This window comes from Cyclopterus lumpus, chromosome 17, assembly GCF_009769545.1.
Source record: "Cyclopterus lumpus isolate fCycLum1 chromosome 17, fCycLum1.pri, whole genome shotgun sequence".
Lineage (NCBI taxonomy): Eukaryota > Metazoa > Chordata > Actinopteri > Perciformes > Cyclopteridae > Cyclopterus > Cyclopterus lumpus.
Window position 1 is genome coordinate 15,486,732 of NC_046982.1, and position 120,435 is coordinate 15,607,166.

The following is a 120,435-nucleotide window of genomic DNA, read 5'->3' on the forward strand; positions in this document are numbered from 1 at the left end:
TAGTGCCTTTGCAATCAGAGGTTACTCATACCAACAGATCGGATTCAGTTAATGTGACTCTTATTCACAAATTGCGTGCGTGTAATCGTACGATGAGTTACAAATGATAAAGCCAGGCAACTCAGGCAAATTAGTCTGTTCCTCTTTTTTTTGAGCTGGGAAAGGACACTTCAGCTGTACTTCCACCGCGGGGATAAGACCAGACATGTCAGCTAACTGCTCCGTTCTGACTATAATAGGGAAATGTAGGTGGTGGAGACAATTTCCTAGTTCTTCAAAGAAGCATACGGTCATCCATCATCTTTTAACATATTATGGAAATTGACCTGGAGAGAGGCAATGTGAGAGTGACAGAAAGAAAATGAGGGGATGGAGGGTGATTTGCTTCGGAGTCGCTGTTTTCACATAATGGTTAAACAGGCTGTTTAGATTTATCGATGCAGTTTGGTGACAGGAAGGATAAGATGATAGAAAGGTAGTTAACAACGCTCTGTCATCACGCCTAATACAAAACAGCATTTACGAACTAGCCAAAGGGCAAGGAGGTCATACTGTGATACTGGTGATGTGAAATCTATTCATGAGTCACAGTCATCTGCCTCATTTTCCCCTTCTTCTAGCTTTGTTTTGTAAATTGATAACAAATTCCACCATGTTTCTGATTGTATGCCCTTTCGTTCTCTTTGTGGTTATCTGTCATATGTTTTCTATCAATGTTTGGGCTTTAGTTAGGATGTGGCGGTCTGTGTGCGATGAATTATGCAGCAATCAGGTCAGTCCACATTAGCCATGACTTGTTTTGTAGCATGCCTGTCAAAGTGAGTTAAAATTACTTTGCAGTTACATGCAGGCAGGACAAAATTCAATTCAATTCAATTCAAAATTCAGTTTATTTTGTATAGCCCAATATCACAAATTACAAATTTGCCTCAGAGGGCTTTACAATCTGTACACATATGACATCCCTGTCCCAGGACCTCACATCGGATCAGGAAAAGAACCCAAAAATAACCTTTCACAAGGAAAAAAGGGAAGAAACCTTCAGGAGAGCAACAGAGGAGGATCCCTCTCCCTAAAAGGAATCAATCGTACCGCTCAAAAGCAGTGAAAAAGGTGAGAAATTGAATAGGTTGAATAGCATTATCAACCCAGAGTTAAGACTTCAAAGAGGATTATTCTGAGCTTGAAAAACAGAAATAGGGTAATGGCACTTTTCCTTACTTCTATGTGCCCTCATCTTTCACATTCTCAAAAAGGGATTGGAAATAGACTAGATTTGATTCATTTGTGGCAAAGAAGTGGAAATATCTATATTTTGTGTAGATAGAACAATAAGGATTTGTACTGTATACAGTAGACTGGAAACATGTTCAAGCCTCATCTGTTTCTCCATTTGCTAGAAGTGAATGTATGGTCCATTGGGTCATGATATACTTTCAGATATGATTGCGTCAAAAGTCGATTTCACCAGTAACCACACAAACCACAGATGGCAAAGAAAAGGAGGAGGAGGGGTAGAAAAACAAGGGGTGAGAAAAGTGGATCGAAGAATTTATGGATTACCTTTCATTACATCCAACAAGACCGCCTACACAGGGACTAAAACACACTGACACACATGATTCCTCCCAAAATTACCAATCATCCCAATCATAAGCACACAAGCCACTCTCCACAGGACAGGCTGAAGCAGCTGAGAAAATGAAGTTAGTGATTATGGACATGTTTCCTTCAATGATGGACCAGATCTTACGTATCATCCCAGGGTGTGTGTGTGTGTGTGTGTGTGTGTGTGTGCGTGTGTGTATGTGCGTGTGTGTGTGTGTGTGTGTGTTTTAAAAGGATACCTCTTTTTGTTTGTAATACTTTGTATGGGATAACTGGGATAAATGATAAGACTGACTGTGGGACTTTCATCCGTATCCTATTCATGTAAAGCAGTTATTGTATTTACCAGATTCCAGCGTGTAACTAGTGTTCACATCACCTTCCATCAAGCCGTAACTGCGACTTGGAATCTCTAAGAAACTCGGGGACAAAATGTCCTCGATTGGCTTTATAGATGTTCGTGTAGTTGTTTACCAGACAGGAAGCATATAACAGATTCTTTACATTTGCATTAAGGAAAATGTAGGATTATGGTTTGTTGGAGTTTGACCCATACGATAATAAGGTCATTAAATGTACCTATTTTGTTCTCCTTCTGTCATTTAATGATACTTTTAATGACATTGAAAGTTGAATAAAAAAATGCTAAACTATTTTATAAGGCTTTTAAATTTGAGTTTTTGTTGATAATTGACAGAATAATAAAATATAACAATTTTCTAACTTCTCTTTTTTTGTAAATGCCCTCTGTAAAACAACTGCTGTATGAATAAAGTTGATGATGATTGCTTATTATTAAATAATAATATAACACTAGGTGTCAAACTGTGTGCTATCACCACATTTGTTTTCAATATGCTAAACAAGACTTTCTCTGTGTTAAATTGTTGCTCTTTTTATTTGTCGCACAACAAGATTATAATTACTTGTGTTTTTGGTCTCTTTAATGAGTATGACAAACTTATACAGCATGTGTTGTACATAGCAATGGTGGTGACGTGGTTTTTGGGAGCAAGAATCCCAGCGAGACAGAGAGAGAAAACAATAGTCACGTTCACAGAGATCTTGGCGTATTAATGAGTCTGGGAATTCTCCAGGGTTAAGTAAGGTGCTCCAGTAATTGGAGTTGCCTTTACCGTACGTTCATTGATCAAGATTAGTTTAATCCTGTCTAACAATGTTTGCTCAATCCCATTACGGGACGAATCTTCAAAAAAACTTCAACATGTTCAACCTCCCAAAGTCAATGAAATTGAGAGAAAGTTGACAGTGCTCAGTCCACATATTTCCATTATTGAACCTGTCTTTCACTTTTATTCTATCTCTCTGTCCTTACTCTTATCTTTTATTAACTCCAAATTTGAGTTCTCCTGAGACATGTTGTTAAAAAATCATCTCTTGACAAAATCATCTTTCTTTTTCTTTTATTTAACAAGGTAAAAGTATTTTTGAGATAAAAATCTGTATTTACAAGAGAGATCTGGTCGAAAGGGCAACATACAATATTGTTGCAACAATACAAGCAAGTTACATAGACTTAGACAACTGTCCCAAACTACAAAAGAGTGAAGACTACACAATATGCAGTTAAGATGTAACAGAAGAGTAGAAACTAAATCCATTGACGACATAAACCAGATTATTTAGAATAGACTTAAATAAACTATGAACTCTAATAGTCTTTCTGTCTAGGAAGGAATGTATTTAAAAGCTTTTAACTCTGAGGTCCCTCTATCGAGCATTGTGAAAGTGCAGGCCTTATTGGTATTTCTACACATCTGTATGTAAACAGGTAAGAAAACCAATTGGCACATCTGGGCTCATTCAATTCAATTCAGTTTATTTTGTATAGCCCCAAATCACAAATTACAAATTTGCCTCAGAGGATTTTACAATCTGTACACATACGACATCCCTGTCCCAGGACCTCACATCGGATCAGGAAAAACCTTTCACAGGGAAAAAAGGGAAGAAACCTTCAGGAGGATCCCTCTCCCCGAATGGACAGAAGCAATAGATGTCATGTGTACAGATGAACAGCGTTACAGAGTTACAACACATTCAATAAATATGACAGAAATGTGTGAATAATTAGTAGGCATGGATCATGATCCAGATTTCCACAATCCGTGAAATAGAAGGAGAAAGAGAGGAGAGGGGGTGGAGGGGGCATCAGCAGGGCCACGGAGGCAGGAGGCATCGCGAAGGAGGACGCACCAATAAGGCCAGGCCTTTGAGGCAGGAGATACAGAGAAGGAGGCAGGGCCATTGGGAAGGAGGCCATGTCCATGCCAGGGGCTGGATGCAGGAAGCAGGGACAAGGGGTCAGGACCCAGAACCAGCTTCAGACACAGCCATGTCCAATGGACCCTATGAGGCAAGAAGGCACAAAGACTCCGGGGAAGAAGTAAAGTTAGTAATGTGCAATGAAGAGACGTAAAGGAGAGAGAGGAGAGGAGAGAGGAGCTCAGTGTATCCTAAAACATCCCCCAGCAGTCTATAAGCATATCTAGGGGCTGGACCAGGGCAAACCTGAGACAGCCCTAACTATGATGTCATGGTCAATGGTGTTGAATGCAGCACTAAGGTCCAACAAAACAAGTACAGAGATGTGTCCTTTATCTGATGCAATTAGGAGGTCATTTGTAATTTTCACAAGCGCTGTCTCTGTGCTGTGGTGTTTTCTAAATCCTGACTGAAACTTCTCAAATAAACTATTCTGATGTAGAAAGTCACACAACTGATTTGTGACTACTTTCTCAAGGATCTCAGAGAGGAAGGGAAGTAGTTAGCCAACACCTCTGGATCAAGAGTGGGCTTCTTCAGGAGAGGTTTAATTACAGCTACTTTGAAGGAATATGGTACATGGCCTGTTAGCAAAGACCCATTAACAATATCCAACAGAGAGGTGCCAATTAAAGGCAACACGTCTTTAAGCAGCCTCGTTGGGATGGGGTCCAAGAGACAGGTAGACGGTTTAGAAGTAGAAACCGGTGAAGACAATTGTTCAAGAAAAGCCATCCAAATATACACCAGGGTATACAGACGGTTCCAAAGCCACTCCATTTGAGGACAGATTGGCACTGGCTGAGGGCAAGAGATCATCAATCTAGCCTCTAATAGTGATAGTAGCTCAGCAGTAGCGTACAGAGTACTGTCGTGTACAAGATAGGCAAAGCCAGTAATAAAACACAAAGCACAGTAGTATAAGAATCCAAAATCATTAGAGACTGGCCAGGTGCTTTTATAAAAAGCAAGTCACTGCAATCCAGTTAAAGTAAAATATTGCCAATATCAGATGCTTCCTTTGTTGGTGGGAGAAACAAGATTTATTCTGAAAGAGGAACAAGTTACACACTTTTCATGTGTACAAGTATAAAATTAATAATGTTGAGACCAATCTGAATTTCAACTTCTCGTCTTCTGACAAATGTATGATTTCAAATTTCTCCACATTTAACATCAACTTAAATTGAGTGAAGCAGGACTGAACAACACAATTGGTAGACTGCAATAAATCAAGGGCTTTTACTCCTGAAGTGGATGAGCAGTAGATAACAGTATTATTGACATAAAATGGCATTAGATAAGTTATCACAAAGACTGTTTATATATATGGAAATATGAGCAGACATAGTATAGAGCCATGGGGACATTACAGGGAGAAAGGGAGTATAACATTATGTGACACACTGCAGGCATTTCATGTAAATGAAGCATATCTGTTCTATTTCACAAGCAGGCTAGATAATGACTGCAGGTGTAACAGAGTTAAACATGCACTTTATCATTTCTTATTTTCAATTTGTAATATTTTACACATTTGTTTATCATTTAACAATCCTGTTGAGTATGTGTGCTTAGAAAGAAAATTACAGGGTTTTCCCTCTGCCACATAAAAGAAAAGCAATTCTTTGTCCAGTAATTTAGCTTGCATGCTTAAAGGTTTTGGTAATAATCTTTACCTCCAAGTCTGTGTAAACACCTGTTTATAAATGCCTTAGAAAAGAGGAAAAATGCTTGTTTTTAATGTGTTGCTTTTTACTTGGATATCTCTGCATAAACATCTATGACATAATTACTTTCTTTCTTTTTTGGAAGCTTTTTGTGACAAAAACAACAAAGCCTGTTTGTCCATGGCAGACAAGGCCAGGTTGCTCCAATCAAATGCATCAATAATCAAGGAAAACTATTTACAATGATAAACACATCAACTCAATGGCCAGCATCACGGAGAAAGGGAAGAGAAGGGACGCTTGATAGCAAAAGTGGGGAAAAACAGGGAGCCGAGAAGGAAAGCAGGAGAGCTAATCATCACCTTCTCCCTCTATATATTCTTCTGAAAGGCGATGACTGAGAGGTTTGTGGAGGATGAGGAGATGGAAAAACACACAGATCGCTAAAATATGAATAAGAAGTTCCTGAGCCAGATTTACAAGTGGCGTCATTGTGTCTGAAGAGGTGATATCATCGAGGTTGGGTAATGATGACATCCAGCGTGAAAACACACTTCCTGTGCACACTCGCTGTCGTTTTGAATGAGAGGGTGGCAGCTGAATACGTATCCCAACATTATCATGGAAATTTAATTTAATTTAGGCAGTAATGTAAATAGATTTTGTTTAAGTGCTTGCAATGGTGGAGGAAGTATTGAGTAAGTATTTAGATAATTAACTTAAGTAAAAGTACTTATACAGCACTATATTTGTTGCAGGTGAAAGTCCAGTCAATAAACTGTACACATGACATCTATTGCTTCTGTCCATCCGGGGAGAGGGATCCTTCTCTGTTGTTTCTTCCCTTTTTCCCCTCGTTTTATTTGGGAGGTTTTCCAAGAGTTGATCCAAAGTGAGGTCCTGGGACAGGGATGTCGTATGTGTACGGATTGTAAAGCCCTCTGAGGCACATTTGTAATTTGTGATTTTGGGCTACACAAAATAAACTGAATTGAATTGAAAAAAATAATTGTTTCAGCTGTACTCGTATGAACTCTTAGCTTGCGTAGAGTTTGCTATAGTTTATGGTAAACTGAACATTTCCATTGACTGTAAGATGAGGTGAATAGGACTTCTTTGATGTTGACGTTTCTGTCCTCATTAATCTTCTTAATGGGACTTTGCAATCGAAACACCTGGAAACACAATTGTGAGTAATGTTTCAGCTATTATTACCACTACCGCTCATCCTTTAAGTTAGTGCTGTGCGACAGGCAAAGCCCTCATTGAAAGCCCGGCTGATTTAGTGTCAAATGTTGACCTTTGTTAGTGGGTTAAGGTAAAAATAGTAAGTAGGCAAAGCCGTTAAACCGATTTTGCGAGTTGTAATAAGTTGCTGGATTTGAATTAATTAAGTCAAACATATCTCAGCCCTAATTACTATGTAAATGATTTTACCGATGGAATTTTGACCAATGCTTAAAATAACCATAGCACTTGATTGAGGTGTTCTGCCTCGTAACTATCAAAGTCTTCGATTAACCAGTCTTTAAACATTTCCTTTCCGTGTAGTGTTTTCTTCAAAACATTTTTATCTGTTGCGTTCTCTGCGCAGTTTTCTTGTTCTTGTTACTTTTTCTTTCTTTTACTATGGACGGTTCAGCAATTAACCAGTTGCATGCTCTCTAAATACTTTACAATTAATGATTCCCCAATATTCCATGTTTTTCTTCTGATGGAGAAATAGAAAACGTAACTTTTTTTCCCACAGCTGACGTTTTCAATTTTAGCGTACTTCTTTCTGTGGATTGATGATCAAGACATTGTCTATTGCTATTTTTTTATAATATATTATTTGTATATATATATATATATATATATATATATATTGCATATTTCTACGTTAATATGAAAATATTTTTGTTCAGTCATATGCTCAGATATGTTTTTAGCTCTGCATGTCAAAGCGGTTTGGCTTCTGAAGATAACACATGATTCCATCCAGCCAGAAACAAGTATCCTCCCAGGGCACGGTGTAATTGTTAGTAACTAACAAAAGACTCAACTGCAGAACAGTAAACACTTTGCAGTGTATGACTGAGCAAGTTTCAAGTTTCACACATTCAACATTTCAAGAAAAAATTATGTGACCAAGAACTAAATAAAGTGCAGATATTTATATAGTGCACATCAGGGAAAGCAGGAGAAGTGAAGGAAGCATTAGAGTTGTAGTCTATCAGGAGCCCTGTCAATGTCCGCCATTAGGATTTGGATGCCCTGAAAGTAGCTCTTTAGCCTTTCTGTTCTGGCCCAATGCCTGCGCTTCCTTGACAGTCCAAAGATGCCATTGTTCAGATTGCTAGAATTCTTTTGGACCGCCACCGCCTGCTGTATGTCTTGTAGGCTGGTTAGTGCACCCGCTGTGCAACGCTGTACCACTCTCTGCAGGGCCCCACAGACCTGCTGGGTACTGCAGCCGAACCTCGTGGGGATGTACCCCGACAACACACTCTCTTCGGTGCAGGTGTAGAATGTTTTGAGTGTTTGTGGAGAAATCTTGAACTTCCGAAGCTGCCGGGCGTTGATAAAGGTCAACTTGGTCTTTTTTTCCAGGATGTCGATGTGAACACGCCATGTCAGGTAGTTATTGTTGTGGACCCCCCAGGTTCTTAAAGTGTGTGGGGGTTCGACGTTGTTCAAGTAACACCTGAGGATCAATATACAAAGGAGGAACCATCGAGCTAATCAACTGAAGTATCGAGCTGAGTACCCAGTTATGATGTTGTTATACTGTGTGAGCAACGTAGAGATGTTAGGTATATGTGTTTGTTTACACATATGCATCTAATTGGGATAAAGTTGGCACCGTTGGTTTATGTATTTGTGAGATGCAGCAAAAAGTTATACTTCTATTGAAATCTTTCTTCAAAGAGGTGTTTGTTGTTGTTTATTTTTGCCATAAAAAAAAAAGATGCTTTTTTGTTGCTATCGAGGCAAATGTTCCAACAATGGATAAGTGTGCAGTTTTTTTAGCCAGTTTCTCTTTGGGAAAAAGTTGTCCTGTAACACAAATATTTTAAAAAGGCACTGAAGCAATTGAGGGACACAGTATGCCAAACAATTCCCCCACAGTCTGTCGTGTTTCTGGTCTGTCAAGCCTTTTGTTGTGCAGAGAAACACAGTAAACAGTGTGAGGCCTGGCAGGGACCAGGTGCTGCAGCTTTTTATCTCACCAGTCTACCGTCAGCTCTAGATCAGTGCTTGGAATTGAATCTGCTTCTGCAAGCTAATGTCAGATAAACATAAGATATGATCCTCAGCATATAGCTTTGCTTCTTCTTTTATTTAGTGTTCAAGATTTGATTTGTAATACACATTACTATCAAAAAGTGGAATATTATGTAGACACTTTTACATATTTGACCAGACTGGTTAAAAACAGGGCGTCTAGTTATTTAGGACTTTATGATGACCCTGATCCCAAACATTAACCAAATGTCAACCTTCTAGTTTGCAATATGAAAGCAGTTTTTACTTTGAACAAGGCACAGTGGGAGAAACAGTACGATTTTAGATGCAGAGAACAAAATGGATTGAACATCTCAACTGATTATGTATATTAACAAACGTGGGACCCTATCAGGATGCCTTCACTAAGCAACATAAGCCAGTGAATCATCAAATTGTGTGTATGTTGCTGACCATGTATCTCCAGTATATTGATATCCCCTGATACTGATCACCTCCCAGCAATTTACCAATACCAGCCATCAGGTGACCAAAATCAAATCTTTCAATTCAAAGGGGGCGGTTGCAGCTAGTCATGAGGGGATTTGTTCCATGTGTGCTGCAGGAAATGGGAAGTCGGTTAATGTACTTTAGATGTGTGTTTGAGCTTCCTCCAGGGGAATCAACTGTTTCTGTCCCCCGCTTTATCCTAACCTGGTGACCATGAACATGCTGGGACACTTTGTGTGTGCTGTGTCCCATTTTCACACTATATACTAATACTACATAGCACATACCATAAATCATAGTGTCCTATTTATGAGTCAGTTCAAAAGAAAAGAATGTATGTAATTTTCTGGATTTGCAGATAGTTCTCTCACCACCAATTACAGCTTTTTTCCCCCAGCTTCTCTATCTTCTTTCTGTGTAGCATGTATGCGGCAACTATACGTTGCGATTGTATGCATACCATTTACATGGTTATACATTGGCACATATGCCAGTTATGTTTTTGTGATTTTGCTTTAGATCTAAATGTATTGACCGTGTAACTTGGCTTTTAGTGACCCTATACTTTTTGCAATTGAACCATGTATTTCCCTACAATGTTCCTGCCTGGTGTTATCTGTTGTGTAGATGACTCATGTATGTTGTTTTTGTATTGCAGTGTTGTGCCAGTTCAGTTTTATATATATATGACAAAGAAACATTTAAGATCAAACTATTATTTCCTTTTAAAGTCCTATAGTGAAACTGAAGTTACAGCATCTTTAACTTCATTATAAGTGAAGAGGCTGTTCAGGCGAAGACTAACACGATATCTACACAGTGCACGTGCTAGTCATGAATGGGGATTTTTTTTTACTGAACCTGTAACCACACAAATGTATTAAAAAGTTACTTTATGATGTTACTTTTACATGGTTACCTCTGTAGGATTGCAGTTTACATCAAAGCAGATAAACACACCCATTCTCAATACTGGTGGCCATTACCGTTGAATAGAACCGTGAGCTGGTCATAAAACCATCTGTGAAACTTCCGATGGTGGAGAAAAATTAAATACAGAAGGGAGTGGAGCTCATTACTCACTGTCACAGAGCGAGTGACAGGTACATCAGCCAGGAAAATACGTACAGCGAGCTATTTTTAAATAACAGTGACGGGGACTTGAAGTTGATGTCCCATTTCATGTTTTTCCATCCGGGCTCTAATCATGCTTCTTTTGTCTGAACAGCTGGCACAAATGCAGCAAAAGATCCCATGTGCAATCACTAGGATACAATAACCTTTCTCTTTATAGCTCTTATCCCCACATACTGAAACCCAACATGGCATCCTTGTTCACCTGTCACAGACTGACACATACTCCTCCTTGAGAGCAGCTCCCATTCAGGGTGTTTTTAATTGGTTGCAGCTTTCCCCAGGGTTGGAGCTGTGTCTCATAGCAGACACATTAATGATTTACCATGGGAGCTGTGCATTAAACACACAATTCAGTCGAGCAAAGGAACACTTCAGCACATACGGTACCTGAGGTGCATGGATGCTCATAGTGGAGGCAACATCATGTAATCACACCATATTAACAGTCTGGGGGTCACAATAATTAGTTTACAGTATGTTGGAGTTTATTTTATCATTCTTTGAGCTCCTGTCTGAGACATTGAAATTATTGGATGAAGTGGTTTTATGTTGGCTTCAAGAGATCAAAGTTAGTTTTAATTAAAATATATTGTAGGACATCTATGGGTTTGATAATGAGCTGCATTTGTTTCATTTTCTACACTGTTCAGTCAATAAAAAAGTCTCTGAGAAAGAGAAAATGTCCCTGACAGCACGGTGACCTTTGCTTGGTGGGCTTGCCTCCGCAAGGATTGTGATTGGAGAATGTGGTTGTTCGTATGCAATAATCTGGTTATAGAATATTTTTTTCTGATCAAATGTTGAAATATACACTGCTGTTTAAAAGTTTGGATCGCTCTAAAATCTTGATTGGGTCCGGTCAGAGGACTACACTATATACTGTATATATATTTTTTTTATTTCATGCTGTTAGGTAGTATTTTATATAAAGGGTTTGCAAAAAAGTTATGTTTCAATAATGTTTGAGGGTCACTGATGCTTTTCTGGACTGGAAAAATAATAAAAAATCAAATAGAAATTTAAAGATGACCAAATATATACGTTTTTATCATTTAATTATTCTTCCTTCTCTTCTGATGTAGATTAACGCACAATTACTCTGACTGTGAGGGCGCTTTGCCACCTGAAGGTAAACCACCAAATCATATGTCTTGGGGCTTTTTGTCATTTTCCAGAATTGTTTTATAATTTACTCATGTCTTGACGTTATCCATCCTGTAGACCAGTGGTTCTCAAACGTGAGATTTAAAAAATATAGATTTAAAATGTGCATCAATTCAAAAATCCTGAAACTGAATTTGATATATTAACGCTGTGTAATAAAATACATGTTGAACCAAAGATTATTTGCGCTGGTTAGGGGGTACTTGGATGAAAAAAATGTCCACAGGGGGTACATCGCTGAAAAAAGATTGAGAACTACAGCTGTAGACACCCCAAGAGACCATTTATCAGAGAGAGCGGAGCTATGTCTGATATCTGAATTTGCAGTTTCTTTTCCCCTGACAGGCCTGCAACCCACATTTTCTTCTGATTCAGGACTGAGTCGAGGCCATCGTCATTGTTTAGCAGGACAACAGTGAGTCAAAGGTTTCAGTATTATTCACAGATAATGTGTTGGTATTGTTTCCACACAGCTAGAAATGCAACAACGACGCACACACACAGAACATATGAAAGCACATAACTTCTCTTCATTCTCTTATTCCATTAACTGGTGAGTATGGCCCTGAATATGCCGTGCTTGGCAAAATCCACCTCAAGCCTCCGTATTTTCTTTCCTCTTGTGTATCATCTGAGACAAACAAGTAAATAAAGAATAGCACAGGGTCTCCTCAAAACTAGGTTTAATTATCCACAGGCAGCTTGATGGGAGGAGGGGGCTGTACCTTGCGAGAGACACACAATTACACACACATATAGGCAACCATACCTGGCAAGCAAGCACAAAGCCATTCATCATGGTGTCAGTGAGAAGCCTGAGAAGGGGGGGGGGGGGGGGGTTTAAAACATCTCGAATTAGGATTTTATTTTAAGCGTTTTCTCGCTTAAAATAGGACTTGAAGAGTAAATGCTATGGCACAAATAAAGTTCCAGAATAATACATTTTGTGAACTGAGCATACATGATTCAGATTTTACCCACACGGTCTTCACACGGATCTTTGTTTATTTTGAGGAACTTTTTATTGTTGAAAATACAATTATTCTCCACGGAGAGAAGCAATTTTTCACAACAACAGCTTTACCGCAGCAGCTTTATCACATTTATTATCACAATCCCAGTTTACAGCCCAAGAACCCAGATGGAAATGTAACCTTACTGTACAATAATAAAAACACAACATGTTTCTATATAATTCCCCTATATGAAGAGCTGATTCCCTCTGAAAGTCTTTCACTCCATTATTATTGATATTTGTTTCATCAGAGTAACATTGAAGTAAATGTAACACGGTTTTCTTTGGTTAACGGCTAAAATGTACTCAAACGGAAGTTCGGTGTTAAGGAAGTTAAGGGGAATTTATTTGTATTGTGGATGTTTCTGACACAAATAGAGCAAGGAAAAGGAAATCACTTTAGAAGACTATTGAATCCGGTGGATATTAAATTTTCGTTTCATAATGGATATCGGATTATTCCCCTTCCATGTGATGGACAGTCATCCTTGACTACAATTGTTAAGACCTTTTGATGTTCTTGTCTTTTCTTTTCCGCTTGTTGTAATTTAATTGGTCAGTTAAAGGGGATACTTGTTGTGCCTTTGGAAAGGTGTAAACTAGGGTCCCTCTGAAATAAAATGTATCAGAAATCTTTTAGATGTTAATATGCACCATGTTGACTTGCTATAAATTGCTGATATGAACTTTAAACATGTTGTTTTTCATCCTGCTTACACACAGTAAATTATGGACTATTACACTCACACATATGGAACCATATTTTGCAAGGGCAAAATAAGGGCACTAAACCTTTCTTCTAGTTTGTGCTGAGGATCGAACCAGCAACACTTTCCTTAATGGTCGCATCGTTCAGTCTCTGGCTCTGTTGTGTGAAGTCATTACTCAGCGCTGGCTGTATGCTTCCATTCCCCTTTGAAGGGAAAGGTGAGCTGTCTGCTCTGAATGTTGAACTACGTAATGGAAAATTAGTAAGCTATCTCTTTCAAATTGTTGATCTTTCATGGGTGAAATGAAATTATTTCATGTTGGGAGGATGCAAAAGGCCAAAGAGTGAGAAGAAACCTGTCAGACTCAAATTTCAGTCACGCTTATTGAATCTTTTCTTATTCCAGTCATTTTCTTCAAATTTGAAAGTCAGCGAGAGGCAAAAATGACATTTAACGTGAAAAAAAAGATTAACATTCAAAGGTGTATAAGTAAGATTGGGTGATTACACATCAAATATGCACAAACATTTTTCTTATTAGCTTGCAAATACGTGCACATTGACAGAAACACTGGTTTTACTCATAAATGGTCTTGCATCCACGCAAACGTGTCCTTTTCTCTCCTCTCACTCCAAGAAAGGTCTTATAAGTCCTGCAGCTATCCCTCATGAGGGAGGTGTATGTACAGAGGATATTAAGTCTATACACCCTTGTTAAAATGGCAGGTTTTTGTGATGGGGAAAAAATGAGACAAAAATAATGTGCAAACTTTTTCCACCTTTCAATGTGACCTATAACGTGAACAATTCAATTGAAAGACAAACTGACATCTTTCCGCGGGGAAATGGAAGGGAAGAAAGTAAATAATTACAACAACAATAGGGAGAAGAAGATAAAGTAAAGCGGAAAGAAGGAAATGTCAAATTTGCCTCACACAATGCAGACCCAGACAAAAACTTGTCTGGGTTTGCATTGTGTGAGGCAAATTTGAGTGAGTTGTCTGAGTAAACTGGAAAAAATGACTCAATGGTAAAGGAGTCCTTTGCAGAGAAAGTAAATTCAGATGCGCAAATTTCCAGAGAACTCTCTATCTCTCCCGATAGTACAGGAGAGTATAGTGTGTTTTTATTGGTGCCGATATATTGCTTCACCACTTTCAACGTCCTTATGGCAAAACGCACTCTGTCCAGTTTACCCGATTTCTCTCTCTGCTCTCATCACTCTGGCATATTCCTTTACTTGCGCTCTGCCTCTCTCCTGTCAGCTGTGTTCAGTGTTTTACACAGCAGCCCCGGGCATCCCTGACGGCTGACAGCACTAATGAGGCATTGAGAGAGAAAAAGAGAGTTATACATATAGAGGAAGACTGACCAGCAGGGGGTGACTCCTCAAGATGCAAAAATAACTCAGATTGTATGGAAGTCTATGATAAAATGACCCTACTTCTCACTTCATTTTTTACCCCAGTAAACATTGTGAACATATGTTTATGCTCAAGTTTCAAGTCTTCTTCATTACCGGATGATTGTGGTCCCCTTCAGAGTCAAATAGACCATAAAGCAGAAGATGCTTTAGGGGGGGGCTTACTATGTTTGATAGGTCGCTGCCGCTACCAGAGCTGGATCCTCAGCATTACAAATATGGTAACTTCCTTTCATCGGATGCAAAAAATCCACGATGGCGACGGCCATATTCCAAGATGGCGACGGAGAAATCCCCGAACTCGAAGCTTCATAATGGCAGTCCACAAACCAATGGCCGACGTCACAATGACTACGTCCACTTGTTATACAGTCTATGGGTATAACAGAGAGACCCAGGTGATATCTGTTGGCTCTAGTTTTCCTGCAATTGTGTCAAGTACCTGATGCCTCCATCATCCAAGCAGTATAGATCAAAGCGTTCTTATTAACATTTAAATGTTTTTCCATGTTCCAAAAGGAATCAAGGGCCCTGTTCACACCTGACATTGACATGTGTATTGGGTGATTTGATTACAAGTGGGCAGCTCTACGGCAGCAGTTCACATCTGGCAGAGTAAGCACTTGTCAATGAATTTCACTTCCCTGCTCTTTATGGAAATACACGTGTAAGCAATCTACTTCCTGTGCCTGGTCTGCTGGAAATTAGACAGACCTCCCACTCTGCCCAAAATCAGAATTTTTTTTTGCCGTGAGAAATTGGTTGTGTGGTGTGAGTGCGTGTGAAAACATGCAAATGCATGTGTCACACGGCGAAACCGTGAGAGTTGGCAGCCTTGAGTTTAGCTGCTTCGGACCCTGATAAGAGCTCGTTTTGGCAGCCTGGGGCTGTTTTTTGTAATTTCTTTCAATGAGAAAAAAAACGAGTTTTGCATTTCTGAGCACTTTGCATTTTTCCAATACAAACACCTCACATTTTCGCAGGTGCACCCTGAACGCCTTGAGTTGAAAACATTCAACTCAGATTTGAAAAGCACCCTACATCATCAGCATTTATTTCTCTTTGTGATGACTCTGTATATGACTTTACCAACCACAGTTATTACGATCTGATCGGCAGCCGGCCTGGAGGCAAAGTAGTTTCTTACCTGAGATTTCAGCTCAGTTGTTTTCATTAGTTTAAACTGTACTATTACTGTATCAGTTCATGTAAAAAAAAAAAGCATGTGCAAATTAAGAGCCATAAATACCGAAAACAATCATACTTAAAGTCCACACCGATGTAGTTTATGTGCATGTGAGAAATGCAATGCAATGTATGTATTTTTTTTGCAGACTGTATGTGTGCTGCAGGCAACTTAAATGAAATACCACTGCAACAATGTGATGTAAACTGTGATATATAGCAAGGCGTAGATAAACAAACATAAAATTGCTGCATCAGTCCCTGAGCTCTGTTCTTTGCTCCCATATCGTAGAAGTTTCCCAGAGTGTAATTGTTTGAGAAAGTTGAATTGTTTTCTTTTCAGATGAGAAAGCGGTGGTGTGGAGATTATATGAGTTTTACAGTGTGTCACAGTCCCTGTCAAATCTGTTCTGCTCTGTTTAACGGAGTTGGAAAGGGAGTTGTTTGATTTGTTTGTGGAATTGCATTAGTTGTTACTAAAATCTACTGGGAAATCTACTATATCTGATGAAGCAATATGCTTAACAACTACCATCTGCTTCATTCTGTACACTCCTCCCCAATATGCAGCAGAAAATGTGTTAACATAACTTCACCAGTTTGTGTGTTTAAATTGTTCATTGTATGGCTGAACATTGTTTCAGCTGGCGTCAGTATCAACATGCATTATTTTTTTAATATTCTTGATGTCTCCTATACTACCACATTTAGTTTTCATCTCTTCCCATTTCTGTGTTCTTACAAAACAATGTGAAATGTGTTTTTTCTTATTTATCAGTTATTATTCAACGATCTGTCCTATCAAGATCCTCTTCAGACAACAGGAGAGTAAAATATCCATAACATTTACTTTTTTTCTCTTCAATGCCAGTTCTTTATGGTCATGAAGTGTACTGCAGTGTAGACCACTTTCGGTTTGGTTGCCCTTCTCTGTAGTTTTTGTTTGACAGCAAAAAAAATTTGGGGGGCTTTTGGAGCAACTTTGATAATCATAGTGTTTAACATCAGAAATTGGGCCCATGTCAGGTCGGGTCTGAAAGGCTGCACAGCTCTGTTTTGTTCAGCTCTGTTTTGTTCAGCCCTGCTCTGTTCATTACATAAATAAATAGACATATGGCATGAAGATCAGCCACAGCAGTAAGGCTGTTGTATTAGCTTTGTCCTTATTTTTTATTAAATTTCTTTCACTTTCATTGGGGGTTATTATGAATGTCCATATCCCATTAAGGAAGGAGCCATTCAATGTGCACAATATTTGCCAGTACTTGGTAATAGAGATAAAGTTTGAAGAAAATTAAAGGCTCATTCTGTATCGGCCGCATCCAGTCTTTATGGCAAGCTCCAACAGTATCTGCATCATGGGTCAATTAGGTGTGCACATGTGTGTGTCCTTGTGTGTGCAAAATAGGCTTTACAAAGCACAAAAATGAAGACACCTATAACATGATTGGCATGGTGGAACACGTACGTACGTCTGAACAAAAAGATTCAGGAAAGAGAACATCCCACTCAATTCCATTATCAACACTTATCTTATTTAGGGTCGTGAGCCTATCCCAGCTGATATTGGGTGAAGGCGGGGTTCACCCTGGACAGGTCGCCAGTTTATCGCAGGGCACATATTTTCTACAGGCAATTTAGAGTCCAATTAACCGGAGCTGCATCTCTCTGGACTGTGGGAGGAAGCCGGAGAAACATGCAAACTCCACACAGAAGGACTGCCCAGACCCGGGCCCCCCTTGCTGTGAGGCATGTATTCAGCAGCTCAGCTTTTAATAACAGATAAGAACAACAATCAGCAGCACATGACATCCTTAGAGTGTTTTCAAAGCGAACATAGACGTCGGTGCAAAAACGTAAGGACAACAAGTTGTTTTATTTGGAGTAGGAGGAGGATCGTGAACCCGGGTGGGCAGAATTTTAATTAAAACCGTTTTTATTGCTTGAAAGAGGGTCTCAGTGACAATAACACTGCATTTAAATAACTTGCTTCACAAGTGATCCATTTAATCATCAAGGATGATGATGAGCTGTTCAGGCAATCATCAAGAGTCACACCCAAACATTAATTATTTGAAAGGGTAACAACTAACCATTTGCCCCTTTCCTGGACATCAATTGTACAAGCTTAGCAGTGGGGATGGTTTTGTAGTGCAATCGGTATCTCAAATGCTAAGAGGGCGTGTCTTTCCACAACCAAAAAACAAGAGCTGACGTGAATAGAGTGGATTAAACGGTTTTCTTCCCACCGTACTCTCTCTGCCAATCACAGGCACCCCCATAGGTTAGCTAGAATGATTGACAGGCTACACAGGTCATGACACCTTTACTGACACGCTGAAACTAAGTAAATGCAATAACTATTACTCGTATCTTGAACATCGTCTTCCTGTGAACACGATAACACTCACCCAGTCCGTTACAACAGCATAAGGCTGCATTCAAACCAAATCAGGCGTCGCTATAGGCAAAAAGTTGAAAGAGATTCAACTTTTGGAGAAACGCAACCCGATGTCACGCTGCAATGTCCAATCACATAAAACAGTGATCATACCGCAAGATGCCAAAGGAAGGAAGAGCAGCATGAATGACCAAAACACTATGGAGTTTAACTGTACGTGTCACTCAATTTGGCCTTGTGCACCACTTTAAAATCCAAATATACCTGGCCTTCTGGGCAGTTATTGAAAGATGTGTTTTTTTTATATGCCAATGACTCACTTTTAGGACCCAGCACACGAGCAGCGTGGCGTTACACAAATGGGCCATTTAAGTGAGAGCCCCTCACCGCCGCAGAATCCATTCTGTCATCTTTTTGTGATGATAATGATAGTGTCCCATCAGAAGTCACTGTCCATCAAACTACTTTATGTTGCCCGGAGGAAATTATAAGAATCCAAAACCTTTTTGGTCCAGAAGAGATCCTGGTTAACAAATTGCCTCCTCTCCGTCAGAATGTAAAATATGTTATACAATGAGATATAATGGATCAACAATCAGGATTCAATAGGAAACAGGAGTGTCCTGTTTCAGGACGGCATGATGGCCCATTGTGAAGATACATTCACTGACCATTTCTCCATGATGGTAAATTGTAGAAGATTAAAGGGCAGGTTTGTATCAGCGGTCACACCAGATGGGAGAGAGCTGTGCTCCGACTATGTCTTTATTTTCTAAGTGGTCAGCTCGACTCTCATTCAGATGTTCAAGTTGCACAGAGTAGAGGATTGTGGGAAGGAGAGACTGGATTAATGGCCCTCAGCGTTCCTATTGCTGCGCAGCTGAAGGAGTTTCTGTCTCGATCTTCTCTTTCTTGGTGTTGATGAGGGGAAGTGACAGCTGTTGATGGAACAAGATTGCATTAGGTGCTCGGACCACGTTAAAATGTTTTTTCCCTGGGAAGATTGAAAGCCGAGACGGATTACACATGTGTTTTGTTCTGACAGCACAATGGGAATAACAGTCAGAGCTGCTTCAGAGAAGATGTGCCTCTAATATAGCAAAAAAAGGTAAAGGTAAAGGTAACCAGTTCCAGCGCAAATCAACAAGAATGAAGAGAGTTCCCTAAAAGATATCATACTAATAATAAATGTACATAGATGTTATTCGCAACAAAACGTACACTCAATAACCAGAAAAGTAGAGACCCCAATACAAAGGAATGCAGTTCAATTTGCAAATTAAAGTTTCAGAAACTACTTCTACCGCAGTTTTGGAAGATCAAGTATAATCAAGATTAATCGAGATTGTGTAACTTTTGGACAGAGTCAGGCTGGCGGTGTCCCCCATTACACCAGAAGTGGTATTGATCTTTTTCTCTGATGAATAGAAGAGTAATGGCAGGTGAGACAGGAAGAACAATATTTCTATGAAAGTTTAAAGATGAAAGAGGCAGAGGGGACACGGGATGAGGTACTCTTTCACAGCAGTTACTTCCTCTACACACACACACACACACACACACACACACACACGCATGCACACACACACACACACGCACGCACGCACACACACGCACGCACACACACATACACACACACGCACACACACACACACACACAAACACAGATTGTCTCCAACTAAGTCAGTTTTCTGACCTGCCTCTTCAATGAACTCCGGCAGCAAACGCTGGAATACAAATCAGGTTTAATTGTTTTCACATCAGTGAGTCAGTTTGATCCATAACTCAGGTGTCTGAGCATGATTCTATGAGATTATATTTTATTAATAAAGCAGCGGGTTTAGTGGAGGTGTCAAAAATGTATTATTCTATTCTGTGGCCATGACTTTCTCAATGCATGAGAACAACATTATGAAGTTGTGGCTGTGGCTTAACGGACTGAGATAATTAAAGTTTGCGATGTGGTGGTTTGTCACTTTTAGAGTAATGCTGTTTATTATTATTATCATTATCATTGATGCATATTCCACATAGGTTTAGCGTGTTTGAAGAATCTACATGCTAGATAGCTAAAAATATAGCCGACAGTTTAGTGGCCTGGAACGACCCATGGCTGAGGAGATCAGAGCTGCAAGAATCAAATAAATAACTTCCTTTTCTTTTTGAATGAATGCTTTTTTTTCCAAGCTTTTTTGACCTGTGACCATTCAGTCTGCAGGTCCTTCCAGTACGTGCATGATGAAATCTATAACTAGAACCTCCTGTGGCCAGCTATTGTTTGCGTTTGAGATTGTATGTCCGTAAAATGTATTCTTAGCTTCAAATAAAACTTCAAACTTGTCCATGTTTGCAAGCGGCTTAAGATACTGATGATACCCCTGCCAGTTGGTCAACAAACAAGTCATCTCCACTTTTCAAAATAATGAAATTCCCATGCCTTATTAAAGTGTGGCCAAGGCTTCATGGTCTTTTGTTCCATACGTGACATTAAGTAGTGGCCAGGCAATTAGTTTTTCTGGTCTCAGATAAAACCAGTAAAGGTTTAAGTAATGTAGACGGACACATCTAGCCTATGAAACGGTGTTTACAGAGTCATTTGTGTGCATCAAGCCTCTGTGAAACCCCTAGTCACCGTAGTGTTCGACCACTTGATCCTGTGCTGGGATTAATATTTTGATGATAGGACCCCTTTTTGTTTTTTCATCTCATTCTTTAATACCCATCCACGCGTGTGTGTGTGTGTGTGTGTGCTCAGAGATGACATAATAGACCATTCCTGACAGCGATTTCACACAAGTGGTGGCAAGTGTAGGCTTTGCACACTTTTAATGGGGAAGGAAAAGCATTTAGTCTGACGATAAGAGAGTAAACCTGGGTATATTCCTACCAAGACAGCAGAAGCCAGGCAGTATTTCTTCTGTATGTGCAGCGACCCAGAGGCAGAGATGAGAGGCTCCCCCCTCCCTCCAGCTGTAGGTTTCTCTCCTTCTGTCTCTCTCCAGCCGTAAACTTCTCGGGAGTTTGTGTTTGCACGGCGGTCTCGACTTACTCTGGCTCCCTGTATGTGTATTTCAAGTTTTTTTTAATGTATTACCCTATAGGAGCACTGCATTAAAATAATACTTTCCTGTTTGTGGTTTAAGTTTTAGTCATCTTTTTATTCAGTAGATTGGTTGCAAACGTGTAGTGCAGAGGAGGCAATCCTATCTACCCACAAGTCCAGTAGATGTTAATACCAGTGTACCGTGTGGGGTGGAGGCTGTCCGGGCTCTGCTACACTGTTCATTACAGTGTTACAGAATGAGAATTGCTGTAACATGAGTGATGCAAAATAAATGGTCCCAGACTCTAGTCATCTAATGCTTTGACCAAAATGGGACGGCACTTAAGGATTACTTAACTATAGGTATAAGATATAATATATAAGATATGTTTAACTTACTTATTGATGCATGTCTTAACTAATTAAAACCTAGGATTCACAATTAGGGAAACAGTTTTTCTTCATTTTTAAAAGCAGGTCTCGAGCTGAGGATGAAGTGACTTGGCACCACGCAAACCACCACAATTAAAACATTTTCTCTAAATTCAGTGTTCTCTGGCTGTTTGTCAAGAAAAAAATGAGTCAGAGAAAATGTGGTTGTAGCTAATGGAGTCTAGTGAATGCCCTTTCTGCAGCGGAAATGTGATAATAAGGCAATAATATGACAAAAATAAGACCCATATTAAATGTACAGCCTATATTAATGGACTATTGCTTTTCAAATACATGAAACCATCCTGTTTAATTTGCATTAACAGACAGCAACGTCTACTGCAGTACATTAAGCAGGATTTATTTTATCCTGCATCTATTGTACAGTAGTAACACCCCACTCCTCGTAATCGTCCTTCGTCTAAGCCGCTATTGCACATCTCACACATGGACCTGCTCTCTTCAATATATCGAGTCTGCTCGTACTTCTAGAAATCCAATTAGATTCACGAGTGGAGGTCGGCGGAAAGAACACGCACATAATATAACAGTGAGGCAGTTATTCATAAGCTCTCTAAACATTTCACAGCTGACCTTCACACCTTCATGTTTCATTAAGTCAAACGATGGGACATTCTCCAGTCTCACTTCATATGATTACATCATGTAGGGTTTCTAGACCTTTCAGAGTAAGTTAATATAATGGGTTGCAAAAAGGAGGTTTGAACGCCGCGTCTTAAAACAAGGTAATAAATAGTTTAGACGGGGGAGTTTAAAGATCAAGTGGGAGTTCATTAGTTCCTAAGGTAATTCTAACATACAAGTAGCAAACACTGCTGCCCAGCATTAAGGAGAAGACCGACAGAGTAAGGAACCAGCTTGTGAACATAGTGGATCGTTTTGCGGCTTAAGAGCCAGATATTTCCCTCAAGACGTCGGAGACAATCCCAGAGCTTAAAGAAAGGGAATATTGATCTTACATTCAACTGTATTGCATCAAACAGGTTGTTTCGCATATATATTTTAAGGTTTTCTCTGACAACATACAATTGGAACACGCTTCATTGCTTTATGCATCGATTTAAGATATGTATATGGAATCCATCAAACATATACCATATCATAGAGATATCTGGCAAATATTTTGATTAAACTCGTGATATTAATTTGTAGCCCCGTTGCATTTAACTACATTTAGAATGGAAATAGAGTAGAATGAATGTTTATTACAGTATGCTCATAGAGGAAGCGAAAGAGAGAGACATTGCTCTCCATATATTGTAGCACAGCTCCACTAGTCCAGCCACACATCTCTTTTGGGATTTTCTTCTTCCCTTTTGCCTCTCTGTCTTTACACAAGTGTCAACCTGTCATCACTCTTTTTCTCTCCTCCGCTGCAGACAAAAGGTCCCTGCCCGTGCTCTGAGCTCAGCTCTGAGCTAGATCCACTAGAAACAACAAATGAGATGGTGAGCGAAAAAGACAATCTTGGTGAAAAATGTACTTTTCCTTCGAAATAAGAAAGAAAAAAATACGAGAATTCATACTCTATATATATATGTCATATGATTTCTTTTCCAGACGGCACAGGGTCTTATCTGCTCTTCTGCTCCTTCTCGGCAGCTCTCTTCCTGTTTTTGCTTTTCTCGTCCCTCTTTATTTACTCTCTTCTGTTTGGTGAAAACCACAATAGGTTCTCTGGAGATTCCTGTGAGCCCTCTGCTCTAATGCCCCAAACAACTGGAACAAGAGACATTATTAATTTGCCCAGGGCCTGAGTAATGATATTGTACACACAAACACACCACTAAGATGAATGGAGGGCCTACTGGGTCTCTCATTAGTAAGCAGAGGTTCCTCGGGTTCAACAGTACAGCAGGATGTGTGTGTGAAAGAAGAGAGTGATGGTGAATAGAGGGAGAGGAGGTCACAATCAAAGAGTGTGTGTGTGTGTTTTGTGACTTCAGCTGTTTCTCAGTCATTTCCATCTTTTTACATTTATATAAAATTGATCCCCGCTCTGCAAAGTTTCTAATTTGATCAAAGTCAAAAGTCAAAGTCAGCTTTATTGTCAATTTCTGTATAATTCCGTATTTAGCAGCATTCGGAATGATATTTTTCTTAATATATGCTGTCTCAATGTTTATATATTTTTTAAATACGTTTATATACATTTTGTATTATGTGATAAAGTTTTATATTTTATTGACCTGAAAAAAAGTTGTCAGTATAGTATGTGGAAAAAAGTCATTAAAAACGTAGAGTATGAGTATAAGCCATAGCATTGTATGTCGAAAAAAGTTGTAAAAAGAAATCATAGTACATTATCTCAAAAAAAGCCAGTGTAGCATATCAACAAATCGTTAGTCATTATAGTATATGTAAATATGATTGTATCAGGGTCTTAAGGGCTCCATTCAAAAACACCCAATTGCTGCCTGTGCAGTTTCAACAGATAAAATAATCAGATTGGCCACACATTTAACTAATATAAAGTATCACAACATTGATATGGGCACTATGTCCTTATGAAGAGACAGACACACATGTGACAGACAGACTTCCTCATTTTCTATATTTTCATTTGACAAAATATGCAAATAAACTCGTTTTCTAAAATAATAATAATCCCTTTTTTTCAGATGACATTAATAATATGTCTGATAATGTTTTGAGAAGAAATAAGTTAACACTTTATTATGATTGTTGTTTCTTACAGTATTTATTCTTGGGGTCCCCAGTCGGTAGTCCTTGAATGTTAAATATGTTTGTTGAAGGTTAAAGAGACAAGCTTTTCAGAGGAAGGGGTGAGAGGGGGAATACAGGTATAGTCAGACACAGTATGAGAAAAATACAAACATGTTCCTGAACAAAGTATTGACCTGAAATGAGCACAACATGTTCCCTTTATGCATCTGACCATTGTTCGGAACATGTCTTATTAATTCAAATTAAATCCAGCATGATATCCCCTCCAAGCATCACTAGTTCCTTTAAAGATAACTACGGTGACAGAAAAAAAGATTAATAAAAAAGGGGTAAAAAATAATGAAATCTTTAATAAAAAATACATGTATAAATTCGGCAGCATGAACTTCTCGAACATTTCCAACAACCCAGGAGGAGTAAAATAATGAAAAGGGCATTTAAAACAGATTCTGGGAAGCAAATACATACACATGAGGAAGAAATGGGAAGTTCGATTGAAGGAAAACAAACAAACAATATGAATGATTCAAAATAGACAGTTTCTGAAGAATCTGATATGGCAAACAAAGACGAAACAGAACTGAACAGAGTTTTCAAACAGAGTTTAAACAACACAACAGAATACTGTTGCTTCGGGTTGATCATAACACCACAAGGTTCACTTCAGTGCTTCAATACACTACAGCAGCTTGGTATAAAGACACACAACACATGGGCCGGCTGTGGAGGCCGCCCTCGCACACACTGGTTAACAATCACAACACATTAGAGGGAAAGATTGGCAAAACTGACTTGGTTTAAGTACAACTGTATCCTGCTATCAGGGAGGACAACGGAGTCACCAAACACTTTATTCTGAAAGTTTTTTTTTTCTTCTGTGCAATCAATGACTCGGATACATCATCACTTATTTTTACACAACTGGATGGCACTGATGGATTTACAGACTGGGAGGTCCCAGGTTCTACAGCAGCCTTATTGCACACAGGAGAAAGCTTGAACTGGAAGTTGACATCCAAAATCAGTCCTGTACATCATTTAGAAATATATTCCTAACACACGTTTGTTTATTCTTACAAGCCCTTTTAATTTGCCCAGGCAGGTAGCAGTTGTGGTTCCATATTAGCTTTTTTTCAGAGGCCATTTGGAGCTTTTGCCCAAACAGATTGTGCCGGGACCTTTCACATACGTTTTCATGGACATACGGAGGGACTGATTGGAGCAAAGCCAATGTCTTAATGGGGAAGTAGTTGGGTACCCGTTAGCAAAAACGGTTAATTTTTTTCCTATAACACGAAGGATGATGTGTGTTGACCATGAAATGCCTGTAAAGTATTTGGTTGGTTGACATTTGGTCGGCCAAAGAAAAGTGAATTTTAGTGGAGTCCTCACATACGTTCATGTTCATTGCTGAGGGGTCTACTGTGACAATACTCAGAACATGTATTGTCATGCCCAGCAGAAGGTTCAAACAGAGCTGCCACATCAGTCCAGTTTTAAATTATGGCCCCCAAAGCTGCTGACCAAAATATAACACTTGGTTATTAATGTGATGATTATGGGAGAGGATCTGTGCCGTGGGTACATTTCCCTGCGTTGCTTTTATTAGCTGCCAACATAGTATGCAAAAAATACCCAGCTGGCAGGAGTTTTCAGCTGATACGCAGAAGTTATGTTTGGGCAAATTGCAGAGGCAAGGAATAAGGAAAATACTTTAGTAGGAAGTGTCCACTGGCTGCACGGCCCTTTTGTTCTGAAGCCACACTCATTTAAATAATTCATAAAATGACTTGCCAGTAACGAACATAACAGTCTTCTCTTGTCTCGTAGCATTGTGTTAAAAATATATTAAAATAATTTATCAATATTTTGTAAACATTATACATTTTGCATTGTAGAGGTCAACTCTGTATTCACTCTACAGTATTTTCGATTAGATCTTAGGAAGTGCCACTGTGTATAATGTACTATTCAACTAATTTTGCCTTCTTCAGATTCCCTTTGAAACTGGCATTTTAAGGACATTATCAAAAGAACAGTGCAATTGCGGCAGTGAGGATACGAGTAGGTGGATATGTCACAGTATGGAAGCACCCACAAATATGACTAGGCATAACCTGTTAGGATGACACATTTCAGGCTGATCAATTGAAATTGAACTTAGTACAGTGTCATTTTTGTCTTAGAAAAGGTGGTCAGTCACGTATCTAGCAAACAAATGTCCTTAATCCATGTTAGGTATGAATAGAGCCATAATAAAGTTTGGTATTTTGTGCTAGTTCAGTGAAAATGTGCTTGATTCTCTTATAGTTAAATAACAGTCTTCTGATTGGAGGTCCAGCCGAAGCATATATGGGAAGGCTCAGGAGCCGATTCACCTATTCTGGTGATATTTTACTGAGGATGAAGTTCCAATCAGAGCTCAGCAGCTTCAGATTTCTGTCACCGTCTGCAAATATAAAGATGTTTTAGATTAGATTGAGAAAATCATGAGATAAAACGCAAAATTCTCCTAGCATACATCATTGCATCATACTGCCGCCTCCCTGCTGTATATGTCTGCTGTTAACTTTTTGCAATACTTCTAATTTGGAGGAGGAGAAATCAGCAGCAGCTAAGACCTGCTAGGAATCATATTTTAACGATATGCTTCAAAGACAGACGTGACGAAGTTGATCTGATTGCCATAATGTGGAGCAAGGTCATAAATGATTTTTTTGGAAACATCTAAATATGTGCTCTATTAACAAAGCTCCAGAATACGGTACCTCTGTCTTGTTGTGGATCCATAGTTATCCAACATCCGAGTGCTGGCCACCTCCAGGTTCCAGTCACACATCTCCAACAGCTTTAGACACTCTGGCCTGCTCCTCAGACCCAAACAGAACAACTGCTCCACCTGCAAAGACAAACAGAGATGAAAACACGTGTTCAAAGAAGCCAGGAGTCGGGAGAGATGAGAGGGACGAGATAGGGCAATAAAGCAGGGTCACACCCTCATGTTTCAGGAACTGCTGAATTCATCTTTTTTATATTGCAGCACCAGTTAAGCAAATTGTCAAATTAATCAATAACGTAATACAAGCTCAGAGTCTTGTTCAAACACGTTTCCGTATTTTCTAAACTCTGCCAACACTATTAAGGAGCACACAATTGTTCCCTAGTTCCATCTAAACACATCTTCCCTTCTGCCACAGTTCCCCTGAGCACAGGCAGCTAATAGGGAGCTGAACACCGCTGTGAATCTATAAAGAGTCAAAAAGAGATGCAGCAACTTTGCATGACTATGTGTTGGTGGCTTTCTCCTGTGCACAGGCTATAAGAGAGAAGGACTAAAAGCCTGATCTAAGATGCAGTGATCTGGATCTCTGAGGACTCCTCTAGTAATTGCTAAATTGTATTTCATTAAAATGCCATAAAAAGTCACAGAAGGAATGCAAGTTTATGGCACTACTGCATTGGCATCACTTTTCAGAGCCGAGCGTTGCCGGCTGCATACTAATAGCCAGTAGGAGGCGACTCATTTGGTCGTAAAAAGAAGTCTATGAGAATATGACTCCTTGATTTATTACCTTAGTAAATGTTCTAATGTTTATAGTCTCATTGCTAGTTTCACGTCTTCTTCAATACAGTATGAGTGTTATTTTCTCAACTTTTGTCTAACTTAAAGTAAAATAGACAAAGCAGGGAATGCTTTAGGGCGTAGACACCTTATGACACCTACCACAGCGTTGTCTGGTCTGGGAATTATATTATTATATATTATTATATATAATCATGAGGATAATGGGAAAAAGTTAAAGATGTCGAATCATAATCATTAAATGTGTGCAAAGACCAAAACGATAGGGCAATTAAATAAGCTAGTAAAAGATAAATAGCAGAGTAAAATAAATTAAGCTTTCATTTTTCACAATTTTATAAAATGATTGAAGGTTAAAGTACACTTCATTTTAATCATTCAACTAACTACTGTATATTACATATAACCGTAACTACGGTATATTTTGTCAGCGTCAGGGTAACATATGGACTAAAAACTCTGTATTATTGTGATCACTATAGAATCACAGTATGACCAAAAGATAAGAGGAAACTGCAGTGCATTAACCTTCTAAAATACACCTTAAAAGGTTAAGCTTTTCATAGCGTACAAATAAATGCTCTCACCTTTAGATAATGCACAGCTTTCTGGACATTCCAGTTGTGGTTTTGGAGGGCGGCTTGGCAGTCCTCTATTGTGACACCGTGAACTGCCTCCTGCACCTGCGTCACACAAGATGCACAGCATGAGTATCTGTATCATCCAACAACACTCACAGTCCCCTGGCTGTGAGGCCTCACTCCCTGATCAACTCAACACTACCATCAACATTTACCTCAGGAGCACCTACAAGCACGACTTGGTCCTTTTCTTTTAGATGAAATCAGCTGTAACACTTATGTAAAACACTTCCTAAATCTGACAATCAAGTTATATTGTTACTTGAAAAGGTTTTTGTCACTTAATATTTGAGAAGCCTTTTTCGAGCAGTCACCCATCATGTTCTACTAATTGTGTTTGTGTAAATTTACCTTAAGACAACACTGACACTGTTGCTGCGTGATGAGACTTTCTTGCAGCATAGTCCATTATTTGATTTATCTTTTATCACTATTGACTGATACCTATAAAGACAATAGCACCACATCATTCCCGACTACCTCTACCACCACTATTTCAACTTCAACAGTGAGCAAATGCATAGTGCATTTCTACTTCTCGCATTGAAATCCTCTGCAGTAGTTTATGACCTCAAATTGCTACTGCACCTTGTGTGCGGCCACAGATCTCAGCATCCATGACAGAAAGCGCCTGATCGATGTAGAGCCTCTGGTGTTTCACTGTGATTCTGCCTCCAGTTCAATGAGGTTCAACTGGTGTCAGAATAAATTGGCCAACAAATGGAAAAATTAAATAAAAAATTGAATTCCTAAATCAATTCACAGCAAACATTATTTTGGTCTTTGTCTCAAAAGAACATTTGCATTTTTTTTAATGAATTTTGAGAAGCTTGTGCTTTGTCATTTTGATGGGAATGTAGGACGTGTTTGTATGCTAACAAGTCTTGTACTGAAACGCTATTCAAATGGAACTTCCTGTTTTAATTAGTCTGATTCATTGGCTTTCAAAAGTTCAGCTCCAGTTTGAAACTGTTGTGCCGTTACACATCAGTCATAATTTGTTTCTGAAGAGTATTTGAATAGGGAGGTAATCTGTTCAATTATGACATATGTATGCAGTTTAAAGCAACCATTATATGTGCAAGAAATTGCAAACTTTTTTGCTCAGTATCTAACAAAAAGGGAAACAGAGGGCCTTGGGAGCCAAGTGGTTACAGCGCTACCCCCTTGAGTTATACACTGTACACCATAATGTTTATATTTAAGTTAATATTTAAGAGGTGTCAAGCAAACCATGTATCAAATATGCACAGCACTCATTGTATGACATTAGAATCCGTTCTCTCTCATACAAGTGACAGGAAACTAAGAACTGATGACTATCTAGTTTAAGAACTGGGCTTTTTATCCAATTCTAATTTACAAAAAAGCAATGAAAATGGCATTAAGGAGAACAAAGGGTCAACTATGTATTGCATTTAACTGTTCATCATAGAGAAAGCGTGCACGCTTAGGACTTTAATTACTGAAGCTATTAATATGACCTTTTAGCACATGATATAAATCGTAAAATTATACATGAAGTGTTTTTCAAATGAAGGTTGCAAAAGGCAATCCAAATAACTTCGACCGTACCATTTTGACCTTGTCAGCTGAGTTCCCGCCGCCGTCTGTCCTGATGCAGGAAGCAGTCACCACCGCTGCTGACAGCCCGTCTGAACAGACGCGAGGTAGACTAACTAATGTCTTCATCCCTGACCGTGGCCCACCCAGACTGCTGTTATTGTTGGAGGAGAAATTAGCCTTCAGCTCGCCTGGCTGGACAAGCCCCTGTCCCTGGGCGTGTCTCTGGAGAATCTGGCTGCTGACCACCATGGGTCTGACCATGGCAGTGTTTGCTTGCCGTACGTGTCTCTCCTCCACACTGCTGGCAGGCTGGCTATCTGCCTCCCTGAAGAAGCGGTCGTAGCGGTCGAGGTATGGGGGCCTCTCTGGTAGAAGGTAATAGTGGGTGTTACTGACTTTAATTCCATCACGGACGATGGGGAGGATACATGGGCCTTTGCTGGCGGAGTCCTTCCCCTGCGCCTGGATCACTTTGGGTGCAGCATATTTAGGATCTGAGGCAAAGCTGTGCGTGGTAGGCATGAGTTTACCTGGAGAGGTGGAGAGGTAGGAGCCGTAGGTGTGTGTAGAGGGACAGGAGGTAAGGGAAGCCTGCATGGCGGTGGGGCTGGCAGTGTAGAGTCTCTGCTGGGGGGAGCCCACTACCAAGCCCATGGGGCTGGGAGTCCTGGAGCCTGGCTGGGACAAAGGGTCTCTGGGAGGGATCTGAGGTGGTCGTTCCTGGTTTGGGCCTGAAACATCCTCTGTGATGTCTGCTGGTGTCGGTGACAAGGAGAGATCCCGTGACCAGCGAGCGGATGTGTAGTCGCCCCTCTTTATGGGGCGAGGCGGTATGGGGACACGTGGGGGGATCTGGGGTTTGTCCTCATTGGAGGAGAAGACACTCTGCTGTTGCTGCTCCTCGGTCTTTTGTGTCTGGGGACACACGATCTGGGACGGCGAGCTTGACTGTGCAGCGCTTCCAGTCGGTACATTTAGCCTCTTCATGCACTCTTGCTGGAGTTCTTGGAAGATCTCTGCTGACTGGGAGAAGGAAGTGGACAGAACCTGGCTCTGCTTGCTGGGGACAAAGAGGTTGTCCTCCAGACCTGATCTGTCTGGACCCCTGGAAACAAGAGCATCACCCTCAACCTGAAGTCTCAAGAAGAGAGCCTCATCTGGGTTATGCATATCACTCTGCTCCTCTTCATGCTGCTGCTCTGAGCTGTTGATAGAGCTCACCTTTGTGGAGAAAGAAGATTTACAACTTTGATCCATTCTACTATGGATAAGTGACATGGGATGTTTATCTCAGTACAGGAGATAAACATCGCATGTCCATGAAATGTTGGCGCAATGTGAAATGTGCTGTGTCACCTCCTACCGTACCTCCATATCGTCTTCGTCTTGGGCGACATCGTCATAGGCCGGAGGTGGGGGTAATGGCCGGGCATCCCAGTCTACTACTGGTGTAGGGTGAAGGGGACGGGGTAACGATCTAGACGGACTCTGAGGCGGGGTCCGGTCCATGATGTTCTCCGTTTCCAAAGCTAGCTTTGCAAGTGAAGGAATCTGAATTTCAACCACAGGGGAAGGGGATGGAGTTGGCGGGGGGAACTCCTCCCCAAAGTCAATGAGGGACACGTCCCTGTTGGAGTTGTGGCCTGAGCCTGAAGTCCGACCAATCCCCTGTCTGGAAGCAGAGACCCACGCAGCAGGTTTGAGTTTTAAGCCTTTGACGGAACCCGTTTTCCGAAGTGATAATCTCTTTAGTCCTGCCGAAATCAGATCCTCATCATCATTTACTGCATCATAGCAAGGCTCTGGAGACACAAATACACAATATGTTAATTACTTTACTGAAAAACATTTAGGGTGATGACAGCAAAGCTCTTTTAGATCACGTCACACCAGAAAAATACAAGACACACTTCCAGGTCTGGAGTTAGTCCTATTGTGCACAGAACGGACACTGCACACCTGTTAGAGGGGACACGCCGATGGAAAGATGGAGAACAACGATACGAAGAAAGGAAAGTTGATGGCGGAATCACTGCAAAGACAGGCAAAGAACAAGACGTGTGGAATGTACCTTTGAGGAGTGGAGCTAGGAGGGAACAGAGAGGGCAGGAACAATGGGTGAGGAGCTGCTGAGAGAAACCAGACTTACTCTTGATTAACACTGCTGGTTGAGGAGGGCGAGGAGGAGGCTCCTCTGGAAGAATAAAAGCAAATACCGCCATCGCAAAGGAGACACAGAGGTGGAAAAAAAAAGACAGCAGCAAAGATAAAAGGTTAGGGGATAAGGCAGGAGGCAAATGTAAGATTACATATGAATGTTTTGCCGACGAGTGTTAAGAAATATTAAAAGCAAGCTGTTTGGTGGCCGTATTTCCAAAGCAAAATCTGCCATTCTCTTAAAATTCTCAACCACAATCAATGTTATGATCAGATTCCAAATGTTAAACGTGGAATCTGATTATTTTATCGATTGACAGGCATGTTAATATAGCTTTTAGCGGTAGGCAACATGTTTACACCAGTTATGTCTACAGAGGTGATTAAGATCAGTTGTGAAAAGTGGTATTTTGTTTACATATATGATCGAACTCTTTCACGATTACCAAATTGAGTAATTCTAAACGGGTCTGGATCAATGGTGCCAAATAGAGTTTGAACCCAGAGATACGGCCTAGTCTCACGGGAGTGTTTATCCTTGGTATGTGTCGATCAAAACAGCCATCATTATGGCATGGTCTCAGTATTTATTGGAGCTCTTTAACTCACTTCTAGCTCGTCCTGGTAGCTGTGTGGGCCGAGCACCACTGAGGTCAACACTAAGGACATCAGGAGGATCCATGGGATTACCGAGGTACAAACTGGAGGGAAGAGAGCACCAGACTTAATTACAGCAAATGTCAATATAGTGAATCTACCTAACCGTGGTGTTATAGTGTTGTTATAAATTAGGCACTTGTAGTATTGTGCTACTGCCATCTATTGGTGAGAGTTTATTATTCCAACGCAGCAAAAACTATATGGACTTTTACCACCAACTTCCAATATGGGGCATAATTATGATACATTTTCAGAAAGTAATTCAGAGACATGAAAACCATGTAAAATCTCTGTGGGTACATTCGGGTAGTAAAGTCACATAAAGTGAATAAACAGAAGTTAGTCCTTACTCATCAATCCTGTCAGGGAAGCCCCAGCAGCGATGAGGGTTGCTGTCTCCATGTCCTGTGTGGATGAAGCTGTTTTTGAGCGGCCGGCTGATGTCATGAGCTGACAAACCTGCGACTGATGTCACCACATTTCTGGGGAAAGGTCCGACTTTTAGGGTTCGCTTGTTTTGACCTCTCCACCAGTAGTTATCTGCCCTAAAAGACACAAACATGGAGAGGGCATTATCAAAAAAGCTACATTTCTACTACACATCGAACGTGTTAATATTTACAATGTAGCGCATTTAACATAGGCATTTTTAACAACATTTTTAGGCTGTTATTTATAATGTTCCCTTTAAAGAGTATTTATCAGTATTAAGGTTGGCAGGTAAGTCTGGAAGATAAAAGTCACAGATTTGGAGGAAGGCATCTTGTCCATGTAATTAACACTCACCTCCCCTCTATTATGGTGATGACATCATTGACCTGGATCTGGAGTTTGTCCGGCTCATCAAAGTCCTGCAGAGCACACATGTCTGTGGGCATGGTCTGAAAAACACCCGCATGTAAAGACACAAAAAACACACATGAAACACCAAAGTTAACAGCAAACATTTATGAATGGGCCATAGATTACATCATGGACGTTATCCTATTGTGCTATCCTATTTTAGCTGGTTGTTGTTATCCTTACAGCGGAGGTTTCAGTTTATTCTTTGCAATAACTCCACTAGGTGGAGATGAAAATCCATTCCATGAGGATTGCTGAACCGGAGATGTGAAGATTACAATGAAGTGTCTTTTGCTTTTAAAAACTTTTATATAATACCCATGGATATATAACATTGACTACCCAAATGGCAGCTCTCCTACCTCAAGCAAGAACTCACGCAGGGCAACAAAGGTGGGTCTGTCATCTGGTTTTTGAGCCCAACACTGCAGCACCACATGAAAGATATCGTGCGGACAGTCTTCAGGCTTTGGGAGGCGTTCACCTTCTTTATCAATCTTGTGCAGGATCTAGGGTGGGTTTTTTTGAGAAAGGAAAAAACAATGTCAAAGAGTTGAAGAATTCATCAGTGTGAATAAATGTGACGAGTGTTCTGGGTCTGCCTGTGTTACTTTAGCTTTAAGATGTGTTTCAATATTTGTTTTGTTTACCTGGCTCCCATTGAGGCCCAGCCAAGGCTCCTGGCCATATGTGAACATCTCCCAGAGAGTGACTCCAAACATCCACGTGTCAGTGGCATGAGAGAACGTTCTGGTCTTCAAACTCTCTGGGGCGCACCTGAAGCAGGACGGACAATTTAATGTGAAATGTCCTCACTTTGGACATATATACTTTTATAATTATTTTTTCAATGCAGCTCCTCTAACTTTAAAAGTATTTAAACATAAAAAATGAGTGTGTTTGGAAACATTAAAATCATACATGCACGTGAATAAAAACAGTAAAAAGAAAAGAATATTACTGATGTTTTGCCATGCACGTAATTTGACCAATAATTTAAAAACATTAACACAGCAAGTCTCTCATAACAATCATCAGCACGGCAGGAACACAGCTGTGACTGATTAGAGTTCTTTGTGGAAACTTTCTGCAAAAAAATACATCATATTCCCTCCCTAACCACTAAAACCACTCGTATCCATGCCTGAATTGCATCCAAGTACAGCTTTGGTTCTTGAGCTTTCAGTCCACCCACCATGCAAAGGGGACCTTTCGATGCTCCTGCATGACATAGTGCTCATGGTTGTTGGGCAGCGCCCTCATCAGGCCAAAATCTCCAATCTTCACTCTGTGTGCTGAGGCCAGCAGGATGTTCCTGAAGATAAGAGGGTCAAATATTGTAAAATAAATGGTACATGCTACAACGCTACAATCCCCCACCCCCCCTACACACACCTCCTCCCCCGCCTCGACAATACAGTACCATCAACAATGAGAAGGAAATCTATAAAGCTTTTGTTGTTTCTTTTTCCAAGGCTTTTATGACGTTTGACCATTTGTTGAGAGGAGAAAGACTCATCAAACTGAACTTTGCGTGAAACATGACCTTTAAAATCCCATTATGGTTTCGGTAAATGGTAGTAGGAAATGAACAAAACATTATATTTCATGGTCGATCCTGAGCAACGTTCAAAATGTGATCCAGTCATATAAAATGTAATCCACAGTTATTGTGCACAACATGTGGTGCATTGTGTGAGTAGCTCTGAATGCAGTCCTAAAACTCAGGACCTAATGCAGGTTTTAATTGAAGGTATTGAATAAATCTGAGATGTATTATGAATACAATTCAGACCTTCAGTCTGGTAGGTTATAACTGAATTTCAAAAAAGTCTAAAACCACAGCTTGAGAAATCCTCTTCGTGATTTGCAGCCTGTAGAAGCCATGAGTAGTCATTGCCATTTTATAACAGCCTGTGAACATGACTCATTTCTACCAGCCATTAAGATTATTCTCAAGCATCTACAGAGTGTCAACAGTTAGGTGAGGTGACTATTTGGGCAAGACCAAGAACTTAGACCACCCATTACAGTCAGCCAACCAGTGACTCATTTTTACTTGTGAGCCAAGTCTCCCTGATGGCCTGTACATTTCTGGGTGGAGAAAGAATATAAACCATACCAGTAAAACAAATCCCTCAGAAGAAAAATAGGTTTCATAGAGAATGTGAATAATACACCCTCTAACCCTCTTTTAAAAATAGTTTTTTTTTATTTACCTTTTTATAGTTGCTAAAACCTACAAACAATTAAAAAAGTGGTTGGTCCCCTACCTGGCTGCCAGGTCCCTGTGGATGAACCTCCTCTGCTCCAGATAGGCCATGCCACAAGCCACCTGTACAGCATACTGACACAGCGTGTGGATCAACACTGGGCCCTGTGGACGAACACATCGCAAACGCTCCAGCAGAGAACCCAGAGGAGCCAGCTCGGTCACCTTCACGAAGAGACAGAGGATACAGAGAGTGGGTGAAAAGAGGAACAGAGGAATAAATAACAAAAGGGATGAGGAAAAGATGGCGCTGAAGAGATTAAACATTTATTTGGAGATGAGAGGAGGGAGTGAGAATAGGAAAATGTAAAATAATGTAATGACAAATGTAAAAAAAAAAAAAAAAATTCTCTATTATTTGAATGTATTATTATTATGATCATATTGTTTTCCTCGCTTTAAAAAATATATATACTGTATTATTGGACCAGACTGGCAATGGGGTGACATCAGGGAAATAGAGGTCCTCCAAAAGAACTGGAAAACTGAAAGCTGACTCCCTTCCAGAGAGTCTGGAGCAGCCCAGTATGAGAAGGCCTAAAAGTCTGGGGCCGACCCAAGGTAATGCTGCACATACCTCTGACACACATATACATCATTGTCATACACACACAGATACTTCCACAACTTCCACAAATAAACAAAAAACACACAACATCTATACCATATTGAAATCATAACATATGTTTCATACGTCTAATGTTACTGTCTATATATTTAGTGTTACACCTTTGTCTGCATTATTTGTCACCCGTTTGTTTAATAGAGTTAAAGAATAAAATGAAAAAAAAGATGCATGACCTGATTTAAACAAGCTGTAAAGGTCAAGAACCGGTCTAAGAGAGCCTGAGAGGGACATTTGTGTTAAGTGTATATGGGTGCAAGTCAGACTACAGGTTTATGTGCCATTGTGTTTATCTGTCTGTGCATATTCCTCTCTGTGCGTGTGCGTTTCCGTGTGTCCACTACCATCTTCATTGGGTGTGTGAGCACCACACCGTAGAGGCGAATGAGGTTCTGGTGGTCCAGGGAGTGCATGGCGTTGACCTCACAGATGAAGTCCTCCAAAGCTTCGGGCTGGTTGAGCACATCTGTCTTCAGACACTTCACAGCTACCTTCAGCTGGAAACAATGGTTTAGTTTAAATGTAATCTTATTAGTCAGACTTTTTTTTTTTACACTTTCAGTGCTCATTTTATAGCAGAAGCATTATGAATAAAATGTACACTAAAAGTTCCCAGATTTTTGCATTTGCTTTGACTCCCTTTCCACAGCAGGACAAAATGCAAACGGGCTTTATAGAAAATAACTGTAGTTGTGTGACCATGCCACAATTCTATCACATAAAATGAGTTTAAACCTGTTAAGAGAACTAAATCAATTTAAAGCGCAGGTGTCCTCACCACCTTCTCTGCAGACGTCAGCCACTCTCCTCTCTTCACTACACCAAAAGTGCCGTCCCCCAGCTTCTCAAACAGCGTCAGGTCCTTCTCTGGGATGAGGCAGGTCAGTGCCTGCTGCTGCCCATCCAGAGGAGCACCGCCACTAGGCTGTGTGGCCAGGCCTCCCTCCCCCATGCCCAGTGGAGGTGTGGGAGACAGCTTACGAAAGGAGGAGGCCGGCTGGCCCTGCTGGGGGAAGTCTCCTCCATCTGGGCGCTTACCACTAAACACCTACAGAAGAAGAGAAAGAACAAATAAAAAAGTGTTTCAGCTGGAAAAGATTTGTGAAAGGGTCCAATGAGGAACAAGAAAAAAAGAGAGACACAGCTAGTGGGATATGGACAAGACAATTAAAGTGGACATTGACCATATAGGCTTCAATGTATTTTGTTTATCAGTGTGACTTTTTACTGCGTTTTGCTGTCATTTACTATCGCGTTAATTACGGCAGACCTTTAATGCACTGTAGAAGGATTTATGTTTTATTGTTGTAATGTTTATGAACAGAGGTGAGTCACACACATACAGCTATTGGAAATAAATAGCTGTTTATATTGTATACGGTTGTCTGATTTTTAAAAGCACTTTCTAAATAAAAAGGAAATTGAATAATATATTGAGAATCCTTGTGCATTCAAATTGTCGACAGGTAAAGAGTCACACCTCTATCTGATATACTGTCAGTAAGCAACTATGCATGTACCAAAACCAGCACACACACACACACACACACACACACACACACAGGCGCACACACAGACACACACCATCATTATAGGAGAGAGACATTTCCTGCCTCCTAGCTTAAGTGCTGACAACACAGCAGGAATGACTTAGCTGTTAGGAAGTACTCATTAAGAAGCACTATTAGATTAAGTGACCTGAATGTACTTGTGTTTGTGTGAGCTTATTCTTCCCCTAAATTTGAACCCATACAATGTGTGTGCTGTGCAGAGCCATTATGGGAAACCTTTGTTTGGGGGCCCTAACTAAGACCAAAATAGGAAGGCACGGAAACTAGTACTGCTGTCATACATGGAGGAAAATAATGAAATATACCTAACAGTAATATCAAACCCCAATTAACATGTAACAATAGGCATGTCTGTCTCAAAGGCAGAGCAATCTTGATTCAAAAGCAATGAATATAGGTCAGTGTTGTTTCATGCTAGTTATTGAATGAGACCAATCTGAACTTATTTTTCACTGATAATCAAAAGGTCAGTACTCAGAAATGGTATCATCGGTGAAAACGAGGTGTCAATGAATCCCCAGTGCCAAATATATTTGACTGGCCAGATATAAACAGTAGCAAGCCGTATGTGGTTTCACATTCACACCGGACCAGACATGACATAATGCTGCAAGCCTTTTTAAAAACACCACATATCTGAGTGGGTTTCAAATAGGAGGCTCAACATTCAAAAGATTCAGAGCATGGCAGCATGACACACACACACACACACACACACACACACACACACACACACACACACACACACACACACACACACACACACACACGCTGAGGAAGCAGATTACTTTAGCTGAGGATGGTGCCAGAGGCGGAAACAGACAGGTGTAATTATAGAAGGCAAGCACCATGTCTTCTGGGCACCACGACTTCCACTGAGAACAGCAAACACACACACACACACACACACACACACACACACACACACACACACACACACACACACACACACACACACACACATACCATTTACACACAAAGACTGCCCAGTGTGCACTGTATGTGTATCATATATTGTATTAGCTTGTGTATAAGGTATCTTTCTTAGAAATAGATTAGGAGTAGAAAGACATTTAGCTGTTTTCCATTTGACTGGTACAAAAGAAAATGGCGATTGTTGTAAGTTATTGTGTCAACGCTTCACTCCCATGTCGCTCCAGACAAGGACCAGCTAACGCTGAGCTAAATCACTGTATTTATCGTCTGTACTGGGGGAAAGTTTCTATCATGTATTGTTCATGCGAATGTGAATGTGTCCACACTGTGACCGACAGACAGACGCCAACATGGCGACATAATGTCGAGCACACCATGTACCATAATAAATGAGTCCTGCGTGAGTGTGCCGTGCCTGTCTATGTTTGTCACCTTGCTCATCCAGGATTTACGCTTGCACATGGCTTTCCTCCTTTTCACAGCCTCCCACAGTCGTCTCTGTCCTTTATACAAAGAATAAAAGAAATGCAGTGATGGTCACAAAAGGAACACAAAAGGATGAAGACTGCAGCTTCTACACTTCATCATCTCCTTCTCCTCCTTCTCCTATGGGTCTTCTTGCATTAGGAAAACCCAGAGGATCCATTCAGATTCAAGTAAAAGAAGGTATACTATATTGATTTTCAAGTTATCTCTCTTAATTGGAAAACAACTCAGACCAGGACAAAATAAATGATAGACAAAACACCCAACTTTGATATGAAAGGAAAAACAAATTAAAACCACAAAAAGGATGGGAGGGGAGAGAAAAGATGGTGGATACTCACATACTATATGTTAGAAGAAATTGGAGGTAAAGCAACACAACCGAATAAGGTGGATTAGACAACAGTGAGATGAGTGGAGGTAAAATATGTAATGAATAAACGAGCAGCAGAAGTAGGTGTGTAGAAATTTTAAGCAACTTGATACCCGAGAACCCTGAGGGCCTCAGTAACTGGATTTAAAACATTACTGCTGATATCCTCTTCACACACACACACACATCACACACAAACACTTACGTGGCACGTAAGTGCTCCTTCCTATTGTGCCTAATTACCAGTTGTAGCTTTAAAATGATATTAGGGTAGTTAGAAATGGAGGATTTGCTCCAGCTATGCTGAGGGTGAGCCAAATGACACACAGTCATTACTGCAGACCCAAGTAATAGTCTAGGATAATGGCAGTAATAATTTAGGAAGCTAAAAAAGAAACGTGATGGTCAAATATTCTCAGATTTATTAAGTCGATTTATTAAGTGGAGTTTTCCAGCTGGATCAAGAACTGGACCAAACAGCTACCACTGACGCACATTGATTCAGTTGTGTGTGAACGAGACTAATACAAATGTAAACAAATTCAATTAACTAAACTAGAATTTGGCCTTTGGGTAAACTAAACACAAATGTTCAAAAACTCAACACAAGCAAACACGCAGTTTCTCACCAGGCCGACCCATGCCGATCTTCTCCAGGTCTTCGTTCTTGACGTAGTCAAAGTGTGAAAGCCGTGTGACGTTCAGGTCATCTCGGATCCGCAGGAAGTACTGCTGCAACTGCACCTCCATCAGCAGCTCCAGCAGCCATTCTGTACCTTCCTCACACTGCATGCTACTTCCCAGTTTCTGAAAAACACACACACAGATTATAGGGAACTGAGTTCAATATTCATTCAGCAGTTTTCTCAATGCGTGGTCTCAATGCTACAAAATACAACCGGATAGAAAGTCACTGAGCAACAATAAAACCTTTCTTTTCTGAGCTCAAATCTATTGTGTGATCTCCAGTAATTGTTTACAACACACTGAAATACTTGCTTAGACTCTCTCTCTCTCTCTCACACACACACACACACACACACACACACACACACACACACACACACACACACACACACACACACACACACACACACACACACACACACACACACACACACACACACACACACACACACACACACACACACACACACACACACACACACACACACACGATGCCTGTTAGTGGACCAATAAAAGCCAGCTCTGCTGTAGACGGTGTGTAAACATCAGTGATATGATACGAGAGAAATGGGAAGCTCCTAAACAATCTGACCACATTATATATATATATATATATATATATATATATATATATATATATATATATATATATATATATATATATATATATATATATATATATTCTATGCCTCTCCGTCAGACCATCAATCTTCAATGTAAAAGCACACCACAGTTTAAAACATCAATCACTGTCTACCTAAAGTGACAAGCTGAAACTAGCACAACACAAAGCTCAAATCAATCTTAAATCCTGGTTCGCTTCTTCACACATCTATAAATCAAGATGATGGAATTAAATAAAGAGTAAAGGCGTGAAGAACTTTGGAGATGAACCACTACAAAAGCTCACCCACTGCTGCATTACACTTGCTCACACTGGCCCACAGTGTCATTCCCAGTGCCAATGGGCAAGGGAACAGACCTAATCAAGACAAAAAATGACAAACATTCCTAATCTGCAGAGATTGACAGGGAGACCTTTCTGGTGGATGCGCTGGGTCGTAGGGGCCACTCCACTGAGTAATAATTAGACTCTGTGAATGAGGAACTTCCTGTACTCGCTGAGCCAAGGTTACAAGGTCTAGAGGAAAGTGTCAGAGGTCACAGCTTCCCTTCTGTCATCTAAGCTTGTTAATGGGCTCGGACACTTCCTAACACGTAATGAATGTGACCAGAGGAATAAAAGAATGTCTTCTTTTCCAGGTACGTACCTTAGTTGGGCCATAAAGGTTGGCATGATGTGAACATTCCCCAAAACACTTAAAAGATGTATTTACTGGAGTCTTTTTAATGGGAAGTGACTGGTCCTGTATTTTCCATGAATTTCTGATGCAAGGTCTGACTAAGACCAGTCTACTGGGCGGGCTCAATCCCCAATGGTTATGCCAGATGTCTGTATCCTGATACAAATTAATTGCAATGCACATAAAAGTGGGTCAGCTGATACCTCTTTAGCAATGTCCAAACATGCAGCTTTGGCTCTCGGAGTCAGCAGGAGGCTTGGTCCCCTTTAACAGGTCAACAAAAAACAGTCTGTGATGTTCGATTGAGCAGAAATCCTCTGACTTATATAAAGCAGGTACAACAAGTCTGTTAATAACTTAACCCAATATATTATTATAACCTGCCAGATCCACTTGATAGAGATGCAGGCTACACTGAATGCCTGCAGTGCCTGTGGCTTTAGGATTAACTGCAGCTGCAGTCATTTGAATCTGTCTCTCACATCATGCCTGACCCCTACCCTGTTTGGCTGCTCCACTACGCTGCGAGGCTTTGCCCAATGCTCTTCTACCATTAGCATGTTTATTGGATCTACTGATCACACTGTTAAGAGTTTAAAGCAAAAGTTTCCCCTGACAACATTTAAACAAACCAACTTTTTTCATTGGTATCCAAGAAACTTTTTTGTAAAAAGCACAACATATTCATGTATGGGGCACATACCGTGAACTATCACCTGCTTTATCCTCCACAATGCAGACACAAGTCTGATCGACCATGGCAGTCCACATCCAGGTGTTATTTCACCGGACGGTGCCAAAGACGCAAGTCAGCTTCCTCTTGGGTCTCTTTCCATGACAGTGTCATATTTGAGGCATGAGGGGTCAAAGCAAGGTGCTTAAGCCCTCAAATCATATTTCTCTGTCAACTTAATAACCAATTAACAAAACCCATGAACAGGATATTACGTTTCACACTAGACAGGTGTGGGAGGAAGAAAAGGTTGAGCTGGACTGGTCATCTTTCCTCTGTTATGTTGTCATATGTAAAACATCTTGAAGTGCTTATCTTGACTTCTCCTCGAATGGGACCAAGAGGAAGATGCACATTGAGGAGATGTGAGGTGAGCAGGAGTAATGCTACGATTTATCAATTTCTACCAGAGCCAGAAGTCCAGTATAGGGCTCTAAAAAGCATCATTTCGCCACGCCACTTCCCCAACTTTCCTTTTTTGTTTTAAAAGCAACATGAAATGTTACAAAATAAAGAATAAAGCCCATTTTGCTTTCCAGTTTCAAATGAAAACTAAAAAGATCCAGAAAGGGGAGAGAAGGATGTCGGAATTTAGATGCAGAAAAAACAACATGATGTCCCTGCTGAGAAATGCCTCTGGCCTGAACTCATTCCTCATGGTAGTGGAGAAATGCACACACACACACACACACACACACACACACACACACACACACACACAGAGAGACACACACACATCTCCTGCTCTAACATCCTTCTGCAATAACAACAACCCTCCAAGAGGACAGCCTCAGTCCAGCTGGAGAGTGCATGCGCACACGCACACACACGCGCACACACACACACACACACACACACACACACACACACACACACACACACACTGTATTCTAACATCTGGGTAGACCACATGTCGTATTTCCAAATAATCAAATCAGTGGACCAGGGAGAGCTGACATCAGACAGACACCAGACTTACTCGATATACGTGAAAGTGCGCCAGGAAGGGGAACGACTTTTTCAGCTTGTCAAAACGCCGCATCCTGAATTTCTTCGTCTGGATGAGTAGAGGTGCAAAAAAGTGTGAGTGCGTTTAAATGTCCGGAGGTGGCTGCTCGTCTCTTAAACCATTACCCGACCCACAGTCCTCCCAGTTTTTGACGGTCCCAGTCTCTGAGGGAATTCTAAGTAGCCCACGCGCTCCTCAGATCCAGAGGAGAGGGGGAAGAAAAACTTCCTAAGATCCTGTACGCTAATCTGCCACATTCCATGACGGGGCAATCGTCCAGTAAGCTCCTTCTTTAGCTTCAGCTCCCACAAGAAGGCTAAGAGGCATCCATGTAGCACTTCAGGGTGCAAAGAACATACGCTGAAAGGTTGGAGAGTGAGCTGCTGTTTGAAGCTCAGCTCTCAGCTTTGCCTTGTGCCCAGTCCCATGTGTCCTCCTCAGACTGCAGTGAGCCAGTGATCCAAACTTGCAGAACTTTACAAATAAGTCACTCCTCCTTCTTCCCTTCCTTTTACTCCCTCTCTCACACACACACACACACACACACACACACACACACACACACGCACACACACACTCGCTCTCTGTCTTTGCGCATGCATCTTCTGTCTGTTTGCTTTTCCATCCCTCTATCGAGCGTGGCGCTAAAAATAGGAACAACTTTCTCCCGATTCAATTGCTTGCCATTCGGGCAACTGGGACGAGAGAGCCACAGCGAGTGACGGTCTCTGGTTTCCAATTTTAAGATAAACAAGATGTGTTGGTGTCAGAGAACAGTCCTGTGTGCTTGTGCTGTATGTTGAGTGTTTACATCATGTTATTACTCCAATTTGATCTTCACTTTGTTGTCGTCTCTTGCCTTCTTCTCCCGCTTTGTGCCCAAAGTACCCCTTTTCTTACCTCTTCCTGCAGGACGTTTCCATGCTCTACTCCCTCACCCTATCTTTCTGCCCCCCCCCCCCCCCCCTCCTTTCCCTCCTGCAGTCAGTAAGACGGTCCGTGCAGTGCAGAGCAGTGCGTGGTGCAGAGGACAGAGGCTTCATGGTATTCAGCCCAGAGGAGCATTTGATCCAGGGCCAAAGGGTCACATTCAACTGCGGAAGGGACAGCGTGTTTCCTGTGATGCAACCCCCCCAAACTCTCACACACACACACACACACACACACACACACACACACACACACACACCGAACCACTTCTTCCCTTATCCACTGCTTGCTCTCTTCTCACCCTACCTATTAACCTTAACATTCACCACAATTTGACTTTTGGAGATTTCAGATTGATTATCACTGACACCATAGTTTTCTGGGGGATGTACAGCTAATATAATAATAATTCTGGGGATTTTAATTGATAAAACAATGTACTTTAAAACATCAACTCGGAGTTTAGAAAAGGTATAACAGCATTTTTTTCTTTACAAATTCCTGACTTTACTTATTGAGTTAATGGACACGATAATCAGCAGATCAATAAATAATAACATTTAGTCATTAGTTGTATTCCTACACACAACTTTAATCTAGATCTTTAAAGTACATGTGTGTCATTTTAAACCTAAAAATCATGTTTGCTTGCAAACCATTAGGGCACAGGAGCAGCAGACTGAAGCCACTTATCGACTGTATAAACAACCACACATCTACAACACAAAATCCTCCTACAATATTCTACAATAGTACAAACAGAGGAGCGGATTGCCAGACTGGTGAAGTCACAGAGGCAGCAGATGTCTTTCAAGTTACAGCACAAAATTAATACCAATTATCTTAACAAGACCAGGCCACCTAACGTCAGCCGGCTCCCCTTATGTCGTCAAAGTGGCGTCTATTCTCTCTTTTACCACTGCGGCATAAAAGTCCTACCCTCACCCTCCTCCTCCTTCTCCCTATCCCTCACTCCTTCATTAATCCCCTCTCTCTCAGCTTCCACTCCCTCCCCAGGGTCTGGCCAACCCGTTGCATTTTCTTCTTTATTTGGGGCTGCCTTTTATTTCCTGCCTCTAATCCTTCAAACATGTTATCTCTGCTGACTATAAACAAACCCTTACCAGCTGCTTTTCATACCCTCAGTAGCAGCAAGCCCCCTCTCATTCCTTCTCTTGCCAGACACTATTTAGCTTTTGCTTTTCTAACATATTTTTTGTTCTCTCTGCTCATTGTTTTTCTTTGTCCTTTGCTAGTTAATCAACCGTTTCAGCATTTGAGTGGGCCTCTTGCTTTTGGCTTTGGATACTTCTCTGCTCCCTCCCTCTCATTAACCGCCACTCTCCTCTGCTTTTAATTAGGACGTTTTGTGTTTACTAGACAGGACGGAGGGGAGTTGAGCAGACGGTAGAGTAATGAAGATCAAGGAAAGAGAAAACAACAACAACGTGGGGATATCATTATTAAATGTCTGGCTTTAATTAAAGACAGGACAGCAGACTTATCTAAAGAGGATGTGGTATTGTTTACCGTTTTGCTGATGAATATACTGTGTTGGTTTGTGTCTCCATTCTCAACAATAATAGCAGTAATGTGTTTGTTATCTGATTTACTGTGAAATGAGAAATTCAGAAAAAAGAGCTTCGGTGTGTATTAATATTTGTGCGTTGAGTATTTCTCTGAATATCCGTCAGAAGATCATAAGCAATGAATACTTGTGAAAAAAAACATTGTATACATTTGATCTAGTGAATGAATGACTGAATGACACACAGTCAGAACACACAATAGATTAATGTATCTCTTTTTACATAGCTCATAGTTCTCTAAACTTTGGTTGGAAAAAGAAATCCCTCTGTGTCAAGTGACTAAATACATTGTTTAGGTCAAACCATGTTGACGCTACGTTTTCTATTAAAACCTGTGCACCTGTGTAACACTACATACAGCACGTGACCAAATGAGGCCCTAATATCAGAGAAACCTGTTCAATTCTGTGGTACACTGCAGCCACTGCAGAGGCCGAGGGCAGCCCGCAGAGTATTATACGCTCTGCTGAGATTGGGGTTGGCTTAAATCTGCCCAAGAGCTGTACGCCTCCAGCTCCCTGAGGCGGGCAAGACAGATTGCTGCTGACCTTTCTCACCCTGGACACAATCTAGACCTCACGCCACTGCAGTTGGGCTCATCAATAAACCGCGGCACCCCCACTGACTCAGACTCTTACACCTAGGACAACTTCTTACTGTTCCACACCCTGGCACATCTTTTCTCTATTAATATACACATGACACTTTAATAATATACTTGTGTTAATGTACTGTTATTTGTTTGTTTCACATATTTTATTGTACATTTTCATATTTTCTATTTTTCTATTATGTCTTAAAGTATTACACTGTTTATTGTTACGCACCATCGACCAAGCCGAATTCCTGGTCTGTGTAACGTACTTGGCAATAAACACTTCTTATTGAACTGTTTAACTGCGCTCGTTTTATTTTGCTGTATTGGATTGATCACTCCAAAGTTCTGGCACTATTGATAGAGGTGTCAGATCATTGTTGGTTTTTTCACTATATTGTATTTAACAATCTAATCAAGCTTCTAAATCAAACGTAAAAGTTCTTCGTGCCCAAAGAAAGGGTGGTGCGGTTAAATCTCAAACACTCTTATCACACACACTGCTACAGCGCTCTAACACACGTACAGTACAGCTTGTTGCAGTACCGGGAAGCCTCCTAAATGTCCACGGCCCCTTGAGTACCTTTTACTTTGCATGTGCTTTCACATGTTGGAGGAGGAATAGCTGAGGGAGCTAGCTGGCTCCAATAATTCCTCATGGACTCGTTCACCCATCAGAGAATCTGGCTTTAAATTCTCAAGCAAGCACACATAATGTGACAGGCCCTCTATTCCCCTTTGCACCCCCCGACACAAACACACACAGACACACACACACACACACACACACACACACACACACAGACACACACACACACACTAAAGTGAGTTACACCATTAATGGCGTGAAAATTCCCTAAAGTATACATGCTATTTTCTTTAACTATAGGTTCTGTTTCAGTCTCAGTAAAGTCAACTTTATTGCTATGAAAAATGGGAAAATCACGACACATGACACGTGAAACATGAAACAGCTGATACAAAATAGCCCACATTCCTTAAATCAGTAGCTGGACAGTGTGTGTGTGTGTGTGTGTGTGTGTGTGTGTGTGTGTGTGTGTGTGTGTGTGTGAGGGTGTGTGAGGGTGTGTGTTTATGACATGAGGGATGTATGTTGAGTGAATTTGAGAGCTGAATGTGTAAGAGTATGTTGAGCAGATTTAAATCAGCGTAATGTGCAGCAGTGCCGTCAGCATCCTCCTCACTAAGGAGATTAGAAGAATGTGATTAATAATCGACCTGCAGCTCCACTTTGATTCCACTAGGTGGCACCCATCTTGTGATTGAGTATTCAATAGGGAGGATAGGTGATCTTGGGTCACTTAGTGCCACTCATCTGCAGTGAAACCCACTCACTGTCACACAGGGGGAGTTGTGCAGATTGTATCATATATACAGAATTGTTTTAGTATTAATTACGAGATCTTCCTGACTGCCTTAGTTTCTGTCCATGTGTTCAACACTTAAATCATAACTTAAGAAGTGGCATATCAATAATAAAATAAGACACATATCAAGTCTCTACGGTACTTTATAAAGCCATGTTACACTCTTATGAGGTTTGTTTTTCCTGTATTAATGCGAGGCTCCTGGGACAGAGGATGTCGTATGTGTACAGATTGTAAAGCCCTCCGAGGCAAATTTGGGATTTACATAATGTATCGAATTTAATTATTTTGCCATAAGTGATTTGTTTCTCATTGGCATCTAAATTTGGGTAAATAACGCTCTTCAGTTGTGCCCGACTTGCTGGGTCCCTCACACAAACAATGAAGCAGCTACTGCAGCCTCTCCAGCTGCTACTATCTGGCCTCCATCTCCCTCTCTGACTCCAAGGCTGTTTAACTGGAATATGAAAGGATGCCAAGGCCACGTTAAACTTCTGACCATGATTGTAATATCAAATTAGAGGCTTGCTGGCTAATGAGATTATGAAGAACAAAGCGCTGTGTGAGGTCTGCATTATGTCCGAGTACTACAACCCACGCACACACACACATACATACATTAAGCTTGATTCTGTAATATGATGCTCACTGTACACAGACACAGGCATGCAGAGGCATGCACTCACATCGGCTGGATTCACACTGACATACAGAGTTGGGAATTAAGATAGCTTATAGGATACGAGTGGACACGCTGCCAGTGCATTTCTAAAATGAGTCGCAACCTTTTGGTTGCAAAACATCAATCTGTGGTTTGGTGGCGGGTGCCAAAAAACGGCAGAGCAGAGTGAAAAAGTGGTAGAACAAACAGTAACAGTAAACAGTAATACCTCTTACAACTGTGCAAGCAAAATAACTACACACACACACACACACACACACAGACGAGGCCTCTGACGGAGGCCTGCATGCACAGACAGACAGAGATGCGTCATTTCTGATCTCACGGATAGTAACCCTTTTTTTAAAAGTCGGACTTTTTACGTTCTCCTTTAATCCCTTCATCGTCCACAGCACCTCATCACGAGTCAGGAGAGGAGAGGAGAGGCGTCATCTGGTGGTGGGTGTCAATAATCGGCAGAACTACCCACTGAGCTTTCCAGGCGAACACCAAACATACGTCCCCCCCATCCCCCTTTTGGTAGTTTGGCCTTTATGCATAATGCCAGACTACCAAAACAACCCCCACTAATACCCTCCACCCTCAAAATGCACCCACCATAAACAATCTCTTCTTTGATCCCCTAAAGCTGGTTAAGAGGGGAAAGGAGGGTGTTAGAAAGAAATGTTGGTCAAAGATGGTTGACCTCGTACAGTCAACAGCATGTGAACCAAATATTAAGCACAGTCTGTGCTACAATGAGATGGAGAATATGTACAAAAATACATGCTCAGCAACTTCTGGTTGAAGCTCACTAATCCCTGCATGCTCCATAGCATATTAGAACTAGATATATATTAAACAGAAAAGGATTGCTGGGATAAAACAATGTGTATGTGTATTTGGAGGAAGTCAACAGACTCTAAGCTCTCTCCATTCTCTTCCTTCTTCTCTTCCTCTTAGAGCTTTGTTTCATCTGGACTGCTGCATGCATGTGTATGTATGCGTGTGGTGTTTAAAGAGACAGCCTTGCCACATTGAGGTTGCTCAGAAATACACTTCAGCCACAACTCACAACAACAGCATGGCTGTTACTAGGCTGCCACCTCCGAATGACAGTTACATTATGGGGCAGGCTACTTCCACACAGGTCTTACCTCATTTGGAGCCAAGAAACACATTATTTACTATAAATTCACTGTGAAATTAGCTGTGGTATAAATTCTACGTAATATCGCAGAGCCCGAGCAACCACACTTTTGCCCTTGAGTGAGGGTGAGAAGTGCTATGTGTGGCGAGTGTGAGTATGTGGTGGTTGAGAAGAGTGAGGCGGACACGACGGGGATACGAGTGGAAAAGAGCTGGTTCTGTGCAACAGAGGAATGAGCACTTATAGAGATCTGATACGGAATTATATTTACACACTAATCAAGCAGACAATTACTGGTCATGGTAAGAAAAGCACAGGTGTTAATAATAATAATAATAATAATAATAATAATAATAATAACATTAACAATGGGTCTGTTCTATAAAAGTGTCTGAGTACGTCATGCTAGTGTGACCCTACAACTGAAGCAGCTAAATGGAATTCAGCCATTCAGCATGCGAGTATTTACCAAAATATGTTTTGGGTAATGACACACACACACACGCACACGCACACGCACACGCACACACACACAAACACACACACACGTTGTACATCCAGATTCAAATCTGCACACACTCTAAAATGTGCAACACTGTTGCTGAAATTCACACCACAAAAACAAACATTTGTGCACATTTTCGAAAAAACAAAAGCTACCGTACATGTTCATGTGCTGAGAGCCATCTACTGATCAGCCAGTTTAGAATCCTAAATATATTGTCTGCTGTGCGAAACACCTCAACAAAGCCTAACATCATCTCATGCGCTCAGGATCCATAATACCTGCTGAAAGTGCTCATTGTCATCCATGTTTGTCTCAAGCTTTGTGGCAGGATCACGACTACAATGAAGGAAACTGTAGAGGTGTACCTCTTCGTCATCGCTGGGCAGGCGTTGGTAGTCAGACTCTGACGTGTCCTGCAGTCTCTGGTAGTCGGCCGTCTCCCCCATGGTGGGGCTCCCCCGCCCGTCCGCTACCAGCCCCCCGGGGGCTACGTGTCCTCAAACGCCTCAGACAGCTCCAGTCGGTGAGTAACTCACTCAGTCAGTCAGTCAGTCAGCCCGCTTTGAGGTCTTCTGTGCTGTCATCAGGAAGAGTACAGTAATCTGCATGTCATTCGCGGTACAGCCCTGCATTAGTTCAGATAACCAAACACAATAATTCTAATCACTTGACCAAATATGCTGCCGCTGTATACCTCCAATACTCTTCTTCATTTAGGTTGAGTCAGCGTTCCTTGTCATCGGCCAGACAATGACTTCCCCATGTCCTCACAGTGATAACAGGGCTGTGTTCACTGACTGGCCATCCTGTAAAGACACAAGTGTTTATCTTCATGGGAATAGCTTTTAGGAATGCATTCCTCTCGCAAGCTGCAGACAATCATTCTTGATGCAGAATGAACGTAGTCTCTATTTTCTTTGCTGAGGGCAGGCAGCGATTCTTCCCCTACTGAAGAAAAACAGAAGACAGTCCGCGTCCTTAAAATACAGTAGTTTGTCCCTTTTCCCCTACGAGTGGCTTAAATCTTCAGAGAGCAGCCGAGGTGTTTCACTGATTGTTCCAAATTCATTTACTGGTCCTCCGAGACAAGGGAATCCCATGTGTGGAAGCTGCTGCAGCCCGAATGGAGCATTGGGATGATGCAGCCAAGGCGTGGCACTGGAGGTGACAAATCCAGCAGGCTCTATTTCTGTATTCCCATCTCACGCCACAGTAATAACCATACTCTCAATCTATCTGTCTACTTCGCTCTCCACCTTGCTCATCTCTGCTCTCTCTCCCGGTCCAACTGCTCTCTCGCCCTGCTGTAGTGCTGACGCATGCTCTTCATATCCAGCATGTCGCTCTCTCCCTCTATTTATGTGCCCCAGGCATCACACCTCCTCTCTTTCATCACCAGCAGTGAAGGGGAGCGATCGTACAGGAGCTGTTTACCATTGTTCACCTGTTCATCCTTCCTTTGTGTGCTCACCCCCCCACCCCCCCCCCCCCCCCAACACACACACACAGATCTTGAGCAGCTGTCCAATCGAACAGGCAGCTCAGCACTGATGATCACGGCTCACGGCCTGGGTGGATTTTTTTTATGGCGCTTTGTCCTAAATGGACTTTATGATTGCTCGGTCGATGCCTAATCCCTCGCTGTTGTTATTGTTTTTTGCCTCCTCTCCTCCTTTCAGTCCCTCACCCTCTAACCCACTTTCCACACCCCTCCACTTGATTTCTTTTTTCCATATCAGCCCCGGCTGAATGATTTGCCGAGTGGCCGCCTTTTTCTATTACCGTGGCAACATCAACCAATCACACCTCCTCCCTGGTCTCCTGTGTCCTGTAGTCACGCCGATCCAGTCAGCAGTGGTTCTGATAGAGGCAGCCAATAACAGCGAGGCAGGCTGACAGGGTAGGGAGGGGGAGGAGAGATGATGGCGAGAGGCGAGGGAGCCCTAATGAGGCGAGTTAATCCACCCTCTGAGAGGGAGAAAAACACGGCCATGCTGCTTTGTGTGTGTGTGTGTGTGTGTGTGTGTGTGTGTGTGTGTGTGTGTGTGTGTGCTTGTGCGTCAAAAGCACCTCTCCAGCAGGGTATCCAGGCCATCTGGATCCTTGCTGAGTGGACATCTGGATGCAGTGTAAAATAGAATAAAAGAACAATGTGTTTGTGTGTTTGTGAGTGTGAGTGTGAGTGTGAGTGTGAGTGTGAGTGTGAGTGTGAGTGTGTGTGTGTGTGTGTGTGCGCACCTCCCGGTCTTTTCCAAGGAGTAGTCTGAACATTTGCAGTCCAAGCACCGATGCCATTGAGCAAATCTGTAACACATCTAAATGACTCATACGTCTTCCACCCTTTCGTTCCATGTCACTCTTTATTCTTCTCTCTTTCTCTTTCTCTCTCTTCCAGCCCTGTCGATGTCCTCAGGCCGCTTATTTGCAGCCCGCTGAGCTACATTCACTCTTTGCTCTCATTCCTCTGTCTCCCCTCTACTCTGTTGATGAATCTGCTCCTCTGGAGGCCGGCTGTCACGCGATATTGCACGGTAAATACACAAACATGCATGCACCTCCATTAAGAGGCACACACACATACACACATCACTGAACACATATTTAAACTCAAAAACACTGTGCATGCATGCGGACACAATACAGAGCAACACAGAGGCCTGTATTTCTGTATTTACCACTGGACATAATGCTGATTTTATTCAATTCAATTCAATTCAATTTCAATTTGCTAACAAGCTGTCTGACACTCCCATTCAGCATCATCACACTTGTCTAAGTCCTGCAGGCCAACAGTCCCACTGCCAATGAGAGCTGGCATCACACATAGTATCAAGGAATTAATCAAACATTTATCACAATCGCTATTTTGAATTTGCACAATTAAAAGAACACGATTGTCTGTGATATCGGCATTTAAAATGTGTGCTTTGCTCACAGAAAACTCTGTAACAGGCAGCCACCAGCTGGCAATTATTTTGGCGTCATTTTTGGGGAGCCTCTGCATGCGCACAGTTGCAGCCTGTGAGAAACTTAATAGAAGAAGAAGAATATACTGTTTGTTACTCGTTTTGCACGTCTGCCCGGGGGATTCAAGTCTCCGGGAAAGTGGGAGGATCTCTTCTCTGGTGCTGGCTGGCCCCTCGCCAAGCACAAAATGAAAAAGTCAGTTTTTTCCCCCCAAATATTATGCACCCCACATTTTAACATTAGCAGGAATATAGTACAACATGGAAGGCAAATGTATTGAAATCTGAAAATGCATACAAATATTTTGGCAACAAAAAGAATAATCCTGATAAATGATAAATAATCGTGATCTCAATACTGATCAAAATAGTCGTGATCATAATTTGGGCCATAATCCTGCAGGCGTCAGAGAGTTGGTTTGGACACTTCATACAGTCTGTGCAAAGGGGGATATATACTAACCTTAATACTGAAGTTACCCAAAAACAATCCAACACTACAGTAATAACTATGAACTGCACCAGTCAGAGGCAAAGTGTTACCCAGAGACAGCCAGTAGACATCAGGAGCAGTGGGGGAGAGACAGAAGCACAGAGCGTGGACATCCTGGCCAATCGAGGCCATGACAAATGGAGCACGCTGAGCTGTGGTGTCATGTGGGGTTACTGCTGCCCACCGCCTCCTCCTGATGAAGTTAACACGCTCCATTACAGACGGTATGGTGGTTGGTACGACTACAGGGCAAGGCTGAGTAGTGTACAAATATTCATGTACAATGACGTACAATTTCTTTCCTTACAATTTTCCATTGCAAAATTAATTGTAATAAGTAAGCGAAGGCAAAAGAAGAAAAGACATGGAAGACAAGAAGTATGCCAACATGTTCCTGACAAATAAAATTGTATTTGTATGTCATTACCTTGCTCTTTAAACGTTTTAATTTGTTGCCATTAGTGAGCAAATTAAAGACAAAAGAAACTTGCAATTATCCTTTTTAATCTATCTTCTCATTGCTGTTTTTTGTATCTATTCTTTATCGACTTTTATGGCCTCTCTGCTTCCACTAAACGCCACATTTCACAAACTCTCCGCCAGTATTCTGGAAAAACCTCTTCGATGACCGAATGCCGGGGCTTCAACCTTGACCTCAGAAGCATCATTTGTCAGTCATCTTGTGTCAGGGGGAAGGTAAAGCGGAGCCTGTTAAAACATGCGAACGCCTTCTCTGCCCCCGCCATGGAGAGCAAGGAAAAGCAGAGCAGACAAGCGGTGGGCGTAACGGTACAATGTTCCCAGTCCAAACATCGCAGGCCGTTTAAACTCTCCCTTTATGAGCCCGTTTAGAGTCTTAAAGACTAAAAGGACTGCAACCCCTGGGCCCCTCCTGCTCCTTTACGACTGTTGGTGGGTAGACTGCAGGCTCTGGGGGCAGCAGTAAGCTTTTGAACAGGAGCTGGATGACATCCCTGATGTCTACTGCTGGTGTGGGGCTCGCCGGGTGGAAATATAATCAGGGTAGGAACTGGACAGGACCGCGAAGGAGGCTTCAGTGTATTGTGTCTGTGTTTGAGCCACATGTGAGGGTCACACCTTTGTGGAAAGTAGAACCTCTTTGACGATGTTCACATCATAATATATGATATATAATGATTAGACCATCCTAGGACGCATTCAATCTATTGAAGATTGTCTTCTGTTTAACTAATTGAGATGCATTTATCTTTGTTTTTTTATTTCATTGAGTCAATTATTGAATATTTGACAAAAGATAAATCACTGCACTAATTGTAAATGAATTGGCATCATTAAACTGTCTGTTCCAGAAGAAAACAGCAATAAATATTGTGAAAGAAAGAGATATGTACTATGTTTTTAAAAGGAGAAAATCAAAGTAAGTAAAGATTTAATGAGTTAAATGTCATTGAAGGCCTTGATTGCACGTAAATACACATCTTTTTATTACATACGCTGTATTATGTTATGTTTAGAACAGTTTAGAATTGCACTTCCATAATGTTGGGGAACTCACTAAAGATGGTAGAGCTGCGACAATTAGTTGATTATTCAATTCACCAATTACAGAAAATGACTCATTGATTCATTGTTTAAGTAATTTTCTCTGTGAGAATCTACTGCTTGTATCTTTTTCTATTGTGAACTGAATATTCTTTAAGGGTTGGTCAAACAAAACATATGAAAACCTCATCTCATCTTCGACAGACAATTTATTAACCGATTTAACGATTAAGTATTTTATGCTGATCAATTCAGCAGCAATTGAGAAATGAATGCAATATTAACTGATTTTTTAAAAAATTTTTATTGTTATCCTATTTGACAGCGGTGCTTTTGAGCCACAGAAGACATTATTCTAATGTTTTCGCAAGCTCCTAGTACTCCCACGTACTAGTACACAGACAATTATGTGTTAAATTCAATTCTGAAGTTTTATAGCACATCAAATATAACTCATCTCAGAAAATATAACTCTTATGACCGTCATACTGACCCATGTTCAAACAAATATCTTACAACATCTTGTAATTTTGTAGTTTCTACTTGTAAAGGAAAACCAACTATTCTAAACATTAAAAAAAAGAAAATCCCAAAGAGCAATACGGCGGTGAAACTTGTCATACATCAAAAATCTCTTTGTTTCTTGAGAACGCTGAACTTAAAATGTGTTACAGAGGGAATTCAAATCAATCCATTTGACACACGTTATTCCCCGGCACTTAAAAGCACCTGTGTACATGAACTATTTCTTCTTACAGGTCATCGGAGCAATACTCACCCACAACCTCTGATCTCTTGTTGACCTCGGATATGACTTCACCTCATTAAGGGCCACACATGCTACCAGATGATTCACTACTCCACGATATGACAAGAAACTTTAAGATTGACTGATGACTCTGCTACTGGAAAATGTCGACGCAGTAAAAAACGTCATTGGCCAGTGTGGTCAGGGTGTGGACTGTGTGAGGAAGTAAGGAAGCTGTGAAGACACGGTGCGGTAGCTCCTTCAGTGTTTTTGTTCTGCTTATTGTCACCTTCATTTCTAAAACAACACCAGAGGACTGAATCCTGACTCAGGTTCCACGTGCTGTCAGTAAAAACTAAACCTCTCTTCTCTCCCTGAATCCTCACCATATGCTGAACAACCTTATTAAGATCTTCATATTCAAATGTGATGTGGCTGAATACACTGTAAATCAGAAAACGTTCATTTTCTTAGTGAAAGGAGTCACAAACCAAAATGTTTTGCAATGTACATCTTACTAAAACTCTATAACTTAAGATCAACGTGGAAAACATGTTCCCAAAAGTTTATTTTATTTTGTCGAAACAATTAATGGATTGTTTCGACAATGGAATGTTTAATTGATCTTTTAATTAATTTATCAAATGTTAGGATTTCCTGCTTTCCTTGATTTACGTATATCATTGTAAATTGCAACAAAAAAAAAGATAATATCTAAAAATAAAAAAATGTAAGAGGATGAGCATACAGACAAATTGTTCTACTTTTAGGGGATTCATTAAAAGTATCACATTCTGAATTTGTATCATCAGCTTTTTAATCAAGAGTAAAACAGACCATGTACAGCTTCAAAGTAGTAAGTCCACAACTGTAAACCTGATGAGGTTGAAAGACGGCTTGTCTTCAGCCCAGCAGGCTCAGTTGGGATCAATCATGGGTGGGCACAGAGTTAAAAGGTAAAGCGCCGTAATTACTTCCATCCACTGAACATCTCTCACAACATTTCATACAGAGTTGTTGTCCGGAGAATTACTGTCCTCAACAAATCCTCTCTCGTCACCCCTTTCCCAGAAAGATTTCCACTTCGACTGAATCAGAGGCGGACAGGAACGTGGAGCAAATCCACTGTGGACAGAGGTGTGTGTGAGAGGGATGAATGCCTGTGTCAGAATGCATGTGTGTCTTTGTGTGAATGTGACAGAGAGTGAGAGATAGATAGACCTCCATGCTATATAATCCTCAGCTCTCATGCTGTCTTTCTAGGAAGTGTTGAAGAGGCCCGTGAGTGTGTGTGTGTGTGTGTGGTGTTTGCTTTCCCCCGTCCCTCCAGGCTAAACAGGTGGGATTTAAGAGGGTGATCTAAAGCCTGCGGGGCAACACCGGGCCATACGGGGAAGCAGAGGACAGGATTAGTGGGCCGGGAGGCCGGGCCGAGGGTCCCACTGTCTCACATAATCTCTAAGTGCGTTGGTGCCAAGGTCACAGGTGATGAGGTCTGCAAATCATCAGAAGCTAAAGCTCTCTGTGTTTCACTGCCATCTGGATGCCTGGTCATGCATCAAGCCAGGGGGCGGTGTGTGTGTGAGTGTGTGTGTGTGTGTGTGTGTGTCATTGAAGTGACACTGAGCATACTGACTCCTTCACACCCTCAGCTCGCATGCCAACCCTGCTAGCTGGGACATTATTATATCAATCAGAATTGTAATATACTGTATCTCCTTTATTATGACAATACTGTGTTACCAAATACTTTTGAGCAAACTTTCAATAAAAATCAACTTATTTAGTAATTGAAGGTATCATTGTATTGCATTCAATATTACTTATATACTTTAATATTTTATTGTGCATACATTTACCAAGATATATATATATATATATATATATATATATATATATATATATATATATATAAATCTAAGATGTAAAAATACTTATACACTACATAATATTCATTTTAACCATGTTGTCCAGCCCTACCATGTGATTTTCCATCCCCAATTTAAAACTGCAATTAATCTGAGCTAACTGAATGAAGTGGTGTCATCCTTATGAGCATATTGCAAATGTATCCCACCTGTAACATAGAGAACAAGCACTTCAATCTGACTAAATAAGGAAAGTTTTGCAGCCATAGTTCTCATTTTCTTCTGTGCTCTGTGAATAATGTTTCTGTTTCTGATGTATTCTCTGCGGTTATCATTTCTCCATCTGGCCACATGGAGGCAGCCTGAGGCAGGGAGAAGTTTAATTCATGTGTATGCAGCAGCTGCAAATACTGGAGCCAAATCATCTCTTGAATGTAACTCAAATGTGTGTCTTTAAGGACACTAGTATAATTTTGTATTTATTTTTTAATTCTGACTGGTTTCATAGTGTCTAGTCCTTAATTGTATCTGAAGAGTCTGACAACAGAGTTCACATGAAGCATAAAGAAGTCTAAATAGAGAGTTGTTGATGGGAGCAACAAGGACATTGTAATCCACACAGTTAATTGAATTGTTGCTTCAATGCTATCAAAACTCAAAACTCACATAACTTGTGTTTGAAATCACACTGAAAACATATTGGGACTAAATGTTGTAGTCGATAGTAAGTAAAGAGATGAGAAAAGGCGGCAGACTGCTTATCAAAGCGATGCCGGGTTGGACTTTAATAATTCTCTGTGATGTCCGTCTGCAGCTTTCATAAACAAAATGAAAAATAGAAGCAATTCTATTTTTAGAAACAGCAGACACGTCTCCCTTGGACTGATACCATCATGCTGAAGTCTGCTGTTCATCCTTCTGCTTGGCAATGAGAAAAAGTGAAATGCCAGCTTAATAATTTCTATCCACACACTCACCAAAAGCCTCATAAACAGCCGGACAGATGGCATTTGAAGAAGTAATACTTACAGAGCAAAATCTGTGTGGCTTGTACAAACATTAAAAGAGCCTCAGCAATTTATCACATCGTCCATTGCAATTAGTTACAAAACATGTCGTAATACTCTGCTAATGTGTCACAGTAAGTGTGTGTGTGTGTGTGTGTGTAGAGTGTGTGTGTGTGTGGAGTGTGTGTGTGTGTGTGTGTGTAACATTGCATCATTACTGTTTGTACAGGTAGGCGTGCGTGCGTGTGCCTGGTCAATATGTAAGCCGCTCTTCCGGTCCCTTCTACCCAGAAAGAGTGAGTGATTGAGCAGAGTAGTAACGGATAAGAGAACCAACAATATATACACGATACCCTGTGGCCCCGAGTGTGTGTGTGTGTGTGTGTGTGTGTGTGTGTGTGTGTGTGTGTGAAGAGGCAAAAAAACGATAAGGAACGAAAATACAGCTGGTCAACAAACTGAAGCAAACCTTTACTTCAAGCACATCAATGAAAATAGGATCGTCATGACGATGATACACAGGTGCTCTCAGTGAGAAGGATTTGTCTCCATTGTGATTTATTTCTCAACACTATCAAGCCGCATGGTGTTAGACTGTGTGTGAACCCTGAACTTCTACAAGAGAGGCCTCTCACCATTTATGAGGTGAACTACGCATGCACTAAAGGCAACTTTGGTATTTTTCAACCTGGGTGTTACTCTTATATTTGTGAAGATTGTTCATGCTCACAACATTGATTTGCGCCGCCTGCAGCTTTACTAAGAATGTTTGAGTCGGACCAAATGCTATATTGATGCATGCCGGTTTGTTTAAATTAGTGTAGGGTTGGGGAGATGATGATAAAGGCCATGAGACAATATAAACGTGTTAAAAGATGTTAAATAAATAAATAATAAATGAATGTTAGATATTTTATCCATAAACCTTTTTTTCTTAGTTTATGGATAAAGTTAGCAGAAACGTTGTGATATCACAATATTCATTGTCGTTTGTTTTATAGACACTGTCTGTGCCAAGAAAACTAACCCGTGTTAACAATGGTCAGTAGTCTGAAGCGTATCTTTCAGATGTAGAAGCTTGAATGTAAAACGTTGGGAAGCCCGCGGCTGTGAGTTGCATTGCCACAAGGTGATCTATTACAGGGTCTCTTAGTCAGGAAATCTGATGCGTTGACAACACGGGTAGCATACAATTCACCCGGAAGTGACAGACAGCACGCCAGTCCTTGGGGGGGCCGGTAATGCAATACCTGTGTATCCATGTGGAGCAACAGAAAAAAGAGAAAGGATAATGTGGAAAAAAGAACGCAAGGTGAAAGGAGAGGAAGGCTGAAGAAGAAGTGAGAGCAACAGTGAGGCATGTGACAACTGGTCTGCAGGTAGATTGATTGAAGAGTCAGTAGACTAGAACAGCGGGGGGTCGGGGGGATGATATGACAGCCGGATGTTAGCTCAGGGTTAAAATAACACTGTCCTCTCTCTCACACCCACACACTCTCAAATGCACTTTGAATCCCAGAGGCTCCCTTTCCTCAGACTTCTCCTCTGTCAGTCCGGGCCCCTGAGGCCCTCCAAGTATTCAGAGACAATCTCCACAAAAAGCACACTCACTGGTCACTGCTGCTATTCTGGTCGCTTCCTCTCCCGAGTCCCTTTCCCTCCATCCTCATACTTCCTGGGTCTCCGTCTACCTTTCCACTATCACTTTCACTATTCGTATCCAGAGTAACAAGTAACTCAAAGCACAGATTCATTCTTGGAACATCACTAAATAATATCAAACACACTTTCTTGCCCTCTCTTCGTTTAATGTTTTTTATAAATGTTTCTTCTACTGATCTGACAAATAAAGGACTTTGGCAATAGGAAAGGAGGAGGCGTGGGTTTTATGGTGAATAACATTAATGCACAAATTGAAGGAGCTGACAGGACCACATACCAGAGTGGTACTTTTAAGTCTGTGCTGCAATTTTCTTGGTTGAGTGAAAATCTAATGTGTTAGCAATGGTTCCAACAAGTAACAAGACTAAAGGGTTAACGTTAGCAGCACAGAGCATATAGTCTAGCTCTTAGTCTGGTAGTCTTGAGCTAGGTGGATGTGATGTCATAGAGACGATGTGCATGTAGTCTATGCAGTCAGTCAATGGCAGAATAATTAAAAGGTAATAAAAGGTTGTTTGAGAACCACAAGCACTTTTTGCCTCATTAGATTGCAGAGGAAAATAAATACTCAAATAAAGTATATGCACTTGAAAACTATACCGTAATTCTTAAGTTCAGTACTCACGTTTATATACTTCGCCCACTGATCTTCACATTAAAGATCTTTTAAGGCTACATATGCAATGGTTCAGTCATAAATCAGACCCCTCGGCCGAGAGAGGAAGCCTGCCCTGACTTTAACAGTTCTGTGTGATAAGCATCTCTAACAGGGCTGCCACTCCACCTGCTCCAATTATAGAGCCATTTACAGACCAAGACACTGATGGTCTACCTCTGATAAGTAAACAACCAGCATTGCCCTGGTAGCAGCATTCAGTCATTTGTGTGGTGTCAGTGAGAGCACCCACTCACACAAAGGCATGTTGGCACAATTCCTACATAGACAGGCACACATACCGTACACAATCGCCTGGGCTGTTCCTCTATCTTTCTCCTCATTCTTAGCCTTCAAAAACACACTCGATTATCATTTCTCTTTGTACTGAGGCTTGCAGACACATGTTTGGGAGCGTCTGGCTGGCTGGCATCCTGTGTGTGGTCTTTTGTGTCTGACTACCACAGGGCTTTCTATTGTAAGAGTTCAAAGAGTCTCGAGCTACCTTGTGCTTGGAAGAAGAAGCTCCGAAGCCAGAGATATATAATAATCATTATTTAATCATAACAAACAAGAGTCATCTGTATACATACATGGTCCAGGCCCGGACGCGCTCACATGGCTTCGCTTCCACAGTCTCCTGACTTAGCCAACAGTTTCTGTCTGGCGTCACCACGTAAGAGACCAAATTCACGTCTCACAACTAGTTTTATTCGCAGTCCATTCGCTGAGCTAAGCTCCCATTGGTTAGTGGAGGTATTCATGCAAATACCTTTCAGAGACACAGCATGCTACGCTGACCAGCGAATAAGACATAAGGTTCACACCTGAGGGTTAGTTCCATTGGCCACTTCAAAGAATGCCTCAAATCGATAAACTAGCGGGGTCAAAGATCACACTTCCGGTCAAGGACAGGAAGTTCCTCTTCAGAATAAAACCCTATTATCCTGCCTACAGAATAAAAGCAACATCTCAGGTTTCAATCGGCATCCATTTTAACTATTGTCTTAACAATAAAACATCATTCATTCTCATGCATCATACAATGAATCATTACATTTGTCATTAACAAACAGAATAATAAAACAGTGATCCTCTCTTATGCTTCATAATACATTCCTCAGAATATTCCTCAAATTAATGATCATATCCTTCTTTATGTATTAATTTAAAACATAACCTCTCTTATCTACATGTGCAAGTGTATATAAAATCCACTACAACCTAACACTATCAAAGCCGCCAGTGTGACTCGAACTTCCGCCTCCTCCAACTCATTTGCTAAGAACTGTTTTTCAGGTACTGTGGTGACTGTGCCCTGCAAATAGAAAATAAACAATGGGACATAACAGATCCTCTTTTGGATACACAAACACAAGTCTGATAAAACAGGAAATGGTCAACCACATCCACCCTCTGCTTGTAAGTGTGTATCTGCAAGGATATCATTAATGCGTGCCATATGTAAATACTTTTTAGCTCTTTCTTCATCATCCTGGCATGATATCTTTAACTCGCACACGAAAAACCAACAGTGTGACCCAAGATGACATCATCCTCTGTATTTGCTCCTCTGCAAAGTGAATAGCTACCATTCAGACACACAGAGAGCTCGTCTGTGGACCTCCCCACTCTGAGCAAAGCACAGTCACTGTTTGGCATGATCTCATGTCTGCATAGCTCTCACACACACACACACACACGCACACACACACACACACACACACACACACACACACACACAACTTGTGTGTGTTTAAACAGTGTACACTATGGCACAAAACATGCACAGCAGGTAGTCACACCCAGCTGCAGTGAAAATGCAGTGCTATTGTCTCACACATGCACACAATTGTCTTACCTGCAATATATGAGCCGTTGACACCAGGCTCTCTGTCCTGGTCTGAGTCCAGCGTCTGCTCTGACACCGTCGTTACTCCTCTCAGGTTGATGACAGAAGGTCAACCACGTGCAGACGAGGCCCCCAGTCCATTGAGGTGAGATTTTGCCCAGCTACAAGTCCACGGCACTGCGACGATAGCCCACGCTCACATGATTTCATCCTCACCCATTGGTCAACACAAATCCAGGAGTATGTTTCATGGCTTGCCTGGAGAAAATAAATGGTTGTAGAATGATGAGGTCTAAATATGTTTCCTTCCATAAAGAATCACAGAGAGCTTGCCTCTTCACCTCTAATTGCAGATCTGCTGTTTTTCCTGTGCAGATGACAACATGAGGCAGATAAACACCTTTACAATCACTGAGTCTCTCTACTGTCCTGAGTGACTGAAAGGGAGCACCCTTGGTTCTTTGTGCACCCACAGAGAGACCTAATATTGTGATGAGAGAACGAGTCAGAGCCAGGGCCCTGGGGACGTTTACAGGGTTTCAACAGAAAAGTGCTCCACTTCCCTGGGGGGGCGCCTGCAAACATAGACTCAGTTTGAACAGGCTAATAATAGGCACATGAAACAAGACAGCAGTTCCTACTAAGAAAATATATATAATAAATACAAATATGTTATCGACAGCGTTTTAATTGAGAGAAGAGTAAGGTGTACTGTAAACATGCTTTATGATAAATATGTCTCCCTCCTATGCTAAACATGCTAATTATAAACAGTACATTATTATATATTTAAAAAACACTGTTATTTTATTTTTGTTCAACGCATGTTATTCTTTCTTTCCATTTCAAGGCACATCAAACATTACATATATTGAGATGAAGCCATAACCATCTACCCACTCACTTCAAACCCACGCTTGCAACACCTGAACTGAAACCAGAGATGAGTCATTTTCTCACAACAACACCATTGTCAAACTGAGAAGTGGAACATTCTGTTAAAATGGATTTGGTGTTTTTGATTTATCTAGAGTACAATCAACTCAGGATTTTACAGAATCGTAATACAAATCCTGAAAAAGCTAAGAGACTGTCGCCTGCTGAATCAACAGTAGGCTACAACCGGAAGCAACTTCAAATGCTTAATGTGAATTGACTTGACATGGTTCCAACCAGGTCTGGGGGCTGTGGTAGGAATGCCTGGGGCCCTGTGCAGGAGAGGGCAGTATGAATGAATCAATGCAATTCACATGGACACACAAGGACACAGTCCACCCACCACCTAGTGAAGTAGCTGCCTGGAGCCTACAGTGTCAGAGGAGAAGCTCACAACAAGGAGAAACACCAAGCTATTCTTCCTCCCCGCATACGCTCCACAAATGACCCCTTTGTCTGTGAGAAAGAATATAAAAGAACTACGTATGTAACTGTGCGCGGAGAAATGCGAGCTCATATCGGCGTGTGAACTGTAAACAAATGCACACACACGCAACAGTACGGCAGCTTTTACGTGACAAATAGCCACTTGGATGCCATTTATTTATCAACACATGCACTATTGACTAAAACAGTGAGCTGCATCTTTTTCTATTGACAACAATCTGTAACATGTCAGGACAACATCACTCAACCCCAGTGGATTTTACATTTCTGTTACGCAACTCTGTCAGTGGGCAGGGAGGAGAAGGTAGTTTAAGCCCCCACTCTGGTACATAAAGCCACACAAACACCACCTAGTCCCTAGAGAGTCTAAGAAAGGCCCAAAATAAACTGCACAAACACAGTCAAGCACCGATGTCACTTAAAACACCGCAAATGTACTAGAAAAGCAGCTCTCTTGCCTAACTGAGCTTCCGTAGCATAGTGCTGTTTACCATCATGCACTCCGACTGAATATAATGTGAATTAGGTTATTCTAAAAGTCAGTCTGTCCACCACTTTGGTCCGGACTAAAATATCTCAACAACTGTTGGATGGATTGTCATGATACTTTGTACTAATGTTCATGGTCCTCAGAGGACGAATACCAATGACTGTGACGATCCTCTGACTTTTCCTCTTGCGCCACTAGAAGGTTTATATTTGTGAAGTGACATGTCTTGACAACTGTTGGATGGATTATGAAAATTCTGTACAGACAGTCATGTTCCCCACAGGATGAATTGCAGTATTGTAATAAGAAGTAAGAATTGCAGTGTCAGGCCAACATTATAATTTACAAAATACCTGATAAACTCCTAATTCCTAATCCAACTATGTTTAGTGCTAATTGGCAGAAAGATATATGAACAAGGTAAACATTACCTGCTAACCACGCGAGTATAATCACTGTGAGCCTGTTAGCATGTCCATGTTAGCATTCAGGTCAATGCACCGCTGCGCCCCAGTACAGCCTCACACAGCCACTAGCATGGCTGCAGACTATTAGACTTGTTTTATACTTACATTCGTATGTTGGCTCACTTCTAACATGTCTGTCCTCTTTGACCAGTATGACCAGTCAAAAATATTGAGCTCTTGGCTAAAAGATTGGTTGAACATTAGACTGAACACTTGTGGTAGCTATACTTTTAGGTTGTGTTTTTTTTTTTAAAAAAGGCCATTCATTTAATGCTCTTCACTGAGCAGCTTCACTGCAGATTGGGGGTCAAAAGCCATGCGTGTTGGCACCTCATCCGTATTGTGTGGAGAGATGCATGGCGAAGTACTCGACTTTAAATGGTGACCTTGCAGTCAAGTGAACCTTTTGCATATCAAGCTTACGTGATGCAAATTCAGTCTAAAACAAAAGGCAAATTGTTCCCACAGTCCAACTGTATAAAACATAGGATGGTGCTACGAGTTTACCATAACATTTTACAAGACCATCTGTTCATGTTAAAGCATCACAAAAACAACATTCAAACATAAGGCTCTTCATCCATCTGTCTTTTTGAATGAGCTTATAATTAATCACGATTCATCCGGCTGAATAGAAGGCATGCCCCTCCTGCCTCTTCCTTTGCAGAGTCACTGCTGATTCATGCACTCCACTGTCAACAGAACAGCTTTTCATTCATGCTGCCCCCCCTCCACTGGGGAAGTCAGCATGGCACCACTCACCAAAAAAAAGTGTTTTGAATCGCATCATCTTTAGTTGACCAGGACCCCTGACACTGACGGTGGCCTTTGTCTTGGACCGTGCTGCATTTTAAACTGTTTATACCAACAACGTATCAGGTACTAATGACACGAGCTTCACCATCAATTTAAAACTTAGTATACACTGCCGTTCAAACGCTTGGTATGGCCTTCCACAAAACCTTGATTTGTTACAGTCAGATGTGTATAGGGGGTTTGCAAAAAAGTATGTATTGTAACGCGGTACAAAGGTCCAACCAGAGTGACCATTGAAAGGCCAGAAAGAGACAAAGACCTCTCTGAGCAACAGTTGAACAGGAATAGAGTAAATCACCAGTCGTTGGTACATGAAACAGGAAGCTTAGCATGCAAAAGATGTTAAAGGGTCACTTGTGCTTTTCTGGACTAGCAAACAAATTACAAATATTTTTTTTTTGGGAGTGAATATGGTTACAAAGATATTCTCCCCTGGGGTGTAACACTGTGGGGACGTCAGCTAAACTTATGTTTTAATGATTTAGTTCTTCTAAATCTAAACTATACATTTGGTGTAGTTTCGATTTTATTCTTATTGTCTCTCTTAAAATAGTCATTACTAAAGGAAAGAAGAAAAACATCATTATAAAGAGTGACTCCAAACTTAAGAAACGACCGTGTACGTGTTTAATATATTTAACTCTGAATCGGTTGAGTAGCAGAAGCTTTGTTTTGAATGCGTTTCTATTGAAAGTAAAGATGCAAAGAGGATGACGAGACACATGGAGGAGTGAAACACAATCTGCTCTCCAACAGAGGAGACAGTACAGGAAAACCAGCACTCTCTATTGCGCTCACACCCACACATCTATAGTACGTGTGAGTAACAGTAGACAGAAAGACTATAAATCACAATGTAACATCATCAATATACTTTCCGTCACAGAGGTCTCTCCATTACAGTGCTCCATTTACAATCATTTAAAGACATTACTGCAACATTAAGCTTGATGAATTAGAGGGTAATTACTTCACCAGTCGACCATGATGTTCTTCGGTCGAGGACAGCCCTACAGAGTTGACTTAAACAGGAGTAAATTGTGCATTTGTTGGGGACTATTTACAATTTTTGGGCGTGGTCTCAAATGAGTCAAACCAGCTTCAAGTCTTCATATCATATTATTCACATTCTGCTCATAAAGCAGCAATAGTAAACGTCCTGCACACAAGCACCTAATTAAAGACTTGAAACTTGCTGTATAAAATACAGCTTGAATGCAGGAAGGTGGTGCAACAGTCTTGCAAACTGTCACATCCTGTTGGGGAGCTGGTGCTTCCCACATGTGACACTATTCCTGTATTTCGAATTGCTCGCTGGGCATCAAGCCAGTATTGACAGACAGTTTCTTCTCAATCCATCGAACATGTCCAATTACCCGTAATCATACCGTCCCAGAGCAGTAATACTAGTTTTAATTCTAACATTTTTGAGAGGGCTTTGTTTAAACCTGTCAGGCAGAAGACTTCAGTTCTTTTCAGTTTCTAGGTCTTTTGGCCCATTATAATGGCTAATTCTTTAAGAAAAAGATGATGCTGATCGTCTAATGTGTTGTGCTCCTCTGATGAGCTTTGAAGGTTATAGCTGCCCCTCAAAGCTTCCCATTTTCTTCTTTAACTCAGGTAAACATTTTTATTGCCCAAACGAACAACGGATTCTAACTGTCGGTGCATTATGCAAACCTTGAAATTGGTACAAGTCATACAATTGTGGCCCATCTGTCTGTCACTATATCATTTTTTAGTAAGGAGTGTAGTCAAACTACAGTAGTTTAGTTACTAACAGAACATCCTGAAAGTAATGACATCAGGGCTGCATTTTTTGCAGCAATAGAAACAAAATATATTACAAAATAATACAATAGAAAACCAACCTTTTCTTTCAAAAATAAGTTTTATTGCCTATTTCAGTATTTAAAATGTTTACATTTAAAACCTTACTTTACTGAATGCATTAAAAAAAAAGACACTACGCATGCAAACACATGCGTTCTTCTTTCAGATTAAAAAAACTACCAAAATTAGGGTGTTTATTTTACTAAGCTTTGTCCATTTGGGACAGACGTCTTCTAAATTCACAAAAGGTTAGCATTACATAACGACATGTGAAAAACATAATGTCAGAAAACTTGTAATACAGTAAGTAATTATCATTCATATCCTGATTTATATTACATTTTGTTCCTAAAAACATTTTTCAATTTCTTCTTTTTTTTTTTATTGCTGTTGAGAGTATTTTCTGATTTATTAGGAGGAGATGTCAACAATTCCTTCAGTAAAATCCTTTGACTTTTATATTTCAAGAGAATTAAACAATACATTTTAAGCGTTATCTAATGTTCAGATTTCTGTTTCGGAAGTGTATGTAAATTAGCACACATTGACTAAGAGAATGCCTTATTTTGATATTATAACATACATTTTCAGAAAGCTTTACTAAATCCCCAAAAATAATTGTCTTAATGTAAGAAATCGACTGATATGTTTCATCCATTCATTTGGCTTTAAAGCTGGAAGTTCCGTGTTTTTCCCAGAGACGCTCCAACAGTCTGGCATGGGGGCTACAGTCTCTCTGACCACGAGATGACATCACGATATCACCTCACAGGAAGCTTGGAGAAAGTACCTCATCGGGAAACATTTGGTTTTATTAAGTATCTGCTCGTTCCACAGAGCTCTCTAGAATCCATCACCACCATGCTGTGTATTAATGCGAGCGCTCCCACTATCACCACAGATCAACAGAGTGTCATATTTAGAGGGAAAAAAACTGGATCGAATCCACTTGAAACACAGGGTGATCCCAGTGATTCATTGACAAGCTCCAGCATGTGAAAAGTGGAAGTAGTTATAACCAAATCCAGGTGTGTGTGATGATGTGAAGGGTCAATGTGAGGGCAAGAGCTTTTGCCTATTGATACAAGAAATATTAGAAACCAAGACCCGATAGCGTGGGTCACCAGCAGATTTGGACCTATTGAGACACGTTATTAAACATGTTGCTTAAAAACAGCCTTTGCACTATTACACTGATTTGAAGATAGCCGCACTGCAAGAAGTGAATGCATTCAGAGCCAAATGCAACATGGGGTGCAACAGTACAAGCGGATTGACGCATACAAGGGTGGAGACGGGGTGGATGGTTAAGAACACCGACTTATCCAGTAGTGTTTCATGGTTTGATTGCAAATATAGAGACAATGGATGAAAGAGCAATACAAGACCTTCTGAATATCCTGCAGGAAATCAGCAAGTTAGGTTGAAAAAGTGTTTTTAAGGCGGACACTTGACTGACTGAACCAAGTTGAATTCAGAGGCAAGTTAGACATTCTTCTTATCCATGATTAGAGCACACAATCAAACAAAATCACACGAGTCGTGTGGCTCCCTTATTTTATCAACGGTCTACTGTACGAAAGCGTCCTGGACTTTTACCCTGTGGGATGACAGTGGGTCATTCTGGTTTTATAGTCAAACACTGGAACCCATTAAGGTTAATTGTACCAATAAAATGAACCAGTTATGTGCAAATGGCTTACATAATGCTAAGTGTAAAACTATGAGCATTACTCAGATTACTCAGCATTGACAGATAATGACAGTTATTACAGCTGGTAGAGTGCATGACAGGTGTGTGTGTGTGTGTGTGTGTGTGTGTGTGTGTGTGTGTGTGTGTGTGTGTGTGTGTGTGTGTGTGTGTGTGTGTGTGTGTGTGTGTGTGAGGTGGTTAATCTCCCCTCAGGCCTCCTATCTGTCAGGTCTGTGTGTGTGGGAGCAAAAGAAAGAGACAGAGAGAGATGAAGACTAACACACAGCGAGTGACAACAAGAAAAGGCTCAGCAACTCTTAACTGCATACGTTGTCTTTCTGAAGTCCAACACATTTCTCTACTTAGGTATTTTATTCCTCCGGGGATGATTTCAGCTCATATTTACTCCCCATTTGTCTTTAGAGAGAGTGTAAGTGTAATGATGCCTTCACTGGTCACGTGTGCTTTATATTCTCTATTGATATTTGTAAGCCTATTTTGAGTAAAACCTGTCGAGTCTTGTAGATTTTAATTTTAAATTAAATTTGTATTAATTCTCATCTCTGAAGTAGGACAGATAGAAGGGAAAGCAGAGGTGGTTTGTAATAATTATGATTTATAACCATATTAAATATTGCTCTGTTCTGACCGGAAGCAGCTGTGACATGTCGAGATGTTTTCAGTGAAAGAGGCCGAGTAATCCATTAAAGCGCCGTGTGTCCCCCACACGTCCAGGTGCGCTGCCTGGTCAGCGCGTCAGAGGAAACCGAGACACCTGTTAGCTACGTCACAGCATGGAGGCCCACCTCGGGGTCGTCGGGTTAATCAGCGTCACAGCATGGAGGACCACCTCGGGGGTTGTTGGAATAATCAGCGCCACAAAGAGACGGGTTGTAAAATAAAGCAGCTCTCACCTGTTGGCTCCTTTCCGCCATGCAGCCTCATTAACTAGCAAGACATGTTCCTGGTTAACGGTCGGCCCGCGAGCTGCGTTCAGGTCCCTCTGATTAATATTGTGATTCACGGCTCCCTCGCCTGATTAAAGTTACTTAAGTTAACTTACTTGAATAAATGAGTTTGAAATAATTAATTTAGCCGCAAAAGTTTTTTCAGAATCGCTGTCTTTTTTTTTAAAAGGGTGAATTTACCAGGTTTGTTCCATGACTTTACACGCAAATTGATTATTTGAAAGTCTTAACTGAAAATCAAATAATTTTTCCACATACAGAACAAATTTGCACAACACGTGCTGATCATATCAGGTGTTAGTGGTCAGTACCAGTTACAAAGTCAATATGGCTTATATAGGCAAGAATGTCACTAGAGCAGAGCAAGAATAACAAAAAGATATATATATATATATATATATATATATATATATATATATGTTATATATATATATTATTTTATTTTGTAAAATATATATATATATATATATATTTTAAAAATATATTATATATATATATAAAATATATATATATATATTCTAATTATGTCCCTGTGTTCTTTTAATGCTAACAGTGATTAATAAAAGAAAGAGAAAAAATTAATTAATTAAGTTTGCTGTGTCATAACGTTACAATACCAACGACTCGAGTCAGTGCGCCTACCTGTCAATCTGAGCTCCTGTCAATTGCTGTCACCTCCTGTTCCGTTGCGTCTTGGCACTTCAAAAACCGGCTACAAGTTCAAAAGTCCTGCCATGTGTAACGCTTTAAAAGGCCTCGGTCATGGCGTGAAGGAGACTGAATTAAGTTTGCACCAGTCCGTCTTGAATGGTTTACTTGCACACCAGGCTTGTCCGAAAACAGAGTCAGGATTTGAGCACTGTGGCTGCTGGCGTCAGTTCTTTGCAGTCTTTGTACAGCACAAAGATCGTCTGTGTGTCTGAAGAAGGATCACTCCATTGACGGGAAACAGACTGGCTCTTTTTTATGCTTGTTTCTGTCTGTAAATGTAGTTAGTAAGTTAAATAATGTGTTGCTCCTTAGCTTTAACACAGTTCAGTTTAAATTAATTGTTTGTTTTTTTTAATCTCATTGTATTGAATAAAACAGTTTAAGCAGCATCATTGTTCCGCATTTCTTACAAAAGTGAATAAGTGACATTTCCAATAGCTTCAACTGCATACATATATTTTCACAACTGGCAACTACCTTTTCATTGATTTATTAGCCTGTAAGTAAAAAGAAACCATAGCTTAAAGAGAAGTGCATTTTTGGTATAGTCATTAGATATTTCTACTTGCCACACTACAAGAGAAATATCGTTTGTAGATTGTGCATGTTGCTCTCGGGTTCATGTACATTTCCTCACGGATTGGTACAATGTTCAGTTGGTAACATTTAGACATTTCCCATTGTTCTATTTTCCTGTTCATACATTTCCTCTCATTTAAGCTAAGACTGTTGTCTGCATTTCCTCCACCAATATTCTTGATGTTTGCTGCAGCAGGAATCCGTTGCGAAGTGAAAGCTCTTTATTTCTCTCCCATCTCTGGTCCACATTCAGGCTTTCAGCCCACTCTTAAAGCAACATGCCACACATTTGCAATATTGCTGCACTTTGTGGCTGCAACTTCTACAAAAAAAAGTAGTACATTGAATGACCAGGGCTCCAAACTGTATTCAGACATATTTTTAAGTCATAATTAAGCAGTAGAAAAACTTAGTAACATTATTAATGCTGCTCCATTCAAATGAAGTGCAATTGATAGGAGTATATGGTTAATAATTCTATTCAGTTTAGACAGGATCATGTTTTGGACCCTCTTATGGCCATCTCCTAATTAAATAAAAACATTCACTTCATGAACTACCATATTTCAGTGAGACTAAAGATGACAGTTGAATACAAACATGTTTTACTTTGTCTCCACCTTCTGGTTAAAGATGGTCACAACAGCCTTGTTCGTTTTTATTGATTTATGTTGTTCCAAATCCTTCATTAAACTGCATCCAGTGCTTCCAGATCCTACATATTTACTATTATGTGGAAGAAATAGAACTAGAAGTTTTGCACTAAACCCCTTTGATGCAATTATAACAGAGGTATTCATTGTTAAGTAGATTAGTACGTGAGTCGTTTACAGCTCATCCAAAGACATTCAGAATGAGGCATGTTATGAATACAATCTCCAAATGAGCAGTCAAATTAAATTGAGCTTGTTTTATAAAAAAGAAAAAACTAAGGAAGTCTCAAATCAACCAGGTAGATCATTTGAACTAATGATTAGACCACAACTCAACAGTTCTGATGTGATTGTTTATTGCAGCAACGAAAGCGTGAAGCAAAGCAAATTTGAATACAGTTTGAGGGGAAAAAAAAGAATTGTTTTAACGATTTAAAATAAGTTGTTGATAGTCCACCAAAGACCAATTTTGTTGACCAATTCCCACATCTCAGCAAGTTAATAACAGAAATGTAACTTCCAGAACAAGCCCCATGATAGCCCAGTAGGTCAGGTCACTCAAACTCTTTGAGAAGAGATCATTTTAAATGGCTATTGATCTAAAACTAACAGTGCAGGTTTCTCTGTTGAAGCATTGTGGTTTAAATTAATTTTTTTAAAGATTGTAAATGACAAGGCATAGCAAATTTGCTAAAGAAGGACATCGTCAACTACTGTAACTTTCAGTGTGTAATTTCAAAATCCCATTTACAAAGTTTTACTTACATTTTTCCTGTGAATATATTTTACGGTGTTGTAGCATAACAGGCATTTAAACCAGTAACTTTTGATTCTAGCTGACAACAGGAGAAATTATTATTATTATTATTTTTTTTTTTTAAATAGTCAAACTAAGCAAAACAAGCCAAAATTGTCACAGTCCAAAACCTCTTTAAGTACTGTATGTAGAAACAGTTATGACACAAAGGCACAAGGAAATCCCTTAACAATGAATGAACACATCACAATAGAAAGTAGAATTCACTTTTACACTAAATAACTCAACTGGAGTCTGGAGATACTGGACCACACCGCTGTAATCTGGGGTCCCAAACATGGTGGGAACATTTATCTCTTGAAAGCAAAAGACGTCCCATATCAGTTTTATATCATGAAGCCCAGAGAAAAGAATTATCAGCGTGTGCTTGAAATGACAAAACAGCTCACTAAAGAAACCCAGAACAAGAGACAGATTCTTTACCTTTCTAATGACAGACGGAGAAATGTTTTCATAAAGAGCCGATGTGGAACCTTTTCATAAGAAACTACAAAAGCAAGTAAACATCATTGAAGGGATCTCAAGCGGCAGACGACACATTGTTCTTTGTGTAGCACTGTGTATATACAAACATTATGGAAAACACTGTTCCCGATAATAAAAACATCCATTCCTACAGTGAAATATGGAGGGCACTGCCTCCGATATGGACACACACTGGTAGGCAAAAACTACCTTCTTTTTTTTTCACATTATGGAAGACACTGCTGCCGATAATGTTGTCAGGACGAGAGGCGTACATGCACCAAGGGACCAGCACTGACAGCCAGCGCTGTGATATGAGAGCTGGCCTCGGCTACCAGACCAATCTGGTGTCAGCTAACGTTATAACCTCAGAGTAGCGCCGTTGGCCGAGTGACGGCCGTCTGCTCAGTGTTCAGTCCTGGCCGTCGGTCAACATGTACACTTCTTTTAAGCAGATGCTGCTTTTGTCATTTCGACAGTATAACTGTCATAATTATGAAAGGCACTGCTCCCGATAATTATACACACATTTTTTTATAAAAAGGCAATAAAAAAATATTTATAGTGAACCCTGCCACTGATAAATAAATAACACAATAAATAGACGTACGTTTTTTCTGTTTCAGTGCCACATGGTTGGAGACCTCCTCCCTCAGGTTTTGAAAGGCCTGCATAGGTTTGCTCTCATGTCAGAAGGCCATTCAGGTCATTAAGAAATTCTGATTTATTAGTTATTATTCAGGACTGTTCCAAGAGATCAATGCAGCATGTGTTAAATGACACCACGCTGATTGTCTAACATATATTCAAGATGTGTTCTATGCAACATAACGGTGTTATTTTCAACTCATTTTCTTCCAAACTTCCAAATCTGACAATAAGTTGAGCAGCAGATTTCAGCACAGTGTGAAATTATAGCTACCAATTCTAACCAGCTCAGGTTTTAACATGAGGCTACAGCAGCAGTAGTGGAAATGCCAGCAGTTTTAATCTGTAATAATTATGGTAAACAGTTGGAAAGTCATTAGCTTATAATACCATACTGGTCATTTGAGTTGTATTCATCTCTGAGCTGGCAGACACAGCCTTTCCTGTGATTATGACCTGATGATACTGTGCTGAAGAAGCCTTAAGTTCCCTACATTTAACATTCATGAGGTAACACCAATTTAAGTAGTAGTGCTACATGTCATGGGCATTTAAAAAAGGTAGACGTTACTAGCACCAAACTATTCAGAATGTCGTATTGAAAGGTCACATGTTAAAAATCATGGGAGGAATTTTTCTTCCAAAAGTGGACGACCCTATAAACTTTAGGTATGGCGCAAGTACAACTTTGAGAGTTTCAGAACGATGAGCTCATCACTTGTTGGAGGTGATGACCGTGCAACTGGTATCCATTTAGTTACAGCCCTAATTTTATAATTTCCTTCGAGCAGCTTATCTATTAAAAAAAGCTGCGCGTCTGACTACCAGTTGTGATAAGAGGGCCAAACACGAGTCAGGGAGAAGGGGGCGAAATTACTTTTTAGATTTGATTATCCAAAGACCAGATGTCGCTTGCTAGCGAGTTGGCACATCCCTGAACTGTCCAGGTCGCTAAGGCAAACTGGTTGTGGAACAGGTCGCCGTCTGCCTCGGGGTGGTCGGTCCTCAGGGCTTCGAGGTGGTTGGACAGAGCCTTGAGAGTGTGCGGCCCGGAGCCCAGCAGGATGTGGCGGAAAGGGCTCTCTCTGGGAGACACATAGGGGGACAGGAAGTTCCTTTCCACCTACAGAAACAAGCGAAGGAAAACAGGATGATGAAAGGGGGACATTTGCCTTATTGTTTTGCTCGGACAATCAAAGATTAAAGACTCTTTAATTACATTTAGTCTAAAAAAAAAATAAACTTCACAGGTGCCCTTCTTCTTTGGTACATAATCATAAAAGTGAAGGCTATCGTTTCATTTCTATGCAAGAAAAGACAGCTTTAACATTATGCTACATTTTATTTTTAGGTACCTGAAAACTTATTTCTCAAGGATCGAGTACATTTCCTTATCTTTAAATATGCAACATTAAGAAAGCAAAGTTATAGTTTCTAAAAACGGCTTGGATTTTTTTGGTTTAACACTCAATAACTCTGCGGTTCCGCTTCATCAGGACTGTGTAGGTTTGGGTCTATCCGATTTGATTGACAGACCTGACAAAATAAGCAACCAACTAGAGATGTAATCTATGAGACTCAAATGTTGCTAAATTTGGATTGGGGCAAGAAGGTACATGACATCATCTCTTCTGCCCAACCACCCACTTCAAGGCAGTGAGAGAAGCAAAGCCAGAAACACAGAAACGTGTCGTGAAATATCCCAAACTGTTCCAACTCTGTCTCGCTAAAATAAATGGATATCCTACATGAAGAAACTCTGCCACTGATTCCAGGTTTTCAGAGCAATACAGCGAAGCACATAACAGATTAATTTCTTAATATACCCCACCCCCCTGTTAAGACATGTAAGGAGTTGAACAGGAGTGCATAGAGATAGAAATTGCAGCGTTAATATTTGTTTTTGAACTTCTCTAGTCGAGGTCTCACCATCATTATGCGGTCATTAATGATACGACACATCTCGATGTCCTCCAGGTCACTGTTCTTGATGTCTTCCACTAGCTTGCGAGAGGCGCGGCTGTAGGAGCCAGAGGCCGAGATTAACCACTGCACTGTCAGGGCCTTGGGCAACAGCTGGGGCTGCATCTGGAAGCACACATAGCATCCACAGGGTCATATGGTATTCTGAATAAACTAAATACACGGATGTGCAGCTTTTGAATACCATTGGGTTACATTATCAAAACCGCGATTAGACAAAAAACAGCAACAAAATTAATTTAAAAAAGGCAATAGACAAATGTAACCTGGCTACTTTACAAAGAGTCTGAATGTTAAAAGAAATGTAATTAAAATCATTGATTATTTTTCTCTCTGCATACAGACTGAGTTCAACCCATGTCAGTAAGAAACTAATAAGACCCTCACCTTCTTAACAGTATTGACTTTGCTGTTGATCTGACCAACTTGAGTGCGGATAATATTGTTGTACTTTATCAAGTCCATCCGCAGCAGATGATCGTGGACCAGCCTCAGCGCGATGTGACCTGCGAACCGGGTCGCTATTTCAGCCAGCTGAGCCACCTGGTTGCTCGTGGCAGAGTTCAGTTTCTCCTTGGTGTCCAGCATTGTGCCAAAGAATGGGTAGTCCTGAAAGGGGAAAGCAAGATGTGTTGATTCTTACAGTTAAGGAAAATACATCCCAGGATGAACCAAACGTGATAGTAACTTGTAGTACGACGGGATGACGTACCGAGTTACCAGAGCTGAATCCAAATGTGACTGAGGGAATGCCAGAAAAGGCAAGGAAAGGATAAGCAGCATTATCAACCTTTAGAGGCTCCAACCTGGAAAATAAACACATGGCAGATGATGTGAGAACAGCTTGGATGTCACGGCGATGTACACACACAAGCCTGGTCCCACTTACACATTTAATTCCATGTTGCCCTTTGCAAATTGGGAAGAGAGTGTCCCATCCTTGTTTGGAGAGTTTACCTAAGGAGAAGATAATGCAGATGTACATTAGATCTTAAAATTCACAAACATTGTATCATAGTATTTAACTCACAACACTGCAGGCTTGTATTAAATGTACCTCAGTCAGAGTGCTCTCGATCAGTCTGTGCATCAAGGGACTGGCTGCCACTTTAAATCCTTTCTGACCTGAAAAATACGACTTATATTTAGTCATTCTGATAATCACTTCTTCTGTCATATTGTAAGCATATGGACGCTTTGAATATTTCATAGACTGGAAAACTGAAGTAAATACCTGTTACGACTTTATCCAGGTTGATGTAGGAGAAGGCTTTCATGCTCAGAGAGGAAAGATAACCCTGGATATACAAAAAGAATGAACACAAACATTCAGGAAGAGTCCTCACAGTAATCAGTATTATTACAGCATAAAAGCTGCTGATCAAGAATAATGCAATTGGGGAAATCTTTCCCACCTCCAACCACTCGGTGGCGCCAACACTCCCATATTCTCCAGCGCTCCAACTGGCAAACACAATGCTTCTCCTTGGTTTGAATCCATCTGGCAAGAAGATGAGAAATGCATTAAGAGAAAAAGCAGCACCCTAACTGCATGAAAAGTATTAAATTATAAACATATCCTGACTTCTTTCTTCAGATACTAAAACCTTATTGAAGGATCTAATTTGACGTGTAAAGCCGGTCCAGCAATATTAATACGAATATGGCACAATTTCCCATTAAAACGTACCATTCTTCACCATATCCGAGATGGAACGTGCCAACTCAACGAGGGCGCTGGTGCCGACAGTCGACGCAGCAAAACCTGCACCCCACGCATCCCTCTGAGCACCGATCACCACATATCGATCTACAATAATACATTTTTAACAAGACATTAAATGTCAATAAACCATTTAAAAGAGAGTCTTTGTACCAACTTCCTGGTTACAGTATCTGTTTTTAAATAAACTAATAATTTTACCTGCATCCACAAAGCCTTTGATGACCCCAAAGACATTATTGATCTTTTTCTCAATAAGAACGTTGTTGACCTCGACAGTAATAACGTCGCTCTGTTCTCCCAGTTTGTAGTGGCCTCCCCAACTTTCGGGTTCAATCTGACCCCCCAGCTGCCTGTAGGATGCAGACAATAAAATATTATTGACTCACAGCGCAAGAGGAATATTTAATATTAAAGTACATTGCTTCAGTTTGTCCACAGTGGATGTGAGCCTTACCTCAGAATATTGGTAGCCATGCCAGCTGTGATGGTCTGAGCCAAGATTTTTGGCAGGCCTGAAGACTGGACAGGTGGAAACTGCGTGTGGTTGAAGGAGGGGAAGCCTGGGGTGTAGGGATCCCCTGAACCCATGTGGACCTGAGGGAGACGGACAGATGGAAAGTTGTCAAGTTTGCCAACAACTGTGATTTGACAGACATGTTGAATGCATTTGTGTTTTGAACTAATCTTCCCAGCAGCCTGGAGCCTTAACCTCAAACTTCTACATTTAAAATGAAGACAATAATATGAAAAACATATAACCTTTAATCTCTTATACCCAAGACTACTTTTATTAGACATCAAATATTCCTGTTTAAATTATACATTACCAACACTAGGGATGGGTGTCATTAGATATTATTGATACTACTACTACTTATTGATTCGGTTACCGAATACAAAGAAAATTAAAATAATTGGATTTGAATGCATTTATATTTTTTAAATGACTCGTTTCTGGAGCAAAAGTACTTTTTCCAAAAGAAAAGTCACTATACAAACTTAAGAATAATCACTGAAAACAATCTTGAAGAAAATAAATAATATGTATTCTATCTGTAACGAACGTTTCATTTAAGAGCACAACTCTGATTTCCGTGCAAAGATGAGGAGAAAGAACAATTGCGAGGCTGCTCAATAGCATTATTTTTTGGAAGTCTCATCCCCCTCTTTCTCTTAAGTACTGATAGCAAAACAGATAACTCCGGACCAATACTCCAGCGTTTACTCATTTAGACGCAGCCCGAGCCTCCACTAATGAATTAATGTGAAGCCAGTAGTCACCCTTTGTGCGACTATAAAACCTGGTTGAGCACAAAATAAAAACAAAACACGGAACCATTGATTAAATATCAGTTCACTGAACAAACTAAATATGTCTATACGTCTCTCTGGTGGGCTTTATTCTCCAACTTGTTGCTTCTGAATGAGAAACACTCACATGTCCAAAGAGCGCAGTGGAATCTCCAATAGAGTAATCAGCGGGGTCTGGGTAGATCAACACAGCAGAGGCACCCATTTTGGCAGCATTGGCTACCTGTAAGCAAAAAGGAAAAGAGTCATCATGTAAATTATTATTGCCTCCAACAGCAAACGCATGTTCCAAAAATCACACATTGTATAGTGGTTGAAGATAGAAGAAAGTTTACAGTAATCTAAAAACTCATCCTGAATTTCTTATGAACCACCCACCTTTTCCGCAAAGCTGATCCGTCCCACACGTACCAACACGACCCTGTCAGTGAGGTTGATGTTCTTGTCCCGCAGCAACCTGAAGTCACTTTCCTGCCCGTAATATGCATACAAGACGGCACCCTGGAACAAAAAATAAATAAATAAATAAACTGCATTTTTCTCCCAAAAAAGAAAAGAGGGGAAAAAAAGTATACTTTAACTTAGAAATTACCGTCGCTGTTCCATTGGGACTGTAGGACAGGAATCCCTGTGGATGCTCATCCCTCCCTTTCTTGTAAGCAAATTTGTTGTAGCCTGAAGCTGGTGGGTCCTGAACCTTAACGAAATGCTCATCGGTCCAGGAGTTCATGCCGTACTCTTTAAACTTGTTGATCACCTTGTTCGCCAGAGACTCGTCACCTGGAGAACCAGCCCGGTGGTTGGTGTTGGAAAACTCACTAAGACAGGAGGAATTACAGCATGAGGTGAGAGGAACAGGGAGACAAGGAAACTGGAAACAATGACTAACAAATAGACATTTTGCCTCTCCACAGATCCTACAAGCAGAGTGTGCAATTATAAACCCACCTGAAGACAGGTTCAAATTTGGCTGCAGAAAGTTTCTGAGCGAGGAGCTTTGTGACATCATCCCAGTCCATGAGGGGGGCAGCACCAGTCTCGTGGTCAAAAGTGTCTACAAAAGGGTCCAGAGAGGCTTCACAGGTGGGAGCCGAGTCCTTCTTACGGTGAATCAGGTAGCCAATCAAGTACCCTGTAAGTAGCAGTGGTTTCAAATGAGGAGCAGCCAGGGACCAAAGGGAACAATTGCACTGACACAGAAGGGCAGTACACTTTCAAGGACAGACTGAAGGAATCAAGTTAGTCTAAACCAAACAGCCACAAAGTCTAGACATAAGAGCCTTTAGTCTCTTCCTTGCTCAGATAGGGACACATCACACTTGCACTATGGCTTTCTGATAATAGAAAGCAGATTGTGTGACATGCCCCACATGGACCTTAATGTGACATCATTTGTGTTGTTTGTTGGCTCAGGGCAAGTCTTAGAAAAATCAGTTTCTCTCCTTGAGACTTAACCAACAACTAATATTTTAAGTTTGTGTTGGTTTATATGTCAGTGTATATCTAAAAAGCGGCTTAATGCGCAAAGCAGAGTCATCAGAATGGGCAAAAAGACATGCTGCTTTACTGGCGACACCATCGATACAGATTCAAAACCGTAGCCCTATGAGTGACACTTGAGGAACACCAACTTCATATAAAACACAGCCGCTTCATTCAGTGACCTCCTCTTACCGATGATGAAGATGAGGAGGGTGGTGGCGGCCATGAAGCAGAGGTTCTTTGGTTTGCGTCCAAGCTTTTGACCCGCGTAGGGTTTGCGGTTAGAGTTGTGATTGAGGTGGTCTCCCACGCCGTTTCCCCCGACCTCCTCGTCCATGTTGGACGACAGATTCATCTCCACCTGGCTGTTTTCGCCTTCCATGTTCTGGGTCAAGTTGAAACGTGTGTAGGAATGCGGCTCCCCGTTAAACTAGAATGACAGAATGATGCTGTGTGATGAGAAAATATAGATCTTTATGGAGCCGAGAGGAGACAACCTATGATCAATGGGGCTTTTTACAAAGTGTTTTGTATAATTATGATTCGCTTGAGATGACAGAATTGAAAAAAATGTTGGTGACACGTTCTAATAAGACATACCTTAAATATCTTAAGACTATATAAGTTATAGCTAATGCTCTAAATAATGTAAAGTAAACAATGGCATTATTGTTGGTAAAACAACAATAAATGAACAAGATTTTTAAACTCTTTCTACTCTGTCATAGTTGGTTTTAAGCCTTAGCTCATAGCAGTCAATCTAATTTTTATTTATTTTTATTTTTTTAAATGTTCATGTGCCAATAACGACCAAAAAATCTTTCATGAATAATATGCATAAAATGTTAAACAAAAACATAATATTAATTTACAGCCGTTGCTTTTGGAGAGGTTAAGAAGGATGAAATATGATTGATAATGAGGACTCTGCAGTAGATCTTCTACCGTGAAGAACTACCGAGAGGAAAATGGAGAACCGTTACAGGCTACGCAATTATTGAAACAAAGTAATTTTGAACAATCGTTTGGACAAACTTTACTACAAATGGGTGGTGCTGGTTTTTTCCGAGAGCTAGAAGAAGCAATAATTAACATGTAACCAAATACAGAATGCATTATTTGAAAATGTTCTCACTTGTAGCGATTAGAAAATATTCCACACACACGTTAACGAAATGTAAAAGCAATAATTATTTGTTCCCAAGATGAAAGAACAACATTCAATTGTGCAACAAGGGCAGTTGTAATGACACTCATTTCAGAAGAGGTAATAATGGGAAGACAGTTCCTCAGCTTGTTATTTTAGGATTTAGGTTAGAATACTCACAATTTTTGATATTGTTGACCGTGCCTGGTCCATTTCTGCTTCAGTCTAAAAAGAAACAAGGAAAGTATAAGTGAAGCCTAAAGATAGAATGATTGTTGTTGACTTTTGCACCGTTTGAGGTTATTAATAGTTACGATCTACCCAAACACTATGTTGAGTTTTAAACTCTCTGTAGATGAAATGGGTACAAATAAAATACCTTTTTTAAAAACAGCCATTTTTCAAGTCTTAGTGTATTTCTATACAGTGCGTTACTGTTCCACTTTGGGGAATAATGGAGTGTCCAAAGAACACGTCCCACCTCTTGTTCAAACATCCACGGGGTTTCCTTTGCTGCTTACGTCAAAGGCAGCACTGTTCCTAGGGACAAAAGGCCAGTGTCCAGCACAGGTCAACACAGACTCCATGCCTCCATGTGAACTCAATAGCCAGTAGAATACAACAGCATAACTAGCTTTGATTCAAAATAAGAGCCAATCAAAGCAAGGTTTCAATTCAAGAGGGAAACAAGACCTGAAACCCAAGTCGTCTGTATATTTTCTTTACTATTGTAATGCACTATCAGTGGAATAAGAGCTATGCATGCAATCACCCTCAGGAGAGAAGTTATGTATGATGCTTCAGCAGTAAAGGTGGCCAAGATGGGTCAAGACCTGCATCTCCCATGTTTGATTGGACCCACTTTGTCACACACACACAGTTACAGTATAGAATTGCATACCACTCAATGAAAATTGCTTCATCGATATTTGACCCTTGGTCCCTTCCTGACCTTCTACCCCCACCCCCAATGCTGGCTAAGGATTTCATTTGAGTATCACCGGTGCCATTTTGTCAATCCAATGAACTCCAATGCCCGATTCGCTTCATTTGCCAATGATTAAGGTAACCAAATACAATGTACTTGTTAGTTGTGCACCGTAACCGTTGACTACAGGACATTCAGTTTTATTTGAGACAACCTTTTGGTACACCATGTGACCCAACAAAAAGAAAGACAAAATAGTCCATTTATTTCTACACTCGCACAAGAGGAAAAGACATTTTGGAGCACATGTTTTACCCAGGAAGTGTTGGCAGTGCACCAGTTGTTCACCATTAGCTGTAGCATGCTAGTCGCTAAATTGGTAGGCAAGATAAAGTACCGGTAACAGGTCCAGCATTGTGGACAAAAGATGGAGGTTTTGTGGGGATAAATAAGCTGAAAACAAGTCATAAATACAACTATGCAAACTCCGCTGTTCACAGAGATCGCAAATGTTTAGCCAACATTTTCTAATCCTATTGCCAGAAGGATTCATGAGCTGAAGGGTTTTTTGAGTTTTTATGAGGTGGAGAAAAAATTATCTTTGATGTCAGAACAAGTGCCATTGCTTTTTGTATGCAACAGTTGATTATTATCGTGAGTTCATCACATGAACACAGATATTTTCTGTAAAAGTGGACCCTATAATGAGTATGGAGCCTCAATGTAAAATGTCGGCTATCGAAGGAGGCCAGTATAGTTTGTAAGCATCCAGCCTGCTCTGATTAATCGTCGATCTATAAAAGTAACATTTTGCAACATAGTCGTAAAATAGGCACTTGAGATACAGCCAGTCGCATCCCTTCACACAAAAAATGGAGTTCAAACCAAATGACCTAAAATGCTGTCAAAGCATTTGCAAAATAATTTGGACATGACAGTAAATCCCTCTAACAAAAAGGCATTTCCATGAAGAGCTAGCAGTGTGTCACATTAAAATAACTTCTTACACCATAAACAACGCAACTCTCACCCAATTCTTATCCGAGCAACAAGGTGCAAAGGATTATTTGACAGACAATGATCATGACCTCTTCTACCCTGCCTGGCCTTCAAAGAACAAAAGACCAAAACTTTTCAAACACCCCTGGTCTTATCAAGCCCTGTAGTAGAAAAGTAGTTGATAATGATATGACCTTATGGGTTAAAATATTACCACACTTACTGAACTTTGGACTGAATAATTCATTCTTTGTTGAGAATAGGCTCAGATACAAAGCACATATTCAAAACATGGTCAAATTAGGCAAACAACTTATTTTGTGTACCCAATGTTTAGTTTATTCTGTAATGAAACACAAGTGAACCTAAAACTGAAAATAGACAAAACAATGCAGAGCTTTCCCGAAGCGATTGATGTGTGCCGAGCAACCAAAAAGCAGAAAAAGAAACTCTTAATGATCCCTAAGGGGCCAATTTACAAGCTCTCTGGGAAGGAGATCCCAAACTGGACATTGCGTGAGGAGAGCTGGTGTGGGCAAATGCCAAAAAAAGAGACAAACGATCTGTCGGGCCAGCATTAAAACATGGCCTTGCTAAACTCCAACAGCACGGATAAAAACCTAACCCTGTATTCCAAGTGTATAACAATAAAGCACATGAGTGTGCAGCCATGTTGGTCCTGGAACCAAGTCCCACAATAACTTAGCTCTGAAACACCAAATGAAGAGCACCTAACTTTAGAACATGGAACGGCCTCAGACAACATCCCCCCCCCCCCCCAACTCCCATGACTTCTACAACATTGAAGGGTGGGGGGCAAGTACGCATCTCCTAAGGGTCAGAAACTAAAAAAATAAAAATAGAGCAGCTTCCCATTTTTCTTATTCATAGCCTACTTTGCACGCAACCTTGGCAGATATGGCCTTAGAAAATGGTATCAGACCAGGCTTAGCTGCTTTGTAAAGCTAATTGCTCTCTAAGGTGGGCAGAGCGATGTCTAATCTTACATACCAAACATACCAAGCCTTAATACTTTAATCAGATTAGCCACTTTTTCACTAGAGACCTATGGATATTAGCAATATTAAATAGAACACACAAAAGAATAGGTTCAAAGAAGACACTCAACAAAACACCCTTAAAAAAAAAGAGGTCACTTTGCTTGCAGCATTCTCTGAAACACAACTTGTATCTCCATTTAATATTATGTAGCCATGTATGTGCAAGAAAGATAGCAAGAACAAACTTGAGTCGCACCCTTCTAGGAACGACACTTGCAGGCCTAACTGGTTAGACATACATGCTGAATGAGGACGCCACAGGCCCCAACAAGAAAGGAAGCTGGACAGATTTTATTTTACTTGTAGTCAAGGACATATAGAAAAGATGCGACACAGAGCGTGCCGTTCTTTCCCCAAAATAATGAAAATCTTTTCTTTCTTTTCTTTTTAAACATGCAAGAGACTGGAAATAGTTTAATTAAAAAGTTCAACTTGAACATTTATTTTCAAAATTCATGGACTGCATAGCCCTGCAGACAGATTAATGTCAGTGTCTTAAGGGTGAACTTCCAGGATCAAACATGGCTTCCTCAAAGTGCTCTTAGTAACTGAAAAAAATCCCTTTGAAACCGGCACGTACGGATAGCACTCTGTAGTTTAACGTTATTGAAGAAATTGTACTTGCTTGATTCTTGTTGTTCTGAGTTTGGACTCATGGTTTAATGCACTTATTGTAAGTCGCTTTGGATAAAAGCGTCAGCTAAATGACATGTAATATAAAATGTAAAAAACAATTGAACAATTTCTTCATAAAAAGTAGGTTATGGAAGATGTGGTAAGAAGACTTTTGGTCTAACGTTACAACATAACTATTGTGAACTGTTGAGGGTAGTTGAGATGGCCCAATTATTGACTCAACACTAAATTATCGTCATCTAACATGTACACAGCTTCAGTTAGAAGGCAGCCACTGTAGTTATTTAATAATTACATGATAATTTATTAATGATCACTGCACTTGAGCAACCACTTAAGTTACACCTTAACAACATTACCTAATGTGTACTATGCAGTACAACAATACATGCATTTGCCAGTGTGATGATGACTTAATAACCATCATTGTGTTTAATTGTGTAGTCAGCTGTTACAAAAAACAAACTGCCTACTAACCTGGCATTGTGGGAGCATTTCAACTCCTGCAAGAACAATCATCACATTTCATAAAACCGCATAAAGTGATTTTCTCACGTCATCATTCCAAAAAGAGCTGGATCATTTTCTTGTTACAGTAAGAGTTTAAATTATTCTGGGCGTCTCCTATCCAAATGCCATACAATTATGTGACAATGCTGTCTAACTGGCGGTTGAGTGTTAACTGGCAACATGGACAAAGCATCAGGAAATAGCACCTTTTTAAGTTCTTTTAACAGAATACAGTATTCATCTACGGAAAGGACACGATTAAGTCATGTATAAATAATGTTGATACTGATTGTGTATGTAAAAATATATATATATATATATATATATATATATATATATATATATATATATATATATATATATATATATATATATATATATATATATATATATATATATATATATATATATATATATATATTGTAAACACTACATCACAGATTGGTCTCATCCACTGTGTCCAACTTTACAGAGTGAACAAAGGCTCAAAGTGGGAAACACGGTCAAGGGGAGAAAAAAAGGTGTGGGAAACAACGTTTGGGGCAGCAGGAGAGGAGAAGGGGGAGAGGGGTCATTGTAGGTAGGAGTCATTGTGCTGTGGCAAATCATGTGAGAGTCACACTGGGGAAAAGCTCCAAGCAGCTGATGGGAAAATGAGCCAGAAGTAGAACAGTGAGTCAGGCAAATCCCATGTACTGGGCCTGCACCAGTATTTCTTAAAAACAGTAGGACATTCTAAAGTACAGACATGAGCTGCAAGACATGATTTTGTTTCTTTACATTTTTACTATGATGCACGTTCTGGTAGTCAGTTTCACAGTAGTGGTGAACACAGGGCTCCCACCAGATGGCATCAGGGTATCTGTCAGGTATAAACTAACATTTGGGCCTTAAAATTTGAGTCAGGAACAGATATGCTCAGATCACTAATACCACTGCAGATATAAATAGGTTCTTAACACTGCTATTCTTAACACTGCTATTCTAAATAATAAGACACTTGTTTTGAGGTGTACGTGTCATTAAATTAAATTACCTTAATACATTGTTTTTTTTAGGACAAAGGAAGACAACCGTTTAAATTCACCTGCTGCTAGTCTGTGTTTAATGTGCATGACTAATACCACACAACACCGCCTTAGGGGCAACTCATCCATAATCAAATGCAGCTACAGTTCTACCATATATTGAGAAAGCTACTGTCAAATAGTTTTTTAAAGCGTCACCTAAATATGGACAAGCAAGTTGGATTATTTAAAAACTCTCCCAGACTGGAGATTACAGCTATGATTATTGAAGTATTATCTATGCAGCAGCCTATTGCTGCCTGTCAAGGTCAGTAAACAGGGACAGTGTAATGTCTACCTACTGACGGTGACCGGCCCCCCTCCCCTGAATAGGAAGAGTCATTCAGGGCTTTGACCCAAGCACCCTCCGGCTCACGTTTAGCACAGCAGAGCTTCCTGAACGCGACTACCGGCTTCTCTAGTTATGGCGCCCTTGTTGCATTGACCATGTGACAACAATAACGGAGAATAACGTACAGTTAATTGTACCATTGTTCCCACGGTGCAATGAAGGAGAGGAGACGGGTCTCAACACAAGTGACATGTGGCGTCGCCGCCTTCGCTGCTGTAACGTTATACTTCCTTGAACGTCAGGATTAAAGTAACTTCAAATGAGCGAATTAAACGTTGCAATTCATTTGGCATTTCTTAATAAACTCTCCAAATAAATACGAGGTATTATGTCCTTCCGCAGACAGAGTAACGTTATTGTAGTGTTAACGTTATATTTCAGTACAATACACTTCTCCGGCTGGGTCTGAAGTATGGTCGCGAGCGGTTTGTGTCGGATAAAGCTCTCACCTGTTCTTCAACACAGCTCAAAACGACTGACTTCTTCCGTGACAGCCGTTCACACGAGGTTTCTCCTCTTGTTGCTGCCTTGCTGCTTCCTTGCTATCTTGCCTCGTTCAGCCGCTGCCCTTGACCATGCTGCTTCCAGTTATACCTATCGGATTGGCCGTCGCTTACTACAGAGGCGTAGCTATGACGTCCCATCCGGCCAAATAGTATCGCGAGATCCTGTTTGTCCTCCTACCGGTTGTAGAGGGCAGGGCTTTATGTGCTTTTTAACACCGTTGGTATGGTTTATATACAAGGCAAGGGAAAACACTTTTACCACATCTGTTTGTATTAATTGGATGGGATACCAGGAGAAATAAATCAAAAAGTAAAACAAATGATAAATTTACCGTTCATGTTGCAAATTATAGACAAGCTTTTTTTAGTTCCAATATAAATAACCACACCAGTATTTTAGTTTGGAAAGAAGCCTAGGGGTCACTTCAGGCATGGATTACCTTGAATGACCCCCAGTGTGTCATAGACAAATCAACGACTCCTTTCTGGAGCTCACCTTGAAATGAGAACAAACATAACACCAGTGTGCTGAGGACTGTTAACTTCTCAGACCTTGCAGTCCACAAAATAGGGTTTTCTTTATGCTGCAGCTGTGAAAATATCAGCTTTAGGAAAGTAAAGTGCGTGCAGGCCTATTTAGTTTGGTCATCAGTGTGCTGACTAAGTCAGACGGACAGATTTTCTTTCCAGTTAAGTTGTCTGGGACCATATCGGCTCCTTTTCTAATACACACATGAGCCAACTCTGGTAAATTATTTAGTGCAAAGGTAGACGTAGTCTGATTGGCCATTTATTACAAAAAAACACAACGCCTATTCCAGCAGCTTGAAATTGAGACAATATTGATAATGTGGTTATTTATGCAGTCCCTGTTCCAAAGAGGGTAGACAGCTCCTGGGATTGGCCATTGGTGGTAGGCACGACCGACGCAGACGCCAATGTTGGTAAATTATTAGTAAATCTTTGTAAACATGGTTCTTTTTAGTTTTTGGATAGCTGGTTTTGCAATCCCATTTATTTACCATCACTTTTAATTATTGATTCTTCAACCAAAACAGCCTTAATAAGTTGTGTTACTGTCCCGATAATTGCTCTTTTGGGTATCTTCAGTAATTACATGTTTATGCCTGCTGCCAGGCTGCTAGTGTATATTTTGTGCAAACCAGTCATTGGGAGGTCTGAGCTCAAATTTTAATAATTTTCCCACAGCATAATTTTCCCACATCTTTGGTCACTTTCCATCATTGCTTTTAAATTTCAAGAAACATAAAAAGGGAGCTAATGTGAAGATCTATATTAATTTCCAGGTAGATATATACTTCAAAAATCCCATTAAACCTTACTTTATACTGTGAACTTTTGCCCATTCCTGCACAAACTGTACAGCTCTTCCACTTTAACAGATATATTTTAAAAATGTTCTTGTATTTGTTCATATTTTATTTTGCAGAGTTTTCTGTTTAATATTATGCCTCTTGACATTTTGCACTGAATTTATTGTCCTGCACCAAAACACCAAGACAAACGGCTTGTATGTGCAAACTATTTCTGATTCTGAAGTCCGCTGGTTTTTAGAACATGCATGTTCATACCCAAGATTACACAAATAAAGTTGCCGTATATCTCCTACCGAAACAAAACGGTGGACATGATAATAATTTATTTCTGTCTTCTTTAAGAAACAGCAGTCTCACATTCAAAGATTTAGAGCTCTGAAAGTTCAACTGCATTTTTCTCAGAAAGTCGTTGTTGTAGTTTCCTGCAGTCACAGGCCAGGAATGTGAAGTCACCATAGAGACTGTCAGCAGACAGTCTCTATGACTCTTTTTTCCGTGTCATTACTCGGCACTGGCTACAAGCAGCAGGTAATAGTGGTTGTTTGAATTGTTGCCTCTGAGTCAGACATGTTAGAGGTGAGCAGCACAGCAAGCTAACATCTTCCCATAATATCTCAGGCTGCCACTCATGGCACCATTACAATCCTGCAACTGTGCGAAAACCGTACACGAAAGGTTTTCTCAGGGAAAAAAACAATATTGCAAGGTGGGGGTGGTTCTGGACTTTCACTGGAAATGTCTGGGATTTATTTTATTTTATTAAGAAACACATGTACAATATGCACACACAGATCCAGGAGGCTGCATGACCAAACCACTGGACTGAATGAGTAAGAACCACCGCATGAAACATTTTAGTTTCTGCTTATATGTGAAAACATCCTCTTTGGCAAATAAATATCATGAAGTAGTAATGTTTGACAAGCATTTAACGGTTGGCCGAAAGCAGAAGCACAAGAAATGTATTTGTTTTTCTAAAATGTTAACAGGTAACCGACGAGTGTCCCCATGTGTTGTGGGACAAGGATATAAGAGATTATACATGTTAACCATTAACATTACAGCGGGAACTTTATACGCGTTTTGGATTTCCTCTGAAGTATAATATCTGCAAATAAGCTTCATTTCAAAATAGACTTTTAGCCAGTCTAGCGGTGTGGCTCTAAGGAACAAATAGCATCGTCCACCACTTTGATAGAAACTAAAATATCTCAAAAACTATCTAATGGATTGACATAAACATTTTGTACAGACGATTCAAGGTCCCCAGTGGATAACTCCTCCCGGCAGATCATCAGGTGACTTTTTAATTAGCCATACGAGGTTGACGTTGTGGTTCAGAGATAAATCTACTCAGTTTCCACTTTATTAGGCACACCTAACTTTGCCATAACATATATCGTTATGAAGCTCATAATGTTCAGATTTTGTTTACATTGTCGAACATTTTTTAATTAAATTATATGTTTCTTACTGAGGTTGAAGTTGGTGCATTATTTTGAATGGTGTTTAATTTTTTGGTCCTCGGCATTTACACACACAAAGAGGGGAAGAATATAAGATACATAATGCAGAAGAGTACAACAGCACCACTAATTATGACCTCAATGCTAAATCGTGCTTTCAGGTCACCCTCCAGTAGTGAACCTGTAACTATGACGTGCAGAACATCAACATGTTAGCTTTCTCAGTGTTATCAGAATATGCCTTGCTCTTCAAGCAAACACCATAAATAATAAATTATTACACCAAAAGACAGAAGGAAGTATCACTTTCACATATCTTTTCACAAAATCAAGATATGAGTGACTATAATACTATGATGAAACAACTAAACACAGCCTGATCCCAGAGGAACATCTCATTTTTTGGAGGAGGTCAGACCTGTGTGAGAGGGAAATGTCTTCCATTTTCCATAATACTGCAAAATCCCACTTAAACACTGTTTGGCTTCATCTTCAACAACAAAGACTTCTCATATCTGTTTGTTTCTGAGGTCAAATTAATTATGAGATCAGGCTTTGCAGGATGTAAACTCAGAGGCGGTGATCCTTCCTTTGAGGGTGGTCTGGAGTCCACAGCTAGACTTATATGGATAAAGTCCTATGTTGTAGGATCTGACAAAACAAGCTTATTGATGATACCTTATGATGCTGTATACACATTCACTTACAGTTTACGGATTCCCAAAAGCGAGGTGAAACTTTTTTTTTTAAAGGTTTATTGTCTTTTCATTTTTGAAAAAAGTACTTTACACTTTCAAATCACTAGCTGCTTATTTTTTTTATCAGGCTGATGCTGTTATGTTAATGATGGCAGAGGAAGTTGGATAAAAACAGAACACCTGCGTTATAGTATGCAAAATATCAACCGAGAGGTTAGTTCAGTAGTAAGTTGCAACTGCTATCTTCTCTATTTCTGCTTTCTGTTTTTTCAAGCGTGAATCTGTTTTAGGATTTCCCACTTAACGTTTAAAACATCATTGTAAAATTAATCTGATAAAAGCCCAAGCACTGCAGATATTCATGGACTAATGACTCGCATGGTTAAATTCAGAGAGACTCAAAAAGGTTCACCCATCTGGTTTATGGTTAGTTCAGAAAATTGAGTTCTTAAAGAATCAAATTTGGTGTTTGGCCTTGAGAGTTGGTTTTCCTACAGGAAACCACGATTCTGCAGCTGCTGACACAGACAGTCCTACGCAACCACAACGCACACCTGCAATGGGGAAGTGGACCAACCCAAAATAACTACACGCTATAACCGTGCACGGACAAAACTAGCTCTGACCAGCATGTTTGGTGTCAGGCAAATGTCAAACTTCGATGAACTAGTTAGCCAATCATAAACAGGGGGCAGTAGAATAATTGTGAGCTTCGTTCACAACATGAACGTATAAACATAAAAAGTGTAATTTCCTGTCTTTTTTAGTGTATATAATCTGGAAGCCTGATTAGTTGTGCGACCACCAAACAGCTCACACTCTTTTTAGTATGAACACACATACTCTTTTTCTCTTCGATCCCGCCTTTTGCACTTTCATATTATCTGTTGTCACCTTCCACCAGCTGAACAGTAATGCATCACTTTCCCGGAAAAGATATCCTTATCACTGTCCCACCCATGAGCTGTGCAGGGGGAAGCCTACAGACAATCTCCAGTATACAATCAGCCTCTAACAGGACACATGTGAGATGACATATGGAATCCAAGGTGCTGCTCACATGGAGATGGAGATGATCTGAGACTTGATGTCTCTTACCACAGTAGCTCCAGGAAGTCTTAAAGAAATTACAGCTGCACCACTGTAATACATTACTGGAAAATTAAACAAGGAAGAAGTGACTGATAATTATGGTACAATGGTATCTCTCACTATGCTTGTTAGTTTCCTTCTCGGCACACAGAGCATGCATAACAGTAAAATATAAAGTAGGATTTTAAAGACAGAATTACACAGATGCCCATTAGGATTCCCGAAACTCAACTAAATCTTCAACTCATGCTTGCACAAAAGTGGAAATTAATGTGGACTTAAATGTCAAAGTCACTGATGCTGTGCAAAAACTACTATGGATGATGCAATTCACATCCGGGATGAGAGCAGTTGGGTTTCTTGGGAGGGTTGAACATCTAATTTTTCGAGTGTGCTGCAGACGAGCGATATGTTATCTGTCTAAAAACAGGGCAAAGTTTATACACACAGGGCTTGGCGCCTAAAGACTGACATCTTTGGTTATGCAATGACTCGGTTGGTTTGGGAGAGGTGACTAGCTAGTCATAGATATCTGTGCCTTTTGTGCTCAGCATGTAGCCTCCAGTGTTGTGTGTGCCTGCTCTGGCATGCAAATTAAAAAAAGCAGTTATTTTTTTTTTCTTGCTAATCCATTCTAATATTGTTCCACAATTAAGAGCTCTTTAAAATAAAAATGTAAAACAGCACACACGTTGTGCATAAGGTATAATAAAGCCTCCGACAGAGTTCTATTTCCATACCATGTTGCACTTTGCAATAATTCAAATTCAAGTCCTGAAGTACATGCCAGTTGAAAGCTGCTGTGCTGCCTTTGCAGCTGGGAGTAAGACAACAGTGACCACATGTGGATGAAATGAAGAACAACATCAAAAGTGAGGTAAAAAAATATTTATTGAACAAACGTGTTAGCCTCACAGACTTTTAGCAAAAGCAAATCTGCTCATTAACATAATAACACATAATACATCACTCGCACATACATACATTCATTCATGCACAGCAACAAACACACACATGCATACAACTTCACATTTGCAAACAAGTTTGACATTATTTCTTTTAGTGGCTGGGTCGGAAGGGGAAGGCCATCCCCGTCATGAAAGGCTGAGCTGGGTACTGAGGGTGAGAGGAGGGATGGGTGGCTAGAGGTGTGTGTGCAGGGTGTGTCGGGTGTGAGGCGATGGGGGAATGAGCAGCGTGCGGGCTGAAGGCCAGTGGAGGAGTGTGGATGTTGTTGTAGTACAGCACTGGGCCTGACAACACCAACTGGAGCAAACTGGGGGGGGGGGGGAGCAAGACAAAGAGAATAAATATTGAAAAAACAAAAACACTTACTTTACAGGAATTAAGTAAAGGAATTTAACAGGAATTAAATTAGCTTTTTAAATAAAGTTACTACGTTGTTTAACCAAAATGGTTTAATTTAATTTTCATCTGTAAATTATTTGTTTACTAAATCTCAATTTACACCATGCGCCGTCCACAGTGTGACCTTGAACATAATGTTATAAGGCATAGAAGAGGTCTACTCTTAACATGATGGTATACTCCACACAGGTAGAGGATGCTGTGCTTTTTGAGCTCTAGCTGAAACCAGGTATTGGGACCAGGTAACCATGGAAATGGATCCCAGGTAAAAGGACAAAGGACAGTTAATGGTTCTTACTTGTTGTGTGGCAAGCGGGAACAGATGGCTCTCAGGTCCTCTGTAGAGACACAATATGAAATAAGCATTTAAACACCACCACAGCATGATGAGAAAAGCCATATGACAACTGATTAAACCACTTAGTCCGTGACTTGTTTTGTCTTTGCTTCATTCATCACACATTTGTTGAAAGAAAAACCCACTAGCTAGAAAACTGTGAGGCCATTTGACTTAAGTTTCATTTCTAAAATCACAAAATACTAACAGGATGTGAAACGTGAAGACAAGACCGAAACGATATTACTGGAGCAGAGAAGGGAATCTCCAACTATGGCAAAAGTACACATTTGTTTTATGATACTCTAACCACACAGATGGATATATTGAGGTCTCTCTTGGATAAAGACCCCAAGACACTTTCTGAATAATTAAAGATGAATAATTTAATATGTGTTATTTAAAGTGACAGTTCAACCCAAAATACAATAATAATAACAATGATCTTAACTGTTATGCTATTTATCAATCTACTGCCCCCTTTAGTGCAATAATATACTAATCTGAATCACATTGTTGGAAAGGTGCGTTGTGAGCTATTAGCATTTCATTGTGTTTAGTAGACAGCAGTGTAGAAAGTGATAAAAAAAGACTTAGAGCATGTACACCGAGCTGTATTTGAATATCTGTTAAATTATTTGCAGTCTCTGGCCCAATAATGAAACCACTTTTGCCTTTTAAGGCAATTTATGACAAGGCACGAATGTGTAAATAAAATCTAATTCCTCTCCTTTATCCACTTTTCTAGCCTCCACATCTGTACCTCTTCATTTTAACAATCTTACCTCTCGAGCAGAGTAGAGCTCCATTGGCCATGGCCACCTGCAGGGCCTGAGCTAGCCGGTCCAAGGCCAGCTGAGACAGTCCACGTGTATCTGCGGATGATGTGTGAGTGTGTTTGTCAGCCTGGTCCAACAGCCTGGAGAGGTCTGAGCTCAGGGCGGCCAGGGACTCCATCTGGAGCAGCGCCAGGCGACCGAAAAGCCCCTTCTCATTTAGTATGTTTGGCAAAAGCATGAGGACCTACAAGTGGCATAATACAGACAATTGGCTTGATTATCGTCTCTTTCTATGTTGGAAGTGTTTTGTATACTTCATATACATGTATACTGTGGGTAAATGTATCTAAACACACCACACACCTGTAGGACACTTAGATGGAGAGCAGAGAAAAGAGGCCCAACCTCTGGCTCCCCCTCAGTGGTGCCATTGGTTAACCCCTCCTTCTTGTCTCTCCTGTAGGCCAGGGGGGCTTTGACGCACCAGCGCACCAACCCCCCTAATGGTGTGACATCAAGTGAGCTGATTGGCTGATTCCCAGAGAGGGCCGTGTTCAGGAAGTTGATTAGGACCAGACCTGGGTCATCTTGGATCCACGACACAATCATCTGAAGGAGTTCTAAAGGAGGGGTGAGCTCCTCTGAAAACACACACAAAAATGTTGTTAGGGATGCCAAACATTTAACATTTTTAGCTATTTAACAAAAATATGCTGATGACAAAACACAGTCCTTCTTCCAAAAAATGTGTATTTTACAGATGTTGTTTTAGGTCCCAATTTGTTGATGTTTTTGTACATTTGTGTTGGACAACCTGTGGTGAGGTCATAGAGGGTGGTGACACCAGTGATGAACTGGCAGCAGAAGCGTGGACTGGCGTTGTGGATGTTCTGCAGGGTGGGCCCCGAGCCTGGCACCAAACTACAGTAGTCGTCTACTAGAACCTGAGCCAGGCGCACACAGTACACACGGTGGGATCTCTGAAGGAATCACACATAACCAGAGGCATAGTTTTTTAGTACTTCCATAGTGCACACACATATCCACACATGGAGAGAGGCACTAAATAGTTACAGACCAACCATAATGCACATTTAAGTGTGAAAGTTAGTTTGAATACCCACCTGTAACCAGGTAGCAGCACATTCCAATATAGGAACCCTGCCCACAGCGATCGCCATGGATACCAGCTTGCCTAACAGCGCCATGCGGCTTTCATCCGCCTGGTTGCGTTGGAGACTAAAGAGGGCGGAGAACATAAGCTGGCGGACCGTATCACGGCTCTGTTCCTGGAAACAGCTGCACATGATCTCCAAAAGCTGGAGCTCCTGAAGAGCACTCATCCTCTGAAAGAAAAACACAAGACCGTTTATCGGCAGTCCATATGTTTGCATATGTTCATGTAATGTATATTTGAGGGTCCTGCCTCACCCTAGCTGGGGTGTTTCTGTCCTTAGGTGCATGCAGAATGAACTCCTCCACCAGCTCCTGGGTTTTGGAGTCGACTTGAGGAGGCTGCCTCCCTGACTGCACCAGGTTACAGATGTAGATGTCCAGGTGATACAGCAGCTCCTTGGCTGCACTCAGCACATCGCGAGGCAGCAACGACTGACGAATGTCACCCATCACCACCTAAGAGACCAATACAGTGATTTTCAACACTCAATGTATGCAACTTGGGCATGATGTTGTAGACTTTACAAAGTCTTAAATGAATTTGTCGGAGATGTATCTCATGTACTGCAGAGGAAAAAACTACAATAAACCAAATCTGTCACAACAATGCACCGATTATCTGCCTATGTTTACTTCTCTATACACGAAATAGAAGGGGGGGAAACACTGTACAAGGAACACCGACAGTAATTACAGTCGAATTGTAACGTTACATTTCTCTATATCTGTGTTAGTGTAGGTTTACATGTGAGCGAACGCTTTTCAGGTGGACCAGCTCTACAATCAGTCGTTTCTCCTCCAGCCTGCTACAGCTGGTGGTTAGCAAGGTTAGCTAAAGAGATTGTTTTGAATTTCGCAACACATCTCTCATGGGTTATTTGACGTTATCGTTGACGGCTTTTTAAGAAAACATATGTATTCAATTAGTTGATGTCTCACCTCTGCAAAAAGCTCTTAATATACCTAAGTAATTACCCGACGTTGGTTAAACCGAGTGAATGGTTTCCAAACGTCGACAGCGCCACTTCCTGTTACTACGGAAGCCGGCGAGCGATAGAATTTAGAGCGTGGACGTTTTTCAGCCGAGTCAGTGCATGCCCTGTTTTTTATTTTATTATTAATATCAGCAACATTCTTTGTTTTAAAAGTTATTTTACTCTGTAAGGTTTCTCAAAATAAAAAGTAATCATAACAAAACATACAACAATAAAACATAATTACACAAAAGGAGCAACACATATATCGTTACATTTCTTTATTAGGCTCCACAATTACGTTGGATATGTTTATACATTTGCCAATTTTAGCTAACATAGCCTCAAGTTCTCATAGGCGTTTATATAAACATATTCCGCATTTATATTTTAAATGATACTATTTTATTAAGGAAACTACATGTTTTAGAGAGGGGATGTATGATGCAAAAATATTTAATAGTAATAATATTACGAACCTAACCTTTAAGTAATTGTGTTACAACCAGGATGTAACTGTATTTGTACACCTTACAGCATAGCTTTTTATAGACATTATATCTCATATTTCTGAGAAATTGTATATTTCATTGAGCTCAAACATATCAGTTACAGAGATACAAACGCGTATAGAGAAATAGTTCTGTTCGCTTCTGTACTGTATGGGAAATCACTTTGACAAACTGTAATCCTGTCTAATCTACACGGGGGCGCGCCTGCCAGGCACCGGACCGCCTGATGGGAAAAAAAGAGAACAGTGGTGCACTCTGCCGCGCGCTCCCGCTGTACTTCGGTTTTGCACTTTACCGTCCCGTCGAGTGATTCCAAGCAGCCTGCAAGATGACCATCAACACCCTGGCTAAAGGAGGCTGGGACCGGGAGCAAATGGCATGCTTTCGGAAGGTATGATTCCATGATTGTGTCTGTTTGACTTATTTCATAAAATGTGATAAATCATGACCTACTGTGTGAATCCAAAAATATATAGCCGATGCGAAGATGAGAGCAAGTTATGAAAGGGTGGAACATCAATATGTGCATTCTTTTATTAGAATATTTGACCTGTGCATGTGTTTTTCTATATTGTGCATATCTGCATGTGTATGTGTGTACATTTCCGTTTGTGACTACATGTGTGTGTGTGTGTGTGCGTGCGCGCGCGCGCGCGTGTGTGTGCGTGTGTGTGTGTGTGTGTGTGTGTGTGTGTGTGTGTGTGTGTGTGTTCCCTTGACAGATGGAGAAAGTGATTGTGGCCATGCAGGACCCTGACATGGGCATGAAGATGAGAAATCAGAGGCTCCTTATCACTGTCATTCCACACGCCATGACAGGTGTGTGTGTGTGTGTGTGTGTTTGTGTGTATGTGTGTGTGTGCGTATATATGTATCCCTTTGTGTGTCAGTGGCTATTAGCATCTGTATGTGGACATGCTCAATGCAGCTTGTGTTTGTCCCAGCATAACATGCATAATGCAGCAGGGAATTTTTTGGAGAATACGGTGTGCTTTGCAGAGTAGAGGGAGGAAGTTTATCTTCTCTCTTTTTTTTTTTTTAACTCTTTCTTTCTCTTCAGGCCGTGATATGATTGCCTGGTTGATCAAGAAATACTCTATCTGTGAGGAGGGTAAGTGTATAAATACATACATTTGTTGGTGTTAATGTGGTAGAGAGAGAGAGAGAGAGAGAGAGAGAGAGAGAGAGAGAGAGAGAGAGAGAGAGAGAGAGAGAGAGAGAGAGAGAGAGAGTATTTGCTGTGATTCTCTGTTTCCGTTTCCCTTGCTTGTTGGGTGTCGTTGCTAGTGTGTTGCCAGGATATGGTGTTTTCTCTCAAACTGACGTGGTAAGGTGTGTGTGTGTGTATGTGTGTGTGTGTGTGTGTGTGTGTGTGGGTGCGTGTGCATGTGCGTGTGTGTGTGTGTGTGTGTGTGTGTGTGTGTGTGTGTGTGTTTCGAGTAAACAGAACCAGGTGAGCCCCAGAGGATCCAAGTTTGATTAACTCACCTGATGATCTGCATTTGATTAGCGTCCCTGTGGTAGTTTTCACCTCAGGAGACTTTATCATAGGTGAAGTAAATTAGAGGTCGGAAAAAAAATAGCCCGCTGGTCCCTTTGGCCTCAGAGCTGACTAAAGGAGGAAAGAGAAGAGCCAGTCAGCAAAGGAGAGAGAGAGCTGATTAAAATGCATCGCATAGCTTTATTTCGTAGCTGTCAGTCATGGAAGTAGGGCTCTTTAACAAATGAGGAGAGACTGAAGATTGATGACGCATTTCATCACTGGGACAAAGCCTTGATTTGAGAGAGATTGCTGAAAGGGTGCAGGTGTTTGATAAAAAAAGAAAAAGAAAAAGGAATGACGGATGAGGCCCACAGTATTTTATACAAGTACTACTTGTGGCCAACGGATTGATTGATTATTGATTTTCTACTTTCAGTTTGCTGAATGTATGAGCTTTAATGAAAGAGCTCTTTCATGTGTCATCAAACATCATATAGTGATGAAGCTGCTTTAGCCTTAGATGTGTGTAAGCTTAAATGAAAGGCTGGGTGAACTACTTCTGTGGTGTTTAACAGAAGCCGTGCACCTTAGTGGGATGCTGGTGAGATACGGGTACATTTACCCTCTCAAAGAGCCAAGGTCTCTCGTGTTGCGGCCTGACGAGTCGCCCTACCGCTTCCAGGTAAGTCGGTCCTCCCTCATGCGGTATGTTTATTCTGCCTGCCTGTAAAAACCCACCGTCCATCCTTCCAGAAATGTAAAGACATGTCACTTGTTTTTCTTAGACTCCCTACTTCTGGACGAGTACCCGGTGGCCTGCATCAGAGCTGGACTATGGTAAGGCAATGCACCCGGAAGGGGTGAGAGGGGATCTCAGTAAAGTTGCTTTATATAATATATATTTAGTTGTGAGGGAGAACAAATATGTTCCATCCTTCATCACACTATAAAACATGAATAGAAAGCTTTCACATCCGCTTCCAAAAGTAAAAGAGTTCTGATAAACATTTACAGGAACTTTGGGCGAACCATATAGATCAGTTTAATCTCTTTAATTAATTAATGTATTTACTCTTTGTCTTCTTATATCCCACCAGCAATATATTTGGCTAAAAAGAACATAAGAAAACAAGGAGAACTTATGGAGTATGAAAAGGTGAGGAACGTGTTATTTCTGCAGTAGCCTGGGGTAACATCATTATTACTTTTCTAATTTCTCGTCCTCTTTTATCTGTGTTTTTTATTTTCTTATTCATCCCTTGTCCTTTTTCCTCTTCCTTTTTAGGAGAGGTACAGCCTGTTACACAAGAGGATCAACCACACCTGGGACTTTGTAGTGATGCAAGCCAGAGAGCAACTTAGGTACACTCACACACAGACAAACACACACACACACACACACACACACACACTTACACTTACACACACACACACACACAAACTTACAGTGTGATTTATATTTAGAGCATCCAAACAAAGGCGGAAGGCTGACCGCATTGTTCTAGAATGTCAGGAGCAGGCCTACTGGCTCATCAATAGACCCCCGGTACGTTAACTGTTATTCTACTCTACTGTGTTGTATTAGACTATGTACTGCATTACACTACACTATACGTATTATACTCCACCTTTCTGTGTTGGATTGGCAAAGAACGGTACTATACTGTACTATACCGCACCATACCATACCATACCATACTATACTTTACTTTACTATACTAACCTATACTATAATATACTATACTATACCAACCTATACTTTACAATACCATACCATACAAACCTATACTATACTATACCAAAGTGGTGACACTATATTGTTCTTCATCATACAATATTATAAAATAGTATGCTTTGCTATACTGTACTATATTGGTCTACACTTCACTATACTATACTTCACAACTAAACTATACTGTTATATACTCTCAATATACTCTCACACTGTACAATGCATTACTATACTATCTCATACTTTGTTATACCTGTATTATACAATACTGTACTCTGCTATACTATACTATACTATAACTCCCCTTTACAATACTGTACTCTACTATACTATACTATAACATTAAGTTTATTTAATAAGGGACAGTGCACATTAATATAAACATTTCTGTAAATGTGCCAGAGTTAGCCAAGAGGCTATTTTTCATCTGTAGTCCCAACATCAATACACTATACTGTACTCTGCTATACTATACTATACTATACTATTACTTCACTATACAATACTGTACTCTGCTATACTTCACTATACAATACTGTATTCTGCTATACTGTACTATGCTATCACTGCACTGTGCTAAACTAAACTATACTATACGATGCTATTCAATCCCACATAACTATAGAAACATGTTTTACAGTATTTAAAACGTGTTGGACATGTCAGATGTCCCACTAATGTTCACTCAGTCCCCTTCTGCCTCTACATGAAATATTCAACCCATCTGGTAAAAGCCTCAGTTGACAACAGTGGAAACCGAGAAAGGGGGGGGGGGGGGGGGGGGGGGCGGGGCAGCGAGAGAGAGAGAGAGAGAGAGAGAGGAGGAGGAGGAGGAGAAGGAACAGGAAGAGAGAAAAATAATAATCATCATATTCCTCTTTCTTTATGTTGTCTAAACACCACTGGAGTCCATTTGATTCTTGGAGAGAAGGATCACAGGGAAAGGAACAAAGTGGGGGGCAGGAAGGGAGAGGGTGAAGTGGAGGTTAAGGGTTTGGAGGAGGGACTCCATCTTGTCTTGCTCTTATGAATTAGGGACGAGGACATGGAGAAAAAGAAAGAGCCAAAAAATTAGAGCCAGTGGAGTGGAAAGCTCACAGAAGGATAAGTGCTCACTCACACGCATGTTCTCATCAGACACACACACACACACACACACACACACACACACACACACACACACACACACATTTGACAGTTAGTTATTAATGCACATATATGTGTGTATTTCTTTCAGCCTGGGGCACATAATGTGTTGGACATGGGTCTGGAGAGGCCAAATAACTTCAGTGCACGAGTTACACTGGTCAGTGACATCATCACATTTATTTATGTCCTGTTCCCCTCGGAAAGATCTGTTGTGATAACATGTCTCCTATGTATCTCTGTACCATCTCTGTTTTGATGTTTTCTTTCTGCCTACTGCTGGGATTGTTTCAAAGTAAGTGTTGTAGTAAGCTTTACTATAGTATGGACAATTAGTATTACATTATCTTTAGAATCATAAATAGAGGTTAAACATGACACAACAGCCACCTTCATTGTCCCACATGGAAATGATGGCTGATTAGAACCATTTGTGATTACCAGCAGCAGCACAGAAAAATAGCCATCTATGATGATGATTATATATGTTCTATGTTATGACCCGTATATATTCTTACACTGTACATTCCTCATTCGTCAGAATCCATACATTAATATTTAAAGCCTTTGTTTTCATGGGTGAACACGTACAGATACAGGGAGGCTGCCTTCTACTACTGATATGACTGTATACATGTGTAATGCAGATATTATGTGACCCAAAGTGATGACACTGTGTTTCTCGTTATAGTACTAGAACAGCGACTACTACAACAGTGAGGTAAACATCATATATAATGTATACACCCTCACTGTAAGTACATTGAGTGTATATTTTAGCTCACTTTGTGTGCCTTTTGCCTTTGTTTACAGATTGAAACCTGTCGAAGGGCCCTTGGAAGAAACCGTGTAAAGTCATCCATCTGCCTTGAAGGGTATGTGTCAACAAGCAACAAACATGGGAGGACGCACACACACACACATACACATGCGCACAAGAACCAATAGGCTTGCAGTCCTGGACTGCCTGAACCGAGCTCTACGTCTCCAGCATACACGCGCACACACATGCACAAAAGACTTAGTGCTCCCACTATAAGAGCCCCTAATGGATGCTTCCCGAGGCAAGTTGGAATTAGTGGCCATTAACTCTTATGATCTGATGCACTAATCCAATAGAAAACTGTGGGTGTTTTTGTGTATGATGTGCCTTCTCTCTGCATTTGTGTGTGTATGTGCAGTTTTGTGAAATACAGCGAGCAGTACCAGAACCACGACCCCATTATGCAAGGCTGCCTTCCCAGTAACCCCTGGATCTCTGATGACACAGCACACTGGACAATGAGTTCAGAAATGTGAGAAAATACACACAGATCCAAACTAGTAATGTCAATTAATCGTGTTACCACAGTAATGTGGTGTCAGCTGATGAGTTGGTGTGGTTGGTGTTTTTTATGAGCAGCGTGCCGACGCCGACGCGTCTAAGAGTGGAACGCTGGAGCTTCAGCTTCATGGAGCTTCTCAAAGACATCATGGGGATGCGGGAGTTCATGCTCTACCTGGAGAAAGAGTTTAGTGGTAAGGAAACGTGACTGAAGTGTTGGAATATATTCAAAATAAAAATGTGAAAACATGTGAAAAAAAACAAACTTGATGCAAGGAATTCAGAAAACAAAACATCCAACGTTTGTGCTTCCACCTTATTAGTTCTCTTCTAAACACACTTCTGTTTTAGAGGTTGAATCACAACCATCATGTGGTACAAGTTAGTGATGGAATGTTGCAAACTGAATTACATGTGGAGAAAAAATAATGTAATTGTTATCATATTAACAAAACCCTTATTAGCATTTAGAATTTCATTGTTTCCCCGAATGACATATGTTTTCCAATCCCAACCGTGAAAGATCGAAGGGTTAATTAAGGTAGTGGAAAAAAAGATTAGTTGAGGGAATGGAAAAAATAGATGAGGAAGAGTGGAGACATGAAGCAGGAAAGGGATCGGTTCACTCATGCAGACTTATGCAATATTGCCAAGGGCCATGGTTTTCCACAGAGGTTACCCATGATATAAAAAGTCTCTAATTATTTGTCACTTTTTCCTGCACTATTGTTGCGCTCTTCACCTGCGTACAAACCCGACATCTCATCGTCTCTCTGCTAGCGGAGAACCTGTGTTTCTGGCAGGCCTGTGAGGATATCAGGCATGGAGAAAGTTCCAGGATCTTAGAGAAAGTGGAAGATATCTACAAGTAAGCGTACAAGCACACAAACGCACATAAATACACCACTTGTATTTACTTGTCAGATGACTGCAACTAGTTTGTGTGTGGCTCAGAAACTTCCTGGCTCCCGGAGCTGCTCGTTGGGTCAACATCGACAGTAAGACGATGGATAAAACTCTCCAGGGGCTCAGACATCCACATCGTTTTGTCATGGACGACGCACAAATGCACATCTACTTTCTCATGAAGAAGGTTTGACCTCTGACACATTGTAGTTTGATCCTTGGGACTTTCACCTTTAGGTATGGATCTGGAATAACAGATGCAACGCAAACTGAACTTTATGGGTCGAAATATTAACCGCTTTTTAGATATGGAATTTCTTCATTTTTCATCCATAAACTAAAAGAAGACACATCACAATGGCTACTTTAAAGTTTAGCTGACAACCATTATAACGTATTTAGGTGGTAATGTTGTATGTGTGTGTGTGTGTGTGTGTGTGTGTGTGTGTGTGTGTGTGAAGGACTCTTACCCAAGATATCTTAAGTCTGACCTATATAAGAACATGCTGGCCAAAGCTATTGTCCCCCAGGAGACGAAGAAAAGGTAAAACTACACACTAATTACCACGTTTACTTTACTTTTTTCATGAACAGATGAACTCTCCAACTTTACACTTCTTCCTCTCAGTGTGTTCCCCTTCATGAGACGCCAGCGGCACTCCAGCCCCTCCCCTGCTCAGGCTGTCATCCAGGTGACAGAGGAAGACGGGCATGCCAAGGGGGCCGGACGAGCAGGTACTAACTCTGCAGCCGGCTCCCATGTCTGATATCGGGGCCAAATCGCAATCTCCGTTGTCTTCGTTGGCTACCTTAGTAACCACCCAAGGACTTTTTTCTTTCAAGTAAAACTTTCTGTGTGAAAGCAACGCTTTTCTTTCACCGAACTAGACCTAGGATATCTACGTTACAGCTTCCTCCCGAGCACAGGTGTCAACGCGTACCTCAGCAGCCTCACATCTTAATCCCAGAGCATGAGCAGTAAACAGCAGAGGGACAAGAGCTTTTAGTGCATCTACATACACATGTACACATCTCAGTCCGGCTGTTCTTGATATTGATTTCTAATAACAAGTCTTCCTTTCTGCCTCTATAGCCTTTATATAAAATATACTCTGTCTCTCATAAGCAGGTTTAGACAAAAGGGTTGTTTATAGAGCAATAGAGATGTAAACTATGTATTTTGTCAAAACATTGCGTCAGCATGTGTGTGATTATCGTAAAGTGTGTTGGTTTTATTCATTCCATGCTGGAAATTCTCATTCTCATGGTTGTTGCTGTTACTTTTGCTCGTGCATGTTTTCATCCCAATAAAATGTCCCAATGGCATTCAGTGTTGTGTTTTGCTCTCAGTTCTGCATGCTGTGGTAAACTATGGATGTGTGGAGATGCTTGCATTTTTTATTCGATGGCATCATCCCGTTCTTATCGTCTCTTTCTTTCATGTGCTCTGTTTCTTTGTAGCCCGTGGGTCTATTTTAAGCACAACGCCTTTATATGGTTTGTTTAACCATTTCTTAAACTCCAGACTTTGTAATACAGATTTAAAGAGCTCCATTCACTCAGTTCATTTGAAACTCCAGAAGCTTAAAGAAGCAGCTTCTATTTGCAGAAAACATTGGCTCAGGTCTGTTCCCTACGGTGACATCTGTCTGCAATATGCTGTTCTCTTTATCTTCTGCTACTGTGTCTGGTCATATTCATTACTTTTTACACCTCTCCCCTTCATCTAATAACCTTTCAGATTTTGATCCTGTGGGAGCTGCAGCTCCCTCTACTGGCTGTATGTGGTCAAAGTAACTCACATTATGTACCCTTATAAATTAGTGGTTCCCAACCTTTTAATCTTATTTCTAAAAAGTGATGCATGTCAACCCTTCATCACAGGTTAAGGGCTGAGTGGGAGCATGAGTTGTGAGTATTTCGAAAGGGTCATTATTTTTTGAATTTGTTACACCTATTACACCTATTAATGATCTTAAAACCCCTCAGATCTATCTCAATCCCTTTGGGAATCACTGTAATACAAGGTCCACATAAATAATTATGGTCTGTTCACTTATGAGAACATATTACCACTGCTACTGAGAAAAGTTCCCGTTTAGGTTTCAATGCAGGTTAAAGCGGCACGCCACTGATTTTGAAGATGTCAGGTTACTCATCATAAGGAGCACAACTCAGTCTGTGAAAACAGTTGTGCGATATATTCTATTGCTGTGGAAGATATATCTAAAGTCTTGAGTTAGATAGAAAACCTTTGTTATAAACTGTTGACGAGGAGTTTTAAAGAGCAGGGCATTTAGATCGTATGGAAGTTTGGATTGCATATAGGAAATGCAGGATCCAGTTATCTTTAAACTTGGTGCTTACTAGGGATTAAAAATCAGGATATGCCGGTCTTTGCTGCTTCGATTTTTTTAAACCGTGAGCAGTAAGGCTAGATGCTGTGATCTGTAGCACTGATCTGTCAGCATTGCAGGACATGAGAGCCCGGCAGATTTACTAATAGAGGTAAGCCATATATGGGCCCACAAGCAAATATACTTATATAAGTGCACACACTCACACACAGTAAAATTTGTATTCCAACAAACGAGCACTTGCTATATTTCTGAGGATTATGATAATCCTCTTTCCTCCATTGGCCCATCCACTCTTGTTGCGTGACAAAGTGTGTGTGTGTGTGTGTGTGTGTGTGTGTGTGTGTGAGCGCCTGCGGAAAATAAATAATAAATCATGAAACCTCTCTCTTTATACCACAGATTTATTTTTGGTGGGATAAATGCTATTTGGATTTGTAAATGGATTGGAAAGTAGAAGACCAATAAAGGAAGTAAAATCATGTTTTACATTGAACATCACATTTCTTCATCCTTACACACATAAGAGCTACAATGTGTTGCAGTGGTAGAACGCCTTTCATACTCTTAATTAAATGTGACAACTAAAAAAGGTGATTCAACACTCTCATTCAAGAGTAAAACACAATATTTAATATAAAAAGAAAGACTATGCAAGTGTGACAGAAGCATTACATTTGAAACTGTGCAAAATCATAAGGAGAAAATCATCAGAGCATGGGACACATAGTAAAAGACAACACTTATTCAATATGTCTTACATTAAATAAAGTAAGGAAAGTGCTCAGTAGCTTCACTGGTGCAAGAGACAAAACACACACATTCATTCACGGACGAGAGGAGGCACTGGAAACAGTAATCTGAATATACATTCATAGTGGCCACTCTTATACACATGGGCTGTGTAGATTAGAGTGGAGTTCTCTTTTTAATCATAACAGTGCTTCAGAACGAGTGTTGGTAAAAAGTAAAATCGGATACATTTTTAGAGCTGGAAAATAAACACGAGATGATAAGAGAGTCGGCAAGAAAAGTTACTTGTTTTTATTGAAACTCATTCAGTTTCAATACAAGCTGCTTATGTCAATCTGTACACGGATATAACCTCCGGCCATCTGATAGAGGCTACAGTACATGAAGATTGTGAGAAGGCATGATACATGTGGGAAGAAATGTATCAATTAAACTTTGAAGATAAAAAGCTAACTTCTTAGGCTGATGAAGACCGTGTAATATGGTTGAAAGAAAAAAAGCCAAACTAGTTTAAAAGGTTGTTTAAACCACATGGCAGTTAATAAAGCACATCTCAAATGGATACAAAAAAGTTGAAATAGTTTTCAAATCTTTGCATTGGCCTGTGCGGAAAATAAAAATACAAGCCGATCCAAGAATGAGGAGTGTCTACATAGACTATAAATATTTTATATTTTATCAGCAGACTCGATAGCAGTAGTCTGAATATGAAGATTTAAAAAGTCTGACTCCTTATAAATATTTAAAAACGTTGATTTCACAGCTGACAAGTAGCAGGGTCTTGTACTAGGAAGCGGGATTTGGGAAGAACGAGGTAACTTGAGGTTGAAACAAACAAACAAACAAACAAACAAACAAACAAACAAACAAACAGGACCTTCATCCCGGAGGCCTCCGTTCATATGCTGTGCGAAACTAAAAGTAAACGTTGACATTTTGTCACGTGAATCATTGGTCAGTAAAGTCAACATCAACCTCTTTTCCTAAACCTAATTTAGAGGTGCTGTTGCCCAATCCTCACTCCCTGTGAAAACACAAGTGGATTTTGAAGAGGCGTTGCATGTACGAGTGGAAAATGACAAATCTAAAACCGAGCTTCATAGGTTGACGAGTTGGGAGTGAGAATGCGAGAAACGAGATCAACTCATTCATACAAGCACCGCCTACTAACCAATCCAAGCTTGGTGAGTGGGTCGTAAAATAATATTAAACAAATACAAGTATTAGTAAACACGGAAAGCAGACAGAAAATTTAGTAAATTGCAGACTGTGTAAATCAACCTGTTAATCTACACGTTCACATTGTAAGCGATTTGTTTGCCAGCTGTTCTTCCTGTGCTTTTAGCCTGGGAGTTATACATTTCACTTCTGCGTATTTGACTAATATTATAGTTTGCTCTATAAAATAAGCCGCTCGACCAATTTTACCGAGTTGATGACCACCGTTGAGTACCGCTTAGCGGGAACGTGGTGTGTTGAACTGACTTCATAGTGCAGGTCTCTGACCATGAGGTCAAAGGTCAGGTGGTTTGTTACTTAGAGGTTTTAATGTTCATACACAAGCTTGAGGAATAGAAGGTTTCAGCAGATTTGATTTGGGTTAAATGGAGTGTGTGTGTATTTTAGGATGTCTGCAAAATTATTTAAGTCTTAAAATGGCAGACCTATGAGAATATAGGTCTAAATTAGATTTTTTTAAATGTTTTATTCAATATATAAAGAACATTTTAAGAGTTAGTCTTAAACGATTTTGTTTTGTGAATGTTTACAGTGCTGTTTAACAATCAATGCCCAGTCACTTCCGACTATGTGACACTGTACAGTTCATCCTTGTCACTCTGACAGAGAGTGTACCCACAAACCCGGGGTCTCCAGCTCCAGCTCCAGCCCCTGCTCCAGCCTAGCGACTCCCTGTTCTTCTCCTTTGGCGGCAGCAGGAACACTACGCAGCCGGCCACCAGGATGTGCCACAGCGAGTGTGTGTAGTAGTAGTTGTCCTCCGTCTCAGTGAAAATGTACAAACATATCCCGATGAGGGCACAGAGTGCCCCGGGGATCAGGAAGAGGACCCAGCGTTTCCATGAAGGCGGGTAACAATGACGCCGCTGCACTCCTCGGTACACCTGTAAACAAAAGTGAACTGGATTCAGCACACCTCAGCTACTGCAAGTTCATCGTTTTATTAACACTCCTTCTTTTCTCAAGGAAACCATTAGCATATTCCCGTCAGGTAGTGTGTCATAAACTCTCTTAATGTCTTACCCAGGCAGTGACCATGCACAGTATGGCACAGAGGACGGGACCCAACAGGTTCCACAGGCCTTTGCGGTCCAGCTGCATTGACATGGCTATGAGCAGAGTCCCGAGCATAAACAGAGTCTGCACACACACGAAGAAGACGATTATAAACCAATCTTATGCACTTAATAATGTGATGATAGTATTGAAAAGGAAAATAGGCAATAGTCAGGTGTCTTACATATTTGAATGCGTCTCTGATGCGAGCCATGCACAGGATGGTGACCCAGATGGAACAGATCGACCCCAGGAAATCACAATATTGGAGGGCATCGTAGTCCATTATACACATTACTGCTACACCCGGCTGGTCGCATGCGTGGTAAAACTGGAATATGAAGAAGAAAATAACTAAAACATTACTCTGAATGCTACAAAACTGCCTTAATAATAATTAAGGCTCTCCTTGCCCACAGTTACATATAACACATGCATATAGATGTGTCCATAATGACTAATTAAAAGGTTGTGTGGTCTGGCTTGATCCTATATTTTTACCTGAAGGTACTACCATCACAGGCTATACCCATCTACTCTATTAATAGCAATAGATAGTAAACAGACACATTCTGTCAGTAGTGTAAGTAAGAAGGGTCCCGAAAACCATTAAGTGAGACAGACTAAATCCTTAAACTGAAAGGGCAGCTGTGCGGCGTCAATGTTACATTACATTCACTAAAAGGGCTTAATTTTGCCACTGGCATAATGAAACCCTTCAGAAAAAAGAAGGGAACCCTTCAGAAAAATTTAACTTTTCTGTTTGTTATTGTGTTCAAGTCCCACTCAAAGAGAAGAATATCGGGCAGCAACGTGTGGGCCTCATAGGGTCACAGCACCCAAGCAAAACGTCACCCCGTTAAATCTCAGAATGAAAATGTCCATAATGTCAGAGACTGTAATAACAATCAGAACCTGTAAGTGGCAAAAACAAGCATCTTTAATGCTCAGCTTGCCACAATACTAGGATTACATTGCAGCCGCTGACCCGCTGCCGTCTGCCGCGCTTTCGCTCAATATCAGACCAGTTTCAGCAATTGTTGTCTCCATTAGTCAGTTAGACACAAAACTAGTTACCAAAAATAGTTGTTTTGAGGAAGACTGGTTTCTTTTTAAGTCACCGGGGTTCATTGAAAGTGTGATGACCAAAGCAAACACTTGTGTTCACACAATGTAAATTCAGAAGAGATGCTTCCCTCTTACATAACATTATCCATGTTGAAGATGAACAGTACTCCAAAAACATGGCTAAAATGCAATTGACCTACATGCATGCACGTGTGTGTGTGTGTTACCGTGGAGAAGAACATTGTGAAAAGGTAGACGGAGGCCTCAGTGATGTAGCAGCGTTTGATGGCCACCACAATGGCAGGCAGGAAAGACAGGTTACTGAGCGTGAGCAGAAGAGTTGCTGTCAACTGGCGACGGTACGACTGAGCTGTTGAATCGTCAGTGCAGCCCCAACCGCTCCAGCCTGCAGAAAAATACACACACAAATCAGTAAAATACAAGAAAAGATACAGTCTGGACACTTCTTATTTTAGTTTAAGCAAAGATAGACTAGTTACTTCTGTTATTAAAGTCAAAGAAAAGTATCTTTGTGTGTGTCTGTGTGTGTGTGTGTGTGTGTGTGTGTGTGTCTGTCTTACCAGCCTTGCAGACGCAGGCAGCGTACAGGTAGCTGTAGGATCTAAGTAGTCTACATTCCCCGTATGTCCCACAGTCCTCAACACAGGCACTGATAAACACCTCTGGGACCACAGACACCAATGATGTATTACCACAGTCACTACTGCAAGAAAGACACACACACACAAACACGCACACATTTTACATATTAAAACACATGGCCAACTACAAATACCTTTGCTGCACAATCTAATGCTATGCACTTTAAATCCCAACGTTTAGCAAGTCTTTTAATAAAGAACTAAACATGAAGAAAGTACTGTTGCATTTCATAAAACATTATGTAGTGTGCAAGTCCAAAGTAAAACGATGAAGAAAGTATTCATGTGCAAGCAGAATTTAATAAGGAACATGTGAACATGTGTATAATGTTAACATGAACACATTTACAAAGGCATTACATGTGTAGACCATGTGTAATTAAAAACATCTACTGTGTGTTGAGAGTAGTGTTATCCCGATTTGAGGGAGGATGTAGAAGGAAAACATGTCATGTCATGTCATGTCATGTCATGTCATGTCATGTCATGTCATGTCATGTCATGTCATGTCATAGGTGCAGAAAATATGTAGAAACATTTAACATTTAACATTTTTAGATAGAGATGGAAATTGAGATGGCAACATTTGCGTGCGTGTGTTACCTGTTGCATGTAAGCTGCAGGGTGAGGTACCATGTTGTTGACTGAGGAAAAGGCAACCGGACCACAGCTTTGGGATCACTGGCATTCACGCGAACACTGTATCCTCCAAACAAAGCTGCAAAAGTGTGGCAATATATATTTTTGTCTACAGGGTACAATGAGACCCATTTCCAAATAAGAGCTTAGATGTTCTACTGTAACTATTTCTAAGTGACAGCAGAGCTGGTACCTCTCCAACCTGCTCTTGGCAGAAGGCAAGAAAACACCTTTAAGAAGGTTGACATTCCTACTTCATAAATGTATATTTTAACTTGTACTTGTTTGCTACTTTTTAACAGCTGGACTATGTTGTCCATTCCTAGGGTGTTATTCATCATCAATCATACAACCCCATTTCCTGCAATTTTTCTCTTAATGCTACCAGATTCATTAAGCTACTGCAGGTATTTCCAGGTGTTAAATGCATCAATTCCATCAAGTATGACTGTGAAAAGAATCATTCTGGTTATCTGTGCTACCTGTGCGACAGGGTTGAGAGTGGTTGAGTTCGAGGACTGGAGCCCACGGAGAGAGACAGGCGACCACACTGCTGCTGTTTCCCAGGGTTGCATTAGTCTACACACACGCATACATGTAAAACAGCACGGAAACATAACTCTGACACTCTGAAATCTAATATATAATATGTTATCAGAATAGTGTATGAGTGAACGTGTAGTATTTCAGTAGTACTCACAGTGTTGAGTGTGAGCTGTAGGTTGAGTGTACCACCAGTGGCTTGTGTGTACAGGGGGTAGGTGAGCAGGGTGGGGTGTGCATCTGTAACACTGACGTTGGGTCCGGTGGCAGGCGTGAATCGAAGTGACAGAACATCTACCTCCTCGTAGAGCACGGGGATTCTCCACACACACGCTGACAACGGGGTGAACAGGGACGCCGATTCGTTGCTTAAGGTGACTGCATCTGTAATCGTGGAGTTGTTGCTTGCTGATGTTGAGTTGGAATCGCTGCTATTGCCACGGAGCTTGTTGATGACATCGTCTGCTTTAAGGCCGACACTTTTTGGCTTGCACCCCACTGAGGGAGACACGGAGACACACACACACACACACACACACACACACACACAGAGCAGAATAGAATAAACTACACACACTGGTAGTGGATTAGAACAGAGACATAATGCATGTGAGTTTTGTTCACGGAAGTGCGTTTCTGTGTTCACCTGTGCAGTTTGAGACGATACTAAAGGTCACAGTACGGTTTTCTATGCTGCTCTCCACAACAACTCGTAACCAGGTATCCCAAGGTGGGTTAGAAAGAGCAGCAGAGCAGCCAATCCCTGAACAGTTCACTGTGACTGGGCGGTGCTGCAGAGATGTAGAGCCGAGCCTGAGGACTAGTGAACAGTTTCCACTGTCGGCTCCCTCCTCTGACGAACAGTCAGCCACAGAGACGGACAGAGAGGAGGCAAACTCTGGAACATACAACCTAAGACAGACACAAATAAATGAACTGGTCTTCTATAGACTGATAAGAGAAATATAGAACGGAATAAAGGATGGAACCACGGGGAAATAAAAGTATACACATGCACACACAGACAGTTCTTACTTAAGGCGGGCAGGTCTGTCAGTTGCTGCGGTCTGCTGGAGGAATGTGCCCTGCTGTAAAATGGGCGTGTCCACTGCTCTCCTGATTGATAGCTGAGGCTGGAAGAAGTACGAGCAAGATGGAAAGCCCTAATAGAGAAAGAGAATAAATAAATAAAACAATGTAGAACAATGGGGGACAAAAATACAATTACAGAGGTATAAGATCAAATGTAAATCTTTTTCACACAAAAATGATGGACAGAGATATAGTTAAAAGGGAAAAAGTACACATTCAGGCTACTAAGAATTAAAATAAGTGGCATCACTTCTTTCTTCAAAACGGTTCTCATGAAAATTGCAGCACTTTTAATGAAGACAGTTTGTGTTTGTTCATCAGGACTCATAACAACAAAAACTGTTCCAAAAACTGTAAAAGCACATACGGTATACAGCTCTCTACAAACCTTCTGCTCTATGCGCCCATCATCTTCAGGCAAGTGGGCACCAATGTACCAATCACCGGGAGCAGGATTGGAGAGGTTAAAGGTCGTGGAGTTGTTTGAAGTCACCGGTAGGCTCAGAGACACACAGGGGCTCCATAGTGTTGAATTGGGAAACACTGTCCCTGTTGGGTTGATAACTGGAGGGGCACCATACTGAATATGGCTATGATAGATAGATAGATAGATAGATAGATAGATAGATAGATAGATAGATAGATAGATAGATAGATAGATAGATAGATGAGGAGGAGGAGGAGAGTTTCAAAGAACAAAAATAAGTGTTGGTGGAAAATCCATAAAAAGGATAAAAAGAGATAAAGGAGAGTCACAACTGTAGAAATAAAAATAAAAATAAAAATAAACCACAGATAAAATGGAGAGACATTTTCATGATCTTACATGGAGACATTGTGCTGTCCACAGTGGAAGGAGTGGCCCTTTGTGACTGAGAACAGCCAGCGAGCGACGGCTGTCTCCTCTGGTACCTGAAACCTGTGCAGCCTCACGTTGCCGTACCAACCATACTTGGACAACTTCTGAGCTGGTTTGGACGAGAGCTCTGAGACAAATGTCACCGGTCCATCTTTAAACAGAAAGAGCACAAACTGTGAGTGTAGTAAAGTAAAACACGTATTGTATAAGTAAGTTAGTAGTTTGTAAATACGTCGCCGTAGTTAGCGTTAGTTAGCTAACATGCTAACTGACACCTCCCGCTGTCCTCGTCTCTGAAAACACTGACCTACTGCTGTGGTCCACGTCGTCAGGGCGACGAAAAGGAGACCACGTAGAAAACTAAATGCCATGTTTCCTGCGCGAGCGTCTGGACCATCACATCGTCCTTTAACCACCTGTAATGTCACACAAACATCGGTCGCTCAGGAGAAGTCGTTTTGCAGGCACAGCACTTCCTTGTTTTCCATGTAAATACACGACGTCACGAAAGTCATCGCGTGCTGCATTTGGGTCTATCGGAAAAATGGACATCATCCACATTAACGACACAGAACAAAATCGCATTTTAGTGATCATTTGTGTAATTTAGACAATGTTCAAATATTGTTGATTGTCATTAACGACAACTTGTTGTTGATCATGCAAAACATAATAACCCAGCAGTGAATATGGTACAATACGGCCCATGAATGAAGCGCGTGTGTTTATTGTAATGGTAATATTTAAAAGTACAAGCTTAAGAGAACCGGGGAAGGCAACGCTATTCGATATATACAGCTCTGAAATGCCTCCCTTTTAATATTAGAATAGCTGTCATGATTATGACTTATTCCAGCATCATTAATGTTCATTTTGTTGTATTTGTTTACTACTACATCATAATGAATTGCATGTCTACATGAAACACACAATCATTCAGCAATCATACATCTCTGCTATTTGGGTTGCTAGACAAGCAAGAGCATTAATACATACTTTTTTGGTCTTGTTTATTACCAATACTATTAGGCTCATCATTGCAGCAGAACAATGGCTCCATCTTTAAAATGTGCACAGGTTTATTGCCTCACAAGTGTGAAATATGTCAAAGGCTGGACAATATATGAGATATAAGCTATTATGAATAAGAGAAGACAATCACATTAAATCCAGTGAAAATTAAGTTCATGATATAGGTATTTTTGCAATTAAAGTCACCAGTGTGTAAAACATTTATTCGGCAAGGACATAACATTTCTAGATATCTTATTTTTTTAATCATATTTGCAATTTCCTTAATTGTAAATAAAAGGGGCTTTTTTGTTTCTTGGAACATCCTCATCAAAAGCAAATGAGTAGTGGAAAAGAGAAAGGGGCAGTTGCGGGGAATAGCTTATCATACATTTAAATGTATAGCTTTATAGAAGATCATAGAAACGTAATATCGTCCTGTGACTCCACCCAGCACCACTGAGCATCATACCCCAGCAAGGCCGTGTCTCTATTAGGCACACTCTCTTCCTCTTCTATCGTATTGTGCTGGTGCTCCGCCTGTGTCTCTCCTGACTGTTTAGTGAGGGAAAAAATATTATTCATGTTTCTTCTTGTCCTGTTAGATCTGAGGAGAGCTCTCCTGATGGTGCCAGCATCGTCTTTGATGTCTTGTAACGGAACTACAGAGTCCTGCGGTTGGGACTTTTCGGATTTGGCACGAACCAAACAGTTGGCAGGACCAGATGATGACCGACCACGGCTGCCATGTGTGGAAGGACTAGGCGGTCTTTCCTCAGTAAACTCGGGGATCTGCATGTCAAAGTAGCTCTTGTGGTTTAGTTCACCGTCATCAGCGCGTGGTGGGTGATCTGCAGATTCATCGCCAGAGTTTTCAGTCAAATCCTGAGTTGGACTCTGTCTTTCTCTGCAGGAGCAATGATATAAATAGAAAGCCACATATGAAGCTTAAGCCCTAAAACTGAAAATGCTTTAAATCTACATCCTGCACGATTAAGGTATCATAAGCTTCTTCAAGTTGTTGCTGAAAGTCTGAATCTGACCAAAATGGAGCAGTGAAGTACATTTTGGATTTTTGGGTTTTAGGTTGCAAAAGTTGTTTGTAACAGCAACTGGTAACATTGAAGATAGTTACCAATAGTTTGGTAAGATTGTGGCCATGGTTTGTTTAATGCACTTTTCTTACATCTGCACAGGGTTCCAAATTACTTACTTTTTTCTTTTAAGTCTACATCCTGACAAAGTACACATGTGTTGCATGTATGCATTCAATTGGTAAATACTACTTCATCATAACATTGTATCTTGAACTGGGACATACTTGCATACTGCATGTGAATGGATGAAGTTGGACATCCTGTCATTTGTGGCATACTGCATTTTATAAAATATGTATCGGGACATACTACATGTTTTTCTGGCATATAATAGTATGGTATTATGTATCAGTTAAAAAAAATAGTGCACATTTTTAATTAAAACAGGTTCCTGTACACAAGCCAAACAAAACTGTACCTGCAGGGGGACACCGAGAGCCCGTGCTCCTCCACAGTCACCAGGCTGCTCAGGCTGCCTGTCAAGCTGCTGCCATGGCTGGCTGAGCCCCCCCGCTCCTCCATCAGCCAACGCATGGCCTCAATACCCTCGTGAACGGCCACCAGCTGGCGCAGAATCTTCACATCGGCAGAACGCATCCACCTCTGCAAGAATAGGGAGGAGTTAGATCAGTGTGATGCAGGTATATATCAGGGAACTGTGTGTGTGTGTGTAGGTGTGTGTGTACTGCAGGTATGTGTATGGGGAGAGAGAGGTGTGTATTTAACCTCCTTTAGGGGCCATCAAGACATATATCATCCACACACACACACACACACACACACACACACACACACACCAGTGAGGCCCCTGCTAGTGCACTCATTTGCCAACAAAGCATGAAGCAGAACAAAAGAGGAACATACATTAGAAGAATGTTGGAGGAACTCAGGTGAGGTGAAAGGTGTTCAGAGAATGAGCAGCGCAACAGAATGTCTGAAGTTAATGGAGATGAATGAGAGAGGCGCCAGGTGACGGGTGTGGTGGAGAGACACGTGACACTGTCTGTCATCAGAAATGAAAATAAGCAGGTGAAGTGGCTCAGAACTGAAAGCAGTGGTTTTGGCATGTCTGCGGCTCAGAGGAAAACATAATTCTGTCATCAGAACAAACAGAGGAGTTGTTGCTGAAACAAGTTGTGCAAGGTAAGCATGCAGGCACACACAGACAGTACAAACTCATACTGAGTCACTACAGAAATAATAATGATATATTCTCTATGATAGAGTCAATGCTGAGGACAGAATAGGAGTCTTTACCATCTCTTGTTTCAAGCTGCTTATTTTGTCAGAAAAGCTATCGCTGAAGGCAGAGCTGCGGTCTCCCCTGTCCACCACATCAGACCTCCAACCATCTTCGCAATCCGCAGAATCCCTCATCCAAATCAGAAGACTTTCCGGGGTTTTCCTGCCAACCTTATTTTCCACTTCTCTCAGATCTGGGAAGGGATCGTTGAGGATTTCCTCTGCCATCCCCCCCGGCGCAGTTACTTCCAAGTCCTCCGACCGGTGGCTTTGGATAGAGAAGAGCTTGTGCGTGAAGTCACTTTCCAAATTCCACTGTGAGAAGTTAGGACTCCACAGAGAGAAAACCGCACAGCTATAAATCTCCCCCACTTGCAGCAAAGTCCACACGTAATATTCCTGAACACTCAACAACAAAGCATGACCACGAATGACAAACCTGCCACAGGGGCGCAGAACAAGCCATGAACACGCTGGAACGACACATCACCTGTACCTGCTGACATGCTGTCGCCATTCATGCTCCTGAAGTATTGATGGTATGCAGCACAGCATGTGATGCTGGAAAGTGGAAATGCTCTTTGTGTAGTCCCCAAACAACGGTGAGGTTTCATACCAGCGGTCACACGAAGAGGCAACATGTGCACACCAAGCTGCTGGTGATGCGAGAAGCGCGTGCACGTTACATCTGTGAAATCTCTTCGTCAGCCTGCTGTCTTTATATGTTTAACCTTGATTCCAAACAGAGTAAGCCTATGTATTACTTATAATTGATTATGTAAGCCACGCCCTGAATGAAACATACACAACTATCACAGAAAGCATGTGGTTGTTTAAAATGCAATATGCAAAGAATCATTATGTGTTAATCTCTATCTGAGTACCTTTTCCTGGGATCAAATTTAAATGTGATCATGTCAAACTCGACATAGGGCGAAGCTGGAGCCTATCCCAGCTTCGCCCTATGTCAGCTGGGATAGGCTCCAGCGCCCCCGCGACCCTAATGAGGATAAGCGGTATTGAAAATGGATGGATGGATGGATGGATGGAGGTTTTTGTTTAAAATGTAGATATCTAGCCTTGATCAAATAAGTTTATTTGATAAAGAAATACAGATAAGTGGTATGTATGTATGTATGTAATGGGACCATATGGCTTTCTGTCTCAACGCACTAAATAAGGTTTAACAATCTCAACTGCAGTGTCTCTTTCCAAAAATCCTGACCCAGTTAGTCAAGATAATCCACAGTCCTTGTGAGCAGTTTTGTGATATTTTGGTGTGAACTGTCCCTCATAGATACTCGTTAGAAGAAACAGGTCTGTGCTGTTGCACAGTCCACTTTTAGACACGGAGAGAGGCCAAAATCAGCTAACATCTGCCACACACTCAAATAGATGATTTATTTGTATTCACCCGTCATCTTGCCCCATATTGATGCCTTTCAAAATCAGGGCAACAGTTATGGAAGGTTCCTGCTGCCTTATGAATGAGGACAAGTTGTGCATTAAGTGCATTGTCAAAGGAGTATGAAATACTGATGACAGTGCAGTCTGTGAGAAAGGTAAAGCAACTAGCAAAATGCATGACTGGAAATATGTTTATGATGCTTCATCAGTTTACAGAAAACTAAGCTGAGCCCTCAGAGGGTAAAGTTAGTTTTATGTGAACAAAGTTTTTTTGGGACTGTGGAGAAAAGGTTGAGGGTTCTACCGCC

General features: G+C 40.8%; 5 protein-coding genes across 19 annotated transcripts; 1 reads left to right on the forward strand and 4 right to left on the reverse strand.

Moving 5' to 3' along the window:
- Nucleotides 1-24,493: 24,493 nt before the first annotated feature.
- tnk2b (tyrosine kinase, non-receptor, 2b) lies at nt 24,494-72,085 on the reverse strand. Of its 14 annotated transcripts, XM_034554539.1 has the most exons (22): nt 71,834-72,085; nt 63,551-63,799; nt 51,461-51,572; nt 51,132-51,343; nt 40,842-41,019; nt 39,786-39,856; nt 37,625-37,894; nt 37,191-37,343; nt 36,223-36,386; nt 35,145-35,264; nt 34,600-34,726; nt 34,312-34,458; nt 33,893-34,002; nt 33,457-33,651; nt 33,056-33,147; nt 32,361-32,483; nt 31,658-32,091; nt 30,820-31,510; nt 30,299-30,654; nt 28,670-28,765; nt 27,268-27,398; nt 24,494-26,948 (listed from the first exon to the last, which is right to left on the reverse strand). In XM_034554539.1, exons 4-22 carry the CDS (start codon nt 51,210-51,212, stop codon nt 26,942-26,944), a joined length of 3,546 nt encoding a protein of 1,181 aa, XP_034410430.1. In that variant the 5' UTR covers nt 51,213-51,343; nt 51,461-51,572; nt 63,551-63,799; nt 71,834-72,085; the 3' UTR covers nt 24,494-26,941. The 14 variants fall into 14 exon arrangements, with proteins under 14 accessions (XP_034410430.1, XP_034410417.1, XP_034410423.1 ...); XM_034554526.1 differs by having other exon boundaries at nt 30,299-31,510; nt 51,132-51,338; XM_034554532.1 differs by having other exon boundaries at nt 30,299-31,510; nt 37,628-37,894.
- Nucleotides 72,086-73,473: 1,388 nt separating this feature from the next.
- tfr1a (transferrin receptor 1a) lies at nt 73,474-88,895 on the reverse strand. The gene is made up of 18 exons (XM_034554707.1): nt 88,716-88,895; nt 82,894-82,938; nt 81,759-81,996; nt 81,033-81,216; nt 80,677-80,902; nt 80,463-80,585; nt 80,212-80,307; nt 79,228-79,367; nt 78,972-79,123; nt 78,738-78,857; nt 78,463-78,548; nt 78,282-78,345; nt 78,105-78,172; nt 77,937-78,004; nt 77,760-77,853; nt 77,435-77,656; nt 76,994-77,152; nt 73,474-76,187 (listed from the first exon to the last, which is right to left on the reverse strand). Exons 2-18 carry the CDS (start codon nt 82,924-82,926, stop codon nt 75,945-75,947), a joined length of 2,316 nt encoding a protein of 771 aa, XP_034410598.1. The 5' UTR covers nt 82,927-82,938; nt 88,716-88,895; the 3' UTR covers nt 73,474-75,944.
- A 5,343-nt stretch (nt 88,896-94,238) lies between these two features.
- c17h7orf26 (chromosome 17 C7orf26 homolog) lies at nt 94,239-98,080 on the reverse strand. The gene is made up of 8 exons (XM_034556517.1): nt 97,965-98,080; nt 97,281-97,481; nt 96,974-97,195; nt 96,664-96,829; nt 96,213-96,490; nt 95,856-96,093; nt 95,032-95,071; nt 94,239-94,641 (listed from the first exon to the last, which is right to left on the reverse strand). Exons 2-8 carry the CDS (start codon nt 97,473-97,475, stop codon nt 94,425-94,427), a joined length of 1,356 nt encoding a protein of 451 aa, XP_034412408.1. The 5' UTR covers nt 97,476-97,481; nt 97,965-98,080; the 3' UTR covers nt 94,239-94,424.
- A 704-nt stretch (nt 98,081-98,784) lies between these two features.
- rgs11 (regulator of G protein signaling 11) lies at nt 98,785-106,238 on the forward strand. Its single transcript, XM_034555877.1, has 17 exons — nt 98,785-98,902; nt 99,234-99,330; nt 99,572-99,622; nt 100,570-100,676; nt 100,780-100,831; nt 101,092-101,150; nt 101,280-101,356; nt 101,459-101,540; nt 102,964-103,032; nt 103,570-103,593; nt 103,686-103,747; nt 104,054-104,167; nt 104,275-104,390; nt 104,977-105,064; nt 105,151-105,289; nt 105,564-105,646; nt 105,731-106,238. The coding sequence occupies exons 1-17, from the start codon at nt 98,840-98,842 to the stop codon at nt 105,867-105,869; spliced, it is 1,422 nt and encodes a 473-aa protein (XP_034411768.1). The 5' UTR covers nt 98,785-98,839; the 3' UTR covers nt 105,870-106,238.
- Nucleotides 106,239-107,845: 1,607 nt separating this feature from the next.
- pgap6 (post-glycosylphosphatidylinositol attachment to proteins 6) lies at nt 107,846-115,876 on the reverse strand. 2 transcript variants are annotated; one of them, XM_034556057.1, is made up of 13 exons: nt 115,678-115,876; nt 115,338-115,521; nt 114,900-115,101; nt 114,455-114,582; nt 114,066-114,331; nt 113,577-113,917; nt 113,359-113,455; nt 112,841-112,955; nt 112,157-112,299; nt 111,803-111,981; nt 110,692-110,838; nt 110,475-110,591; nt 107,846-110,335 (listed from the first exon to the last, which is right to left on the reverse strand). In XM_034556057.1, the coding sequence occupies exons 1-13, from the start codon at nt 115,739-115,741 to the stop codon at nt 110,018-110,020; spliced, it is 2,301 nt and encodes a 766-aa protein (XP_034411948.1). In that variant the 5' UTR covers nt 115,742-115,876; the 3' UTR covers nt 107,846-110,017. The 2 variants fall into 2 exon arrangements, with proteins under 2 accessions (XP_034411948.1, XP_034411949.1); XM_034556058.1 differs by having other exon boundaries at nt 112,157-112,296; nt 115,678-115,847.
- Between the last annotated feature and the right edge of the window lie 4,559 nt (nt 115,877-120,435).

Excerpts from the sequence above, each read along its gene's own strand:
- c17h7orf26 (XM_034556517.1), bottom strand. The coding sequence starts at position 97,475 with ATGGGTGACATTCGTCAGTCGTTGCTGCCTCGCGATGTGCTGAGTGCA. Across the intron at positions 96,094-96,212 it reads TCCATCTAAGTGTCCTACAG|GTCCTCATGCTTTTGCCAAA; the intron begins GTGTGTGGTGTG and ends TGCCACTTGTAG. Across the intron at positions 95,072-95,855 it reads AGCTCTACTCTGCTCGAGAG|AGGACCTGAGAGCCATCTGT; the intron begins GTAAGATTGTTA and ends GTGTCTCTACAG.
- tfr1a (XM_034554707.1), bottom strand. The coding sequence starts at position 82,926 with ATGGACCAGGCACGGTCAACAATATCAAAAATT. Across the intron at positions 77,657-77,759 it reads GATTCAGCTCTGGTAACTCG|GACTACCCATTCTTTGGCAC; the intron begins GTACGTCATCCC and ends TTCCCCTTTCAG. Across the intron at positions 77,153-77,434 it reads AAGTCAATACTGTTAAGAAG|ATGCAGCCCCAGCTGTTGCC; the intron begins GTGAGGGTCTTA and ends GTGTGCTTCCAG.
- rgs11 (XM_034555877.1), top strand. The coding sequence starts at position 98,840 with ATGACCATCAACACCCTGGCTAAAGGAGGCTGGGACCGGGAGCAAATG. Across the intron at positions 103,594-103,685 it reads GCGACTACTACAACAGTGAG|ATTGAAACCTGTCGAAGGGC; the intron begins GTAAACATCATA and ends CTTTGTTTACAG. Across the intron at positions 105,647-105,730 it reads CCCCAGGAGACGAAGAAAAG|TGTGTTCCCCTTCATGAGAC; the intron begins GTAAAACTACAC and ends TCTTCCTCTCAG.
- pgap6 (XM_034556057.1), bottom strand. The coding sequence starts at position 115,741 with ATGGCATTTAGTTTTCTACGTGGTCTCCTTTTCGTCGCCCTGACGACG. Across the intron at positions 112,300-112,840 it reads CTGCAGCTTACATGCAACAG|TAGTGACTGTGGTAATACAT; the intron begins GTAACACACGCA and ends TCTTTCTTGCAG. Across the intron at positions 110,336-110,474 it reads TGTGCATGGTCACTGCCTGG|GTGTACCGAGGAGTGCAGCG; the intron begins GTAAGACATTAA and ends TTTTGTTTACAG.
- tnk2b (XM_034554526.1), bottom strand. The coding sequence starts at position 51,212 with ATGGGGGAGACGGCCGACTACCAGAGACTGCAGGACACGTCAGAGTCT. Across the intron at positions 34,459-34,599 it reads TGGGCCTCAATGGGAGCCAG|ATCCTGCACAAGATTGATAA; the intron begins GTAAACAAAACA and ends AACCCACCCTAG. Across the intron at positions 34,003-34,311 it reads TGCGTGAGTTCTTGCTTGAG|GCGGGTGTTTTTCAGACCAT; the intron begins GTAGGAGAGCTG and ends GTGTCTTTACAT.